This window comes from Myotis daubentonii, chromosome 6 (genome assembly GCF_963259705.1).
Source record: "Myotis daubentonii chromosome 6, mMyoDau2.1, whole genome shotgun sequence".
In the NCBI taxonomy this organism is placed as follows: domain Eukaryota; kingdom Metazoa; phylum Chordata; class Mammalia; order Chiroptera; family Vespertilionidae; genus Myotis; species Myotis daubentonii.
The window spans coordinates 86,283,278-86,399,129 of record NC_081845.1 but is presented as its reverse complement, the minus strand read 5'-3'; the positions used below and the strand labels follow the sequence as shown (position 1 = coordinate 86,399,129).

Here is a 115,852-nt window from a genome sequence, read left to right as displayed (position 1 = left end):
ACCTTCCGACCTTCCGGACGACCTTCCGGACAAAGCGGGGGCTGTGAGGGCTGAGGCAGCCGCCGTGGCTGCAAGGGCCAAGCACCTTGTACTAATTTCGGATTGGGCCTCGTTTATAATAACGTACTCGAAAGGCTGAACAGAACGTTGAGGTTGGTTACCAGGTGAGTAAAAGGCCTTGAATCGTCTTGCTTGGTTTAGTCAGTTCTTAACGTTCAGGGCAAGTACGGTATCTGAAAGGTCGGAAGGAAGGCGGTTGAGTAACTCCTTCCTCCTGTGACGCTGCTGCTCTGAGTCGGCGGAGGGCAGGGTGTCTCCCAGGGAGTCCAAGCCCTGGAGTGGTGGTGCCAGCGATGCTTTACTTATGGTCCCTCTAACCGGAGAGGCCAGAACGGGCACACCCTCTCAGTTCCCAGAATGTTTCCATCATGATTATTCTTTCTCTCATTTGACCTTCAACTAGGCTGGAACCTCCATGAAGAAGACCAGGCTTGCTTTGTTTATCATTATGATCTTAGCATTCAGCACTGAACAGGTGCATAGTGGAGGCTAAAATATTTGGTCAGTTGAATTGAGTGTGGCTTTCTGTGTCACATTGTCCCTGCCCCTCTTGAAATTTAAAGCTGGGTATTGACCCTCATCTTAATTGTCATGGCCACTATATTTTCTTTATAAGAAAAGAATTAGCCCTAACCGGTTTGGCTCAATGGACACAGCATTGGCCTGTGGACTGAAGGGTCCCAGGTTGGATTCCTGTCAAGGGCATGTACCTTGGTTGCAGGCACATCCCCAGTAGGGAGTGTGCAGGAGGCAGCTGATCGATGTTTCTCTCTCACCGATATTTCTAACCCTCTATTCCCCTCCCTTCCTCTCTGTAAGAAATCAATAAAATATATTTTTTTAAAAAAAGAAAAGAATTAAATAGTGTGACTAAGTTTTTAAGTTGGTGATGAGATTTTGAATTAAATGCACTGTAGTTGTCTAATTTCTATGGTACTAGAGTAATTGGCATGATGTTTATAAAACATTGTTTTATCATGTAACATTAGCCATAGTGTATTGAATCTTTACATCTTGCTGTTTTTGTCCATTTCTGCCTGATCAAGAAAAATAAAACTTTTTTTTTTCAATAATGACTCTTGTAATCAGAATTTCAGCATTGGAACTTACAAGGAAAATGACTATATTGCTTATTTTTATTGGGTTGAGACACTGGAGTGATCCTTTATAATTATACAATACTCATATAATACCATATACTATACCATAAGTAATATCTGTTCATAAATGAAATTTAATAAACTAATCGCTTGACTAATGTACTGTTTTATTGCTTTTCCAGAGTTAATTTTTGTTGTTGCTAATCCTCACCCGAGGATATTTTTCCATTGATTTTTAGAGAGTGGAAGGGAGGGGGAGTGACAGAGAGAGAGAGAAACATCGATGTGAGAGAGACACGTCAATTGGTTGCCTCCCACACAAGCCAGGAGCAGGGCTGGGGATTGAGCCTGCAACCTAGGTATGTGCCCTTGACTGGAATCGAACCTGGACCCTTCAGTCCTGGGCTGATGCTCTATCCACTGAGCCAAACCGGCTAGGGCCAGAGTTAATTTTAATGAAACTGTATGGTCATTACACTTTGGGTGCTCTAGGCCCTCATTGTACTGACATTATCATTAGTTTTGCTTGATAAAAACTAAATTACTTTATTCAACACTTAAATTCAGGGATGTGACTTTAACAGAGGTTTGGAGGGGTTTTTATTGTTGCTGTCTTGGTTTTAAAAATCCATGGCAGTTTAAGTTTCGGGAAAACACAGTAAGGTCTAACTTTCTGAAATGGCAGAGAGACTTGAAGGGACAGGATGAGTGGGAAGGACCTGCTGAGGGTGGACCTGATATGATTTGGAAACCTGATGTTACAAATTGGACAGCGCAGGGACAGACGCAGACTGCAGAAAGCTTCGCTTGGCTCCTACCGTGTTTTCAAAATGCTTGACGTTGTCTGCCAAGTCATCTGGTCCCCTCCTCCCTCTGGACTCTTTCCAGCAGCTTCCTCATTGAGTTTACCTGCTTGGCCCCAGTAAGCAGTTAAGTGTCTGGAGAACAGTTACAGCATTAAGTGAAACATGGAACTTGGGAGGGAAAGAGGTTGAAAATGGAGATTTTAAAGAATATATGGAATCTGAAAGGCAGGTGAGTCCACTGAGGGTGGAGGCTGGGGATACAGACAAGGACTGTGCACATAAGGTTGAGAGTTGAGATTCTGAAGAGACCAAATACAAGAAGCTAAAGACAAAACTTGGAGCATCACTCACACTTACGGTAAGTCGCCAGAACCCCAATGAAGGGAAAGAAGCTGCCATAAGAGAAGCAGGGTAGAGCAAGGCTATGGAGGGCCAGGGGAGAGAGAGCTTCAAGGGTCAGACGGTAAACTGCACCTAGAGAGAAAGGATAGGATGGAGGGGAGGGGAGCTGTTAGATTTGGTGCTTAGGCTGCTGATACCATCAATGAGCCAGTTCAGCCGAGAAAACAAGGTAAGATTACAGACATAAAGAGGGAGCAGATGTAGATGTAGGTGGACACAGCTACTCCTTTGAGATGGTTGACAGAGCCCTAACTGGTTTGGCTCAGTGGATAGAGCATCTGCCTGTGGACTGGAGGGTCTTGTGTTCTATTCCTGCCAAGGGCACATGCCCAGGTTGTAGGCTCGATCCCTGGTAGGGGGCGTGCAGGAGGCAGCCAATTAATGATTCTAATCATTGATGTTTCTCTCTCTCCCTCTTCCTCTGAATTCAATAAAAATATGTATTTTTTAAAAAGATAGCCGAAACCGGTTTGGCTCAGTGGATAGAGCGTCAGCCTGCGGACTGAAGGGTCCCGGGTTTGATTCCTGTCAAGGGCATGTACCTTGGTTGCAGGCATATCCTCAGTGGGAGATATGCAGGAGGCAGCTGATCGATTCTTCTCTCTCATCGATGTTTCTCACTCTCTATCTCTCTCCCTTCCTCTCTGTAAAAAATCAATAAAATATATTTTTTTTAAAAAAAAAGCTGGCCAACAGAGGGAAGGAGCTGGAACACCATTCAGTGATATGCAGGGTGGAGGATCTCGGGATCTGGTATTTTGAAAAAGAAAAAGGCCAATGGGAAGGGAGTAGGATCTATAGGAAGTAGGAGGGGATGGGCACAAGTGGAAAAGGTAGCTCTGGAAATTTTTTCAAATACTGAGGAATGTTAAGGGGATGCTAGTTGGATGGCCTATGATATGTTAGGTGAGGTCAGCAGTTACAGCCATTCAATTTTGAATTCTAGGAAGGAAGAAAAAGGTCTGGGATAGTTGGCATAAGTAATGTGGTGTGGGCCATTCAGGAAGGCAGGACAGGCTTGCTAAGCAGCAAGGAAAGCTCAGCTGAGATTAGCAAGCATTAACTAGGGTTCAAACTGCCATAGTTCTGTGAGTTTATTATCTATTAGAGACCCAGTGCACAAAATTAGTGCACTGGGGGGGGGGGCTCAGCCTAGCCTGTGCCCTCTCACAGTCCGGGACCCCTTGAGGGATGTATGACTGCCAGCTTAGACCTGATCCCCCTGGGGGGACCGGGCCTAAGCCAGCAGTCAGACATCCCTCTCACAGTCTGGGGCTCTCGTAGTCCGGGACCCCTGGCTCCTTACCAACCACCTGCAGCAGAGGCAGGAGAGGCTTCCACCACTACTGCTGCTCTCTCAAGCTGTGAGCCCGGCTTCTGGCTGAGCAGCACTCCCTCTATGGGAACGCATTGACCACCAGGGGGCAGCCCCTGCATTTAGGGTCTGTCCCTTAATGGTCAATGCGCATCACAGCGACTGGTTATCCTGTCGTTCCATTGATTTGTGTATTAGGGTTTTATTATATAGGATTACAAACTGCAGATTTGCAGAAGGTTCATTTTTTAGATGTAGTTAACTTTCTTATAAAAATGATCATCCCATTTTTGCAAGCCTATTAGTATCACAAGCAGTATACTTGGTGTTAAACTATCAGTGTTCAGGGGCATAGTCTTGGGATACCAATCACAGTTACTAATGTGAAGATATGGTTGAGAATTTCATTACAAAATATTAAACTTTTATTATCAGGATTATTCCTCCTAAGCAATTAATTCTCCCCCCCCCCCTTTCTTTGTGCATGTTATAAATTGTGAAACTGACTAGGATCCTTTTTCAAGTCAGCTAATAGAGGGGGAAAAATTCTGGATTAATGTCAGACTAAGGAATAGGGCTCAGCAGGCTATGTTTTTCTTCTTTTTTTAATCCTCACTCGAGGATGTTTTTATTGATTTTAAAGATAGAGGAATGGGGAGAGAGAAACATCAATGTGAGAGAGAAACATCAATTGATTGCCTTCCCAACCAGGGATTAAACCCAAAACCGAGGTATGTGCCCTGACCAGGAATTGAACCCACAATACTTTGGTGTACAGGACGATGCTCCAACCAACTGAGCCACTCAGCCAGGACAGCAGGCTACACTTTCATTGGCCTCTTTTCTGCCTCCATTTTGTGACTATTCTGTTCCTCCTCCTCCTTAGTTGTTATCTTATTACATTTCACATATCCTAGAAACCACTTTAAATCCTTTTTTGGAACAAGATAGAACATATAAATATTAAACATACAGATACTTTCAGGTACTTCAAGCACATTAATAATTGTGGCAATTATCAAATAAAAAGCAATTAGTTACAGGCCATTAGACCCCAAAAAACCTTTTTAAAAATCTTTCAACTAGCCATTTAAGAATAATGAATGGTAGTGTATAGAGCAAAAAGCCAAGTTGAAACCATAATCATAGCAAAATAAGTGGAAAAATGACAACTGAGCTGGATCTTGTCTCCATGCCCTCTTCTCTTTAGATAGCCATTTAATGTCTGTCAATGTCATGTTACATATAACATCACATGGTTATAGATAACACCATTAAAAAACAGACTGAGTTAGATGTTTGCCTCAATTTTTTTTTATTTTTTGAGAGAGGAAGGGAGAGACATTGATTTGTTGTTCCACTTATTTACGTATTCACTGGTTGGTTCTTGTATGTGCCCTGACCCAGGATCAAACCCACAACCTTGGCATATAGGGTAACACTTGAACCAAATGAGCGACCCTGCCAGGGCTATCTCCATTTCTTTGTATGAGGAAACCTACCATACTTATGCCTGTTAAAAAAAAAAGCAATTTGCCAATTTGCCTGGCTGGCATGGCTCAGTGGTCAGGGCACATGCCCAGTTCCATGCTTGATCCCCAGTGGGGGGCGTGCAGGAGGCAGCCAACCAATGATTCTCTCTCATCACTGATGTTTCTCTCTCTCTCCCTCTTCCTTCCCTCTCTGAAATCAATAAAAAGATATTTTTCTAAAAAGCAATTTGCCCTTTTTAATTATTTTGCACGCCTCTTGTCAACGCAACACAATTCAAAATCACTGTCTTGTAGCGGGTTCAGAAGATGGGCGCTGGAGCCAACTGTTTAGATTCCAGTCCACCAGCATGCGAGACCTCGAGCAACACACTTATGTTTCCTCGCTTGAAAAGCAGTGTATGCGGACCTACCTCATACGAATTTGAGGCCTTACTAAGTGCATTTGAGTAAGGTACTTAGCACAGTGTCTGTGACATTTTAAATGCACAGAAAATTGGTAGCTACAATAGTTTTGGCTTTACAGTTGGGAAAACTCATGAGCCTCTGGAGGTCCAAGCCGAACTTCTGGACCCAAACAAGTCAATGACCAGCTGGGTTCCAGAAGCTCAAGCTAATGTGTAGCTGAAGACCACAGAGGGGCACCCTGCTGGGAACACTCAGCCCAAAAGGTTCTCCTTAATGGTACCTGGCACGGGTTCGGTACCATCATTCCACATTCACTGCCTCTTACCAGCGCCTGCGGCATTCATTTATTAAATATTTATTGAAGGCCTGCTTTATCATGCAGTAAGTTATAAATACCACCAATAAAAACAAAACAGAGAACCACACTCTTTCCCCGCTATGGCTTCAAACTGCCACAGGCAAATACGAGCAATAGTTATCCAAGTAGCAAAAATAAAAGTGTTATACCTGTCGCGAATTTAATGGAAATCACAAATCGCCTATCACAACTTTAAGTCTTAATTACTGAAACCACACACTCCGTGACAATGATAAGTAAACCTTGGGGTCCGTCCCACACGGGGAGAATTTGGTGTCAGTGAAGAAAAGAGTAGCAAGTACTTAGTCCTCCTGGATCGTTCGCTCTTCCTCGGGAAGAACACTCCAGTTGGGGGAGGCCACATCCCGCGCCAACCAGTTGAAGTCGTCCACGTCGCTCCAGTTATTTTTGCTCCGATCTAAGCCAGAGCTCTCGAAGTCTCGGTCGATCCCCGGGTAGCTCCAGGTGTAAGGGGCGAACCGGATGCCGTGGCAGTCCTCCACGATGGCCCTGCAGGTCACCTGCAGGAAGATGCGGGTGTCCCTCGTGGTGTGTACCCGGAGCTGCTGGCAGGCCACGGCCAGCACGCACTCACTGCAATCATCCAGAAACACCGACGTGGACACCGGCCCGCAGAGCAACGTGCAGCGCCGGGCCTTGCTCAGCCGCAGGGTGTTGGGATTGCCGTACAGTCTGATCGTGCAATCGCTCAGTTCGGTCAAAAGGACGTCTCGCTGGTGCAACTCCTCCGCTCTCTTCTCCAAGACTTGGGACTTGAGGTTGGAGAAGCCGCAGAGCCAGCTAGCGCCCTCCTCGATCAGGGAGGGCGGGGAGGCCAGGGTGCCTTCCGCCTCCGCGGCGCCGGGAGCCGCATCTACTGCTTTGGGGGCCAAGTCAGCATCCTTCCTCCGGGTCTTGAAAGCGAATCGCTTCTTGGGCTGCAGCTGCTGGCGCCGGTCGGCCAGGGCCGCCTGCAGCTGCGCTAGCGCCTCCTGGGCCTGCCGCACTTCGTAGGCGGCCAGGAACAAAACCGAGTCGTTGAGGAGTTTCTGGAGCCCCTGGAGCCGAGCGGCCGCCTCCTCCAGCCGCTCGACCGACTCCCCGCCCTGCAGGAGCTCTTCCACCGCTGCTCGCTCCCGGGCGAAGGCGGCCGTGAAGAAGTCGCTCTTCTCCTCCACCACCTCCTGGTTCTGCCGCTTTTGCTTCCGCCTTTCCGCCTCCAGTTGCCTCTCTTGGTCTCGCCTCTGAAGCCGCTCAGGCAGCAGGCTCCGCTCCCGCTGGGACACCACGTCCCCGTTCCCTACGACGGCAGCGGAGCAATTAGCTGTCTCCATCTTGACTGCCAGCTTCCTTTCTCCTGCCTTCCTTCCTCTGGGCGCGCCCTCCGTGAGGCGTCCCACCAACGCGTCCTTTGATTGGCCAGATACGATGACGTCAGAAGACCGGCCTTATTCTCTTAGCCCATTGGTTCCTCTACATCGGAGGGGCAGGGCCGACTGACAAAGGGGGTGGAGAAACAAAGGTCCTTGTGGATGGGTGGGGTGGGAGGCAGGAGGGGGAAGCCTTTTTTTTCTTCTTAAAGGGGCAGGACTTATATCCGGGATTGTGGGGTGAGTTGCAGCAGCGGCAGCTGCACATGTGGGTTTGTTTATAAGAACAAGGTTAGAAACTCGCAGGCATCCCCCTCCCCCCCGGCTCCTCCCTACCTCCCTCTTACAGGCCAGAGATCTGCTACTGGTGGGGGGAATGTGTGCGTGCGGTGGGTGGGGGGACAGGTAGTGGTAAGAAAGATGGAGCGGGGGGGGGTGGAATATTGCACCGCCCGGCCCGCGTCGGAGGAAGCGGCAGCTGGAACAGCTGGCTAGGGAGCCACTTGCATGCCTGTTTTTTTTTCCTTTTCCACCACCCCTTCCCCCAACCCATTCCTGCCGCCCCAAAACCCTTATCCTCCCCCCTCCCCCCCACCCCCCGCCCCAGCCTCTGCAGTTCGGCGTGGCCTGGGGCTCCAGGGTCCCCGTAGGCAGTTACGGGGGCGGGAGAAGGCGAAGGCCACCCGGATGGGAGAGACTGGGTTCCTCATTGCAACGGGGTTCAGGGGGCCCTGGGGGAGCCTAAAAACGAATTACTATTTTTTTGGCCAATTGCGGCAGTCGGCGGGGTGGGGGCGGGAGAGTGAGATTCCACACTCCCTTCCTCTTCCTCCCACGCCCTCCCCCCCCCCTTCGCTGTCACTCCCTGCGCAGCTGGGCGCCGCTGGGCGTGACGGGCGAGACCCCAGCCCCCGGCTCCGCGGCTCTCCCTGGGGCTGTCAGTCTTGGGAAAGCGGTGGGGAACGTCACATTATTTCTAGAGGTGGTGGGCGGGGTTTGTCGCCGGAAGCGGATGAGCCTAGCCTACCGCCGCGACCAGCCCGGGGTGTGAGTGGGCAGCCGAGGCGGCGCCGTCAGCAGCCAAACCCGGGGCAGCGGGCGGCCGAGACCCTGGACGTGCCGGCTGCGGGCTGCGGGCGCGCGCGACCTCGGCTGCTCCGTGCGGCGGCCGGCGGAGCGCCGGGCTCTGACCCGGCCCGCCCTCCCCGTCTGGGGTTTCACCCTCAGGTCCCTCCCGGCACGCACACACTTCCCGGCTTCCCGGTTTTCATTGGGGTATTTAACTGCCCAGGAAACTGTCACTGGACATCTCACCGATGTGCCTGCATTGTCATGCAGAGAAAGATGGGGGGAGAGGGGAGAATTAAGACATCTCCAATTTTTAACGCCCCACTTTCCTTCCCATTTAAAACAAAACAAAAAAAACCCAAAGACAAAACACATACATTTCTGTATTTCTCTACTGCATGTCAGTGCAGGTTACCCGTTGGCCAATTCCGCGCAGGGGCGTAGGGGTGGAGGGGGATGGGAGTGGGGGGTAGGGGGGTGGTGTCTGTGTGTCCGTGCACCGATGGAGATACGAATGCTGGAAAATTCCTGTGCTTACGCTCGTATACACTGCTCTTTGTTTTCATTCGCTTTGTTCCTGGACAAGATAGACGAGGCTTTCGGTGTTTCGTGCGGTGTGTTTTTGAGGCTGGTGAATGAAATCTAGCTGTTTAGCTTGTCTGAGTCACACGGAGGAATGCAATAGCTGCTTTATTTTAGTTATGATTTAACCAAGGAAGGTTTAGGGAAGATCTCTTTTGCTGAGGACTGGGGGGAGGGAAGCCCTGATCGGTCTCCAGTTTCTCAGCAACTGCATCTGTCTGCATGAATTAAGAAAGTTTGTAGCCAAGCAAGGCTTATTGGACTTGGGAGTACAGCGCGGCCGGGTCAGGCAGCTTTTCCGTGTCAGCCACAGAGTCTGTGAGCGGTGGTTCGTGCTGTCTGTGTCAGCAGGCAGTTGAATGCCATTAAACTCTTGCAGGAATTTCATTTCTACCCGACTTCCGATTTTGGCACAGCGTCCAGTAGACCTTAGACGTTTTCTGAATATTTTTAAGTTGGCTAGTTCAAACGAAGCAGTCAAGGGCAAAAACAGGCAGGTTACCGGGTGACCCGGAGTGTCAGAGACGGACGGAAAGCCGAGTGGGCACGGGCAGGGTGCGTGCTGTGGCCTGGAAGCACTGGCGTGGCCGTGTTTCCAGCCCCCAGCAAACTGCTGGTGCAGACATGGATGGACAGCTACGTGCCTGAGCTCGAAAGCAGCAGGAAGGCGGCAAACCTCTGGCGCTGCCAGGCGGAACTGGAGGGCAGGCAGTTCAGTGTGCAGCCTTGTAACAGACCAGCTCCTGTGGTGACGGAGGTAAAGAGGGGGAGCCCTACAACAGAACCCTGACAAAGGCAAGCAGCCAGGAGCTCGGAGCCCTTTGTTCAAAGATACCTTAAGAGGCTTGTGACTCAAAGTACTGCTCTCTTTCGACATGTTAAAAAGTGTAAAACTTCTAAGTGATTACAGACTTTAAAAGCTACTTTAAAAGGGAGGTACTTTGGGGTTCTGTTCGTTACATTAGCTTTCAACCATTAACAACTGACAATTTCCTTCCTTCTAAAACCCTGGCCTCTTCCCCACCCCACTTCACTCTGATTATTTTATAGCAAATCCCATACATTATATTACTTTATGTTTTAAAATCTATCAGTGTTCCAATATGTATCTCAAAGAGATTAGGACTACCCTTTTAAAACCTAACCACAATATTATCAGCTATCACCACACTCCAGAAAAAGTGGTGATATATCCTTATTATCATCAGAGTTCCGGTCTATATTCACATTTCTCTGATTATCCTATAATTTCATTTTCAAGTTATTTTATTTGAATAAAGATCCAAACAATCCCATTCAATTGTCTAGTTAATATTTCCCTTAAATCACTTTTTTAAAAAATCCTCCCCCCCCCCCCGCCTCTCTCTCTCTCTCTCTCTCTGTCTCTCTCTCCCCAAATTGTTTTGTTGGAAAAAACCTGGTCACTTGTTCAATAGAGTTTCTGATAGTCTGTATTTTGCTGGCTGCATCTCCATACTGTGTTTGTTAGATATGAAATATTTGTCATATGTATTTGATCTTGTAATGTCAAAAGTGAGTGTTTATGTACTGATATACCACAGGAAGTCAGCAACCAAGTAGTGAAAGCATTTAAGCGCAATAAAACGGCCTTCGGCTATGGCAACACAGCAAAGAATAAGGTCTTTTGCTATTCTGTGGAGTTCGTCAGGGACCGGTGCTGTGGAAGATGCCAGCCACACGTAGGCACAATGAAACAGATCCAGACCTCAGTTCTAGTAGCTTGATGCCAGAAAGAGGTGTCACCCATAGTCATATAAAGCATTCACTAAAGAGCTCTATATGTCACTACCAAATGGTAGGCAAATATTCCTACCTTGGTCGCTGGCTTTTCTGACACGAGGACTGTGAAAGGTGACAGCTGTGGGGGGTGTGCTCTTTGTGAAAATCTCCAAATTGGCAGCCCTTCCTCCCGCCTTTCCCTGGCTCTCCTCCTCCCCACCACCTTCACTTTTGGGAACTTTTTTCATCGGCAGACACCTAAAGCCTAGCACAGACTGGCACTGAATATTTATCTAACATCAGTTTATTTAGCACCTACTGTGTCCCGTGCTGGGCCAGGGAGGCCCTCAGCTGCCATGGTGAATAGAGACAGACTTAATCACTGTCTTTGAGGACGCCTAATCTAGGCAAATAATGGCACAAACGTGACTTTTTTTTTTAACGTATTTTTTTTCTTAATATATTTTATTGATTTTTTACAGAGAGGAGGAGAGAGGAATAGAGAGTTAGAAACATCGATGAGAGAGAAGCATCGATCAGCTGATCTCCTGCACATCTCCTACTGGGGATGTGCCTGCAACCAAGGTACATGCCCTTGACCAGAATCGAACCTGGGACCCCTCAGACCGCAGGCCGATGCTCTATCCACTGAGCCAAACCGGTTAGGGCAGACATGTGACATTTTAACAGTGACAACTAACAACGGTTACAAAGGAAAGAGGAACAGAGAGTGCCACTGGTGGGTGGTTTGACCTTGTAGGGAGGTCAGTGCCGGCTTCCCCAGGGGCTGGAAGGATGAGAAGGAATTAACAAGAAGTGAGTGAGCACTGAAAGGTGCCTTCTAGATGTATGGGCTCCTGGGGTCACTGGGACTTTAGGGAGAGCTGTGTCAGGGGAGTGCAGTGGGCAGGAGACAGACTGCAGGGGTGACAGGAGGGGTGGCAGTGGGCTAAGGGAGCCGATGGCAAGCAGATAAATAACTCTTTGGAGAAATTTGACTGAGAAGGGGAAGGGAGAGGAACTTGGGGGTAGGAGGAGGCCACTGAGGTGTTTTTGATTTTTACAGAAAGAGAAGGCATAAAGTCCAGAATATAAGGGTCCTGAAAGGGGGGGGGGCCTAAAACAAGCATTAGCTGAGGCAGGAGGAGGGACCGCCTCTCTCTTGCAGTGTTGTTGCTTTAACTTTTTATTATGAAAGTTTTCCAACATGCACAAACATTTTTACCTCAACCCATAGTAACAGGTGCCTCATAATTGAAACAGAAGCTTTAAGAAACAGTAAATTACTCTGTGCAAGAGACTATTTTCTGTTTTACTTATTGCTTTAAAAATCCTGGTCAAGTCCTACGTTGGACCAATGGATCCCGGTTTGATTCCGGTCAAGGGCACGTACTTCAGTTGCAGGCTCCTCCCAGGCCTGGGCCCTGGTCAGGGCTCGTGCAGGAGGCAACCAACCGATGTGTTTCTCTCACATCGATGTTTCTCTCTGTCTTTCCCTCTGTCTTCTACTCTCCCTAAAAATCAATGGAAAAATATCCTCATGTGAGGATTAAAAAAAGAAAAAGTGCTGATCAAGACCCCCTACATTAAGCTGCCGTTTAAAAACGCTGTATCCGCAGGCCAGGGTGCAGCTGCAGGTGCATTTGTGTGTTTGATACTTGACGGATGAGTTTATGATTTCCTCGTTCCTTATGAAGTGGGCAGTGAGGTCCCCTACCGGTTGTGGGAGGAAGGCACTGGGGGTGTCAGAAGTGTGGGAAGGTTTGAAAGCCGGCGGGGAGAGCGGGAGTATGGTGCGCTGAAAATGGGCTCAGTGGTGTGGCTGTTCAGCAAATGCTTGGAGAACGGGCGAGGGATTGAGAGCCAGCCAGGGGGCAGTCTGGGCTGGGGACAGCACGGGAGGGGATGGAGCTGGGGCAGGCCGAGGAGGAAGCCGTATTGAGCGCCTGGCCCTCAGGGGCAGGAAGTCCTCCTAAGAGTCTGGAGTCTTGACTCCTGCAGCCCCTCAGGCATTCCCTGCAAAACTCCTCAGAAACTTACCTCCCTCTCCCCAAGACCCGCACTGCCTGTCGCCAGATGGCCCCGCCTGCTCTTCACAGAGGAGAAACGCCACTCCACGTGAACCTCACCTTGCCTCCCACCCACTTACAACTTGTCTGTGAAGTTCTGCCTTTCTCTCTTTCTCTTCTCACCCAAAGAAGAGCTTTCCACCGAGTTCCATGTCCCTTCCCTCCCATTTCCAGCCGCCACTCATCCTCTCTTTTTGGGGGATCTTTAATCTGTCTTCTTTGGCATCTCCTCTCAGTAAGAAAGGCCCCTCAACCCAAGTGAATGCTCTAAGTTTCTTACTTCAATTAACAACAGGCTTTTAATTTTATTCTATTTTTTTGATATTGGAGGGAAGGTAATTCGTTTTGTTTCCTCCCAGCTTTATTGAGATATAATTGACATATGACATTGTGTGAGTTTAAGATGTACAATATGATGAGCCTGACACTGTGGCTCAGTTGGTCGGAGTGTCGTCCTGTACACCAGAAGGTGGTGGGTTTGATTCCCCATCAGGGCATATACCCAGGTTGCAGGTTCGATCTCTGGTCGGGGTGTGTACAAGAGGCAGCCAATCAATGTTTCTCTCTCACACATCAATATTTCTCTCTCTCTCTTTTTCTCTTCCTCTCTCTAAAATCAATAAAAACTAAATTTAAAAAATGTACAAAATGATCTTATATATGTATATATTGTGAAATTATTACCATGATAAAGTTAACATATTCATCACCTCACATAGGTACCTTTTTTTGTTTATGTGGTGAGACCTTTAACATATACCTTCTTAGCAACTTTCAAGTGTCACTACTAGAGGCCCGGTGCACGAGATTCATGCACTTGGGAGTGGGGAGTCCCTCAGCCTGGCCTGCACCCTCTCGCAGTCTGGGAGCCCTTGGGGGATGTTCAACTGACAGCTTAGGCTTGCTCCCCTCGGAGGCGGGCCACTGGGCTCGCCAGCTGTGAGCCTGACTTGTGGCTGAATGGTGCTCCCCTTGTGGAAGCACACTGACCAATAGGGGGCATCTCCTGCATTGAGCGTCTGCCCCCTGGTGGTCAGTGCGTGTCATAGCGAACGGTTGTTCTGCCGCTCGGTTGATTTGCATATTAGCCTTTTGTTATATAGGATAGTCATCATGCTGTATATTACATCCCAAAACTTACTCATCTTATGATGGAAGTTTATACTCATTGACTACCTTTACCATTTCCCACATCCCCCAACCCCCAGCAACCACTAACCTGCTCTCTGTTTCTATGAGTTCCATTTTAACAACAGACTTTTAAAAATATTTTTAAGTTAATTTCAGAGAGGAAGGGAGAGGGAGAGAGAGATAGAAACATCAATAATGAGAGAGAGAAAAAAAATAATGAGAGAGAATCTCTGATTGGCTGCCTCCAGGACACCACCTACTGGGGATCAAGCCCACAACTCCGGCATATGCCTCGACTGGAATCGAACCCAGGACCCTTCAGTCCACACGCTGATGCTCTACCCACTGAGCCAAACCAGCTAGGGCCACAACAGACTTTTAAAAACGAATCTACATTTGCTGTGTCCAGTTTCTCAGGTGTATTCCCTCCTTAGCCCCTTATCATCTGACTTCCACCTCTGCCACTTTACTTGAAACAGATTGCTCTGTCATCGCCATTCCCTCCTAGCGTTCAAATCTGTTGCTCTTTGTAGCTGTAAGCTCTTCTCCCTTCTCAGCGCACAGCTCCCTGTTCTGTCTTCTTCTCTGTCCATTCTTGATCATTACCTCTTGTCTCTGTTACAGACTTCTCTCCATCCACCCCTTAAATATCCACGAGGCCAGAATTCTATCCTGGTACCTCTTTTCTTGGTCCTGTCACCTCCTTTGAAAAGCTTACCTTCTCCCAGGGCACCAAGTCTTGTCCGATGCTGACTGACTCCTGAATCTCTGTCTCCTCCCTCCACCTGTCTCCTGAGCCCCAACTTGAACTTCCAACACCTTCCTAGACATTTCCATGCAGTGATCTTGATATTTGCACATGACTACGTACTATCCATGTAGTGACCTACTGTCCACAATGCCTCCTAGCTGAGATGGCCTAAAACGAAGCCCTCACTGCCCTAGTGATGTCCTTTTTCTTCTGTACACAAGTTTACTGCCGTGTAGCAAACCAACCCAGCTCTAGCCGGTTTGGCTCAGCGGATAGAGCGTCAGCCTGCGGACCAAAGAGTCCTGGGTTCGATTCCGGTCAAGGGCACGTACCTAGGTTGCAAACTCCTTCCTGGCCTGGGCCCTGGTCAGGGCGCGTGCAGGAGGCAACCAGTCGATGTGTTTCTCTCACATTGATGTTTCTCTGTCTGTCTTTCCCGCTCTCTTCCACTCTCCCTGAAAATCAATGGAAAAATATCCTCGGGTGAGGATTAACAACAACAACAAAAAATGAAAATAAAAGTAGAAAACCAACCCAAACTTACCGGCTTAAAACAGCAACAGTTTATGATTTCTCACAATTCTGTGGGCTCAGCTGAGGCTGTGGCCTCACTCACCTGTCTGGGGCCTTGGTGCTGGCTGTCAGCGGGTGCCCCTCACTCCCCCTGTGTGGCCTCTCGTGCCCTTGGTCTCAACATTCAGGAGCCAAGCTCAAGCTTCTCCGCGGGAGGCAATGTCACCGCTCGGTGCATGCATTTGGTCAAAGCAAATCCCAAAGCCCGCCCAGATTCAAGAAGCAGACCCCACCTCTTCAGCAGGCGCTTACAGGGGTGGAAAGAGCCCTGGCAGCCATCTGCAGCTAATGCACCACGCTGTGAAAGCAGAGTTTTGCTAACTCTCATACCATCTGCTACGTGCCAGGCAATGGCTGAGCATTTACAAGTTTTGCCTCATTCCATCTTCACAACGTCTCTGCGATGCAGGCACCACTATCTCTATTGGACAGGTGAACTGAAGAGGTGAGGGTGACTCCCTTAGGACTGAGAGCTAGTCAGCGGTGGAGCTAAGATTTGAATCGCGGCAGTCTTGTTGCTGAGTCCAAGCTTTTCTTTTATTTATTTATTTATTTATTTATTTATTTATTTATTTATTTATTTATTTAATCTTTATTGATGTCACTGAGCCAAACTGGCTAGGGCTTATTTTTATTGATTTCAGAGAGGAAAGGCGAGAGAGAGAGAGAGAGAGAGGTCAGTGATGAGAGAGAATCATTGGTCGGCTGCCTCCTGCATGCCTGCAACCCGGGCATGTGCCCTGACCAGGAATTGAACTGTGACCTCATGGTTCATAGGTCAATGCTCAACCACTGAACCATGCCGGTCGGGTGCTGAGCCCAAGCTTTTAACTCCACCTGCCCATGATACCACATCTGATCCTGCTCCCAATACCACACCCATCGTCTCCCAAGCAGGAAACCAGTCATCCCAGCACCTCATTCTCCCTCACTGGTCCACGTGGTCTGCAGGAAGTGTCCTCTCTCTGTCTCTCAGGTCTAGTCCCTCTCTTCAGGCCTCGGCCCCTCATCTTCTCTACACACTCATGACCCTTGTGTTTCTCTGAGTCCCCCAGGCCTGCACGCTTCAGCAACTTGTTGCCTTAAAATTCGAGCTGATCGTGTCACTTAACACTTGTGCTGGCTCCCTGTTGTCTAACACTGTTCAGACTCGTCAGTGTGGATGCCAGGCCCTTGGCAACCTGTGTGCCTCTCCAGCCGCCTCTCCCGCCCTCCCTGTTACTCTAGCCGTTCCATGCTCTGCCCTCTCACCGCACACCGGGCTCACTCACTCCTATTTGTTCAGGATGCGCTTATTTAATCAGCACCGACCATATGCCCGGCCTTTGCCGGGTGGTGGAGGGACACTGATGGACACACAGGGCTCCCTCAGAGCTCACAGCTAAGTGAGGGACACAGTTACAGGGGGTGATAGATGCTATATTGGGAGGGATCTTAGGTGCTGAGATCATGAAAGATTACCCAACCCAGGCCAGGGGCATCTGGGCTGGCTGGTGGCCAGGTGTCTTAGGAACTCTAAGATGGATAAAGAGCGACTGCGATCTAACCCGATGACGGTAGAAAGCAGAGTCTCGTTCATTCATTTATTTTTGTTGTTGTTAATCCTCACCTGAGGATATTTTTCCATTGATTTTTAGAGAGAGTGAAAGGGACATTGAGACAGAGAGAGAAACATTAATGTGAGAGAGACATATCGGTTGGTTGCCTCCCTCATGCACCCCGACCTGGGCCAGGGATCGACCTGCAACTGAGGTACGTGCCCTTGACCAGAATCGAACCTGGGACCCTTTAGTCTGAGGGCTGATGCTCTAGCCACTGAGGCAAACCAGCTAGGCATTCATTCATTTCTTTCTACAAATATTTATGAAACACCAACTATGTTCCAGGCACTGTTCTAGGTGCTGGAACTATAGCAGTGAACAAGACAGACAAAAAGTCTCTGGCTTCATGGCCAGCAAGCGACAGACAGAGCATATGCAGCAAACCTGGACATGAGAAAAATACATGCGAAACTCAAGCAATGTCCTCAACCTGGCTGCACATTCATATGGGGCGGGGGGCCGGGGCGGGGAGGGGGGACGACGGTGCTTTCCCAGGCCTTCCTGGGTAATTCAGTCAGGATCTCTCCGAGTGGGGCCTTAGCATTGGTATTTGTTGAAGTGGTTCCCAAGTGGTTCTAATGGGCAACCAGGGGCTGAGCCACCGTGTTAGAGGAACTGAAGCACATTGAGGCTGGGAGTGGCGCTCAGAGATGAGGTTAGAGAGGTGGGCAGAGGCCAGACCGCCAAGAGATTCATCAATCCCTTTCGGAGGTTTTGGCCTAATCTTGAAGGCACTGGGAACTACTGAAGGACTGAACAGGATAATGACAGATTCAATTATCCTTCCCCCTTTCCCCCTTGACAAAGGATCAGCCTGGATGTGCTGTGTGGAATGGACTCAAATGCTGCAAAAGTAAACGGATGTCAGTTTGGAGCTGTTGCAGGAGCCAAGGAGAAGTGGCGGTGTTGGGCTCCGGGGATGGGAGTGAGGATAAAGGAGGAAATGACTGAGAGGTTTAGAAGGAGGCTAGACAGCACTCGGTGATTCATGGGAAGGAAGGGATGCAGGAGGTCCTGGTTTGAGGAGCTGATCTTGATGCCTGAGACAGTGAGCCAGGAGGAGCAGAGAGGCTGTGGGACCGTTCGGGACCTACTGCTTGCTCCTTTTTCTCTTGCCTGTGCTTTATCTCGTCCTCATCGCTTGCCTCCCACAAAACCTGTTTTACGCATCTCCTCTTCTGGGAAGCCTACCTGGATTCTTCCCTCCATTAGCTCTGGGTGAGTGTTTATCAGCTTGTGACGACAGTATCCATTTCCAGATCATCTCTCTGCAGCTCTAGCTGGATGCTTGGCACAGGGCCTGGCCCACAGGGGGTGCATAATAAATGCTCATTAAATAGCTGTGTTAGTGGATGAAGACTTGGGCCAGAAGTAAGACCTCTCCTAGGACTGTGATTAGAAGTGAATCGGGAGCTTGCTCTCATTTCTAGTGTAGGAGAGAGGGGGGGGGGGGTAACCGGAGAGAGGAGTCCAGGGGAAAGGGGAGTAACCGCGGAGCGACCAGGAAAGAGCCAAGTTAAAGAGGTGCCTACGCTGTTGACTCTGCAAAAGAGTGAGAGATAGCCAGCTATCTAAATTGTCTTTTGAATGTAGTTTAAAATTCTTTTCATGTCAAAGGCACATAAATCTCTTACAGCTGTTCTGCACCTGTTCTTTCTCTGTGTCTCTTCCTGCCGGTGAGGTGTGTTGGTGGTAATAAGTGGACAGATCTGAGTTTAAATGCTGATGACTAGCGTGTGGCATTGCACATGATACCTAACCTTTCTGAGCTCAGTTTCCACCAACAGTAAAATGGGGATAAAGAAATATGTATTTCTCCTGGGACAGTTGTGATGGTAAATAATGTGTGGACAGTGCCAGGTCCTGGGCCAGACCTGTAGTAGACCCTCAACAACCGCCAGGTCTCTTCCTGCCTTCCAGTCGCTGGGCCTGCATCCCTTTGCACTTCCCAGCCCTCGGAGTGAGTGGTGGAGCCAGGATTCGCAGTGTCATTCTGACCTTCCCAGAAAGGGCCCTTCAATGATTCTTCTGGAAACTGGGCTCTGGCCTTTCTGCAGTTCTGGCGGGTAATTGGGCAGAACTGAAAGGTAAATTGTACTGAAAAAAACAAACAAACAGAAACCCCACAAAGAACCCTGGGAAGACTGAGCTGGGCAAGCCCTGAGGGACCCTTTAATACCAGCACAAAAATGGGCTTCTACTAAAAGGAAAAACTAAGGATGTGGAGGGATTTTTTTAAAAGGACATGATTCATTCAGTTTAGAGAACTGTATTGTGAGATCATATCCCTCTTCTCTCTTTTCTTTTTCTCTTTTTAAAGTATCTATATATAAAGGCCTAAGTGACCATTACGACCGGCTGGAAGGACCGGTCACGATGACATGCACTGACCACCAGGGAGCAGGTGCTCAGCACAGGAGTTGCCCCCTGGTGGTCAGTGCGCCCCCACAGCGGGAGCGCCGCTCAGCCAGAAGCCGGGCTCACAGCTTGCGAGTGCAGCTGCAGCGGGAGCCTCTCCCACCTTCCTGGCAGCGGTACCAAGTGGCTGGGGCAGGTGCAGCGGGGCCAGGATGAGCAGCAGTGGAGCTGCGCCCAGCCCCTGTTGGGGCTCCTCCCCGGCCGCCTCCTGCATCCTTGGGGGCATGTCGGACTGCTGGGTTTCAGCCCCATCCCCGCAGGCCAGGCCAGCAGTCCCACATTCCCCCGAGGGGTCCCAGACTGCGAGAGGGTGCAGGCCAGGCTGAGGGACCCCACCCATGCATGAATCCGTGCACCGGGCCTCTAGTTTCTTTATAGAAGCCTTTCTATCTGTGGGACCTTCCATTTTGGGAACCACTGACCTAACCTTGCCTCACTTTACAGATAAGGGCGTGTAAAGCAGTCACTGTCATGTAATATTAATGGAATGTGCAGCATTGTCACAAAGAGTAAGCTCTTATTTGACTGTAGGCTCCATGAGGGCTCTGGTGTGTCTACTATTTTTTATACCCCACGAGAGGCCCGATGCATGAAATTCGTGCAAGAGTAGGCCTTCTTTCCCCCCCCCCCCCCCCCCCGCTGCCAGCACCAGCTTCCCTCTGGCACATGGGACCTGGGCTTCCCTCTGGCACCCGGGACCTGGGCTTCCCTGGCAGACCCAGCTTCATCCGGAAGGTCGTCCGGAAGGACGTCTGGTCTAATTAGCATATTACGCTTTTACTGTTATAGATAATCCCAGCATATGACATCATGCCCAGCGTAGAAGGCTCACAGTAATTACCTGTTGGGGGAATAAATGAAATTCTCAGCCCGGGCATTCCAGAATCCTAGTTTGTAATGATATTTAGTCCGTGAATTCCTTGAGGGGACCCTCTCTTCTCTATTGCCCTGTAGTGATTGAGTGAGTCTGCAGGTCATACAGAGATCAGGCAGGTCGAGGAAAAGATAATCCAAGAACCTAATGATAGCAGGAGCCACCAGGCACCTCCCTTATATTATCTCATTTAATCTCGGCGGTAACCTTGCCAGGAGGGCGATTGAAGCGGCAGCAGTGTTAAGATTCTTTAAAAGACCCAGCCAAATTAAAATTCCCAAGCAGGTGTGAGTTTTTAATACAGATGGGGGGAGCGGGCCGGTCTTTCCGCCTCAGGGTCCTTCTCCAGGCGAAGGGGAATAATGATGCCCAGGTTTTGAGATCACTCTTAAAGGCTTTTGTAGAAATGCATCCTGGCAGTTGAAAGTTAAATAAGAAGGAATAAATTCTTCCTCTCCCACTCTTCTGCCTAGTTTTAAGGTTTCTTCCTTGGGTAGGATTTCATTATGTGCGACGCGATGCCACTTTTCTGTGAAATACTACAAAGCACAGGTTTTCAAACCACAGGTTCCAACCCAGTAAGGTCATGAAATCCATTTGGTGGATGGCAGTCTGCATTTTAAAAATGATCAAAGAAAAAAATGCTAAAATAAATAGAATAGAAGGTGTCAGAGTACATTGTGGGGCCTAAATAGGTTTCTATTAGATGTACGTATTTTATATGTACACGAACATGACTTGTGAGATAAAATGTATTTCTTCTTGTAGGTGATGGTCAAAAAAGTTTGGGAAAATGGTTTGGGAGTGAGGCCTTGCATATTATGGCTCTCAGACGTGTTCAGTGACGTGGATAAAGGGATGTCTTTTGTGTCATCCATGATAGCAAAAAGGAAATATGGATGCTGAGCCCATCCTTGCAAAATGTCAAGTGGGAACCTACTTGTGTTGCAGATACTTTCTCCTCCTTTTGTAAGAATAGTGAAAGGCTGCTTATGAAATGTGAAAGATGCCGGCTTGGATGAGGGACAATGGCACGTCTGGTTTAGGAATGTGGGTGAGTTTGGGGGCTGCAGTATGAGGCACCGGCGTCCCTAACAGCCGTGAGCTCTCCTCTCCGGGGGAGTCGGTGGTCCATGACGTAGTCATTTGAAATTTGCTGAGGCACAGATGTGAGTGCCTCCTAGGAGGCGAGGCCCATGGGTGGGGACAGAGAGTCACTTAGCTCATGAGTGAGCCACACCTCCTTCTGCATCACCGCGTTGCATGCAGTTTTTCTCTTCTTGGTCTTAAGAGCATAACTCCTTATAGTAATGAAAAGCTTGTTTCTGTCGGAAGAACGACCACGAAGTGAAGGGCGAAGCTTGAGTACAACCTGGGATGTGAGGGTACGCTGAAAGGACAGGCCCCGAACAAAGGTGTGATGGTTCCCCAGGAAGCCAGAGCTGCTGCAGGGGTCCTGCGTTCTTCAAGTCGGCCATCCCCGGAGCTCTCTGTGGGTGGCTGTCAGGGGCCTGTGTAGCCTGCTTGGCTGCCTTTTTAGGACCTGGGGTGAGCATTGATTTGAGGCAGCATTCATTTATTATACTGGGTGGGCAAAATCAGGTTTACAGTTGTTGGTATGGAAAATAATACAATATCCTATATAATAAAAGGCTAATATGAAAATTGTCCCCTTGACCAGGAGTTCAACCAGGGGGCGGGGCCAGCCGGCAAACCACTCACGACCCCTCCCCCGGCTGGCCCCGCCCCCAATCAACTCCTCACACACACACCCCCATTGAGGCAGGCCAGCTGGACCCCACCCATGCACGAATTCGTGCACCAGGCTCCCGGCTTAATAAATAATAATGTAAGAATAGCCCTAGCCAGTTTGGTTCAGTGGATAGAGCGTCGGCCTGCAGACCGAAGGGTCCCGAGTTTGATTACAATCAAAGGCGGGTACCTTGATTGCAGGCTCCTCCCCTGCCCAGGCCCTGGTGGGGGCTCATGCAGGAGGCAACCAACTGATGTGTTTCACATCGATATTTCTCTGTGTCTTTCCCTCTCTCTTCCACTCTCTCTAAAAACAATGGGAAAATACCTTTGGGTGAGGCACTCATAACTGTAAACTTACTTTTGCCCCACCCTGCATGGCCTCCGGAAAATGGAAATCTTCATGTTTGTTTAAAAAGAGGAGAAAACCTTTGTGTGTGGGTTTCTGTTTGTGTTTTTGCTTATTCTGATATTTCTTTTTTAAAATATGCTTTTATTGATTTTAGAGAGAGAGGAAGGGAGAGGGATAGAAACTTCTACAGGCTGCCTCCTGCACATCCCCTAATGGGGATCGAGCCCACAATGGGGCATGTGCCCTGACTAGGAATCAGGGAATCAGCCGGTGACCTCTTGGTGCCTGGGTCGATGCTCAACCACTGGTCGGGCTCCCATACTTCTTGATCAGAGCTTTAGAAATTACTATATAGTCTGATATTATCTGGGTAGTTACGCTCTCAAGGACGCTGTGCTGTGTTTCTCGGGTTCGCCCAGAGCTGAGGCCTTTCCACGCGTCTGGGAGAGAGAGGAAGACTGGGGACAGAAGAGGGATTGCCAGTGGACAAACCGGGACCAGATTCTGCTTCCACCTTCACGGGTAGATGCTGACTCTTTGAACGACTTACAATAAAGTCGCTGGATAACTGGGAAGGAGAGGGGCTCAGCCCACCCCCGTTCTCCCAGAGTTGTTTACCTGAAGTAGCGTTCTGTAAAGTGCCTGTGAGTCATGACTTCAGCTGTAGAAAGTGGGGGAAAGGGAAGAAATACCAGGAGAAATATCAGTGTCAGAGAGGAACATCAGTTGGTTGCCTTCCATACGCGCCGAAACCTAGATATATGCCCTGACTAGGAATTGAACCCCAAACCTTTTGGTGTATGGACAATGCTCTAACCCCATGGTCGGCAAACCGTGGCTTGCGAGCCACATGCGGCTCTTTGGCCCCTTCAGTGTGGCCACGAAGTTTCAATTGCACTGCACGTGTGCGCCCGCCCCTGGTATTTTGTGGAAGAGCCACACTCAAGGGGCCGCAGTTTACTGACCACTGCTCTAACCAACTGAGCCACCTACCTGGCCAGGGCCTTCCTTTCATTTAAAAAGCAAGTTAGGCTGAGTCTCGTTGCTGTACCATGTGTGTCATCAGGAGTATAAGTCTGCTGTCTCGGCTCTGCCCATGTGGAGGCCGGGGGACACCTCACCTGAACCAGGCCGTCCACAGGAAACTTGTCTGTGCCAGCCATCCGACTGTAATAGACTCAGTGGCCATGTGTTGAGTGCCTTCTACCTCCACAGCAGCCAGGCGCCTTGGTACAGTCAACCTCAAGAAATGCTAGTTTAATGTTGATTTTTAATCCTCACCTGAGGATATTTCCATTGATTTTTAGAGAGAGTGGAAGAGAGTGGGAAAGACAGAGAAACATCGATGTGAGAGAAACACATCCATTGGTTGCCTCCGGCACACGCCCCGACCAGGGCCTGGGCCAGGGAGGAGCCTGCAATGCTGTATGTGCCCTGGGTGCCCTTGACCAGGATCTAACCCGGGACCCTTCGGTCCGAAGGCCAACCCCTGTCCACTGAGCCAAGCCGGCTAGGGCTAGTTTAATGTATTGATGAGGATGCTGTAGTCAGCCGTGGGGTGAGGGGAGGTGTCGAAATGAACAAAGCACAGTCCTGTTTTCTTGAGGCTCATGGTCCCGGGATAGACATGGAGACTGTAGGTCAAGCCGCCTGCAGAGTGTGTGAGCTTTAAAGGAGGGAGAAGTTCTGTGGAAGCACAGAGGACAGAGCGAAGAGGGGCAAACAGGAAGGAAAGGTGAGGGCAGGTCCCAGAGGAAAGGAACGCCAGGCGGTGAGGAACAGGAGCAGAGCTGGGAGGCACCAGTCCTATTTGAGGAGCTTGGATAACGCCTCCTGGCAAGAGCACAGGGGAGTCAGGAGGGGCGGAGGGGAGGGTGGAGGTGGGCTGCAGCCTGCAGTCATTCTCAAAGCCCGGACCCAGCAGAGGGTTCTGAGCAGGAGCCACACGCCCTCGGGGTTGGTGTTTTGGGGGGAGCAGTTAGAGAGAGCGGATTGGAGCTGGGCCGCGCTGTCGGAGGCCGTGGCAGGGGTTCCCTGGACAGATGACAGGGCTCGACCGAGCGCCGTGGAAATGAAGTGGAGGTCACTCAAGAATCATAAGTACTGGAAAGCCAGTGTGTGAAGTTTTAATGGCCATCAACTGCCCAGCCACGGGGTGATGAGGTCGGCTGGCCAGAACACAGTTTTTGTGTGTGTGTGTGTGTGTGTGTGTGTGTGTGTGTTTGTTTTGTTTTTTTTCAATCAACTGGTATAAATACAGAGGTCAGTTTTTAAATGGAAGTGCGTGGCTAATCAAAGGATTACTCGAGGGAAGTGAGTTAAGGCAGGAGTGGGATGGCGGAAGACCTTTTCCCAGCCGGTAGCAGCTCTTGCACAGCAGTAACAGTAAAGCTCAGCCTCCGGCAGTTGCTGTTCTTCTCTGGAGAGATGCTTGGCCTGCCCGTAGGAGGAACCGCTGCCCTGGCCAGCGCAGGAGGAGCTTGCTGGTGGCACCTGGGTGTATTCGAGGATCTTTTGGTTGCAAGAAAGGGAACTCCTCAGAGAGGAGCAAGTCAAATGGGGAATGAGTTCTAAGGAAGGGGAACCTTCCAACCCAAACACGGGAAAGGCAGCCAGGCCTCATGGGGTGCTCAGCAGCCAGGAGGACACACGGTGCCCCAGCGGGTACTGTTTGGGCAGGACAGGCACACCCGGGCTGAGGGTCTTTCCCAGCATGGGGGATGGGGTGCGCACCAAGATGCTCATTTGAGGGTCCCACTGTAGGCACCTGCTACAGGCACACCCCATCACCCAATGGCAGGAGAGGGGGGATGGGAGTCGTTGTGGAAAAGTACCAGGTGCCAAGCTGCCCCCTGACAGGGAGGCTAGGGTGGGTGGGTGGGCTGGGGGTGGGGGTGACTGTCTGGGGCAAGTCCTGGACCTGGACCTCCTGCCATCACTCCCAACCCCTACTGGTTTAATGGTCCCAGCCCGGGTAGAGGCTGCAAGCGAGACCCCACTCCAGAAAGGCAAGACTTGTTTTCTGGCCAGTGCCTGCCTCTAGCTCATAGGGTACTTCCAAAGGTGACCTCCTGGATGCCCTTTGCCTCTCTGGGCCTCAGTTTACCCCTCTCCAAAATGATGGGTGAAATTAAGGCCTCTCCAGCCTCCTCTGTCTGAATGTTTGGAGTGGAAGGCAACTCCACCCTCTGGCCCATGGGTCCATGTGCTTGGGCCCATGGAGACAGGACACCCTAGAATGTCCCGAATTCGTAATCAGAAGCCCCAAACTCCCCAAACACCCTGTCAGTAGCCCCCCATAGTCCAGGGCATGTGCAAATGGGCAGGTCCCGAAACATTCACAGGAGGAAGGCTGCAGAATAACGATGAATGTTTAATTAAATGCTTCTATACATAATACGTCAACTTTATGAAATGTTAGATTTGGTCTTTGTGAAAACGTCATTAATCTGGAAATAATTTCTCAGATTTTCCTCACTTTGTGTGGGAGGACTGCGCGGGGAGGGTTAGCCAGTGGTGAAGCAGATGAGTTTCTGGGGCCAGAGAACTTGAAAAGCAAACTTACTTTTTCAGGAAAAAACATAGTCTTTTTTTTTTTTTTAATTATTAGTTAAGGTATTACAAATGTGAAAAAACATAGTCTTGATCTAAGACACAGGTGCCTTTTACTGTTTAATTTGTTTCCTAAGAGGCCTACGCATGTGCCTTCTTACAGCAGCATAAACTGCTCAGGGCCTTGTCCCTGCTGGTCCCCGAGTAGGATTCAGGTCCCTCACAGGGGCGGGGTTACAGAACCCTAAAACGTTTCTGGGCTTTGAAAGTTCCTAGCCCCAGGGTTCCATCCCCCACATCTCTGCATCCTGCCCTGCTTCCTCCACCTCTGATCAATGCCATTCCATCGTCCAGCCTCACTCCATAGCCCCCATGTTAGCCATCTCCAAAGGAAGAGCACCAGGGGCCTTGCCCTCTCCTCTTCCCGCCCCTCCCTCACCCAGCGAGAGCCTCTTCTCCCTGACACACTGGCTCTCCGTTCCCATCAGCTGCAGGGTCCCATGGCAAGTGCTCCAGAAGGACGGCCTGACCCCTAGTCTTCCCACACTTCCAGTCTGCTCCTCACAGCCGACCCAGCTTCCCAAGTACCGATGCCAGAATAGAGAATCTGATTGGTACAGGTTGGGTTGGGGCCTTTCCTTAATCAAGTCAGGCGGAAGATGTGATATAGCAGATTCTTTGGGGGAAAAAATGGTAGTAAACAATGGATCACTCTAAAATGTTAGCATTATTGTTCGACCCTTCCAGACTTAGTGAATAACTCGGGGTGTTGGTTGTCTATTGCTGTATAACCAAGTCCCCCAAAACTCCGCAGCTGGAAACAGCAAGCACTGATTAGCTCACAGTTCTGTGTGCCAGGCGCAGGCATTGAGAGCTGGGTGGCATGGGTTTCTGCTATGGAGCCCCCCACACTAGAAGCCTTATAGACACCCCCCCCATTATGTCCCTGAGCCTCACCTCCGTCCACGCATCACTCACCCCCCCACCACCCTCATCCTCTTGAAATCCACATCTGTTCTCAGCAACCTCTTCTTTAACCTCCCTCAGTAAGAACTACATTTCATATCACAAACCAGGACATGCATGCATACACACATTTATAACAGAAACAAATTCCACAAAAGAGCTCACACCCTCACTGCCTGCCGTGGAGCTGGTATTTTCTATCCTAGGCTATTTCGGCTTTTATGAAAGCTGGTCACAGGCCCATGAATCTCACAGCCTATTGCCTTGTGCCCTGCAGCGTGCAAAGCAGCCTAAAGGGTCACCCAGACTCCCTGCCATGAGCTACCAGCCCCTCACCATCCACCCGCCTGCAGCTCCCCCTCACGTATATTGACTGACCTCTCCTTCTCCTGTGACCCCCTCTCCCCCTCCAGCCCCCCTTCAAGTTCCTCTGCCTGGAGCTCTCTCCCCTCTTGCCCCACATTATTTGGAAAACTCTTACTCAGCCTTTAAAACCCAGCTGTACAGTGTTTCCTCTTCCCTCTCTCCTTGGCCAGAAATGCCTGCTTCCTCCTGCCCCCCCCCCCGCCCCCCGCAGCGACACTTGGTGACTGCCCGCCCCCCTCCCCCCTCCCCCCCCAGCCCTCCTCCCACAATATATTTTCATTGAGTCCCTCTTAGTCCGCTTCCGAGGACTTGGAGCACATTAGCATCACACAAATGACGAAGCTGCAGATGAGCGGTGTGCACAGTTGGGGGGGGCGGGGGGCGGGTGTCGCGGGCAGGTTTCCTGTCAAGGGAGCCACGTGCTGCAGAAAGAGGCTCCCTCCCCTGCGGGCCGCTGTCTCGCCCGCGCATCCATCACAGGTACCTTTCGCCCCGGAACCTGCAGCCTCGGTGCATGGCCGCGGCTCATCCTAGCTGCTCGGGCTTCTCTTGGGTTTTTCTACTTTTTCATTTGTTTGTGTTGATGGGGACAACCCGGTGAGAAACGGGGCGCAGGCGGCGCAGCGGCCTGTGTATCTGCGCCCGCCCTGCGGGAGGGGGTTTCCTTTCTGAAGTGGTAGGAAGGAGGGTTTTGAGGTTTTTGAATATTTGCTTCTAAGTATCTAAGTAAGAGATTTGTTTGCCCACATGTGCACTCCCTTGCCAAGCGAACAAGCCGACAAAATATTTTCTGGTTGGTTTTGCCTGTCTGTGGTTTTTATTTTTTTAGGGCAAAAAAAGAATCGGTTAAATTGTACTGAAATGCAATGGCTGTTTTTTAAAAATCGCCGTTAAGGGTTGGAGCCAGTGTGATTCCCAGGCCCAGCCTCTTGGGAGTCGCTGATAGATTATGCTGTGAACCATAACCGGAAAAGAAAAAAAACCCACACGAGCCAAAGCACTCAAATGATTCCTTCACCAATATTCTCATTTCTGCATTTGTCGGTGGCTGTGTGACGGCCACAGGATTTGCTGACTTGGTTGTGGTGTGTGTGTGTTTGGGGGAGAGGTGGGAGGGAAGCGAAGACAGGCTGTAAGCAGATAATTACTGTAGAGTGTGATAAATACTGTAACAGGTTATGTGTCACGTGCACAGAGAGGGAGTCATTGACTCAGGCTGAGCAGTGTTTTTAAATGAGGGTCGCCCCCAGGATTGGATCATGAAATCCATTTACAAGGTGGCTAACAGCGTTTTTAAAGTGAAATAGGATAGAATGAAATATATCAAGTTGCATTCTCTACAGTACGTTTAGGGAGTGTTTTCCTAAGCCATTGTTTCAGTGATGTGTTTATTGCATAGCAATGTGAAATCTGTGTCTTGGGAGTGAGCCTCAGGAAAGATGTTTGAAAGCCACGACTGTAGGGCATGACAGAAGGCTTCCCAGAGGAGGTGGCGTTTGTGCCGGGCCTTGGAGAATAGTGGACTTGCCCCAGAGGAAGAAGGGCATTCTGGGCAGAGGGCAAAGGGCATGCCCATATCGGGAGGAGCAGCCGAGAGCCCCTGGGGAGGCAGGTGGAGCGAATTAATGCACTTTAAAAGTACCTATGTCTGTGCCACAACTCTCCCCAGAAATTCCATTTCCCTGGTGCTGGCTTTGGCCTTGGAAATCTATTTCTATTATTATTATTACTAGAAACCCAGTGCACCAATTCGCGCATGGGTGGGGTCTCTCGGCCTGGCCAGCGATTGGGGCCGGCTGGCCAGGGGAGAGAGACCACGGGAGGTTGGCTGTGGGAGCATACTCACCACTAGGAGGTGCATTGAGCGTCTGCCCCCTAGTGGTCAGTGTGCGTCATAGCTACCTGCTGGTCATCTGGTCATAACGGTCGCTTAGGCTTTTATATATATAGATTATTATTATTATTATTATTATTATTATTATTATTATTATTTTAATCCTCACCTGAGAACATGCTTTTTATTATTATTTAAAGTATTTTTTATTGATTTCAGAGAGGGATGGAGAGGGAGAGATCGAACATCAATGATGAGAGAGAATCATTGGTTGGCTACCTCCTGCACACCCCCTACTGGGGATTGAGCCGGCAACGCGGGCATGTGCCCTTGACTGGAATTGAACCCAGGACCCTTCAGTCTGACGCTCTATCCCCTGAGCCAAACCAGCTAGGGCAATATTATTATTATTGATTTAGAAAAAGAGGGAGAGGGAGAGAGAAACATTGACGTGAGAGTGAAACGTGAATCAGTTGCCTCCCAAACGTGCCCCAACTGGGGATCGCACCCTAAACCTGGTTATGTGTAGGGATGATGCTCCAACAAACTGAACCACACCGGCCAGGGCAGGAATCTGTATTTTTAATAAGCTTCCTCAGGCTGTGAGGTGCTGACAGGTGTGACACACCAGCTTCAGGTCTTAAAAAGGTGATTTAGATAGGAAATTGGTTGACTGGAAATAAAATTGGGAGACCAGCAAGCGATGAGGACCTGGATTTAGGTGAAGGTGGTTGGTGGGAAAGGGGGACTGGATTTAAGGGAGTTTCTTGAGTGGGTTGCATGGTTTGAGGCAGATGAGAGGATGAGAAGGAAGCATGGACAATCCTAATATATCTAGGGGACTGGTCTGTGGACACAGAAACTAGAGGGAAGGGGAGATGATTACTTGACTTTTGGTTTGTGCCCATGGTGGGCAGGAATAATTCGTCAAGTTTTTGCCATGCCCCATGTGAACTATACCTCAAGAATGTACATGCCTGCCATAATTGATTTGGCTCAGTGGATAGAGCATCAGCCCATGGACCAAAGGGTCTCAGGTTCAATTCCTGGTCAAGGGCATGTAGCTGTGTGGCAGGCTCAATCCCTGGCCCCTGTCGGGGTGCATGCGGGAGGCAACCAATCGACGTGTCTCTCACATGGATATTTCTCTCTGTGTATCTCTCCCCTTTCCTTCCACTCTCTCTAAAATCAATGGGAAAATGTCCTCAGTTAAGGATAGACAACAACAACAAAAAGAATGTGCATGTTCTTTGCTCAGATTGCCCATCTCTAAACAACCCCCTGATGGTCTCAGACCCGACGCATGCCAATCTAACTCACAAGGCACTGATCAATACCCCAACTGCCGGCTGGTCGGTGTGATTTACAGTGAGGGAGAGGCATCAACCTTTTTGGGTACAAGGGTACTTGTACCTTTGCTGAGGGTGCCACCTTTACAGTACCAGAGTACCTGGGAAATGGAACTAAAAGTAATTAAAAGGTTTAGGAGAGAGAATTGTATGGTCTGGTCAGTATTTCATGTGGACTCTTAAAATGCCGGATTCACTTTCCTGTGCTCAGATAAATAAGAATGTGTTTCTTTAGTTATCAGAATGCTAGTGGAGGTTATACTGTCTGGGTGCCTTTTTTTCCTTCATGTTGAAGCTGTATCTTGATGCCTATTGGGTACCTACTTGTTTCTTTGCTCCAACTTGTATTCACATCATCTTTCAGGGGTGGTTCCTTTTCAGATGCCTTACCTCCCGGCAGTGTCGTTTTTGGAAAGGACACTGACATTTATGGAGCAAGTCCCTTTGCACGGAGACCCTGTCTTAGAGGCTGACTTTCTCACCAAATTCTGAGGGTGCTGTATAGAAGCAGCCAGCAGCCTATGAGTCCTCTTCTGCTGCCTCTGCAAGCCCCACTCCCGGGGGCCCGGTGGGGTGGAAGGAAGGCTCTGTCCTGGAGAGTTAGGAGTCGGGGCAGAGCACCGCAGGGCCTGGGAGCTGGTAAGCACCGCCTCCAGCCCTGCCTTCCAGCAGCTGAGCTGGGCCTCGTAACCTGATGGCCGTCCTCCCCCTCACTCTAGGGAAACTGGCTGGATGTGTGACACAGCAAGGCCAGTGGGAGTGCTGAATGCCTCTTTTTTTAAACAACAGTTCTGCTTATACTCCTTATCCTTGTTCTAGAAGCTTGTAGGAGTTCAGACTTTTATTTTTAAATCTGTCAAGGAAAATGACCAGCTTGAAATGTGTCATGACTAGAATAGCCTCAGTCTCTACAAAGATGATTTATTCATGTATCAAATAAAATGCTAGCGTGGGCGGAGTATTGAAACATTTGTGACCACTGCGAGTGAACTGTTTACCACTGCTTTGAAAACATTTCCACGTTGCTTCTTAATTCCAGTGTTAACCACAACAATAATGCCAACTGTTAGTGAGTAATTTACTACATGCCAGGCACCAAAGCCAGGGTTTTGTATATCTAATGTCATTTAACTGATCCCCTGCCACCTGAGATACAGGTATTGTTACTTTCACGTTACAGATGAGGAAACTGAGGTAAATGAAGTGAAAAAAGGAGGCCAAGATCACAAAGCTAGAAAGTGGCAATGATGAAGCTCTAACTGATGAGGGCTGGGGACCACTCCAAGCCATAAGGCTGTGCTGCCTGTGATCAACTGGATAATGGTTTTATGCGGTTCAAGGAGACTTACTGTACTCCCTTAATACAGGGTGGGCAAAAGTCAGTTTACAATTGTTTGTATGGAAAATAGCACAATAATTAATAAATAATGCGAGAATAAACTCTGTATTTTGCATACTCATAATTGTACATCTTCTTTTGCCCACCCCTCTCTATAGGTCTCTAGGTAGAGACACATTCATTTCTTGTATTCTTATACACCCTGTGGACAGGGCTGTTTCTCTTCTATCATACGAGTACTGGCTGTGAGCTCACTACCTACAAAGAACTCTGGAGGGGACATGAGAGAGACCTATAAGGTTGAATCACATGAGATTGCCACTGGGAATCTACATGGGAAGATTTCACATGATTCAGCCTGACACACAACTAAACGGAGACGCCGTGATAAACATTTCACAAGCACTAGCTCCTAAATCCTTAAAATAACTTGCAGACATGGGCACTATAATTATCCCCTTTTTATAGATGAGGAAGTTGAAGTGCTGAGGGGCGAAGTGACGCCCGTAGGCACATACCTGGTGAGTGACAAAGGTGGAATTTGAACCCAGGGCAGTCCGAGCACAGAGCCAGGGCACTAAAGCCCAGCATGTAAGTTCCTCTTGAGGCTCAGGTGAAGGTAGGCACCTTATTTCTGCCCATGGAGAATTCTTACATTTTTATTTCACAAACACAGCTAGGAGCCGTGCTAGCTCACCTGGTGTATTTTGGTATCTCTGTGGTCGGGGCACACCTGGTCCTGTGTGTGGCCACCTCAGCTCTGGCATTTGCATGCACCCCCCTCTGAGAATAGCCAGCCAACGAGGGAAACATTTGGAGGGAGAACATAAAAAACAGAAGCATTTTCACTTTTAATTGTTACGTGGACATTGGACCTGCTTATGTGGAGGCCCAGACGCCTGCTAGAACATTTTACCTATAATTACATCCTCTTTTTTTTTTTCTGTGTCCAGTTGCCCTTCTTTCTGGGCCGCCTACACAGGTAGGAACCATAGGAGTGACCATTTAATTGTACATAATTAAATTGTAGTCAGTACAATTAAAGTTATTTGCATATAGGTAAGCCATTTTAAGAACGTTCCTCTTGCCCTAGCCAGTATGGCTCAGTGGTTGGAGCACTGGCCCGTGGACTGACAGGTCCTGGGCTCGATTCCAGTCAAGGGCATGTACCTTGGTTGCAGGCTCCATCCCTGATCCCCTGGCCTTGTCCCGGGGCGTGTGCCGGAGGCAACCAGTCAATGTGTCTCTCTCACATGTTTCTCTCTGTCTCTCTCCCTCCCTTTCACTTTCTCTAAAAATCAACTGAAAAATAAACTTGGGTGAGGATTAACAACAACAAAAAAGAACGTTCCTCTTAAAAAGTTTCCTAATCTTACATTTAGACACCCAAATCCTGTCTATATAAACCATAACTTATATTTTACATACACAGGCATATTCCTTGTTTAAAATGTTTTTTAATCACATGGGGGAAATGAAAAGATTGTTTATTCTTTTTAACATTAAATGATTTCAATTTTGGTGGTGCCTGGTGAACCTGAAATTCTCCCCACTGCTGTCCCAGTATTTTGCAAACCCCCCCCCCCAAATTTAAAATTACAACTGGCATTCTCAAAGTCGGTCTTCACCAAGTGGAGGGCTGTCCCCCTGCCTAGGCCACAGCACTGAGCCCTGTTTATAGTCAAACAGCAAGGACTGCTTGTTTCCAAGTCCTTTTCAGGGACTGAAGAGAAGGGTGAGTTTTAGAATCAACCTGACCTGGGTTTCCCACACCAGCCCTAACTAGACTGATGACTCCAGGCAAATTACTAAAATCATCAGGAGCCTCATCTGCAAAATCAGGATAACTAAGCCTTATTCTACTAGTATAGTTTTCATGGAGATTCAGTCAATAATGTATATAAGTATATAGGAGGCAGTAGGCTTTCAGAAAATGTCATTCTTCAAAAAGCCCGCACTATCCGTACTCTATGGGTCTATGAATTCAGTTTTGTTTGGTGATCTTTCAAAGTCAGATTTGTGTTTCTTTGGGGTTTTGGCTGACTTAGGAGAATAGCTTTCTGAAATCCATTAATATTTCATTGGAGCTATGGAGCAACAGCTGTAAAACTTGCTTGGTGGGTCCTAATTGCAGTGAATAATGGACTCTTTTGAAATGTAATCCTTCAAAATGGGTATTACAATTAAATTCCAACCAATCCAAAGGCACTTTAAAATATGTTTAAAATTTTCCCAAGCCAATTAGAAAACTGGTTGGTCCAACTGTCAAGTGTAGAGAAATATGATAATTTATGCAAAGACTACTGTTCCAGGAAGGCCTTGGCTGGCTGTGAAACACTGAGAAAACACCTCAGTGATACTATGTGATACAAAATCACTGAATGTATTTTTAAGGAAAGTTTAAATATAGCACATACATTGTAAAGGATAGAGTGGCAGTTACTAGAACAAGATATGGTTTGTTTTTCTGTTAATATTTTCTGTCTTGAATATGACAACATTGTATGCTAACCTTGACATTTATTTTGTACAAAATAGTATCGTTACAGTACCCTTATGTAAGCAAGCAAGGTGCGCTACCATTACCTTTTTGATGCTAAGCGAATACAGAAACCAAACAATAATTTCATGCAAATAATTTAAATCTAGGGATAATTTTATTTAGAACTCACTAAATATTTGGGGAACATGGCTTTGAACATTCTGTTTATCGCAGGACCTCATGGCTGTAGGTATTCCAAAGTAATTTAAAATAATTTTGAAACATTTCTGGGGCTTATGTATGTATTTTTTAAAATCTCAATCACATGCTTATGCAACTCATCCTTTATCCTTGCTGTTTATTTAAACTAAAAGACAACAACAAAACCCCCACTGTATTTTCGTGGGAATTTGCAGGAAAAATAAATGCAGTTAATCTAGGCCACAAAGGCATGCTCCCCCAATCCACACTATCCCAGTTAACATTTACTTAAACCCTCTCAGTGTGCTAGGTGGTTTATGGAGACTCTCAACAATGAGACTCGCCATTTAAAATGGGTGTTAATTACACTCAAAAGGTTGGGTAGCTTTTTAAAGGTTGGGGGGTTCCGTAAGGAAAGTTGCACAAATGTGGTGATAAAGGGTATCTACATATAAAGAGAAGGGAATGGGATGTTTTGAGGGCGACTTAGTCCTACACCTTCATCTTGGCCACTAAAGTTTGTGTTTTTTTTTGTTTTGTTTTTTTCCTGGTTAATGTTGACATACAGGCCTCACAGAGGAGGTCTGACAACATTTCGGAATGGAAAGAGGATGTTGCAAAGGAAAGCTTCGTACATTTAAAAGTTAGGATAAATGGGTTATTTGCCAAATAACTGTTAAGAGTGACGTTTTAGTTGTGTGTTGTTTTTTTTAAAAAAAAGCATATGCAAAAAAAGTATTTATTGGGCTTGTTCTAATTGGAGTTCTAAACAAATATTTTTTTTGTGTGTTTACCCCCCTCCCACCCCACCCCCAGCTAAAACGAGTGAACGTGTGTGTGTGTGTGTGTGTGTGTGTGTGTGTGTGTGTGTGCTGGGCGCCTGCAGAGACTAGCACGTTATCGTGTAGATTTTAAATTTTTTTTTTTAAAGAGCCAAATAAACCTGTTTCTTAAGTAAACCAGTACCTTTCTGAAGTTAGCAATAAAAAAAAAATCCCAAAAGAAACAGGAATTAACATCTTTGGAGCTCGATTAAAAAAAATTTTTTTTTCTTAATTAAAAAAGAACCCTAATCTTCCTTAATTTTTTTTTTTTTTTTTTTTTTTTTTTTTTTTTGCTATAGGCGAGAACCGAAGTTTGGAGGCAGACGAGCAGGCGAGCGCGGTGCCCGGGCGCAGAGCATGAAGGCCGGGCGGGCGCGGGGAGCGGGCGCCCGCCGCCCGGCGCGGGGGTGAGCGAGAGAGAGAGAGCGGAGCGCGTGTGGCCGGCGCCGCTCGGCCGGGAGCTCCCGCGCCCGCGCCCCGCGCCCCGCGCCCGCCGCCGCCGCCGCCGCCCCTGGTGCGATGGCGCAGAAACCCCGTTGACAAGGCACTGCTTTTTCATGACGGTGAGTTTCCCTTTGAGTGTATTATAATTTTGTGATAAAAATTTCAAGGAGAGAGAGAGAAGAGCGAGAGAGAGAGAAAAAAAAAACCACACCACCTCCTTCCTCTGCCTCTTCCCTCCGGGGAGGGGACCGGCGCGGGAGGGGGCCCGGAGGTCTCCCTCCCGCCGGCGGAAAAGAAAGAGGAGCAAATTAAACACCGAGTTGCCAAAACCAGGATATTAGGTTTCAGCCCAGAGAGCTATTGGCTACGGCTGTGTTTTTTCTGGGGGGGGTGGGGGGTGGGTTTGTGGGTGGGTGATGGGGGTGGTGGGTGGATGGTGAATGGACACGGAGGACGGGGCGCCGAGTGGGGCCGCCGCGCCCCCGCCGCCCGGCCCGGCCCGGCCCGGGAGGACCAAGTTCAGTGTCGCGGGCGGGGGCGCGGGGCCGGGCCGGGCCGGGGGCGCCGGCGGAGGGGGCCCCGCGCCTTTTTTTTTTCCTTCCTCCCGCGGATGCAAATTTCTGGAGCGGGGAGAGGAGAGCCGGGCAGGGGCGCGGGCGGGCGGGCGCGGGGGGAGGGCGCCTAATGACTCACTGATGGAGCCGGTTTGACATTAGTGGTGCGAGTGCCGTCCGCCCCCCGGGCCGCCGGGCGCGGGCAGGAAGGCGGGCGGGCGGCGCGGGGCCGGGCCGGGCGGCGGGGAGGAAAATCAGCCCCAATCTCCTCCCCTCGGCTCCCCCCTCAGCGCCCGTCTCCCTCGGAAGCTCCGGGGTGTGGATCGCATTTTCTTTCTTCTCGGCAAAATGGACCCCGCGCCGCGGCCGGGGGAGGGCGAGGGCGGCGGCGGGGAGGGTCGCGTGGCGCCCCGGCTTCCTCTCGCCGCCGGGCGGGCGGGCGGGCGGCCGCGGGGAAGGGCCGGCGGCGCTGGGAGAGCTCGGGCTGCCCGGCTCCCCGGGCCCGTTTCCCGGCCTTTCCCCGCCGCCCCGAGCGCCGCCAGCCCCGCGCCGGCCACCAGCCCGCGGCCGGGCCGGGCGCCTCCTGCGGGGACCGCGGCGGCCGGAGCGGGGAGCCCGGCGGCCCCCGGGGGCCGAGAGGGCGCGGGCCGGCCCCCGAGGCGCCCCGAGCGCGGGGTCTGGCGCGGGGCGGCGGCGGCGGTTGGAGGTGCTAAGATGGCGCTGGGCCTGGCCGGTCGCCAGGGCTGGTGGCGCAGTTGCTCCGCGGGCGCCATCTTCCCCGGCGGCGCGGGCGGCGGCCTCGGTGGGCACCTGGCCGGCCCGGGGCCGCGGGCTCGGGGCAGCCGCGCTCCGGGGGCCGGGCCTGCGTGGCTGTCCCTCCCCGGGCCCCCGGCCCCGAGGCCGCCCGCCTCGCACCGCCGCGGGTGACGCCCGGCGGCCGCTGGGTCCCTCCCGGGCCCGCTCCCCGCGGCCGGCACCGCTAGGCCCGGTCTCCCCCCGGCCGGGCTCCGGCGCTGAGCCGCCGCCTCCTCCTTCGGGGCCGGTGACGGCTGCGAGCGGGGCGGCCCGGTTACCGCGCAGCCCGGGGCCGTGTCGGCCGGCCCAGTGCGGGTTCCGGCGACTCCGGTCGGTGTGTGTTTGGCTGCTGTTAGAACCGCCTGGAGGGACGGTTATCCGCCATCGCACTGGGCCGGAGCGGGTCCGCGATGGGAAACTTCTGCTGGCTTTGCTGTTGGCTCTTCCCACCCGCCCGGAATGAAGCGCCGGAGACCTCCCTCCGCTCCCTTCCTCTCAAATCCATAGGAATATTAAATATGCCCTGACTCGGTTCTCAACCGGTGGGTCGCGACCCTTTGGGGGTCGACCGGGTCGCCTAAGGCCATCGGAAAACACATCTATAATTGCATATTGTTTTTGTGATTAATCACCATGCCTTAATTATGTTCAATTTGTAACAATGAAAATACATCCGGCATATCAGATCTTTACATGACGATCCATAGCAGTAGCAACATTGCAGTTATGAAGTAGCCACGAAAATAATGTTATGGTTGGGGGTCACCACCACATGAGGGACTGTGTTAAAGGGCCGCGGCGTGAGGAAGGTTGAGAACCGAACCGCTGCCTTGGACGGAGCCCCGGCTGAGGGGGGAGGATGGGACTGGGTACCTTGCTGCGGGAAGGGTGAGTGGGAGGAGGAGGAAGGTGTTGAGCTTTGCTCTCTGGAGGAGCCCACAGGGATGGAAAGCAGATAGGTCATTTCCAGTGGATGAAAGTAACAGTGGCAACCAGTGTGTCCTTCACCATACGGTCTAGCCTTCCGAGCTGTGCTCGCTGCTGTGTTTAATTCCTGTTTATCCTGTCAGCCCAGCAATAATGGTTTTATTCCCTGTTTACCAGGTAGAATTGACATTGGATTCAAAAAGCCAGTGTTGTTGGCTCTGCACCTATGGTGTCCACATCGGAGCAATAGAATCCACTGGGGGTCGGGGGCTGGGCGGGCGGAGGGCGGGGGGCAGAGAATAGAATCCACTGGGGAGATGTTTTGAAAGAGATTTGCAACATCACCCCTTCATTTGTTAGGGCCATTGGTTTCTTTCCCAAAGGTCCAATGGGTTAAATAACCTGAGTTTTAAGCTGATTCTTCGTTTTCCAACTTCTTGATACCCCCAACTCCCTCCGATTTTGAAATTCTGGACACCCCCCCCCCCCCCCCACACACACACCTCCTGCATCTGAATAGGCCGCGGTCAGTGTTAGGACAAAGCTCTCCAGGTGACTCCGGTGCCACGGACACGCATGCAGAGCCGCACTGCACTGTGTTGCTGGCTCTTGTAATTGGACCATGAGACTTGGTCCATATCATTCTGAGTTTCAGCAGTTTATTGCATCACTCTCATTTTTATTTTTCTCCTGTAGCTGCCATTTATCAAAGTGTCAAAACTGTTTTCTTACAGAAAGGTGGCTTAGGTGTATCCTGTGACTTTACAATCTCAGTACATTTTTAAAAGCCTGTCTCATTCTAGTGCAGTGATGGCGAACCTTTTGAGCTCGGCATGTCAGCATTTTGAAAAACCCTAACTTAACTCTGGTGCCGTGTCACATATAGAAATTTTTTGATATTTGCAACCATAGTAAAACAAAGACTTATATTTTTGATATTTATTTTATATATTTAAATGCCATTTAACAAAGAAAACTCAACCAAAAAAAAAAATGAGTTCGCGTGTCACCTCTGACACGCGTGTCATAGGTTCGCCATCACTGCTCTAGTGAGAAGTTAACAGACTTCTAGGTCTAGATGGGGCAGCTAGCTTAGTCAAGACAATTATGCAACAAAAATAGAGTTGAACGTGGGATTGATGAATTAGGAATAGGTTAGAAAAGATCCTAAAGTAAAAGCCTAGAGATGAATCCTTGGAAGAAAGGGGGTGTGTTTTCTGAATTTTGAGTTTTATCTTGTGGGTTTTGGTTGGGGAAGCAGGATGGAGAGATTATTCTAAACATGAGCCTGGCAAGCAGAGTGCGCTTGAAGCCACAGCCGCTCAGGAAGAGGCAGAGCCAGCGGTGACCACTAGCCAGCCTGACCAGAATGGGAGCAGTCAGTGATGAAATCATGAACTTCTCAGGATTGAGGACCACATGCTTATTTTGTGCTTTCCTTTCTTTATTCTCAGATCACTGTTGTGTTTAGTAATTGCTAGGGGAGATGGTCGAGAACTTTGACTTCTTAATGTAAAAATCATATGTCCACATTTTAAAGTGTCTGTAAGGAGCCGCTATTGAATACCTGTATCTTTGCCTCTGTGGCTTTCCTCCCCTTGCTTTTCATGGTTAATGCCAAAGTAATTATGTTCTTTGACTAAAATCCAAGGAAGCTTGAAAGGAAGGGAAATCTAAAATAAACCTGCTGAGGGACACAGTAGCTTCTTTATTTTAAAGTAGCCTTTAGTGGAATTCAAGACAGACAAGATCTCTGCCCTCAGGGAATTTACAGTACTGTGGGGGGAAACAGGAAATAAGTAAACAAATAATCAGGATAATCACAGATTAAGAAAAATTATTAGAAGTTAATAAGCTGGTGAATCTAAAGGAGTGCATTATGGGAATGACTGGCCAGTAGGAGTCAAGGAGCGTCCCTTTGAAGAGGTGACACTGAGTTGGGACTTGAAGCATGAGCTTGTGCTGGCCGCCTGGAAGCTGGAGAGACATTCCTGCCTGGGAACCAGTGCCAAGACCCGGAAGGCGCAGCAGTCATGGGTGTTAGGAGCAGGAGGAGTAAGATGGCGTTGGAGAGATCCCTCAGGGCCTCTTGTGTTAGGCAGAACAGGGCTTGGGGTTTTATTTTAATGAGAATGAGAAGCTTTCGAAGGGCTTTAATTGGGGCAGTGATGTGTTTTCCTTTTTAAAGATCACTGGCTGCTGTGAAGCGAGAGAGGAAGCAGGGAGGCTATTGGAATCGCTCTTGGTTGATGGTATCTTAGCAAGTGCAGTGGCGGTGGAGATGGAGCAGAGTAGATCTTGGGTTCAGATATTTTGGGGGTGGAGTCAGAAGTATTTACTGAATGGGTTGTGATTCTGGCCTAAACCTTGGGGGCTGATGGTGCCATTTGCTGGTTGAAGACTGGAAGAGGAACAGGCTGGGTGGGGGTGAGGGTCGGGGAGACAAGAATTCTGTGCTGAACTTGTAATGTTTTTTAAATATTTGTGAGACATCCAAGTGAAAAGTCAAGTAGGCAGTACATACTCAAGTGGAGCTGAGAGGAGTTCCGGTAACTTTTGGGACTCGGTAGCATGCACATGGTTCAGGACGTCATGGAACTGGTTGAGAGGATTTGTGATCATAGAGGCCTTAAGATCAAGCTATAACACTTCAGTGGCTAAAGGAGACTGAGAAGGTCCGGCCATTAAAGTGGGAGAGTGAGTTACCCTTTCAAGAAAGGGGCTGGTCCCTCTGCCAAATGCTGCTGAGAAGTTAACCAGTGAGGACAGAGAAATGCCCGTGTGGGTTTGGCCACGTGGACGTGGACATGGCTGTTTTGACAAGTAGCTTCACTGGCGTATGGGGTTGGGGTTGGAAGCTGGATTGGATCACATCGGGAGAAAGGGAAGTGAATGAGGACTGCCTGTTGAAGTTTTGTTGTAAAGTGAAGACAGAAACAGCACAGCAGTGATTGGGGAGAAGTGAGGTCAAAGAAGATCTTTAAAAACATTGATGGGACATAGAAGAGCATATTCAAATGGGCTAATGAGAATAGCCAGTAGGGAGAGACTAAGGCAGAAGAGAGATAAGACTACCAAAAGAGCAGACTTCTTTTTTCTTTTTTTAAAAATATATTTTTATTGAGAGGAAGGGAGAGGGGGGGAGAGAGAGAAACATAAATGATGAGAGAGAACCATTGATTTGGCTGCCTCCTGCACACCCCATACTGGGGATCAAGCCCACAACCTGAGCATGGGCCCCGAGGGAATCGAACCATGACCTCCTGGTTCATAGGTGACACCCAACTACTGAGCAGAATTCTTGGGAAGGTGAGAAGGAATTCAAAACACAAGAGGAGGGTCTGCCTTTGGTGGGAGCAGGAAGACTTGCAGTAGCAAGAGAGAAGGCAGAGAATGTGGACACAAATGCAGGACTTATGAATTGCAAGTCGAATATATGGTTTCTGTTTTCTTAGTGAAGTCTGGGGCAAGGCTAGCAACTTACAGGAAGAAGGGGTGGGATGGTTTGAGGTGAGAAGGACACCTCACCTGGGACAGCAGGACAGTGAACTCACTGGAAACTGAGGTAGGATTGCTGGGCATTTTTGAATGCCCGGCTGTGGTTTGGGTCTGAATTTAAGGTGAAACCAATCAACATGTTAATACATGGTTTTCTGCCAGCACCATTCAGCTGTTAGGAAGGAAACAGCTGGCAGGTGATCAGTTCAACCAAGAGTGGCGTTTTGCCTCCCAGGTGTGACAGGAAGAGAGGAGATGGGACATGGAGGTTGGTTGCAGTGGTGAACCCTGGAATGCTAGCCAGGAAGCAAAGTAAGAGGAGCTAAGGGGGTGGAGCCATGTATCCTCACCATGAAAATCATTCTTGGTTGAAAATCAGTTAATGGGCACAGAATTTCAGTTTGGGATGATGAGAAAGTTCTGGAGCTGGATAGTGGCAACAGTCGCCCAGCAATGTGAATTTAATGCCACTGACCTGTACACTTAAATATGGTAAATCTTGTTTGCATATTTTACCACAGTAAAAAAAATAACATGTGAACATTGTGGCAGGTACATGTTATTTCCACACTGCCTTGGGCTATTTGCAAAGTACTATATTTTCTAGGGAAGAAAGTAGCCTTAGAAATCAAATCTCAACTTACTGAGACTAAAGAGGCACTATTCCCTCATATCATGGTCCCAAACTTGAGTGTGGGTTGGGGCCCAGGAATCTTACATTATTTGTTTCTCTGTTCACTGATTTTAGGCCTTTAGCATAGCATTTTAAACAAGCTGGGCACTCAGTACACATTTGCTGACTAAATACTGGAGAACGCAGGTAGAGTAGAATGATGGGAACCAAAGGGAAACAGGTTCTAGACTAGAGACAGGTGGAGGCCAACAATGTCTTATCCCATTAGAGGGCTGTGTGAGCAAAAGAATAAGCAAGACCATTTGATGTGATTGTTTTCAGCATTTGACATTCTGATCTCTGCAGGTGATGAGAAAAATCAAAATATTTGGGGAGTGGAGAGAGAAGTATTTTTTTTCCCTTTTTTAAAGTTGAATTTATTGGGGTGATAATGGTTAATAAAATCATATAGGTTTCAGGGGTACAATGGAAATGAGCATTGGGAAATCACTTTTTAAAGATTCAAACAAGTGGGAGTGTGTGGCACTCTTAACCTCCCTTTTCCATTCTTTCCTCTGCAACTGCTGTCATTTGTGAGGTTCCTCTGTCCTCCAGTTAGTTGTCTACAGGCTACGTAATAGTAACGTGCAATTAGAGGCCAGGAGATGGGTAGATGAAAGGACTCAGAACAGATGTCTACAGTCTTCACTGAGAAGATAGCAAGGGCATATGTCAGGGCAAAGGCAAAAGTTTTGAGTTTAAGGAAGGAGGAGTAAATTTGCAGAATGTATCAGATGCGGGGGAAATGGATAAAAGAAACGGCCCTTAGCTGTGATGAGGCAGTGTGAACCGGTAGCACCACATCCATCTATCTGCATGAAACTTCTCACGTTATTAAGGGGGAGGTACCGTCGGCGAGGGGCTGGCAGAAAGTGGTTCAACAAGTGTGGCGAGTGGGAGGGCTCACAGAAAAAGAATGAGTGTGGATTTAAAGGCAAGCCCTACATTGGAAACCTTGTAGGTAGTATCTTGCTGAACGGGGATGGAGCCCAGGATGTGGCTCTGCCGGGGCGGCTGGCCCGTTTGGAGTGCAGTTCCAGAGGTGGGAGGTTGTTAACATATGTCAGTGATGGCGAACCTATGACACGCGTGTCAGAGGAGACACGCGAACTCATTTTTTGGGGTTGATTTTTCTTTGTTAAATGGCATTTAAATATATAAAATAAATATCAAAAATATACGTCTTTGTTTTACTATGGCTGCAAAGATCAAAAAATTTCTCTATGTGACACGGCACCAGAGGGAAGTTAGGGTTTTTCAAAATGCTGACACGCCGAGCTCAGAAGGTTCGCCATCGCTGACATATGTAGTAAGGGAAGGTGAATGAAAGAGCCTTGGGGAGAAGCCGCTGGGGCTGGGATCTGTTTTCCTTGCCTCCTCCTCCTCCGTACTTCGGTTCCGGAAAAGGCCCTGAGACCTCCCTGCGCAGGTCCCCTATCCTAACCAGCTTTAATGTGTATCGCTGTGATGTTTAAGTTATCAATTTCTTTTAAATAAAGTTGTAAAGTTGAACATTTTCTGTTTTTGTGGGTTCTTTGACTATCTTGAAAACACAAACACTTATATTACCTGAATAAAAACCCTAAGTGTGTGGGAATGAGGTAGGAAAGGTATTGCCTTTCTAGAAAAGGCTTATTTCAGCTCAGCAAAATCCAGGATGCTTCACTGTCATCGGCAATTAAACTTTGTGTCCTAACCTGTGGTTGAAACCATTTCACAAGGAAAGCAAAATAGGGGAAAGAGAAATAATATTTGTTAAACCTTAATATTATTTCAAGCATTAATGGGTTTAATACTATTAAATTCTCATAACAACTTTGTAGATTGGTCTTGTCTTCGTTTTCTAGATAATAAAACAGGTTTAGAAAGGATAACTTGCTCAAGATTACATTATTGTGGGGCAGAGGTGGAATTTGAATATATACCTCAGACCCATGCATCATACACTTTGCCACTGGTGTTAATCCCATGTATAAATTTAATCTACAAATAACTGCCTACCAGGTAAACAAACATTTTGAGGTCTTAAAATTGGATAACCTTTGTTTCAATAGGAGGAACAGGGAAAAGTAGTGATTTAATGGCTAAATAAAAATTGTGACCAAAAAAACCCTAATCTCTTAGGTGGATAGTCAAATTTTATGTCAAAGCAGTTATTCTGCCCCTTCTGCAGATAATTCAGTTTTTATTTGCATAATATGGCGAGTCAAACTTGGGGACCATTGTAGCTCCATCTTTGGTAGCAATCATGGATTATGAGTCGTATCTTTCACTTAAAAAATCTTAATTGGAAGAGACTCTAAAATAAGACCTTTAAGATTGATACTGCATAGCTCATGTTATCCTTTTGTTTTAAATACTGTCGATATAAGCACAGTAATCATGGTACAGATTTGGGAGGAAAGTACTTGAAATATACTGTAATTTGCTTTAAAGAAACGTTATTTTTAAGAGGCCATATTGTAGGTTGAATATAAGGCATATTTACTCAGTTGTGGCCAGTAAGACAACATGTCAAAATGAATAATTTTTTTTTTACTCTACAAGAAAGCTTAGCCTTGATGGGCAACAGTAGTAAAAGGTCTAGACACATTCTCACTGAGGATCCTTGAGTTCACTTGGGCTGACTTAGATCTTGAGTATCATGGCGCTTACTGAACAGCCTGAGCTAGTTCTTCACGCCAGGCTGCAAGAACGAACTTGAATTTTCCTCCTTGCCCAGTGAGAACCAACCTTTTCACCACTTACTAGTGGTAAGCCTAATTTAGGGAGATGAAGAATTTCAAAATCTTGTGGGAAGTGTATTGGAGAAAATTTCAAAATTTGTTATGGGGACTTAAATATTTTGAATGTGAGTAAGGAGTGCTGGGTCAGCTATTGTATGTATTGAAATCAACCATCTTTAAAAGTTGCAGTACAGTTTATTTTTTTAATCTTATGCCAATATTTATCATACAGAAGCAGAGGTAAATATTTTGATACAGAGAAGAAATTCACAATATGGCCACTAGATGAAAACAAGGACATTCAGACCTTTAAGTTTAGACACAGACACGGTGGAAAATAGATGCTGCTCCAGCAGGAACCAACATTCTTCAGCTCCCATGCTTGCAGTGTATTTTAGATAGGACTTCTTTTATGGTAATTTTTTTTAAAAAGACAAATCAATTTATCTGATTTCTTGGTTAATTTTTTATTATAGAATTAGTATTCAGCATTCCTTAGAAAATATTTTATAGTGTTTGAGCCATCCCATCAGTGGATTTTTAGCAATAATGTTTTTTGCTTTTTATTGAATTTATTGGGGTGACACTGGTTAACAAAATTATACAGATTTCAGGTGCACAATTCCACAACACATCATCTGTATTGTGTGTTCACCCCAAGTCAAGTCTCCTATCACCATTGATCCCCCCATAAGCTTCTCCTCTTCTCCCAACCCCACCCCCCACAATCCTCACACTGTTGTCTTGTCCATGAGTTTTTTCGCTTTTTCTCAATCCCCCTATCCCAGTGGTCGGCAAACGGCGGCTCGCGAGCCACATGTGGCTCTTTGGCCCCTTGAGTGTGGCCACGAAGTTTCAGTCGCACTGTATGTGCACGCCCGCACATGGTATTTTGTGGAAGAGCCACACTCAAGGGGCCGCAGTTGGCCGATCACTGCCCTATCCCTTAGCAATAATTTTTAAAGCCTTAAGTATTTCCCCTGAATTAAAAAGAAAAGCTTTATTTGTTGACAGTTTTAGTACAATGTACATGAAAGTTTATAAATATAAAATAACTTAGAGTAGTTTATAATTTACTCTTTTCAGAAATCATTTCTTTTTTAAATATGTTTTTATTGATTTCAGAGAGAGGGAGGGAGAGTGAGAGAGAGAAACATCAATGTGAGAGAGAGACATTGATTGGTTGCCTCTTGCACATGCCCCAACCAGGGCAGGGGATTGAGCCTGCAACTGAGGTACCTGCCCTTAACCAGATTCGGACCTGAGACCCTTTAGTTTGTGGGCCCAACTCTCTGTCCACTGAGTCAAACCAACCGCCTATGGCCAGAAATCATTTTTTTAAATATATTTTATTGATTTTTTTACAGAGAGGAAGGGAGAGGGATACCGCCTAGGGCCAGAAATCATTTTTTTAAATATATTTTATTGATTTTTTTACAGAGAGGAAGGGAGAGGGATACCGCCTAGGGCCAGAAATCATTTTTTTAAATATATTTTATTGATTTTTTTACAGAGAGGAAGGGAGAGGGATAGAGAACTAGAAACATTGATGAGAGAGAAACATCGATCAGCTGCCTCCTGCACACCCCCAACTGGTTATGTGCCCGCAACCAAGGCACATGCCCTTGACCGGAATCAAACCTGGGACCCTTGAGTCCGCAGGCCGACGCTCTATCCACTGAGCCAAACCGATTAGGGCCAGAAATCATTTCTTAATAAATAATAGAAATAGAGAAAGCTGAATGCCATTTTGAGAGATTAAATTTAAAATATTATATTAGAGTTTGGCAAACAAAGGTATTAATATGAATTTAGACAACTAATGGGAATTTCAAGGGGGAATGCCCAGTCTTGGAAGGAAATACTTAGGCATGTAAAATGGACATTGTGCTGCACAAACTACTACTGCACACCAGAGAAAATGAGTTTACCTTTTTTATGATATTTTATGAGTACTAATATATCACTGCACATTCTTTTTTTTCTTTTTTTGTAATTGTTTTATTGCTTAAAGTATTACAAAGAGTATTACATATGTCTCCTTTTTCCCCCCCGCCCTTGACAATCCCCTGGCCTCCCCTACCCCCCAGTGTCTTGTATCCATTGGTTATGCTTATATGCATGTATACAAGTCCTTCGGTTGATCTCTTACCCCCACTCCTGCCCCCCAACCCTCCCCAGCCTTCCCGCTGTAGTTTGACAGTTTGTTCAAGGCACTGTGGTACAAGTGAGAGCAAAGGAGAGACAGTCTTTGTATGAATGATAGATGGATGCTTGAGGCCATCCATCCGTCATTCATACAGCAAGTACTGTTGAGCACTGAATGTGTGCCAGGTGCCACTCTAGGCTCTAGGATGCCTCAGTAAATGAGAGACCAAGGCCCTATTTTCACGGGAAGACAGACAGTAACCCTAGGTAACTTTGTAGTAAGTTACAGGGGAAAATAAAGCAGGATAAGGAAGATGTGGGGTGCTGGGGGTGGGAAGGTGGTCATGGTAGGTCATGATCATCTGAGCAGAGACGAAGAAAGTAGGGGTGAGCTTGAGGCTATCCAAAGGAACAACATTCCAGGCAGAGCAGCCAGTGCAAAGGGCCTGAGACATGAGCATGCCTGGTGAGGTCAGGGCATGGCAAGTCAGCCAGGGCTAGAACTAGAGAGGTCAGAAAGGCGGGGGTAGGACACATTTGTGTAGGGCTTCACGTAGAAAAGGGTTTTTTAAAAGATTTTTTTATTGATGTTTAGAAAGAGAGGAAAGGAGAGGGAGAAAGAAACATCAATGCAAGTGCAAAACATCGATCGCTGCCTCCTGCACTCTGCCTACCACTACCTACCAGGGATTGAGCCCGAAACCCAGGCATGTGCTCTGACCTCGAATCGAACCAGCAACCTTTCAGTACATGGGATGACACTCAACCAATGGAGCCACACCCGCCAGGGCTAGAAAAGGATTTGGGTTTTTACCATGAGGGAAATGGGGATACACTGGAGGGTTTCGACTTGTGTTTTAAAGAAATTACTCTGGAAGCTGGGTTGAGAATAGATTGTAGGGAGTAAAAGAATAAAAGCAGAGAAACCAGATGGGAGATGATAGCTTGGAGTGGGAAGATGGTGGTGGTTGTATGTGGTTGAAATGTGGATCTATTTTGAAAGTATAGTCAATGGCATTTAAAAAAAAATGTAATCCTCACCTGAGGATATTCTTTATTGATTTTATAGAGGAAGGGGGACGGAGGGAGAGAGGGAGAAACATCAGTCAGTTGCCTCCTCTTCATACCCTGACCAGGAACCGAACCTGAAACCCTTTTGGTGTACGGGCTGATGCTCTAACGAACCAAGCCTCCATGGCATTTCTTGATGGATGGGGTTTGGGGCATAAGAGAATGAGCAGTCAAGGGATACATCTAGGAAATGGAATTTGAATCGAAGCCCAAAGGAATGGGTTGAAAAGGAGATAGCAATAAGCAGAGGAATTAGGTCAGAAAGAACTAAATTAGGTGAGGAGTGTATGAGGGGGGTAAGACAGTGAGGAAGTGTCTTTGGATGGAGTGAGAAGTATAAGGAGGGAGGAAAAGTAAAGGAAGGCTGGGAAGGGACACTGGGATCAGTTTGTGAAACGCTCTAAATGCAAGGCCAAAGTATTTGAAATTGTCCCTCACTTACTAACAGATCATAAAGGTTTTCAAGCAAGGCAGTGATTTGACTTAAAAAGAAAGAAGCATTGGAGTTAATAGCTTTGAAACCAGACTGACCTGAGTTCCCATCCTCGTTCTTCTTGCTGTGCTGCCTCTGAGGCAGTGTGCCTCAGTTTCTTCGTCTGGATTGAGATTTACCTTGCAAAGGGAGTTGGTAAGAATTAAGTGAGGTCATGCATATAAAATATAAACGTAGCGCTTTACCTATTTGGGTCTTGACTATCACTTAAAAATTATCACTGTTATAAAAAAGTAATATTAAAGCAGTGTTTAATTATACTTAGTCTGCTAACAGTGAATGAATGAATGGCCCCCTTAGAAAATAAAATAAACTGCCCTAGCCAGTTTGGCTCTGTGGATAGAGTGTCGGCCTGCAGACTGAAGGGTCTCAGGTTCGATTCCGGTCAAGGGCACATGCCCAGGTTTTGAGTTTGATCCCCAGTAGGGGGTGTGCAGGAGACAGCTGATCAATGATTCCTGTCTCTCTCCCTCTCCCTTCCTGTCTGAAATCAATAAAAATATATTTTAAAAATAAAATAAACTATTTAGTCTAAAGTGAACTAAATTCTTACCTGGCCAGTCTGTCTCAGTGGTTGAACGTCTGACCATGCACCAAGAGGTCACCAGTTCCAATTCCTGGTCAGGGCACATGCCCAGGTTGAGGGCTCGATCCTGCTGGGGACATGCAGGAGGCAGCCAGTTGATGGTTCTCATTGATGTTTCTCTCTCCCCCTCTCCCTTCCTCTCTCCCTAAAAAATCAACAAAAGCATATTAAAAAAAATAAAGTGAACTCTTCTTGTCAGCCAGTATTTCCTTCCAGGACTGGGCATGCCCCTTGAAATTCTTGTTAGTTGTCCAGTAGTAGTTTTATCATAACAGCAAGGAATGTAACACAGAGTTTCCCCCCAACAACGTATTTAGAGATCAAGTCTAACAGATTCCCCTCTTATATTCCCAGTTTAGAACAGAAAAGGCTCTGAGATATTTAGCAGTAGAAACCTGATGTCACTTTAAAACCCAGTTTCCAAAAATTAACCCAGTGTTTTTTCCTGGTAAACACTGTTCAGTAGAACACAGGTTTAGAAATTGCTTGGAAAGTGAAGAAAAATAGAGCATGGGCTTTGGTTTCATTTAAATATAAAACATACCTTAACAAATAAAAATATACTAAAGAAAAAGACTCAGAATGTTCCAAGGTATTAGTCTCTTCTAGCTGCTGTAACAAAATGCCATAGACCCAGTGGCTTAAACAGCAGAAATTTATTTTCTCACAGTTCTAGAGTCTGGGCAGTCCCAGATCTGGTGCCTGCCAATTCAGTTGCTGGGAAGGTCCTCTTCCTGCTTTGCAGACAGCAGCCTTCTCACCCATCCCTACATGAGCTCTGGTGTCTCTTCCTCTTCTTCTTTATTTTAAAATTAGAGGCCCAGATTCGTGCACCAGTGGGTTGCCTCGGCCTGGCCTGCACCGTCTTGCAATCCAGGACCCCTCGGGGGATGTTGGACTGCCGGTTTCAGCCCGATCCCACAGGCCAGGCCGAGGGACCCCACTGGTGCACGAATCCGTGCACCGGGCCTCTAGTGTGCATATAAGATCTTTGGTTAATCTCTTCCCGTCCTCCCCCTCTCCCCCCTTCCTTCTGAGATTCATCAGTCTGTTCCATGTTTCCATACCTGTGCATTGAACGTCTGCCCCTTGATGGTCAGTGCATGTCATAGCTACCGGTCAAATGGTTGCTTAGGTTTTTATATATCCTATATAATAAAAGGGTAATATGCAGATCTACCAAATGGCTGAATGACTGGTCACTGTGACGCACACAGACCACCAGGAGGTAGACGCTCAATGCAGGGGGAGCGCTGCTCAGCCAGAAGCCAGGCTGATGGCTGGAGAGCGCAGTGGCAGTAGTGGGAGCCTCTCCCACCTCTGTGGCAGTGCTAAGGATGTCCGAATGAATGAATGAATGAATGAATAAGTGAGTGGGGAGTGGGGAGCAGGCCTAAGCCGGCAGGAGGACATGCCCAAGGGGTCCCGGACTGCGAGAGGGCGTAGGCAGGGCTGAGGGGACACCCCTGCCCCAAGTGCACGGATTTTCATGCACCAGGCCTCTAGTATAGGTATATTTTTATTGATTTCAGAGCGAGGAAGGGAGAGACAGAAATATCAATGATGAGGGAATTATTGATTGGATGCCTCCTGCACGCCCCCACCTTGGATCAAGCCCATAACCTGGGCATGTACCCCAACCAGGAATTGAACTGTGACCTCCTGGTTCATGGGTTGATGCTCAACCACTGAGCCACACCAGCTGGGCTCTCTTTCTCTTATAAGAGCACCAGCCCTATTGGATGAGGGCCCTACCCTGTGACTACATTTAACTTTAATAACCTCCTAAAAACCTGTCTCCAAAGACAGCCACATTGGTAGTCAGGGTTTCAACATGAGTGTTGGAGGAGCACAATTTAGTCCATAGCAGCCACCTCTAGGCAATGGAATCATAAGTCATCTTCATTTTCTGCACATTTCTGTACTTGCCAAACTTTACGCAATTGAGGGTGTTGAGTGAAAAACACTTCTGGATTCTACTTATGTGAGGTACCAAGAGTAGTCAAATTCATAGTGACAGAAAAAGTAGAATGGTGATTTTTAGGGGTTGGGGAGAGGGAAGGGAAGAGTTAGTGTTTAATAGATATAAAGGTTCAGGTTTGCAAGATGAAAAGACTTATGGAGATGGACGGTGGTGATGGTCGCACAATAATGTGAATTACTTAATGCCACTGAAATGTGCACTTAAAAATGATTAAGATGGTGAATTTTATCACACACACATAAAAATTCCCAGCACCCCTTAAAAAAAATTCTAAAAAATACACAGCTTTTGGAGTTAGACCAGGTTTTAAGACCAGCTCTGTGTTGCTCTCGTGGTTCTCAAACTCGAGTGTGCATCAGAATCACCCAGAGGGCTTGTTTAACACTGAGCTCCTGATCCAGCAAGTCTGGGATGGGCCTGGGACTTGCATTTTCAACAAGCTCCCAGGTGGTTGGGGATCCCTGGTTTCCCTGTTTATTGAAATGGGTCTGTGAGCTGCTGTGAGGCTCTGTGAGTGCCTGATCCGGAAGCTCTTAGCTTTAGCTTCCTGTCCATTAGCAAAGAGTTGCCTTGCTTTTATTTTCAAATACTTTACTTTTGGATTTTCCCCCCTTGTAATTATGGTCATTTTATACAAACACGAAGAAATAACTTATTTTTAGAAACATTTATTAAAATCTTTAAATATGTAAGAGGCATGTAACATTAACTTACTTTCTTAGAAAATTATGATTATTTTAGTCTAATGGCTAGACTAGGGTTATCTTTGGAACTAATTTTAAATTTTTTTTCCTTTTCTAAACTAAATCTGTGTGTGTGTGTGTGGGGGGGGGGTGATGAGGGGCTATATTCTGGTGAAAATAAGAGTTATGGCAACTCCCTTCCCTCCAACCCTCTCCCATTAAAAATCCCACAAACAAAATCTCTGGGAAATCTTATATAAATAATTAGGGTAAATATTATTCACAGCTCGTTAACTGTTCTTAAATCTTCTTTAAGATTTCTACCTTGTGGCTATCCATAAGGCCTATAGCAAGGAGAAAACCTCTAGGTTGTGTTTTTCCTGAATTAAGTTCTATAAGTCTATCAAGTTGTACATATTATTTTCTTAGCATTAAAAAATCTCCTGCAGGCCTGACCTGTGGGGCTCAGTTGGTTGGAGTGTCATCCCATACACAAAAGGTGGCAGGTTCAATTCCCGGTCAAGACACATACCCAGGTTTTGGGTCCAATCCTGGGGCCTGGCTCGTGCAGGAGGCAGCCGATGTTTCTCTTCTCTCTCTGTCTCTCTCTCTTCTTCCCTCCCTCCCTCCCTCCCTCCCTCCCTCCCTCTAACATCAATTTAAAAACATCTTCCGCAGGCCCAGCTGGCATGGCTCAGTGGTTGAGTACACAGTTCAGTTCCTAGTCAGCGCACATGCCTGGGTTGCGGGCTCGATCCTCAGTGTGGAGGCAGCCAATGAATGATTCTCTTTCATCATTGATTTCTATTTCTCTCCCCCTGTCCTTCCTCTCTTAAATCAATAAAAACTATATTTAAAAAAATCTCCCACAAAAATTCAGGGGGGAAAAAGTTCTCTAAGTCTGTAGACCTGAACTGTCCAATATGGTGGCCACCAGCCACGTGCGATTATTAGCACTTGAAATGTAGATTTAAAGTGCTTCGCCCTGGCCGGTGTGCTAAGTGGTTAGAGTCTTGGCCCCAGTACTCAGGGTCACAGGTTCAATTCCCAGTCTAGGGCACATACCTGGATTGCAGGTTTGATCCCCGGCCCAGTCGGGGTGCGTGGGGGAGGCAACCAATCCATGTGTGTCTCCCCACATCTCTCTCTCTCTCTCTCTCTCTCTCTCTCTCTCTCTCTCTCTCTCTCTCTCTCTCTCTCTCTCTCTCCCCTTCCCTCCCTCCCTCCCACTGTCTCTAAAAATCAATGGAAAAAATATCCTCGGGTGAGGATTAACAAACAATTAATTAAATTAAATAATATGCTTCGCTTTTCTCAGCAAACATGTCTTGTGATAAGTTGATCAAACTTTTAGAATTTTAATTGATGGAGGATTGAGGATTTTTGCTCTGGGAGGACGTGTTGTAAGATTCTCAATTGCCATCTTTCAGCATGGGAAACATTTATAGAAGTCAGACCTTCCAAAACTCATGTTTTCACCCACAGAGATGAGAAGCAGCAGGGCTTGGGAATTAGAGACTTGAGATCAAACCTCTGTCTCAACTACTCACAAACTCCGCAGTGTTGGGCAAGTGTCTTACATTCTTTATAAAAACAGCGGTAAGAATACACCCCTGGAAGGAAGGAGTGTGTTAGGAGGATCAGAACCATGTGAAGGGCCTGGCAGAGGGAAGGCATTTTGGAAATGTTAGCTGCTGTTACAGTTTTCAGCGCCTCCTGTGCCTTGGTATATCAGTTAATTATAAAAGGGAGTTACTATGACTGTAAATATCCCTACTAGCATATGTTTATTTATATGCACATGAATAATGCTTTCTTGCAGATTGGAAATTATTTCAGATGTAGGTGTCTTGCCTTTTCAATAAGGTAATCAGCTCCTTGAGAGCTGGGACACTTATGTACTTGTGTGGGTCTTCTGTGTTTCTTTAATCCTTTACACGCCCCTCCAGCACAGGCTTATTTCAATAGATAATCAGGGAATCGAGTCTTTGTTATCATTATAATAAATTATAACAATACTTCAATATGCTTTCTTTTTTAAAAACATATTTTATTGATTTTTTACAGAGAGGAAGGGAGAGGGATAGAGAGTTAGAAACACTGATGAGAGAGAAACATCGATCAGCTGCCTCCTGCACACCCCCTACTGGGGATGTGCCCGCAACCAAGGTACATGCCCTTGACCTGAATTGAACCTGGGACCCTTCAGTCCGCAGGCCGACGCTCTATCCACTGAGCCAAACCAGTTAGGGCTCAAAGTGCTTTGTTAAAGAAAAATTATGATATTGTTAAGAGCAGCATCAACAGAAGTTATAAGCTATCACTAGAAGTTTAAGAAAAAGTTAAATAATGACAAACCTCCATAGAAGTTAATTTTACTGAGGCAAAAATCTAAGAACTTAAGTCTTCAGAGAGGGAAATAGGTGTTCTTAAGGAAAGATTATTAAGACACCATGAAGCAAGAAAATATTGTAAACACCACCAACAAACAAACAAACAAAAAGAAAATATTATTCTAATTTGTCCAAAAGGATGATACTGAATAATGGTGATAATGGAACTACGGATCTGTCCTAATTTATTTTATTTTTAAATATATTTTTATTGATTCAGAGGGAGGGAGAGAGAAAGAGAAATATCAGTGATGAGAGAGAATCATTGATTGGCTGCCTCTTGCACGCCCCCTACTAGGGATGGAGCCCACAACTCGGGCATGTGCCATGTGCAGGAATTGAAACGTGACCTAGTCCATGGTCAACAACTGAACCACACTGGCTGAGCTGGGCCTGTCCTATTTAAAATGACCCAGAAGTGATATAAGATAGGGCCAACCAATCAACTAAATGAAAAGTCTTTATCTCTTTCCCAAGGAAAAGGGCTGTGTTGTAGACATGAATCTCTCAGAAGATGGGACAGTTTTCTAAATCAGTTATACAGTTTACACTAACACCATTCAGTTCTGGCACATGGGACTAACACCTTCAAAGTGACGTGGTTTTAAGTAAAAAAAAAAAAAAAAAAAAAAAAAAAATTTAATTATACTGAGTTGGCCTTGAAAAGGAAATCTAGTATTTTTAGGCCACTGGAGGCTGTTTTCAGTTACTTGATTCTTGTGAGGGTTCAGTAACCTATAGCAGGCTAGCACAGGAGTATAGAAAAAGGTGTTCATTTAGAGGTCTATTCAATTCCTAGCATTAATGTAAAAAGTGGAAAAGTACATGATTTGTGACTGTTTTCCACAGGGGATATTTGGGAGAAGGAAGATGTGCATTTTGACTAAGTTTTCCTGAAAAGACTGTTGCATGTTTAGCAGATGAAATTTGCCTTTGTAGCTCAGCAAGAGTGGCTCAGTTGGTTGAGGTCATCCTGTGACTGAAAGGTTGCCTGTTCGATTTCCGGTCAGGACACATACCTGGGTTTCAGGTTCCATCCCTGGTCGGGTGTGTGCGGAAGACAACCACTCGATATTTCTCTCTCTCCCTCTCCCTTTCCCTTTTTCTTCCTCTCGCTAAGCATGTCCTTGGTGAGGACTGAAATGTGCCTACTCTGGTCCAAGGTTGTATTTCTGTTGCTCTCTACTCAGCTTACAGAAAATTAGCATACTTGACCTTCCTCACGCAGGGAATTCTTTGAACCCTGGTGATACTGGAGAGTGTCCTCTCTGCACTGTTAAAACGGCAGATGTAGCCACCTACCTGTGCGTGTGGCAGCACCTTCAATTCCTTTGCATTGCAAAAAAGTGCATCAAAACAGTACATGGAAATGACCATCGTGTGCTTAGCTAGTATAAAAATATCTTGTGGATTATATTCAGATGTTTAGAATTCTGTTGTTTGTTACTGGATTGAGTTTATTCATTTCATGTGTTGAACAGCTGCCCTGGATCCCAACAGTGGAAGGGCTCCATGACAGACCCCTGAAGGATCTGCAGATAGAATTGGGAGAAGAGTACCCATGAACTTGTGTACGAAAAAAATTGCATGTTACTTACACTAGACCAATAAAAATTTATCATTTCCTAACTTTATGAATAAAGGCCACAAACCACAGTAGTAGTAACAGTGCCTGGGATTCGTTACCAGTGGAAATATTTTTTCTCACATTACATTTGCCAGGTATCTGGAAAGATTACTATCTTCCAAATGATAGCAACTACTAGACTCACCACTAAATCTTGTATATAATGCATTGATGAAGAATCACATGGATGCTTTATTATTTTTTATTGCGGTAAAACACACATAACATAAAATTTACCATTTTAACCATTTTAAGTACAGTTTGTGGCATGAAGTACATTCACATTGTTGTGCAACAATCATCACCATTCTTTTCCAGAACTTTTTCATCTTCTCTCACTGAAACTCAGCATCTTAATGGTCTTTGATAGAAATAACTATAAATGTAAATTTCAGCCCACATGGTATTTCTTAGGGTTTGTAAAAGACTTCACACTAGATAGAAGTCTGTGTCTCTTAATTGGAGTTTAGAAAGGTGATATTAATTCATCTTTAAAGTTTTTTTGTAGAAACTGTGAAACCTTGATTGGAGTAATTTGCTACATATATATTTGTCCATATTCTTTCTTTAATCATTTTTAAGCTTAAAACAAGTTCCTCTCATTTTCTCCTTCTTAAATAATTGATTTTGTCCAGATATCTTCCTTTGCATCTGCTATTATAAAAGGGAGTCCTCGGCTTTCTTCCTCGGTAACATTAACTTTGTAAAATGGAATTTTCTTTGTTAATATTGTTAGTTGTTTTTATGTGGCTTGTTTTTCTTGGATCATGCCATAAAACCGACATATTTTGAACGTTACTCATTGACAGAGAGCAAAGAGAGTCAAGAGTTTACATAATAACTTTAACCAGATTGCTGTTACTGATGCTTAGTAAAAGAAAAAAAATTGTTTAGAATTACTGCCATTTCAAAGTATTTTTAAAATTGGTTTTAGAGAAGAAGGGAGGGAGGGAGGGAAGGAGGGAGGGAGAATTGCTTTTCATACACACCTGAACCAAACCTGCAACCTAGGTTGTGCCCTGACTGGTGCACGGAGCGATGCTCCAACCAACTGAGCCACACGGGCCAGGGCTCAAAGTATTTTTAAAAGCAGTTCCATATATAAGGATAATAGCATACAAACGACACTATCGGAGAGCAGTGGTGTCCTATCATATTTGAGGAAATATTAAAAAATTTCACGCAGTTTTTATTTTATTAGCTTAATTATTACCATACTATATTTTAGTGAATTTTGGGAATGAGGATGCAAACGGCAGTTCTGTTTACTACTTATGACTGATATTGTGCAACAATATCCATCATTTTTAAAAGTAGAGAAAAGTTACATTGGTAGGATTTTTGCTTTTACTTCATTTAAAATGTTTTCTAAAAGTAACCTCCTTTCTATTAGGAAAAACACAAGCGACAGATAAATCTCCATTTCATTTAATAAAAGATATATTTTTCTGAATGAAACTAGAAATCAAAATAGTGTTAGAGCAGCTTCTATTTAATATTCAGATAGTGTGCTTTTATGGAGAGGATGCAAGTAAGACTTACTTTGGGCTCTTCTAGTTTTTCATTCTTATTCCTAAAATTTTTGCTTCTGTGTTTGGTTGATACACAGCCAGGTTTGCCTTTGGGTGGTTAGCTTTCATGTTGGCATTACTTGCTTTTGCCGAGTCTGCTTGTCATGGAAGCTGATTCTCTAACTGACTGATCATTTTTAGTGGAAGAAAAGTAATAAATGTGTCAATCATGATTAAAACAGAAAATCACCTTTTATTTTGAAATATAATACTGTTGCGGTCAAAGGTAAACTGAGTGGGGGGGGTGAAAGGATTAAGGAAAGACAGATAATGAATGAAAGCTGGGTATCGGTGGGACGCTGCTCCCTGATGAGGAGACAGCGCCAGCGCCCACAAGCCGTGTCTTTATTTTATAGCAGATGCCACGAGGCAAAGTAGGGGCGTGATCACGTTGTTTACAGCATTCTCATGAGCTCCAACCCTACTCAACTACATGCACCTGAACTCTACCACAAGGCACATGGGGTTACGTGTTCGGACCATAGGTTCAAGCTTACAACCACAGCCGTTGGCTATAATTGTGCTGGGGGGGCCCTGCCCTCCAGCTGGGACTTGCATGTGGCAATGAGAGGACCCTGTCCTTTCATTAGTCTGAGGCTTGAACCTGGCCATAACACTGTAGCCGCACCCCATATAATAAAAGAATTCTTTCATCAAAATTCAGTAGTGTAGCCCTGGCCTAGTAGCTCAGTTGGTAAAAGTGTCATCCTGATATGGCAAGGTTGTGGGTTTGATCCCTGGTCAGGGCATATATAAGAAACAACCAATGAATGCATAAGTAAGTGAACAACAAATTGATGTCTCTCTCTCTCTCTTTCTCTCTCTCTCTCTCTGTTCTCTCAAAACAATAAAATAAGTAGATAGATAAATAAATAAAATGAAATTTAGTAGTGTAACTGCAGAGAACTGACATCTTTTTAATATAATTATCCTATGTACCGAAAGAGTATGAATTATCACAAAGATAGTTTCAATTTTATTTTACTTAATATTTAATAGCAATCATAATAGCACTTTATATCATTTCTCAATCATATCTTATGTATTGTTTACCATAGTCATTAAAATGTTCAGTCTTTTAAAACACAATAAAAACATTTTAAAGACATTTTGGCAGCGCATCTGTTTTTTTCTATCTTATAGAGTTGATTTTTCTTTTCTGTAAGGTCTAGTGTTGGTCCCCTCAAAACGCCATACATGGCTATGCCAGAGACTCTTTAACTTAGAGTCTTGCTTCTGAGCCTTTTAATGAACATGACTATTATTAATGTAATAAATGACTATGCTAAATATTTGGGGACTCCAAGGAATTATATTTATATTCAGTTTGTAAAACCCCTGTTTTAAGGAAGTTCATTAACTATTAAATGGATTGTCATGGAAGGATACACAATCTTTGTCCTATGGATCGTAAAGAATGACATTTCCTTAGGCCTCAGAGAGTTGAGCCGTCTGATCTGGAGCAGAGACGGGGAATCAGTTGACTTTTCATAGCTTTTCTGCACAGCAGGAATGCGTGGCTAGATACGTAAGGCCCAACATAAGCCAGCGGATCCTGGACGATGAACTATCCTGCATCCCAAGTCCTGTGCTTTATGGTTGAGAAAAAGTGCTCAAGTGTAGCCTAGCTGCATGTTCTTAGAAACTAAATGGTAAGGAATTAACATCACCACTGGAAAAAGTTACTCCTATAGACCAAAATCTTACAAAAGTAATTCAATGGAGTAAAACTCAGTTACTGGGCATGTTTGTATCAGGCATTGCACTAAATGCTAATAACACAAAGCTGGAAAGAAACTGATTCTGCTTTCATGGAATTTGTAAGCTAACTGGGGAGTCAGAAAAACAAAATTTTGTCATACATGTGTCATGCTAGTAACATGTCAAACATGCTCTATGAATACAAGTAAGTGAACAACTAATTCTGCTTGAGGATTTAAAAAATTAAAAAAGAGACCAGTTGGTGTTGCTCAGTGGTTGAGCATTAACCTATGAACCAGGAGGTCACAGTTCAATTCCCGGTCAGGGCACATGCCTGGGCTTTGGGCTTGATCCCCCGTAGGGGGTATGCAGGAGGCAGCCAATCAATGATTCTCTCTCCCTCTCCCTTCCTCTCTGAAATCAATAAAAAATATATTTAAAATATTTTTTAATAAAAAAGAAAGAAAGGCAATATCACTTTACTCAAAGCCTTAAAAGGTAAGTTAGGTCCTGTCAGTTGAGCACTTGGAGGGGGTAGAAAGTCTTCTCTCTCCTAAGTAGAAGGGTAAGTGCAAAGCCAAAGGGTTGAATAAGTGGTCTGATAAGGTTTGGGGACATCTAATGGTCAAGATAGCAAAGAGCCAAGGGTTCCTTATGAGGAGGGTGGGGTAGCTAGAGGTACAAAAGGAGGCTGAGCCTATTGTAATGGGCCAGTATTTTCAGTTCGCTGATGCCAAAAAACCAGACAGTCTATAGTAAAAGTTGCTGCAATGGAAGAATTAATTGCTCTCTCATCAGTACTCATGGCACTCTATACTGCTCTTACTTAAATTTGAGCTCTGCTTTAGTTGGGAACAGAAGATATAAAGTAATGCTATCAGTGACAGAGCAGTGTCTGACTACTGTGAAAAGACACATGTTGTTGCTTTTAGAATTCTGGGTAAGAGAACCCTAAAGACTACAAGGTTGTCAGGGAAGGATTCACAGAGGTGGATTCAAGCTAAGTTTTGAGTAATAGATGGAATTTCAGTAGATTCAGAAGGGGAAGAAGAGCGTTTTAGTTAAGAAAATTGTCACCTGGACAAGGACAGAGGCTGGGAAAGTGTGCATTGGTTTGGGGGCCGGGATAGTGGTGGTTTGGCCAGAAGAGAGTGCAGGGGAATAGTGGGGAATAACTGTAGCCCATTGTACATTCGAGTTTTAAATAGGATTCTTTATTTTCCACTTTAAAGTGTTCTCCCACAGGAATAACCTGGTCTCCACAATGAGCATGCTTCCTTGGGAAACTGAAGTAGGTTTCAAGGAAAAGGGAACGAGCGCACTTTCCCGGGTGTGCCTGGTCCTGTCCCAGGTCTTGCCATCTTGTGGCCAACATATTGGAAAGGGCGATAGTTTCGTTTCTTATTTTTATTTTTTTAAATATGTTTTTTATTGATTTGAGAGAGAGAGAGGAAGGGAGGTGGAGGGGCAGAGAGAGAAACATCATTTGGCTGCCTCCTGCACACCCCCTCCTGGGGATTGAGCCCAAAACCAGGCATGTGCCCTGACCTGGAATCATAGTTTTCGTTTTTTTAAATATTCATCGACCACAATGAGATGTTTCCTCATACCTGAGGTAGCAAGTGAAGATGAGGACAAAATGGAACTCTAGTGCACTGTTGGAGGGGATGTAAATTGGTACAACCACTAAGGAAAATAGCCTGGAGATTCCTCAAGAAATTAAGAATAAAGCTACCATATGATCCAGCAATCCCACTTCCAGATATCTACCAGAAGGAAATGAAATCATTATCTCATAGAGATATCTGCACCCCCGTGTTCACTGCAGCATTATTCACAATAGCCAAAATACGGAAACAACTGAGTGTCTGTCAGGGGATGATGGATAAAGAAATGTGATAGCTGGCTGGTGTGGCTCAATCATTGAGCATCAACCTATGAACCAGCATTTTTCTTCAGTTAGATGACTGAGAAACTGAACCCTCCCCCTGAGTTTGGAGAGTTGACAGCCTCATTGTATTTCTGAGCTTACCAGAGGCCATGTTTGCAGGTCGCACCTCACTGCAGTTGGGACAGGTTCCCAGTTGCCTGAAAGTTGCCTGGTTGTGTACTATCGCCTGGGACAAAAGGGTGACCAACCTCAGGGGTCAGAGAAAAAACCCCAGAGGAGCCCCAGATTTTTGGTGAATCAGAATCTCTGGAGGGTGTGGGGGAGACAGGATTCCATGTTTCTAATAACCAACTCCATGCCCCGCCATTCTGGCTCAGTGGTTGAGCATCCACCCATGAACTAGGAAGTCACAGGTCAGGGCACATGCCCTGATTTCAGACTAGATCCCCGGTAGAGGGTGTGCAGGAAGCAACCAATCAATGATTCTCTCTTATCATTGATGTTTCTAACACTTCCTCTCCCTTCCTCTCTCTAAAATCAATAGAAAACATTTTTTAAAAGTAAAATTCTTCAGTTATTAAAAAATATATAATCAACTCCAGTCTATATTATTTTGAAGCAAATCCCAGATATTATGTTAGTTCATTTATACCTATTTCAGTATGGATCGCTAAAAGATAGAGTCCTGCCAGAACCGGTTTGGCTCAGTGGATGGAGCGTCGGCCTGCGGACTAAAAGGTCCCAGGTTCGATTCCGGTCAAGGGCATGTACCTGGGTTGCGGGCACATCCCCAGTAGATGTGCAGGAGGCAGCTGATCGATGTTTCTCTCTCATCGATGTTTCTAGCTCTCTATCTCTCTCCCTTTCTCTCTGTAAAAAATCAATAAAATATATATTTAAAAAAAAATAAAAAATAAAAAATAAAATAAAAGGTAGAGTCCTTTTAAAAAATAAATCCCAATTTCATTATCACATCTAAAATTTTTTTAACAAAATTTTTAGACATAAAAAATTTAACATATTTACAAGTCATCAGAAATTGTACAATTTCAATAGTGACGCTTGGCCGGCGTGGCTCAGTGATTGAGCATCGACCTGTGAACAAGGACGTAACGGTTCCATTCCAGGTCACGGCACATGCCCAGGTTGCAGGCTTGATCCCCAGTGTGGGGCATGCAGGAGGCAGCCGATCAATGATTCCCTCTCATCATTGATGTTTCTATCTCTCTCTCCCTCTCCCTTCTTCTCTGAAATATCTATATCTATCTAGCTATCTATCTTTCTATATATTTTTTAAATTTCAATAGTCATGGAGTTTAGGAAATTATAACCTTCTTTGTCAGGATTAATCTAGAATTATGTGCATTTTTAATTATGCAAGGGCTTTAGGAGCACAGTCTTTGCATACAGTACAGTTGATATATATATATTTTATCTTCATCCAAGGGTATTTTTTCCATTGATTTCTAAAGAGAGTGGAAAGGAGTGAGGAGTCGGGGAGAGAGAGAGAAGCATCAATATGAGAAAGACACATCGATTGGTTGCCTCCTACATGCGCCCCTACCAGGGCTGGGGAACCTTTGACCAGGAATTCAACCTGAGACCCTTTGGTCTGCATGCCAATGCTGTAATTACTGTGCCAAATCTGCCAGGGAAGCTGCCCTATATTTAAATTCTGGATAGTTATTCAGTATTTCTTATACCTGTTTATGTGCTTTTGCTGAGGATTTGAAGATGAATGTGATAAGATTCCTGCTTTGAGGGTAGCACTGTAATATTGTCTTATACTCTTAATTTCTAGATGATGGTCTATTTATATTTGAAGTCAGTCTTTTAGTCCACTATCACGGAGTTGTAATTAATACCCATAGCTCTTTCCCACTACTGGCTGGCGGTGTGAGTGAATGGGCAGAGTTCAGTGCATCTGCCAACGCCCACAGGCCTTTGCTAATTTCAGAGTTTGGTATCTCATTGAACCACCACAGGTCTGAATCTAGATTCAGCAAAGACTTTTGGAACTCAACACCGTCTGTTTTGATGCCCTCCTGGTTTAAACCTGGGGCCCACCCCTCCACCTAGCCTGGCACACAACATTGGCAGTTGGATTAGAGGAGGATGAAGCAGAGTGGCCTGGAAGTGTTTCCCCAGGGCCGTCTTTGCCTCAGGCAGAGACATGCACACACAGGTCTGTCCATAGATTCTTATGGGGTCTCGAGATTTTGAGAGGCCTTCAGCAATCAGGTTTAGCAGATTTTAATGAGCCCTGAAAATTTTCAGGATGATTTTAGAATCTGTTAATGTTTTTCAAACTTGAGAACTCAAACCACCCAAGTCTATTTCCTCAGATCCCAGTTTGAGAAACATTCAAACTGTATGGTTAATGGTTCTATAGTCAACAAACTAAAGATCATTAATGCTGTTCTGGAATTTATCTTTTTTAAAATTTATTTTTATTGTTGAAAGTATTACAGATGTCCCCCCCTTTATTCCCCATTGACTCCCTCCACCCCACAACACCCCCACCCCGGCCTTCACTGCACTATTGTCTGTGTCCATGGGTTGTGCATATCTATATATATAAAAGGCTAAGTGACCAACCGTACATACGTCCGACTGTCCGACCAACCAACCAACCAGCCGGTACATATGATGCGCACTGGCAATTTAAAAATAAACGTTGACTCATGCATGTGCGACACATATAAAGCTCTCGCTGGCGCCAATCGCACACGTGTGTTTTGATCAGTCATTGTTGATCATGAATTTGGTTGACACTTCTATTATAGAGAAAGGGCGAATAGCAATATTAAAATATTTCTTCTAATTAATTTCTTTTCAATGTGCACAAATCCGTGCACCAGGCCACTAGTATGCATATAAGCTCTTTCATTAATCTCTTCCCACCCACCCCATCCCCTGGAATTTATCTTAAAGAAGTTTGATATATTCATCAGACAATATTTATCACCACAGTAGCCCCCTCTTATCCAAGGGGGATCTGTTCCAAGATCCCGAGTGGATGCCTAAAACCATGGATCATTCTGAACCCTAAATATACTTTTTTTTCCTATACACACATACACATTATGGCTTTTCTTTGGCATATCTGAATTTGCAGCATCACTACTCTTGTGCTTTGGGGCCATTGTTAAGGGAAGTAAGGGTTACTTGAATATAAGCACTGTAACACCACAAGTCAGTCTGATAACCAGGAAGCTACTAAGTGACAGATGGGTAGGTAGTGAATACAGTGTGGATACTCTGGACAAAGGGATGATTCATGTCATGGGCCAGAGGGAGCAGGACAGCACTAGACTTCATCATGATACTCAGAACTGCACACAGTTTAAAACTTACGAATTGTTTATTTCTGGAATTTTCCATTTAATATTTTTGGGCTGAGGTTGACCATGGGTAACTGAAACCTTGGGAAGCAAAACTATGGGTAAGTGGGACTATGTATTCTCTAGCTTGCTAAAATCAGGAATGTCTTGACTTCTGTGGATCCTTGTATTTCCATTTTCAGATTGACCACCATTGATAGTCATTCCTTCCTAACACACAACAAACCATTTGAGTTCTGGGAGTTGGGTAAATTAAATGGTTTTCAAACTTTTTCCTCCTAGTTGAATGAGTTGAGTCACTCAGTTAAAGAGGAGTAGTGGGAATGTCAGAGTGCCTCTACCAACAACTTTTAGGCCTTCAAGACATCTCTAGTACACCTTGGAGAATCTTAGGTCCCCAGCCAACAACGCTTAAATAATCACTGATGTGGCCCAGCCCATGTGGCTCAGTGGTTGAGCATTGACCCATGAACCAGGAAGTCACAGTTGGTCCGGGATCAGGGCACATGCCTGGGTTTCAAGCTCCATCCCCAGTCAATGATTCTCTCTCATCATTGATGTTTCTATTTCTCTCTCCCTCTCCCTTCAATCAATAAAAACATATTTTTTTAAAAATCACTGTTGTGGCCGAAACTGGTTTGGCTCAGTGGATAGAGCATCGGCCTGCGGACTGAAAGGTCCCAGGTTCGATTCCGGTCAAGGGCATGTACCTTGGTTGCAGTCACATCCCCAGTGGGGGGCGTGCAGGAGGCAGCTGATCGATGTTTTTTTCTCATCAATGTTTCTAACTCTCTATCTCTCTCCCTTCCTCTCTGTAAAAAATTAATAAAATATATATATTTTTAAAAATCACTGATGTGGCAACTGACTTTATTTAGGAATAGGAGAATGAGCCCTGAGAGATTGGAGCTTGTCAATAATCACAAAGTTAGTCAATGTCAGTATCCAAAACAAGTCCTTTGACTTTCAAATTGAGTGCTCTCCCCCCAGGCGTCCCTACCCTCTGGAAAGCCTTGCCAGACTTCTCCCCACCCCTGAGGTTGGTCACTTTTCCAATGTTTATCCAGCTGGATTGCTTAATGCGTTAGGTTTATTTCTACTCCATCTCATTCTAAGTAGGATATAAAGCAGCGTAAAGGCCTTCAAATTCTGCATTTCATAAGTTGAACTGATACTGCCGCCATTAATGCTCATCTTTTCTGACCATGAGGAATTTTTTAATTCCTAAATTTTTCTCCTAATAATGTTTCATAGTGTTTTCCACCTTCACTTTCTTGCTGCTAGAAGGCTCTAGTTGGTGACAAAATGGATGAAGTTCTTGGTTGAATAATAACTAAAAAATGCAGAGCCCGTCATGTTGAGTTTGACAGCTTTTATTGCAAATGGGTATAACTGTGAAAATATAGTTATGTTTCTTCTACTAAAATGTCATTATTTCACAAAAATGCCCAGTTGCTTCACCTGAAGAATCTTGGGAACCCCTGCCAGAAACTAGCGCTTCTCACGATTGCATTGTAACGAATTCTTACATGTCTCTCTTCCAAAAGAAAGTGAGTTCCTTAAGATCAGGAACCATGCCAGAAGGCTTCACACAGTTTAAAATTACAAAATTTACCAGCCCATAACAATTAGAATATGGTAAAAAGGATTTTAAAAAAAGAATATAGTAAAAGGAGTAAATGAGAGATTTTATATCCTAATTGACATAATAGTTACTTGCCCTGGGTAAGGGGCTATTTTACAGCATAATTTTTTGATCACAATAACCCATTGGAAAATTATTTGCTTAAACCAGTAATTCACTTTTCAGTCTTGCTTTTACAATTCTACAAAAATATTAAGGGTATTACATTTATTATTACGCTCGTCCTCGCCCCGCTGTGCCTGCTGCTGCCGCAGCTTGGTAGCACTGCTGGGGAGGCAGGAGAGGCTCCCACTGCTGCCACAACTACACTCACCGGTTGTGAGCCTGGCTTCTGGCTGAGTGGCGCTCCCGCTGTGGGAGCGCACTGACCACCAGGGGGCAGCTCCGCATTGAGCATCTGCCCCCTGGTGGTCAGTGTGTGTCATAGCAACCGGTCAAACAGTCGTTCAGTCGATTGGCCATAATGATCACTTAGGCTGTCATATATAGATAGAAATTAAAGAAGCGGCTTTTGCACAGTTGCAGACTCAATCCCTGGGGAGCATTGCAGGAGGCAACCAATCAATGTGTCTCCCTCCCTCCCCTCCCCTCTCCCCTCTACTCTTTCTAAAAAATCAATGGGAAAAATATCCTCAGGTAAGGATAAAAAATTTTTTAAAAAAGAAGCAGCTTTCCCCATTCCATAAGCTATTCTTCAGGGTAGAAAACAAGAGGCATAGGATAAAACTGTCTTTCCTTTCTCCTTTCCTTCCTCTTTCAGAATACTTGATCCTTTAATCCATGCTAATAAACCCATATAAACTCTTCTTACCTCCTAGAGCAGTGGTTTTCAACCTTGGCTGCACATTAGAATCACCTGGGAATCTTTTTAAAATCCTGATTTCTGGGCCTCATCCTCTGGAAATTCTGTTTCTTTGTTATGGGGTGGGTTATGGGGTGGGGCCACAACATTAGTAACAAAGAAACAGAATTTTCGGAGGATGAGGCCCAGAAATCAGGATTTTAAAAAGATTCCCAGGTGATTCTAATGTGCAGCCAAGGTTGAGAATCACTGTACTAGAGTAATTTATTTTTAACCTTAAAAATGGAGTAAGATGGTCCAGCCAGGCGTGGCCCAGTGGTTGAGCATCGACCTATGAACCAGGAGGTCCCGGTTCGATTCCCAGTCAGGACACATGCCCAGGTTGCAGGTTCGGTCCCCAGTGGAGGATGTGCAGTAGACAGCCCATCAATGATTCTCTCTCACCATTGATGTTTCTAACTCTCTCTCCCTTCCTTTCTGAAATCAATAAAAAAATATATTTTTTGTAAGATGGAGTAAGAGACACTGAATTTTATAAAATATATAAAACAATGGTGTTTAGACATTGGGTATTAGGCAGCACTGGACAGTGACTCCTGAGAAATGGAAAACAAATGAGGTAATCCCTATAATTGCCCCAGCTTACTGTCTGGAGAGAGTTTCCAGCCACAGCATAGGGAAGGGGAATCCAGATGGAGTCTAGGAATCCTCCTGAGTTGAGCTGATGTAGCTGAGAGGTGAAAGAGGCTAAAACTCCCAGCACATTGTACTCATTTGATGTTAGCCCTTAACATAGTACCTGGCACACAGTAGGTGCTAAATAAATAATGAATATTCTTTTCATCGACTGAAGATAAGAGAGAGCTGTACAGAGAGAAAAACCTGGAGATTTCAGTGTCTCCCGCGAGTCTTCATCTGATAGCTGATGAATGCATGTCTGCGGGAAACTACCCAAGTCCTGGGAAAGAACCAGAGGATTGGAGAAAACAAAAACTTGGCGCTCACACAGGGCAGGGAAGAGTAAAATTAATGAAATTAGCACTTCATTTCTTTTTTTTTTAAATATATTTTATTGATTTTTCACAGAGAGGAAAGGAGAGGGATAGAGAGTTGATGAGAGAGAAACATCGATCAGCTGCCTCCTGCACACCTCCCACTGGGGATGTGCCCACAACCAAGGTACATGCCCTTGTCCGGAATCGAACCTGGGACCTTTCAGTCCACAGGCCGACGCTCTATTCACTGAGCCAAACCAGTTAGGGCTAGCACTTCATTTCATGTGAAGTACTCAAAAGGGTATGGCCTCAGTATAGGGCAAAATTAGCCTAAAGATAGACAAAGTTTAAAAGCAAGCCTCAAGAGTTCAAAAATATTTCTAGGATACAAAAATATCTAGTACTCAATAATGTAATATTAACAGTGTCTGTCATCTAATCAAAAATTACCAGGAAACAGGAAAATACTACCCATAATGAAGAGGGGGAAAATCAGTCAATAGAAACAGACCCAGAAATGATACAAATGATAGAATTAGTAGAGAAGAACATTAAAATGTTATTAATATTTTGCATACGTTTAAGAAGGTAAAGGAAAGGTTTAATATATTAAGTAAAGATATGGGAGATATTTAAAAGACTCAACTTCTGCCCTGGCCAGTATGCTCAGTGATTAGAGCATCAGCCTGTGCACCAAAGGGTTGCAGGTTCGACTCCCAGTCAAGGGCTTGTGCCTGGGATGCAGGTTCAATCCCCAGCCCCAGTTGTGCGGGAAACAACCAATCAATGTGTCTCTCTCATGTTGTTCTCTCTCTCTTTCCCTCTCTTCCCCTCCCTCCCTCCCTTTCACTCTTTCTGGAAATCAATGGAAAGGGAACCCTTGGGTGAGGATTTAAAAAAAAAAGAAGACCCAACTTCTAGAGATGAAAACTACAATGTTTGAAAATAAAAATACGTTGGATGGGATTAATAGCAAATCAGACACAGCAGAAGAAAAGATTAGTGCACTTGAAGACACAGTGATGGAAACTTCTAAATGAAAGCCTATGAGATAAAAGGACTGTGGGGGAACAAAGAAACATCACTGAGCCATGGAACAAATTCAAGCACCTCATTATATACATGTAATTGGGGTCCCCAAAGGAGGACACAAAATATATGAAGTAATGGCTGGATTTGTTCTAAATTGGAGGGAAACTATAAGCCTACAGATCCTGGAAGCTTAATGAATCCCAAGCACAAAAAGCATGAAGAAAACTATGCCAAGGCATATCACAATAAAATCGCTAAAAACTAGTGATAAAGAGAAAACTCTTTACAGCATCGAGGAGGGGAGAGACCTATTATGTACAAAGGGACAAATATACGAATAACGGCATACTTCTCTCTGTAAATAATGCAAGCAAGAAACAGTGTGGCAATAGTTTTATGAACTGAAAGAAAAGAAAAAAATTCAATCTAGAACTATATGCCCAAGGAAAGTACATTTCAAAAATGAAGGCAGCCCTGCCCTGGCTTGTTTAGCTCAGTGAATAGAGCGTGTTGGCCCATGAACTGAAGGGTCCTGGGTTTGATTCCTATCAAGGTCATGAGTCTTGGTTACAGGCTGGATTCCTGGCCCTGGTTGGTATGCACAGAAGGTAACCAAATGATCGATTATTTCTCTTTCTGTCTCTCCCCCTCCCTTCCATTCTCTCTGAAAATTAATGGGAAAATACCCTCGGTGAGGATTAACAACAACAACAAAATGAAGGCAGGCATGACTGGGTGCTTCAGTTGATTGGAGTGGTGTCCCATACACCAAAAAGTTGCGGGTTCGATTATGGTTAGGGCACATACCTAGGTTGCAGGTTCCATCCCAGGCGGGTGCAGATGGGAGGCAACCGGTCAATGTTTCTCTCCCTCTCTCTCCCTTCCTTTCTCCTAAAAAAAATCCATAAAAACATATCCTTGGCCCTAACCGGTTTGGCTCAATGGATAGAGCGTCAGCCTGCGGACTGAAGGGTCCCAGGTTCGATTCCGGTCAAGGGCATGTACCTTGGTTGCAGGCACATCCCCAGTAGGGAGTGTGCAGGAGGCAGCTGATTGATGTTTCTCTCTCATCGATGTTTCTAACTCGCTATCCCTCTCCTCTCCTCTCTGTAAAAAATCAATAAAATATATTTAAAAAACAAACAAACATATCCTTGGGTAAAGATTTGAAAAATGAAAGCAAAATAAACACTTTAGATATATAAAAGCAGAAAAAAATCATCGCCAGTACATCTGCAGCACAGAAATATTAAAGGAAATCCTTCACGAGAAGGAAAATGAAACCAAATGAAAATCTGGATATACTCAAAGGAATGAGCAGCACTGGGAATGGCAACTCTGTAGATAAAAATAAAAGTTCTTACTGCTCATTATGCCTTCAGTAACTCAGGCAGAGAGCACAGAGCTCTGGACAAGGCCGCCATTCCACAGTTCATGTCTGCTTCAATAAAGCTTCTCCATGGTCCCTCTGTAACCTCAGCATCCTTGTTTTTTTCCAATTATAGTTGACATACAGTATTACATTAGTTTCAGGCATACAATAATACAATATAGTGAGTTGTCATTTATATAACTTACGAAGTGATCACCCCTATAAGTTTAGTGCCCTTCTGACATAACCTTAATATCTTGTAAAGGTAAATTTGTAAATGTTTGGAAAATTTTGGCATGTACTAATGCTATACTAAATTAATACAAATAAAGCAAATGTCAGTAGGTTTTTTTTCTATGTTGATAAGATAGCCTATTGATTCTTGGTGGTATTTTTTTAAAATTTTGTTGTTGTTAATCCTCACCCGAGGATATTTTTTCTATTGACTTTTTTAGAATGGAAGGGCGGGGGAGGTAACAGAGGGAGAGAGAAACATCAATTGGAGACACATAGACTGGTTGTCTCCTGCATATGCCCCGACCAGTGTGGGGATCGAGGTACGTGCCCTTGACTGGAATGGACCTTCAGTCCGCAGGCCAACGCTCTAACCACTGAGCGAGTTGGCTAAGTCTAAAGTTTTAACTTATTAATCATTTTCACTAGGTTGTGTTTTTGGAAGAAGACACTGAACAGAGAAGCATATATAAAAGAGAACAAAAGCATTTGTTATGACAGTCTTACACCAAGGTTGAGCACTGGATAGTCTTACACACATCCACAGGTGCAAGAGTATTTGCAGGACTAACACCCAGAAATAGCTTTGCCGAGTGAAATGATGTGTGCACTTAAAATTTTGAAAGATATTGCTAACTTGCTTCTCTGTAGTAATGGGTTTACACTCTCACTACCAAGGTATACACATTCCTGTTTCCCTACTCCCTGACCAGCATAGTTCTCAATCTAATTTCATCTTTGCTACCTGACAGGAAACGGCATCTCATTGTAATGTTAATTTACATATGTTCCCCCCCCCACCCCCCTTATCCACAGGGGATACATCCCAAATCGCCCCCTCCCATGCCTGAAACCATGGATGGTTACTGAACCCTGTAGATACTGTGTTTCTTCCTATACATAGATCCACGTGACGGCTTCTCTTTGGCATGTCCAGCATCACTACTCTTGTGCTTTGAGACCATTATTAAGTGGAAGAGGGTGACATGAACACAAGCACTGCAACTGTGACAGCCGATCTGATAACGGAGACAGCTACTGAGTGACTAACAGGCAGGGAGCATATGCGTGGGGACGCTGGACAAAGGGATGATTCACATCCCTACTGGGACCGAGCGGGACGGCGAGAGATTTCATCACGATACAGAGAACAGCGTGCAATTTCAAACTTATGAATCGCTTATTTCTGGGACTTTCCATTTAATATTTTTGGACTGAGGTTGACCTTGGATAACTGAAACCGTGGAAAGTGAAACCATGGATAAGAGGGGGACCGCTATATACTTCCCTTATTCTAAGTGAAGTTGATTATTTTTATATATTTAAGGGCTACCTGTCTTATTTTAATGAATTAATTATTCATACCCCTTGATTTTCTGCAGGGTAGCTGATTTTTTTTCCTTTTTCTTTTTTTCTTATTTATAGCCACTCTAAGTAGGGTGATATGAGTTGGAGATATACTTCCACTTTTGGGTGATTTAGTCTGGCTTTATTTATGTATTTATCTGCTTTTATTTATGATTTTTCTTATGTCATGCAAAATTTTAAAATTTTATGTCATCAAATTTTCCAAGTCCTTTCTTTTTTTTTTTTAATATATTTTATTGATTTTTTACAGAGAGGAAGGGACAGGGATAGAGAGTTAGAAACATCGATGAGAGAGAAACATCGACCAGCTGCCTCCTGCACACTCCCCACTGGGGATGTGCCCGCAACCAAGGTACATGCCCTTGACCGGAATCAAACCCGGGACCCCTCAGTCCGCAGGCCGACGCCCTATCCACTGAGCCAAACCGGTTAGGGCGCCAAGTCCTTTCTTTTATGACTTCTTTGCCTTGTGACATACTTAGACTTCCCCCACTCCAAGGTTATAAAAACCAATTTCTCCCATGTGTTAGTCTAGTACTTAAAGCTTCTCTTCACCCACTCCCACCCCATTTAGTTCTCAGATTCACCTGGAATTTACTTTTGTGTAAGATGTGAGCTATGGACCCACCTTCTTTTCTCTATGTGGCTAACATTTTCCCCTGATTTGAAATGTCACTTTTACACTGTTTTGCTTTGTGTTTTGTGTTTGGTGGGAAAGGCCAAGTGGATACACTGTGTTCTCTCTCTCTCTCTCTCTCTCTCTCTCTATCTCTCTCTTTTTTAAAATATGTTTTTACTAGAGGCCTGGTGCACGAAATTTGTGTATGGGCAGGGTCCCTAGGCGATCAGGGTCGATCAGGTTCCCCGCCTCCCCGCCTCCTCCTTCCCTTGCTCCCTCAGCACCACACTGCTGCGGCTGGTCGCCCGCCATGTTCTGCACCGCCCCCTTTTGGTCAGCACACATCATAGCGAGCGATCGAACTCCCGTTCTCCCTGTCAAACACCCAAGGGGACACTGCATATTATATATATATATATATATATATATATATATATATATATATATATATATATTGATTTCAAGAGGAAGGGAGAGGGTGAGAGAGATAGAAACATCAATGATGAGAGAAAAATCATTGACTGCCTCCTGCACAACCCCATACTGGGGATCAAGTCCACAACCCGGGCATGTGCCCTGACCAGGAATCGAACAGTGACCTCCTGGTTCGTAGCTCGATGCTCAATCACTGAGCCACACCTGCCAGGCTACACTGTGTTCTCTTGATTAAAGGTATTATTCAAAGTGTTTGTTGACTCCATTCAGAACAATTTTAAATATTAGCTTTAATTTTTTAAGACTGGTAGTCAGCTATCTGGGGCAGTGATCTCTGAACTCTTGGGGTGCCTGCTGTCAGGGAGCTACAGCCCCCTTCTGTCCATGACAGATTCTGCTGTGTGCCCTGCTGTTACTGAGGGGAATGTGTCTCGCACATGATTTTGGGCCAAGAAGTGGTTTGAAACCACTGATCTAGGGATTTCCCTTTAGATCACTGGGGCTTTCAAACATAGAGAACACTTGCTACCCCTGTAGAAGGGACTTCCATTTCATGCCGCCTTATAGCATCCACCTGTTGCCAGAGGCCCAGCTAGTGTTCCAGGGTTGTTACTTTAATGAGAAAAGAGCCTGAACGGGAGTCCAGAAGGCAAGGGAGAACCTTTCCAAGGAAACTGAGCTCTTCACTTTTGGGTACATTTCTGGTCCTCAGGTTGTCTTCCCACTTTAGCATCATAGTCAAACTGTACAACTTTCCTTTCCTGGGGGAAGAACTCCTGGATTAAGCTGTACTGTGGCTGTATTTTGTCACTGTGTAGAGCTGGCGCTAGAGTAAGGTTCACCTCTTTTAATTTGAGACTGTTTAAAGTCAGAAATGAGTGTGGCCCTTTAAAAGGTAGAATTCTCAGGGTGCCCCCAGTATAAAGGCTCATAGAGTTCTACCCAGGGGGGCCAAAGGGTAGGTCTCTCTGGGAGGACCGCTGCCACTGACGAGGGCGGATTCCCTGGAAGGGCTCTGTCAGCCAAGTGTTTGAGCGCCCGGGAGGTTTGGTCAGGGAAGATGCACAGTGGCTTTTCATTGCATCCACTCTTGTAAAGTTGTTTTTATTTGGGCTACTCACGGAGTAGCTTGTCACTTTGAACTTTGGGGTAGCAAGTGTCCTCTGTGTTTGAAAGCCCCAGTGGCGCTGGCTTCCTTTCTCAGTTCGTTCGTTAGCCCTTGGGCACCTTGTCTTCTGGAGGAACTAGGAACAGGTGTAACATAGTGAGAGAAGCTGGGATAGTTGTAAAGGTGTTGTGGGGTCTTTCTTTAGACTATCTTACACTAGAGGCCCGGTGCATGAAATTCGTGCACAGGTAGGGTCTTTAGGCCTGGCCGGTGATAAGGGCCTATCAGCTTCCCCACCGCCCTGCCTCCCCGCCACCTTCCTTCGCCATCCACCTGCCCACACTGCGCGGTTCCCCCCACCTCCCTGCCTCCTCCTTCCCTCGCTCCCTCAGTGCCCTGCCACCGCTGCTGGTCGCTGCCCCCTGGTGGTCAGCGCACATCATAGCGAGCGATCAAACTCCTGGTCTCCTGGTTGAACTCCCAAGGGGACACTTTACATATTAGCCATATATATATATAATTAATTAGTTTGTTCCAGAGACTGTTAAACACTTAAAAATAAATTTACAGCCCAGCCAGTGTGGCTCAATGGTTGAGCATCGACCCATGAACCAAGAGGTCACTGGTTCAATTCCAGGTCAAGTTCAATGCCTGGGTTGTGGGCTCGATCCCCAGTAGAGGGCATGCAGGAGGCAGCTGATTGATGATGTTTCCCTCTGATCGAGGTCTCTATCCCTCTATCCCTCTCTCTAAAAATCAATAAAAATATTTTTTAAAATAAATAAATTTACAGAGTACAGTGAATCTCTCAATAAATGGTCATATTGCCCTGGCTGGTTTGGCTCAGTCATTAGAGTTATCAACCCCACAGACCCAAGGGTTGCGGGTTCGATTCCCAGCCCCTGTTTGGGCATGTGTGGGAGGCAACCAGTCCATGTTTCTCTCTCTCCTCTCCGCATCCTCCCTTCCCCCTCTCTAAAAAATCAATGGAAAAGGTATCCTTGGGTGAGGATTAAAATAAACGGTCATGTTGAAGTAAAGAAGTAATAGCCACTTTATAGATTTAATTAATCCATGTGATTGTGATGTCTGGCCAATGCAATTCTACCATAATAAAAATCAGATTTAGGGGAAGCCCTTCACACAGGTTTCTACATACCTATTTAATAACAGTTTTCCTGTTTTCCTTCCTGGGCCATTTTCACTCCTCAAAAGTCACATTATGTTAGTACAGTCATTCTAGCATGCCCTTGAGTACCTCCACATCTTAGTCCTAAGAGCACTTTTCCCTTACTAGCTGCCCCTTTGACAGTTTAAGCCATGGAGGTTACCTTTGATAAACTCTTTCTTCCTCCTGTCGCACACATCCTCTCCTCTCCCCTGAAGTTTCACTCAAATGGATTGTAATCTCCCGGATCACTCAGCAACTGAACAAGTTCATCCACCCAGGGGCCAGTCCCACGCCCGGGGTACTTACCCCTTCCAGACCCTTCCTGAGGAAAGCAAGCTCCCTCCGTGAGCAGGAGTCGATTTTATATTTGTTTAGCCCGTGGCTGATAGGATGGGCAGTTTGGGGGAAGCGGAGAGGAGATGGCAGTTTTAAGGGAGAAAAAACATTAAGTAGAAACGATCCCTCTGCCTCTTCGGGCGTGTCCCATTTCTGGGCGTCTCTTCAGGATTTCATTCCTCCGTCCAACTGCCGTTCACACACTGCCCTTTCCAACCGCTCCAGAACTCTTGGCCTGGGCATTCCGTGATGTAAGTTATTCCACGCATGGCTCGAAATGGGTGTGAAGCAGTGTTGCCAGGTGTCGGATCACTAGTGTAAGTTTCCCGCATCTCAGGATCTCGGGGGAGGGAGGAGAAAGGGAGAGAACTGCTCTTGGAATTTGGGTTGTGATTGTTTGAGCCAGAACACAGTCACTGTGCTGGCTGAGCAGATGCTGCGGACGGCTGGGAGGGAGGGAGTTCTGGGCCCGGAGCTGGGGGAATTGGGGTTGAGATTTTATAGTGTTGGGATATAGATTGTTTGGAATCGAACAGTTGGCAGTGTTGCTGCCGAGGGAGGAACCTGGGACCTTCAGGGCAAAGCCTGAGGCAGTGCTGCCTGGACTGTGGTCTCTTCTGTCTCAGAAAGGAGGGAGAGCGGCTTTTCTGTTTTCCTAAAGATAGCTCAAATGTGGCAAGAAATCCAGATTGCTCACCATGTTTGGAAACATCGAGTCACAAAATTCAAAGACTTCTGTATCCATGAGATCTTTTTCTAAAACAAAAATATTCTTTCTCCCCTTGTCATGATACATTTTGAGGAAGTTGCTGTGGATGGCTTACAGTCCCTTTGGGGAATCTGCATGAGGGGTTGCTGCCAACTATCTTTGATTTGTCCAGATTCCTTTTTGACTTGTAAGTTAAGGATTAGTGTTCAATAAAAACTATTTAAATTGAATACTTTATCTCTTGAATGATCACACACACAAAAACAAAATCCCATTAATAATCAGCAATTAGAAGAAAAACTCACATGCAGTACAGTTCTTTATCTAGGAAAGAACATTGTTTATTTTTAGGTTGCATGGGTGCTACTGGCTTTAATCCACTTCACTGAAACAGTGTTTTTTTATTCCTTTTCTTATAGTTGTCATGGATGATGATGACGACTCGTGTCTCCTTGATCTTATTGGGTAAGATGCTCGTTCCAAAATCAGGGTGAATCAATTGTGTGAGGTTTCCTCTACTAAAACAACCTAATAAGCATATTAAATCCAGATGGGTTTTTAAAGTAAAAATTAATCATCATAGTATGGATTAACAAGTAAAGAGACTCGGGTTGATAGGGATCAAATTTAGGTAATGCTTTATTTATCTTTATTAAATTTATTTTCTAACAAGTCCCAGGAATGGTAATAGGAAATAGAACAACATCAATTAAAAAAAAAAAGTAAAACAAAAAACTACTAATGAACTTGAATTAAAATAGGGAGACAATTTTACTCAGGCTATTGTGTCATTTTTGTTTTACCCTGGGAAAAAGAATCCTAAGTCTAGGTAACACATTTATGGTTGCTTTCCCCTTTTTCATTGTTTTCTAGAGACCCACAAGCACTGAACTATTTTCTGCATGGACCTAGTAATAAATCTGTAAGTAATACTTAGCACGCCGCAGATGTAACTTTTGTTTCTTCTCTGCAGTTAAAGTAATCTCTGTTGAATTTGTGCCTTTGCAGAGCAATGATGACTTGACTAATGCAGGATATTCTGCAGCCAATTCAAATTCAATTTTCGCCAACTCTAGTGTGAGTATGAGAGACTGAATGCGGTGATCAGTGTTTCTGTCTCATTGATGCCTGTGAATTGAGGCTTTACTTGCCTTTGTATCATGATGAGAATGATTACCTTGTCTTTTGTAACTGACATAGAAAGGAAATCTATTGAATTATGCTGACGTTTTCTACTTTTAACTTAGCCAAGACAAGCTGTATGAGATTTACTATGCCATTTTCCTAAGCTTTCAACTTTCTTTTTAAACTGACTCAGAAATCTTATAATCTAAGAAAGTAGTATTACAAAGTTTTGAACCTTGTTACGTATAGCTTTAAATAAATTATTCTTAATTGTAGCTACATGCTAAATATTCTCATCTCAAACAAGAAAAATAATAACTGAAACTTATCTAGTATGTTTGAGGCACTGACGGTTCAACATAATTAACTTCATTAATCCTCACGATAACTCTATGAAGTAGGTTCTGTTATTATCCTTATTCTACAGATGAGGAAACTGGGCACAGAGAGCTTAGTACCCCCCCCCACCCCCCCACCCCCCCACCCCCCCCCCCGCCAAATGACACAGCCAGGGGTTGCAGAGCTAGGATTCTCACGCAGGCCACCGGGTTCTGGAGCCTGTATTCTCAAGTTCCAGGAGCATCCACACAAGAAGCCTGACCTGGAGGAAAGGGGTCCTGCCTGGAGGCGATACCCAAATTACTACGTTGAAGCCTGTGATTCTCCAAGCCCTGAGATGGCGCCCAGCTGACCGAGACCACATTAGCCCCATTTCAGCTGCTGGTTGACGGGGTCCAGGACACCAGTCCCGGCTTTTCTTCGTAGTTCTTTGCATCTTCCATCCCCAGCCCTAGCAGCTCAGGCTGAGAATCCCTACAGCTTTGCACATTGGACCACTCATTCTTGATTGATCTACTTTTAATTTTTTCTTCACGTTAAAAAATTTTTAAATTGTATTTAATATATATATTATAAAATTTGCCATCTTCATTTTAAATGTACAGTTCAGTAGCATTAAGTACATTTACATTGAATTCACCTTATTTTATTTTATAAATATATTTTATTGATTTTTTACAGAGAGGAAGGGACAGGGATAGAGAATTAGAAACATCGATGAGAGAGAAACATCCATCAGCTGCCTCCTGCACACCTCCTACTGGGGATGTGCCCACAAGCAAGGTACATGCCCTTGACCGGAATCAAACCCGGGACCCTTCAGTCCACAGGCCAGCGCTCTATCCACTGAGCCAAACCAGTTAAGGCAATTCACCTTATTTTAAATAGCTGTTGATTCCATATCTTTGTTTTAAACAAGAGAACAAATTCACTTTTATTTATTTACTTTTCAATACATTTAAGTCCCTGAGGGTTACAGCATTACATAGATTCTGTGTCCAATGACCTTAGCAGGAAGGTTACTTTGGGACTTGACCCGAGTCATGCCACTGTTCCCATGAGCACGAGTTCCTGGCCCAGGCTACTCTGGTTTTGTTCGGTTTGCCACCAGGAGTCACTGTGCTGTTCTCTGCCTTATACACATAACCGCATCTCGTGTCTAGATAGAATTCAGTTTCATCTCCAGCATGAACACCTTCAATTTTAAGAACTGTGTGTGCCCTGGCCTGGTAGCTCAGTTGATTGGACCATTATTTCATACACCAAAAAGGTTGTGGGTTCGATTCCTAGGTTTCAGGTTCAATCCCTGGGCGGGGAGGGTACCATAGGCTACCAACTGATGTTTCTCTCTCTCTCTTTCTCTCTCTCAAAATCAATAAACAACATATCCTCGCCCGGCCAGTGTGGCTCAGTGGTTGAGTGTTGACCCATGAACCAAGAGGCCACTGGTTTGATTCCCAGTAGAGGACATGCAGGAGGCAGTCAATTGATGTTTCTCTCTCATAGATGTTTCTATCTCTTTATCCCTCTCTAAAAACCAATAAAAACATATTTTTAAAAATTAACCAGTTAACTGCCACGATATCTTGAATTTAATTTAAAAAGGTCCACCGCTTGCATCTATAGATGTTTATGGAGTACAAATGGTAAAAAAAAAAAAAAAAAAAAAAAAAAAAGCCCTAACCGGTTTGGCTCAGTGGATAGAGCGTAGGCCTGCGGACTAAAAGGTCCCAGGTTCGATTCCGGTCAAGGGCATGTACCTTGGTTGCGTGCACATCCCCAGTAGGGAGTGTGCAGGAGGCAGCTGGTCGATGTTTCTCTCTCATCGATGTTTCTAACTCTCTATCCCTCTCCCTTCCTCTCTGTAAAAAATCAATAAAATATATTAAAAAAAAAAAGCAAAAGGTGGGTGGATCAACAAATCATTGTGTTTTTTTTCTCTCTCGCTCATCCTCTCTCTCGAAATAATTCCAGAGACCCCGCTTATAGCCAGCAAAAATGCCCGTGGCCGTGGCCGGTGTTTCTCAGTGGTTAGTTAGAGCGTCAGCCCATGCACCAAAGTGTTGTGGGTTTGATTCCCAGTCAAGGGCACGTACCTGGGTTTCCAGTTTGATCCCAGCCCGGTTGGAGTGTGTGTGGGAGACAAGCAGTTAATGTATCTCTCACATCGATGTTTCTCTCTCTCCCCGCTCCCTTCCTCCCTTCTACTTTCTCTAAATAAATAAATAAATAAATAAATAAATGGAGCAAAATATCCTTGGGTGAGGATTAACAGAACAAAACAAAACAAATTGTTAATGGCCTTGGACCACAGCCTTTCACACCCATTTGTCATTGTTGAAGTCCTGTTCCCAGTACGCCTTCACAGGCTCCAAGATGAGGGATAGAGTCCATATCTTTCATAAGTTTGACATGTCCCAGGAAAAACTGCTGGAATAGTGAGAATGTATCTTATTTATGAGTGACCGTGTTCGGTTCCCTTCATATGCCTATACTAGTTGTCTCTAGTTGGAATATGTTTTCCTTAAGGACAAAAACAAACACATAAGAGGGTGCTTGATAAATAAATGTTGAGAGACTTGCTTTTGAATAGGATGCTGAAGCACTTTTTTTTTTTAATATATTTCATTGATTTTTTACAGAGAGGAAGGGAGAGAGATAGAGAGTTAGAAACATCGATGAAAGAGAAACATCGATCAGCTGCCTCCTGCACAACTCCTGCTGGGGATGTGCCCGCAACCCAGGTACATGCCCTTGACCGGAATCGAACCCGGGACCTTTCAGTCCGCAGGCCAACGCTCTATCCACTGAGCCAAACCGGTTTCGGCCTGAAGCACTTTTTAAAGCATTATAATAAGCTGATCACTTCTAAGAAATCAAATGACCATTTACTCATTTTATGTAGGAAGCTAGTTTTTCCTGGACTGGTCTTGCCTGGGTGGGGAGGTTAGAACTGGAGTTCTGAGAAGCCTTGAAAGATAGGGCTGAATCTGATACCTTCTGGATCTCTCATAAAACAACACCTTGAACTCCCAAAACTCACTTAGACTCCCATTGTACAAAGGACTAGACATGGCCATCTCCTCAATACATACCTACCCTAGGCTGAGTTGCGCTTAAGCCTCGGACTGGAAGCAATTATGAAAATTAAAGTCTGTGCCAGTATCTCAAAAAAATGAAGCTAGCCCTGGCCAGGTGGCTCAGTTGATTAGAGTGTCATCCCAGTACACCAAGGTTGTGGGTTCAATCCCTGGTCAGGGCACGTACAAGAATCAAGAAATGAATGCATGGGTGGGTGGAACAACAAATCATCGTGTGTTTCTCTCTCTCTCATTCTCTAAATAATTTTTTTAAATGAAGCTAAACTCCAGATAGTTGTCAGTATCTTTCTGTTATTTATCTGTTTTCTATAAACTGATTTACCCGAGCAATGAATGTGTATAATTGCAAAGTAATGTTCAACATCATGCGTAAGGAAATACAGTATGATAATAAGGTGAGCAGTTTGGAGAGTTGTGTTCAAACTGCCATGCTTTATTTGTATTCAGAAGTGAGATTAATTTTTTTATAAGAATCTCTTTCAAAGGTTGGATATGCCATGTGTAACATACTGCTTTTGTTTTTTTTAATAGAATGCTGATCCTAAGTCATCCCTCAAAGCTGTGAGCAACCAGCTTGGAGAAGGGCCCAGTGATGGACTGCCACTTTCCAATAGCCTTCAGTTTCTTGAAGATGAACTTGAGTCTTCTCCTCTTCCTGATCTCAGTGAGGACCAACCTTTCGACATCCTTCAGAAATCCTTGCAGGAGGCCAATATCACTGAGCAGACGCTGGCAGAAGAGGCATATTTGGATGCCAGTATAGGTTCAAGCCAGCAGTTTGCACAAGCTCAGCTTCATCCTTCTTCATCAGCATCCTATACTCAGGCTTCTAACGTTCCTAATTACTCAGGTCAGACGCTGCAGCCTATAGGGGTGACTCACGTGCCTGTCGGAGCATCGTTTGCAAGCAATACAGTGGGTGTGCAACATGGATTTATGCAACACGTGGGGATCAGCGTGCCCAGCCAGCATTTGTCTAATAGCGGTCAGCTGAGTGGCTCTGGTCAGATACAGTTAATTGGGTCATTTGGTAATCAACCTTCCATGATGACTATTAACAACCTAGATGGATCTCAAATCATATTAAAGGGCAGCGGGCAGCAAGCCCCATCCAATGTGAGCGGAGGACTTCTGGTACATAGACAGACTCCCAATGGCAACTCCTTGTTTGGGAACTCGAGTTCCAGTCCAGTAGCACAGCCTGTTACTGTTCCGTTTAACAGCACAAATTTTCAAACATCTTTGCCTGTGCATAACATCATCATACAAAGGGGCCTCGCCCCAAATTCCAACAAAGTCCCAATAAACATCCAGCCAAAGCCCATCCAGATGGGCCAGCAAAATACGTACAATGTGAACAGTTTGGGAATACAGCAGCATCACGTGCAGCAAGGGATCTCTTTTGCCTCTGCGAGCTCACCCCAGGGTTCAGTCGTTGGTCCGCACATGTCTGTGAACATCGTGAACCAACAGAACACAAGAAAACCAGTCACCTCACAGCCGGTGAGCAGCGCTGCGGGTAGTATCGTCATTCACTCTCCCATGGGCCAGTCTCACACCCCCCAAAGTCAGTTCCTCGTACCTACAAGCCTTTCCGTCAGCTCCAACTCGGTACATCACGTCCAGACCATAAATGGGCAACTTGTTCAGACCCAGTCTTCTCAGCTCATTTCTGGCCAAGCGGCCTCAGAGCATGTAATGTTGAACAGAAACTCTTCCAACATGCTCAGGACCAACCAGCCGTATTCCGGGCAGATGCTGAACAGCCAGAACACCGTCCAGCTGGTGTCTGGGCAGACGTTTGCCGCCTCTGGAAGTCCAGTGATAGTCAATCATGCCTCCCCTCAGATTGTTGGTGGGCAGATGCCCTTGCAACAGGCATCACCAACGGTCTTACACCTGTCGCCTGGGCAGAGCAGCGTCTCCCAGGGGAGACCCGGCTTCACCACCATGCCCTCAGTGACAAGCATGTCAGGACCTAGTCGGTTCCCTGTTAGCTCGTCCAGCACTGTCCATCCTAGTCTTGGGTCTGCGGTTCAGTCGGGTGCATCAGGATCAAACTTTACAGGGGATCAGCTGACCCAGCCAAACAGGACTCCAGTACCGGTCAGTGTGTCTCATCGTCTTCCAGCCGCTTCTTCCAAACCTACCAGCACCTTCAGTAACGCACCGGGAGCAGGAACCCAGCAACCGTTCTTCTGTCAGGTAGGCTCCCTTATCGATGAGTGCTTGGGTGATTGCGAAAGGGAAAAGTGGGATTTGTAATTTAATAGACTGTAATGTTCCTCCTAATTTCCCGATGTATGATTCATTGCCTTTTTTCTCCTCAATGAAAATTTTTTTATCCAGCATAGCGTTGTGGTTTCGAGTGAAGACTCGAGAGTCAGGTTCATGGATTTGAATCTAAGCTTTAAGACATGGATCAAGTCTGACCTTAGCTTACTTCTCTAGACTTAATTTTCCTCATCAGTGAAATGGACATAATGCTACTACCACCCCCATGGAGTTATTTGGAGGATTAAATGGTAGAACCCACATGAAGCACTTAGTCGCTGGCAAATAGCAATTATTCAATAAGAAGCAAATTAATATTCAGCAGGTCCTTGACTAACATCGTTTCATTCAACATTGTGTTGTTACAACGATGAGATGCTGTAGGAACTTAACTATTGTTTACATCAATTAGCCTGTGGAAAAACTGGTTTCATTATACGCTGTTTCACTTAAAGTCACAGAACCTATTAACAACTTTAAGTGAGGACTTACTATATGTACTTGGTTGAACGTATTATGGGCATTTAAAATGAATTCTTATTTTAGATTATTTACTAACACATCATATAGCAAGCCATTAGGTCATAGGGCTATGTACTTGGTGGAGAAGTTGTAGTTGGCTCTTGGGTGCCAACCAGAAAGGCTCAGGGACCCGGTGTGACTCAGCGGTGAATAACTGGCTTGCACTGGGGGGTTGCATATAGCGGGAGGGATGCAGGGCACTGTCATTTGACCAATACCGGAGTCTGCTCTTACCATGCCTTTGTGTACGTAAATTATAGTGGCCCATCAGCTAAACCACATGAGGGTTATGTTTCTTTCTTTTTTGAGGGTTATGTTTCTAAAGAGTCTCATGTCATCAGCTTTGATCCCTCACCCCCATCTGCCCAACCTAGCATTTGGTTCCCACGCATTCTGAGCGCATTCCTTAGTTCCCGTTACACACCTGCTTTCACCCCACAGTCTAATCTCTCAGTCCTCCGTTCCCACTGCCTTGCTCCTCCACAGTTAGAGGTATGCAAAAACTTCTCTACCATACACATCAATATTTTTTAAGCTGTATACCTTTGATTTAGTAATTCTACTCAGAATCCTAAGGAAGCAAAGATTATTTATGATCAAGGATGTTCAGTGTATTACCTTTGGTACCAAAGGGATGTGTGTGTGTGTGTGTGTGTGTGTGCGTTGTGTGTATGTGTTTTAAAATAATGTCAGACTTATAGAAAAGTTGCAAGAATAGTATAAAGAATTTTTACAAACCCTTTACCATAATTTTTTAGAGTTAATTGCAGGCATGATGTCCTTAACCCCTAAATACTTTGGACTTCAGTATTTATTTTATAAAAACAGAGATATTTCCCTACATAACCTTACTATAGTTATCAAAATCAAGAAATCAGCTTTGAGGAAGAAAAATATTATCTAATCTACAGACCTTATTCAGATTTAGTTAATTTTCACAGTAATATCCCTTTTAGCAAAAAAGAAAAAATGATTTTGTGTTGTTTCTATGGTCTAGGATCCAATCCAGGATTGCTGTCTAGTTTTCTTGTCATATCTTTATCTGTAATAGTTTCTCTATCTTTCTTTGGCTTTCCTGCCCTTTATATTTTTGAAGAGTACCAACTAATTATTTTATGGAATGTCCCTGAATTTGGATTTCTCTGATATTTCTTTGGGATTAGATGTGGCGCCTACAGTTTTGGTAGGATTGCCACAGGAAGGATGTGTCCTCACAGCGTGGACTTGTCCCATTACTGGTGATGTTACCTTTGAACATTTGCTTACGATGGTGTCTGATGCATCTTAATAAGTCTCTTCTGGGAAATACCATCAAACTGGATATCCAGTTGCTCATCCGATTATCATACACTCGTTTAAGCTCCCATTGATAATTATTGATAATTCCTAATTGAATCCGTTTTTACTGAATCAGCTATTATTGTGATGGTCACCAAATACAGATTTTCTGATTCCATCATTTATTCTGCATTAATTATTGGCATTGTAATCTAAGAAAAAGCTTTCCCTTCTCCCCCTTTTACTCATATGTTTGTTTATATCAGTATGAACTCATGGAGTCTTATTTTATTCAATGGGTTATAAATTGTTAGTCATTTATTTTGATGCTCAGTTTATTTTATTTATTATTTAAAAAATATTTTTATTGATTTTTAGAGAGAGAGAAAGAAGAGGGAGGGAGAGAGAGAGAAATATGGATGTGAGAGCGAAATATTGATTGATCGATCGACTGCCTCCTCTATTGGGAATTGGACCCACAACCTGGGCATGTGTCCTGACCAGGAATGGACCCGGCAACCCTTCGGTGCACCAGATGACGCCCAACCAACTGAGCCACACTGGCCAGGGCTTGATGCTCAATTTAATTTGATAGCCAGTGGGCATCCCTCCAATTGGCTGCTGGTCCTTCTGACATGTTTGCATCATGCTTTGAGCACGTTCTTTAATTTCTGGCAGAACAAAATGTTCCTTGTTCCTTTTTTACTGTGCATGCCTCTGCCCTGGAATCAACCATTTCTTAAAGGAGCCAATTTCCTTTTTCTTTTATTAATATATTTTTATTGATTTCAGAGAGGAGGTGAGAGGGAAAGAGAGATAGAAGCCTCAGTGATGAGAGATAATCATTGATTGGCTGTCTCTCACACGCTCCCCCACACACACACACTGGGGATCAAGCCCACAACCTGGGCATGTGCCCTGACTGGGAATCGAACCCCGACCTCCTGATTCACAGATCAACACTCAACCACTGAGCCACACCGGCTGGGCTAGTTTCTAGTTTATTTATCCTATGCTATTTTTGTACAGCTAAGCAGATACACTATTGTTTCCTCTCCTTTCTTACTCCAAATAGAGCATACTGTAGATACTTGGCAAAAAAATATTTTCTAAAAACCCAAATGTCTAATAATAGAATGATTGGATATGATGAAGTACTATGTAGCCATTTTAAAAGTTTTCAAAAAATAAAGATTTGGGGAAAGGCTTACAAAATAATTTTAAGTGCACATTTAAGTATAAAATAAAGTACATGTTAAAATGTAAAATTTTTTAATAAAAATTTTTTTTTCACTTTTAGAAAAATGATAGGGAGAGACAATGTGGCAAATTAGAAAACAGAAGACCCTTTTGCTTACAAAACACCAGAAATTTGATGAGAAGGAAATGTACTAGAACATTAGCAATTCTCTGGGTGGTGGAATTGTAGATTATTCTCATTTTTCTAGTTTTAAAAACTCACCCTTCATAGGGCAGGTGATACCTGGACACCATTTATCAAACCATTTTTGTGCATTAAAAAAAAATAAGTAGCCGAACCGGTGTGGCTCAGTGGATAGAGCGTCGGCCTGCGGACTGAAGGGTCCCAGGTTCGATTCCGGTCAAGGGCATGTACCTTGGTTGCGGGCACATCCCCCGTGGGGGGCGAGCCAGAGGCAGCTGATCGATTTCTCTCATTGATGTTTCCGACTCTCTGTCCCTCTCCCTTCTTCTCTGTGAAAGATCAATAAAATATATATTTTTTAAAAATAAGTAAAGCGTGCAATTGGTAAAAATTAAAAATCGTTCCAAAATAGTTTAAAGTGAAAAGTCCGTCTTCCTTCCCCAAGTTTCCCTCCCAGGGGCCAACTGTTTCTAGGCTCTCTGTATTTTCCCAGAGAACACAGGTACATACAAGCACCACTTGAGGATAATTTTATATCAGTGTGTATTGATCTGCTTTAGGTTTGTTACTGTAATTACTTACATAGCATAGTCATTTCTTTTCCTTCCTTTAAAAAAAAATGCTTCAGTGGAAAAAGAACTATCTCTGCCTCCCCAAAGTTGCAATTATCCAAAGGTAACAAGAAGCCGACATTGGCAGCGCCAAAGTAATCTGTGATTTTTATGCCAAGAAAGTGTTGGGCACTAGGTCAGTTGCATGATGCCAGGTGTGTTCGTGCTGTGGGCTTTGGGGGCGGCTGAAGCAGCAGGTGTGTTGGATAAGGTCGCGGCCGTGGGTGCAGCATGGATTGGGAAGGACTGGTGAGGTGTCCCCTGGCATTCTAACTCCAGGATAGCCACAGACACTAACAGCAACTCTTTTACTTTATCATTTTAGTATTACTTTCTTTATAGAACATTTAATGAAAAAATACCATCATCAGGGGCCTTAGTGTTTGTCTATTTGGGAAAATTTAATTCAGCAAGCTTTGATACTATAAAGCAGTGGTTCTCAACCTTCTGGCCCTTTAAATACAGTTCCTCATGTTGTGACCCAACCATAAAATTATTTTCGTTGCTACTTCATAACTGTAATGTTGCTGTTGTTATGAATCGTCATGTAAATATCTGATATGCAGGATGGTCTTAGGCGACCCCTGTGAAAGGGTCGTTCAACCACCAAAGGGGTCGCGACCCACAGGTTGAGAACCGCTGCTATAAAGGGTTCATATTACAGAGGAGTAAGTTTTTAAATACAAACTTTATTTCGGTATAGATAATATGGAATCCTTTGTTGGACTCAAAATTCAGCTTAACACTAACCCACAAACTTCGGACCAACTTGGATTCAAAATTCAAAAGGCACGGAAAGGTGTGTACTCCAGTGAAAAATGTGCCTCCTCCTGTCCTCCAGCCACCCAGTCGCTTGCAGGCAACCAATGTAGCCAGCTTCTTGTAGAGTGAACTTAAGTCTCCACCCCACCTTTTGCATCATGAAACCTCCAGACCCACAGAAAAGCTGGAAGAATACAGCGAACCCACCCGCTCACCTGCATCCACCAGGTGTTTAGGTTGTGCGCCATTTGCTTGATCTGTGGGTGTCTGTGTCACTGTACACCCGGACACACGCACGCATACTTTTTTCTCCGAATCATTTGAAAGTAATTGCACATTTGAAAGTAAATCAGCCTCTCACCCATGAGCCCTTAGCCCTAAATACTTCAGCAGGTATCCCCTAAGAACAAGGACCTTCAACGCACCCATGAGATCACTATTACACCCAAGAACTGTAACATTACTCTAAAAAAAGTACCAGATGTCTCCCATGTGAGCCAATAATGTCCTTTATAATAATGCTTCCCTCTAGAAACCAGTCAGAGAGCACTGATTTCATTATTGTCATGTCTCTTTAGCCTACAGCAGCCCAGGTCAGCGATGGAGTCGATTGGCCCTCGGTATAGCGTTATCTGATTGTCTCCTTGGGACTAGATTCAGGCTAAATGGTTTGGCATGACCCAAAATGTGGTTTGTCCCATTATCAGTGATTCTGAGTGTGATCACGCGGTCAGTTGGTCCCCACCAGGTTTCTCCGCAAGGTACTCAATGTGCCTGGTTTCCTTTGAGAGGGAAGAACCACCTGACTATCCTGTTCCCCAGCCTCTCACCCAGTGATTTGAGACTCCTTTGACGATCCTCACCCAAACATTACATTAGTGGTTGCAAAATGGTTTTCTAATCATGCTATCCTAGCTACGGTTACTGGATGGGGCATTTTCCACAAAACAGAGCTTTTTCTTTCCCTCCAGTTTTGTTTGTTTGTTTTTTATTTCTTTTAGTAACACAAGGGATTTTTCCCCATCATTTGAAAACGTTCTATTATGGGGAATTTTAAACATGAATAAAAGTAGACAAAATAGTGTGATGAACCCCACGCTCAGTCAGCTCAGTGCTTACCGACTACTCTTGTGTTGTCCTTACCCCACTCACGTTCCCCTGCCCAGTGTTATATTGGATCTGATGCAGACCTGTAAGTTTATCTGTAATACTTACTGTATATCTCTAAAAGATCATATGTTCTTTTGTACTTAATGTGTTGTGCTCTGTTGCTTTCACTATTCTTTTTGATGTTGAAGTTGTGCCAAATGTGATCAGTGAGGGCCTGCATAAGCCAGCTGCTATGCTTTTGACATGTTCCCATCTCCTGTGAGCACTTTGTGACACAAGATGTAGGCCTGCCTTGTGATTACCTTGCCTCAGCATTTCTCCAGGGATCCCTGAGAACTTAAATCTCTTAATGCAGAGAGTAATTTCCAGGATTTAAACTTTCTTGTAAATGGATTAATATGCGAAAGTCAGTGATTAAAGGAGGAGATTTACAAAGTAAACAAATTATTTTAAGTCCAAATCTCCTTAGATCACAAAATGATTTAGTGGGTTTTAAATTCCTTGTGAGTAGTACCTGCCATGCTGTGGGTACTGATGGCTGGGAGTGATCACAACTAAGTCTGCAGCCCCGCCTGCCCCTCCCTAACCCCCTTCCTCCCCCAGCTCAGCCTGCCTCGCCTACTGTGGAACCAGACTTCAAAATCTAGGTGTTCTGTTTTCCCTCCCCTTCTACACCTTTAATAAGTTTCCAAATCCTACAATTTTTCTTTGAATGTCTCATATCCGTCCTTCCCAATAATAATGAAAACCATGATCATATTATTCTGTGTGTGAACCTAGGCTTTATCTCCTTGTTTTTGGGTTGTAACAATTGCTTTTACCTTTTTAAATTTACCTTCATTGTAGAAAATGTTACAGATGTCCCCTTCTCCCCCTCATTGACCCTCTCCACCCCGCCCTTCTGCCCACACCAGGCCTTTCCTGCACTATTGTCTGTGTCCATGGGTCATGCATATATGCATATAAATTCTTTGGTTAATCTCATGTTATTAACAACAGGTAGTGTCAGGGGCTACACATATTTCTAATCCTTACCTTGGGGTTACACTATTGTTTCCATTTCACAGTCAAGGAGATGGAGGTTCAGAGCGTGCTTGTAAAGGCAGACTTTACCTGCTCGCTGTCTATACTAGCTATTTCCAACCTTTTTCATCTCATGCACACATAAACTAACTACTGCAATTCTGCAGCACACCAAAAAATATATTTTTTGCTTTTCTGACAAAAAAATAGGTATAATTTTGATTCATTCACACTATTGTTGTGTTAGCTGTTGTCATTTTTTTATTTGACAATCTAAGGGAAAAGAGCTCAGTGCCCCTGACTATGTAGATGTTTAGTGTGGCAGTGGCACACCAGTTGAAAACTGATGTTCTAGATCAGTGGTCGGCAAACTCATTAGTCAACAGAGCCAACTATCAACAGTACGATGATTGAAATTTCTTTTGAGGGCCAAATTTTTTAAACTTAAACTATATAGGTAGGTACATTGTTATTAACTTAACTAGAGGCCCGGTGCACAAAAATGTGTGCACTCAGGGGGGAGGGGGGTCCCTCAGCACAGCCTGTGCCCTCTCGCAGTGTGGGACCCCTCGGGAGATAACGACCTGCTGGCTTAGGCCTGCTCCCGGGTGGCAGAGGGCAGGCCCAATCCCTAGGTGCAGCCCCTGATCGGGCTCAGAGCAGGGCCGATTGGGGAGTTGGGGTGCCACCCCCTGTCATGCACAGAGCAGGGCGGATTGGGAGGTTGTGATGCCACCCTCAGTCATGCTCAGGGTAGGGCCGATTGGGGGGTTGGGGCACCGCCCCCTGTCACACACAGACCAGGGCAGATCAGGAGGTTTGGGTGCCGCCCTCTATCACCCACAGAGCAGGGCCGATCAGGGGGTTGGGGCACCGCCACTGTCACACTCAGGGCAGGGCCGATGGGGAGGTTATGGCTCTACCCCATCACATACAGAGCAGGGCCCGTGGGGTGGAGGGGTGGGGGCGCCACACCCTGTCACACACAGAGCAGGGCCAATCAGGGGGTTGGGGCACTACCCCCTGTCACGCACAGAGCAGGGCCGATCAGGGGGTTGAGGAACTCCCCCCTGTCACTCACAGAGCAGGGCCGATAGGGGAGTTGGGGCACCGCCCCCTGTCACACACAGAGCAGGGCGGATCAGGAGGTTGGGGCACTGCCACTGTCACACTCAGGGCAGGGCCAATGGGGAGGTTATGGCTCTACCCCATCACACACAGAGCAGGGCCTGTGGAGGGGGGCGGGGTTGGGGCGCCGCACCCTGTCACACACAGAGCAGGGCCGATCAGGGGGTTGGGGCGCTGCCCCCTATCAGGCACAGAGCAGGGCTGATCAGGGGGTTGGGGCACCTTCCCCTGTCACGAACACAGCAGCGCGGATAGGGAGGTTGTGGCCCCGCCCCCTGTCACACACAGAGCCGCAGGGCGATCAGGGGTTTTGGGCGCTGCCCCCTGTCATGCTGATCCCGGTGCCGGGAGGCCTCTCTGCTCCGCTGATCCCGGTGCTGGGAGGCATATTACCCTTTTACTATATAGAATAGAGGCCTGGTGCATGGGTGGGGGCTGGCTGGTTTGCCCTGAAGGGTGTCCTGGATCAGGGTGGGGGTCCCCACTGGGGTGCCTGGCCAGCCTGGATGAGGGGATGATGGCTGTTTGCAGCTGGTCACACACCCTTCAGGGTGGGGGTCCCCACTGGGGTGCCTGGCAAGTCTGGGTGAGGGGCTGAGGGCTGTTTTCAGGCTGGCGGGTGACTGAAGCTCCCAACTGCTCCTTTTTTTCTTTTTTTTCTTTTTTATTTTGGGCCAGCTTTAGCTCTGGCTCCAGCTCTAAGGCCTCTGCTGCTGAAAGCAGGTATCTGGTTTGTTTGGGTTCTATAATCGAAACTCTGTATCAACTCCAGCTCTGAGATCCCGGCCTCACTGAAAGCAGGTTTCTGGGGTTTTGTTTAGCTTCTATATTTGTTACAATGTTTCAAACTGCAAGCTCAGAGGCCGGCAAGGCAGGTGGGGAACGTTGGAGTCCTCCGTCACTGAAGCAAGCAAGCCTCATGTTAGCTTCCAGCTGCCTGGCTGCCGGCCGCCATCTTGGCTGGCAGTTAATTTGCATATCTTGCTGATTAGCCAATGGGAAGGGTAGCGGTCGTACGCCAATTACCATGTTTCTCTTTTATTAGATAGGATTAGGGTACTCCTAAGCTAGCCTTTGCTAAAAATGTCCTCAATCTGATTAAGGTACGTTCGCTGAGGTCGACCCCTTCCAACTCTCCCTGCCTGCGCCCAATCAACCAACACCCCCCACTTCTTCAAAATGGACTCGCCCAGGCCAAAAACCGACTTCTGCACATGGGCCATGAAGTTTCAGTTGCACTGTACATGTGCGCCCACACGTGGTATTTTGTGGAAGAGCCACACTCAAGGGGCCAAAGAGCCGCATGTGGCTCATGAACCACGGTTTGCCGACCACTGTTCTATACTGTACTGCTTTCCATTTATCTCCTTTTCTACATTTATACCCTGAGCTAGACTTTAAGAGGAACTGCAATAGCCCTGGCCGGTGTAGCTCAGTGGATTGGGCATTGTTCTGTGCACCGAAAGGTTGCTGGTTTGATTCCCAGTCAGGGTAGCAGGCCTGATCCCCGGTAGGGGATGTATGGGAGGCAGCCAATCGATGTTCAACTTTCACATTAATGTTTCTCTCTCTCTCTCCCTCTCGCTTCCTCTCTCTCTCTCTAAAAACAAAACAAAACACACAAAAAAACAATAAAAACTTTAAAAATTAAAAAAAAAGAGAGTAGGGCCTGCAATATATTGGAAGAAACAAGAGTTGGATTAGGAGTCAGCACTCACTTGAAGGTCCTGCTTTGCCACTGACTGGTTTGTGGTCTAAGTTACTTAATTCTCTGAGCCCTAGATTTCTGTCCTTGAAAATGAGGAACCCTAGCTGTGCAACAGAATCACCCCAGGGAGCTTTTTAAAAATATGGTTTCCTGGGCTTCACTGCCATAAATTCTGATTTAAACGGTCTGGAGAAAGGGCTCTAGGCATCGGCATTTTTCAAAAGCTCCCCAAGTGATTCTCAAGTGCCACCGGGAGAGAGGAGAGAGCCCCTGGGCTCCACAGTTCCCAAGGCCCATTCATAACCCAGGTAGACAGCTGTGACAATTGTCCGGGTGATTAATCTGCCTGCGCTCTCTGGAAGGCCGGATTTCCACCACATTAATCTTCCTAAAACGTTTGTGTGGTGACCTGAACCAAATCATCTGGGAGCTTCCTGTTGCCACAGGAGAAAGCACAAACCTCTGCCCGCCTGGCCGGTAAGGTTCTGCAGTCGGAAACCCTCCAGGCTAGGCCGGCTGACCCCATTATGCCCTGAATAACCCAGACTCATTGTGAGCCTCTGGCCCTTGCTGATGGGCATTCCTGGAATGTCCTTTCCCAACAGGTCCAAGTGCTTCCCCTCCTTCCGGCCCCACCCAAAGCCCCTGGGAGAATACAGCCTTTCCCGTCTTCCCTTGGTTTCTTCTCCATACTTTTTGTTTGTCCTGCCCACTAGGTGCCTAATTGCTTGCTGTGCTAAATGTGTCCTTCATTGACTCAGCCATCCAACAGTCAGTCAGTGCCGGCCATGCCAGCCCTGGGCCAGTCCCAGGGACACTGATCTCGTGCAGGGCGGGAAGCAGACAGATACGCCCGCAGCCAGCCAGGATGGCAGCCTCTGGTAGAAGTGGTCGGAGTGCCAGGCCCTGGAAAGGAGCCTCTAAAAGTGAGATGCTTGGGAAAGGCTCCCTCGAGACTGGTTTTTGACCGAGACCTTCTAAGCAAGAAGGAAGACTTCTAAGCCAGAGAGGGCCTGAGTGAAGGCTGTCCAGCCAGAGAGGGCCTGAGTGAAGGCGGTGGGAACTGCAAGTGCAAAGCCTGGCGAGGAGCCCATGGTCCTGCAGAGGCGGGAAGGAGAACGTGTTCCCGTGAGGTGCCCAGTCATCCAGGACCCCGTCTGCCACCTAGAGGAGCCAGTGTCATAGTCAGCATGAAGACCTGGCCCCGACCAGTGGCAGGAGAGGTGGTGAGGAGGGAATGGATTTGAGCTGGGCTAGACAGCGCTTCCACTTGATTGGCTGTAGTGAGGAGCAAGGATGGCACACAGGGTCCTGACGGGGACAAGGTTCACGGGGATAGAGCGCAGGTGTGGTTTGAAGGGAAGCTAGGAGTTTAGGATGTTTGTCAAGTCCGAGGTACCTGTAAGACAACAAAGTTTTATGGTTAAAGGCTTTATATACCAAAGCATCCAACCAAGACAGGGGCTGACATGGGATCCATCAGCATGTAAGTTGTCATCAGAGCAGTGGAGGTGAATGAAACGGGTCAGGGAGAGCGAGGAAGCAGAGAAGAAAAAGCGCTGGGAAAGACCCAAAGCACCTCAGCATGTAGGGGATGGACACAGAAAGAGGCGTCCACAGGTGAGGCTCCGATGGTTCCAGGAGGAGGAGTAAAACGAACAGGATTCAGCATTTTGGAAGCTGAGGAAGGAGAGCGTTGCAGGTAGGAAAGAGGTCCACGGAGTCTCTGAGAAGTCAGTGGAGGTCAGGATCGAGACGTTGCTGACGGGTTTAGCAACGAGGAGGCAGTAGCTGACCTTGGGGAGGCTTGTTTCATGGAGTGCTAGGTGCAGAAGCTCATTGCAATAGACCGAGGAGAGAGCGGGAGGTGTGGTGATGAGAACAGACAACTTTCAGAAAATGAAGGTAACAGACAGCAGTAGCTACAAGGATGTGTGGGGTCACAGGAATTATTTTTTTAAGAAACGGGAAAGGCTTGAGTTTTCTTCAAAGCAGACGGAGGAGAAGGACGTGAATTTGAGAGCACTGGTGGGATTCTTTGTAGAAAAAGGGGATGCCTCTTCCATTGTAACTAGAGAAGGGAAGGATGAAAGCCAGTGCAGGAAAGGTTGTATCTTTGAAAGTTAGATGAGTTCTCACCTGGCTTACAGGTTTGAAAATAATGGAGTAGCGTTCAGTGGAGAATGAGCCAAGGAGCTAGCTAGGGGAAAGAAAGGATTGCTGGACAGGAAAGGGGGCCCAGCTGAGGTGGGACCATAATTACAGGGCACTGATCCAATGCGTTCTGTGGGCCTGGGTGTTTTCTGGAGGGTAAACTTCTTTTTTTTAAATCTTTATTGTTGTAAGTATTACATATGTTCCCCTTTCCCCCCCCCCCCCGTTGTCCCCCATACCCCCCTGCCCCAGGCCCTCACCATCCCACTGTCTGCGTCCCTGGGTTATGCATATATGCATACAAGGTCTTTGGTTGATTACCTCCCACCTACCCACCCCCCCCTCTTCCCTCCGAGATTCCACACTCTGTTCCATGCTTCCATGTCTCTGGATCCACTCCGTTCATCAGTTTACTTTACTTAGATTCCACATGAGTGCCATCATGTAATATTTATCTTTCTCTGACTGATTTATTTCACTTAGCATGATACTCTCCAGGTCCCTCCATGCTGTCTCAAAGGGTAAGAGATTCTTCTTTTTTACTGTTGCATAGTATTCCATGATACAAATGTACCACAGCTTTTTTATCCACTCACCTACTGATGGGCACTTGGGCTATTTCCAGATCTTAGTATTGTAAATTGTGCTGCTATGAACATAGGGGTGCATACGTTATTTTTGATTAGTGTTTCTGGATTCTTAAGATATATTTCTAGAAGTGGGATCACTGGGTCAAATGGCAGTTTCATATTTAATTTTTTGAGGAAACTCCATACTGTTTTCCATAGTGGCTGCACCATTGGCATTCCCACCAGCAGAGTAAGAGGGTTCCCTTTTCTCCACATCCTCGCGAGCACTTGTCATTTGTTGAGTGGTTGATGGTAGCCATTCTGGCAGGTGTGAGGTGATACTTCATTGTCGTTTTAATTTGCATATCTCAGATGATCAGTGACTTTGAGCATTTTTTCATATGCCTCTTGGCCATCTGTATGTCCACTTTGGATAAGTGTTTATTTATTTTTTTAATATATTTTATTGATTTTTTACAGAGAGGAAGGGAGAGAGATAGAGAGTCAGAAACATCGATGAGAGAGAAACATCGATCAGCTGCCTCCTGCACACTCCCTACTGGGGATGTGCCCGCAACCAAGGTACATGACCTTGACCGGAATCAAACCTGGGACCCCTCAGTCTGCAGGCCGACGCTCTATCCACTGAGCCAAACCAGTTAGGGGAGATAAGTGTTTATTTAGGTCCTTTGCCCATTTTTTGATTGGATTGTTTGTTTTCCTCCTGTTAACTTATATGAGTCACTTATATATTTTGGATATTAACCCTTTATCAGATATATCATTGCCAAATATGTTCTCATACCGTGGACTCCCTTTTCGTTTTGTTGATGGTTTCTTTTACTGTGCATAAGTTATTCATTTATTTATTTTATTATTAATTGATTTGAGAGAGGAAGGGAGAGGGAGAGATAGAAACATCAATGATGAGAGAGAATCATTGATCGGCTGCCTCCTGCACGCCCCACACTGAGGATCAAGCCTGCAACCGGACAGGTGCCCTTGACCAGAATCGAACCTGGAACCCTTCAGTCCTCAGGCCAACACTCTATCCACTGAGCCAAACCAGCTAGGGCAGAAGCTTTTTATTTTTATACTAGAGGCCCAATGTACGAAAATTCATGCAAGAGTAGGCCTTTCTTCCTCCAGCTGCTGGCACCGGCTTCCCTCCGGCACCCGGGACCCAGGCTTCCCTCCTCCGGCCACCGGCAGGCACCCAGAACCCAGGCTGCTTCCCTCCAGCCCTGGCTTCCTCAGAAAGGATGAATGGTCTAATTAGCATATTACCCTTTTATTATTATAGATAGTCCCATTTGTTTATTTTTTCTTAGTTTCCTTTGCCCTAGGAGTTGTATCCTAAACATATTGCTCCAAGAGATGTCTGGGATTTTGCTGCCTATAGTTTCTTCTAGGATTTTTATGGTTTCCCGACTTACATTTAAGGCTTTTATCCATTTTGAGTTTATTTTTGTGTATTGTGTAAGTTGGTGGTCTAGTTTCATTTTTTTGCATTTATTTGTCCAATTATCCCCAAACTATTTATTGAGGAGACTGTTTTACTCCATTGTATGTTCTTGCCTCCTTTGTTAAATATTGAGTGTAATGGCTTGGGTTGATTTCTGGAGTCTCTGTTCTGTTCCATTGAGCTATATGTCTGTTCCTGTGCCAGTACCAGGCTGTTTTGATTATAGTGGCTTTGTAGTATAACTTGATATTCGGCATTGTGATTCCTCCAACTTTGTTCTTCTTTCTCTAGATTGCTGCAGCTATTCGGGGTCTTTTTTGGTTCCAAATAAATTTTTTTTAAAATATATTTTATTGATTTTTTACAGAGAGGAAGGGAGAGAGATAGAGAGTTAGAAACATCGATGAGAGAGAAACATCCATCAGCCGCCTCCACATCTCCTACTGGGGATGTGCCCGCAACCCAGGTGCATGCCCTTGACCGGAATCGAACCCGGGACCCTTCAGTCCGCAGGCCGACACTCTATCCACTGAGCCAAACCGGTTTGGGCCCAAATAAATTTTTGTAGTATTAGTTCTAGATCTGTGAAGTATGCTGTTGGTATTTTAATAGGGATTGCATTGAATCTGTAGATTGCCTTGGGTAGTATGGACATTTTAATGATGTTGATTCTACCAATCCATGAACACGGAATATTCTTTCACTTGTTTATATCCTCTATGGATGGTAAACTTTGAGAGGACAAAAACTGAGTTTGGTATTCTTCAGCCACCTCTCTGTGGTTACCACAGCACTGTATGTACTGGTCATGGTACTTTGGGTTGCAACTATCAGAAACTCACCCCCAAAAAACAATAAAATAGACTGTCAAACTACAGCAGGAAGGCTGGGGAGGTAAGAGATCAACCAAAGGACTTGTATACATGCATATAAGCATAACCTATGGATGCAAGACCCTGGGGTGGGGGGTGAGGGCTTGTGCCGGGGGTTAGGGGAGGCCGGGGGAAGGTCAATGGGGAAAAAAATGAGACATATGTACTACTATTTGTAATACTTTAAACAAGAAAATAAAAATAAAATAGAATAATAAAATAATATAAAATAATAAAATAAGATAATAAATAAAATAATATAAAATAAAAAAAGAAACTCACCCTAACACATTTCGCAAAACAAGGGGAATGTCCAGAAAATACTAGTAGAGTGCAGCTCCTTCTAAGGGTCGGAAACCAGTCCATGCTGCTCCCTCGGCCTCCTCGAGATAGTGTGGCCACTTATCTGTCCGTCCCTGCTCTCTCCCACTCTTCAGCTGGACCGACATGGCCACCAGGCCAGCTTTACGTTATTACCCAGCATGTAACAGAGACTACAAGTGCAGTGGTCTCAGAACTCAGCAATGCATTCACATCACCTGGAGAGCCTTTTAAACGTCTAAAAGCCTAAGCCCCACATTGGACTTCTGAATCGGTCTTTGTGATCAGAACCCAGAAACTTTGTCTTTCAGAAGCGCCCCAGGTGATCTTGATACAATCAGTCTATAAACTTGCATAAAAGAACCACTGCGCTTGGGTATTTACCTCTCCTCCCCCCTCCCCCCACCCATTCTAAATTCCCAGGAGAGAGTCTGATTGGCCCCTCGTGGGCAGAGGATAGGGCTGTGGGTGACGTGAGTAGGTGGCATGCAGGGTCTCTGCTGCTCTGTACCAGATGCCAACATAAAAAAGACGCCCCTGCCAAAGCCGGTTTGGCTCAGTGGATAGAGCGTCGGCCTGCGGACTGAAGGGTCCCAGGTTCGGTTCCGGTCAAGGGCATGTACCTGGGTTGTGGGCACATCCCCAATGGGAGATGTGCAGGAGGCAGCTGATCGATGTTTCTCTCTCATCGATGTTTCTGACTCTCTCTGTCTCTCTCCCTTCCTCTCTGTAGAATATCAATAAAATATATTTTTTTTTAAAAAAAAGACGCCCCTCTGCTCCCCTGGCAGGCTTGGCACTTTTAGATGGAAGAAAAGGTGCTCCTTCCCTGGGTTTTAGCTCTTCGCCCCTCTGGCAGGTAACTCATCTGTGTGTCCTCTAACCCGCTGGCTCTGGCACAGCTCCGTGGCAGTGGGGCATTTCCCAGGGGAGAGTGTGGTTGGGCAGATCCCAAATGGTTTCTCTCATTCAGCAAATGCCTGTTGTTGGGTAAATAACATCTTGCTAATTTGTTATTTATTTGTTTTTAATTTTTACAAGAGTTTGAGTCAAACTGAGGACATATGCCAGGAGCAAGATCTCAGATGCTCCCCAAAAATGACAGTTTTGCAGCTTTTTTATGCATCTGAGATTAAGGGGGAATATAAGAAAGATTACATGAGGATGGGAGAAAGCAAGGCGGGCCTGGATTACAGGATCGTTAACAAGATTGTGTGCTCTCTTGAGGGTGGTTATGGCTTATATCAAATGTGTGTAAACCTAGATGCATAAAAACAATGGACAGGGCTTACTTAAAGCAAAGACAAACCCTTTACTAAAACGCTTTAAGTCTGGGGTGGCTGCCCACTTAGGAATTTATGATCAGATCACCTTGCAAGGATACTTTCCAGGACCCTTTTTGTCCACAGTTCCCCATTTCGGTCCCAAGTCAGTCTAAAGAATGCATTGATGACCAGACTTTTAGTTGGATCATCTAATCTGTAATTGGCTTCTTTCAAAGTGTGCCACAGAGATTGAAATTAACATATTAAGTATTCTGATTCATGGTGTCATGATAATTCATGGGGTCCAAAGAGTTAAAATTGTACATTGATATTAGCAGAGTTCTTGGAGCCAAGTACTCAAGCAAATATCCTTAAGGAGCTTCTCTATTTGTGATGAAAATACATCCCAAGAGCAGGTCTTCCCTCAGAGTTCAGTAAAAACCACAGAATGATAAATGTTATTTCTGGAAGATTGTCATGTGTGGGCATAGGAATAGGGCAGTGATGGAGAACCTTTTGAGCTCGGCGTGTCAGCATTTTGAAAAACCCTAACTTAACTCTGGTGCCGTGTCACATGTAGAAATTTTTTGATATTTGCAACCATAGTAAAACAAAGACTTATATTTTTGATATTTATTTTATATATTTAAATGCCATTTAACAAAGAAAAATCAACCAAAAAAATGAGTTCGCGTGTCACCTCTGACACGCGTGTCATAGGTTCGCCATCACTGGAATAGGAGAAAGTAGATGGCTCCTGGGGAGAGGAGAGCTGGACTGGGAGGAGGGACAGGCCCTGTGACTTCTGCTGCAGTGGAATTCATTCACTCTTTTTTTTTCCAATTATAAGAGAAAGTTTATTTAGAAAGTCACAGACGTAGAAAAAGTGAGCCAGCAGGGTGGGCTCAGGAAATAAGTTATAGAGGCAGAAGAGGACCTCTGGAGCTGTAAGGTGTCTGGGGGAAGATGAGGGGAAGGGAAAGGCACAGGCACACCCCAGAGACAGTGTGCCTCATTCACTGTTTTTATTTTTTATTTTTATAAGATTTTTAAAATATATTTTTATTAATTTCAGAGAGGGAGAGGGGGAGAGAGATAGAAACATCAACGATGAGAATCACTGATCAGCTGCCTCCTGCGCACCCCCTACTAGGAGTTGAGCCCGCCACCCGGGCATGTGCCCTGACCTGGAATCGAACTGTGACCTCCTGGTTCATAGGTTAACGCTCAAGCATCGAGCCACACCGGCTGAGCATGGATAAGTTTTTATAAGAGTTTATTTGAGCCCATCTGATGGCATATGCCGGGAGCAAGCTCTCGAATGCTCCTTGCTCATTGTTATTTAACAACTGTTTTCTGGGTGCTCACTGCGGTGCAGGCCTGTTCTGGTGCTGGGATCCCACAGTGAACCAGACAGCGAAAGTCCTGCCCAGCAGTGAGTGGACTGGGAGCCACCAGTGCACTTCTGGAGACAGAGCGGATCTTTCCAAACCTGCAGACCTGGTGAGTCAGGGGACTCCAGTGTAGGCGCCAGACCAGCTTCCACCTGGCCCACCCCCTCACCAACCTCCGCTGCCCCCACAGCGTGACAATTACAGTCCTAGTCCCAAGGGAAGGGACGCAGCGAGGAGCACGGGCAGCAGAGGCTGAGAACTCAGGTGCCGATGCTCAGCACCCACGCGGGCCCACCAGGGGGCTGTAACACACGGGCCCAAACGCGCTGAGAGGAGACACGCCTCTGCAGACCCAGCCGTGGTGTCAGACCGGCAGATTTTCCAATGTTGACATTACATTAGATTGTTTTTCTTTTTTTCTTTTTACTCTTCTGTATTGTGAAATAGAACACATTTAGAAAAAAAATGCATAAAACATAAATGTACAGTTAAATAATTATAGAGCAAATACCCATCCATTTAGCCACTCAAGAAATAAAATATTACCACCACCCCCAGAAACACCCTCTTCCGTGTGCCTCTCCTGACTTTCATGGAGATCTCTTCCTTGCTTTTCTCTTTTTTCCCCCTTGCTTTTCTTTATAGTTTTACTCCTTAACGTCTGCATGGATTTTGATTTATTTGACTGTTTAGTAGCTCAGAGTCATTCCAGGTCATGTCCGATAAATAAGAGGGAGAGCGTTTTCTCAAAACAAAAGGTGTGCGCTCTGAAGCAGTCAGGATGGTGTTCTTCTGTGTCGTGTGAACGGTGAACAAGGCATATTGGTGGAATTCCAAACGTCGTGTACTGGCCACACTGCCGTCCATATAAATTCTGGTTTCTCTATTTTTCTGTTGATCTTGTTATCTCAGAGTCCCGTGCATAGCCCTGCCCTGTCCCAACTTCTGTGTGTTTTGTTTCTTCCGGGGGGGGGGGGGCGGGGTCCTTAGTGTCCCCCCCCCCCCCCCCCCCCGGAAACGTTTGTGAGGAGGCCTGCACTCACCGCGAGCCCCAGGCCTCTCCTCAGCACGTGTCCGCTGGGGAAGAGATCCCCTGGGGTGGGAGGGTGTGGAGTGACATTCTGGGGGAAATACATGAAAACTGGAGAATTTTCCCCCAGGGTTTTCATACTAAGAACTTATTGTCTGTCTGCCTAGAGTGGTGTAAGGTCTGCCCTGCCCTGCTAATGGCAGGATGAACCAGGGGACCGTTTCCGATGCTGTAAGGACAGAACTAACATGAGCTTAGTTGGTCAGGCATTGCCAGGTCTACATGAGCACCCACACGTGAACGGTTGGTGAGAACATTGCACTTAGGCCAGGATCACAGTTTAAGGCGCCTGTGGAGATGGTTAGGCTGAACTCTAAATCCACTATACAAAATAGAAAACTGAAGAAAAAACTCTGAAAACCTGAGGCATGATGAAGTAGCATAACATAGAGGATTAAAAGTGGAAAGTAGTTTAAAAGCTCTTTATTGTCTTACCTTAAATGCTTTATAGAGGTAATAGATGTTCTTAGTGAAAAAGAACTTGGAGTCCTCAAACATCATCCAGCCTTAGCTGATTTGGCTCAGTGGATAGAGCGTCGGCCTGTGGACTGAAGGGTCCTGGGTTCGATACTAGTCAAGGGCACATGCCCAGGTTGCGGGCTTGATCCCCAATAGGGGGCGTGCAGGAGGCAGCCCATCAATAATTCTCTCTCATCATTGATGTTTCTCTCTCTCCATCTCTCTTCCTCTCTAAAATCAATAAAAATATATTTAATAATAATAATAATAATAAAATAAGTTTTTTTAAAAAATCATCCAATTCATCTTCCTCATGTATAGAAAAGAAGCACACAACAGTTTAAATATCAGATTAATGTTTCTAATAATATTTGCTTAGGCCAGTGTTTGGTTGAGTTTACATTTCCCAGTTACATGCCACCTGATGTTGACATGAAGCAGGTAAAATGTACTTTAGACCCTCTGCACAGAAGAAAGTGGGTGTAGACAGTCCATCTGGGGTTGGCACATGGGCCCTGACCAGGTGCTCGAAGCCAATGCAGACACCACATCAGGACTGACCGTCGGGGTCATAATCCTTGCAGGTGGCATATAAAATTGCCGGGGATGGAAAGAGTTCTGGCTCAGCTTGTGTCTGAGCTCCACAAGCATGGTCCCCTGAGCAGAGGGCGGTCTGCTGTCCGTCCGGCTCCCGGCTAACAGGTCTGAAAGGCCAGTGTGCCTCCAGGTTTGAGGTACTCTTCATTCTCCAGTGTGAAAGGAGAGCGTGTTAGGACTTCTGTTTTGGTTTGTAATCTAAGCTGAAGGTAATGCCAGGTAGGCATTAACAGACGCGGTTGGCATTAAGTAATCAAAGCTTTTACTCATGAAATTAATGTTTCCATGTTGGCAATGTTTTGACAGGCTCAGAAGAAATGTTTGAATCAGACTTGCCCCATTTCTGCTTCCAAGACCCCCGATGGCCTGAGGCAAGCACAGATTCCCGGCCTCCTGAGCACCGCACTGCCAGGTCAGGAGCCTTCGTCGCAAGCTCCCCTTAGCTCGTCCCTGTCTCCCGACACCCAGGACACTTCTCGCACCCCTCCTCCTGCATGCAGTCTTTCTGACGCACTCGCACCTCTACTCTGATCATTCCTTTATTCTCTATCCTTTTCACGTTGCACCTGTAGCATCATTTTATACACCACTAAGCAAGAAAAAAGCTCTTCTAATTAAATTATGTGAAATAATGTGCTGCTTAGAAACAACACAATCTAGTATTCTATGGCACAGGTGGCTTTGTAATTATCCTTGTGCTGCTTCCTATATGTAGATTTAGAATCCCATCGAGACTAAAAATATTGTGCCAGTGCCTCCCGCTTTTCCTAAAGCTTCAAACACCTGCACTGCTCAGTAAGCACTAGAAAGACAAATGCATGAGCGCGCCTAGTCAGTCCCCTCCTTGGGCCTCCCTTTCTTTCAGTTGTGAGTGTTTTGCGTTTTGGTAATGCTGACAGATTACTAGCTTGAGGCCTATTCCTCAGACCATAGGTAATTTGAAACTGGAGCATCGACAGCTTTTATTTATTTACGTGTGTATTTATTTCTACTTATTCTAACTGGGCTTTACTAACCCCGCCTCTGCCTCCAGAGGTTTTGTCGATAAACGTACTTCCTGCTCCCCTTCCTCACATCAAGCATCCATGATGAGGAAGCCCTTCCGGACTGTTCTGCAACCTGTGCGCACTGTGTCCAGGGTTGTACGATGGGCCTGCTTTACTGTTTCTGTTGAACATTGTCTTTCTTGTGTGTTCATTCAAATAGGGCAGGATTCTGGAAGCAAAGTTATATCCGCATCCTTAGGAACCGCACAACCTCAGCAGGAAAACGTAGGATCCTCTCCTGGCCAGCCAGCTGTGCAGGTAGAACACAGTTTATGAAGCTTCTTTCAACATTCAGTGTCATTGAAAGGAAATGTGTGATCACCTGCGTGCTTACTGCTGCCGGCACTGTCTCCACAGTCAGCCCGGTGCCTGGGTGACCACAAACGTGCTCACTGAAGACCTTCCCCCAGGTCCCGGCCTTGCTATGTTGATGTTGATGGGATGAATGTGTCTGTTCTGCTTCTCACATGTTCACAGTGCTATCACGTTTTCATTAATGGTATACCAGCAGCCAACACAGAGTAGGCACTCAAAATATGTAGTTTACTATTGAATGATATCACTTACTATCATATCAAAGTGGATTATTCCTCTTAGTTATACTGAGATTTTTTTTTTCTGCAGTAACAACCAGGAGTGTATGAAGTAGTCCCTATGGTCTTTTAACTCAACACTGATCTAAAAAGGAAGGGAAAAAAGTTGTTTTCAGCTTACGAAGGCCTCAGTTTCTTCTCCATCAGACTTAGCAATCCGTGATAGTTTAGTGAAACTTGTAGTCCGGGTCTGCCTGGCCCCCTCAGGGAAGGGTCTGGTTCATTCTCAGGTTCCTTAACATTATAGAAAGGCCTACGAGATTACACTCCCAACCGTGAAGGAGCTCAAAGTGTTTGCTCCCTTATTTATCTCTGAGAAGATGAGCTCAGTGATGTCTCCTGAGTTTCCAGATGTTCACGGAGTCGGTACCCACAGATGTACTTCCTCAGAAATACAAGGATGCACTCGCAGAGGGCGGTGGGGATTCGGGCTTGAAGGTCCAGGCTGAGTCCTCCCAAGGAGCTATGGCACAGCTGTCATGATCTGACACAGTGCCACGCCGCCACATGCGTCTATGGGCTTTCAGAGCAGATTCTACATCCTTAGAATACGCTCTCGATGGCGAGTTGAAAGGACTCAAAACATGGTGACCTTTATGTGTAACTGCATCCTGCTTGTGTTTTCAAGAAAAGGGAATAAAAGGTGTGTTTTGTCCGTAGGTGGATGGTCATTCGGGAGGACAGAAGAGGCCTGCCGCAAAACAGCTAACTAAAGGGGCTTTGTGAGTGACCTTGGCTACCACTCATTTTGAACATTCCTCTAGGTTCCTAACCTTCAGTACATATACCACAGAAGTCAGGTTATAACGATACATATGTATTTGTAAACATATACTTTGAAAATCCATTCCTACAATTTGTTTCCATTAGGACCTATAAATATCTCAAATGTAGTTTGAGGTTACTGTCTGCTCTCTTGTTCTTTTTTTAAAATATATTTTTATTGATTTCAGAGAGGAAGGGGGAAAGAGAGAGAGAGAGAGAGAGAGAGAGAGAGAGAGAGAGAGAAACATCAATGATGAGAGATAATCATTGATCAGCTGCTTCCTGCACGCCCCCTACTGGGGGTTGAGCCTGTAACCCGGGCATGTGCCCTTAATTGGAATCGAACCCAGGACCCTTCAGTTCACAGGCCAACCCCTCTATCCACTGGCAAAACTGGCTAGGGATGCTCTTTCGCTCTTAAGGAGAAGCAGCCTTTGCCGTCTCAGTATACCACGTGCCCTGTGGCTGGCCAGGCGTCTCTGAGGGGAGCATGGTTTGATAAGCTCCTATGTTCAGAACAGAAATGTTCGCGTAAGCGTGGTTGGCCGTTGCTCAGGCGTTGCCGGTCTGGGTGAGCCCCACGCGTGCGTGGTTGGTAGGAACACTGAGCTTCCGAGGCCAGGGCCAGAGTGTGCCTTCCCTGTGGGTGGTTACACCGAACTCTGAACCACGCTGGTGTACAAAGTGTGAAACTGCAGGAAAACCAGACGTGCTATACTTTGAACAGAAACATTCCTGTATGTCTTACTCTCTTTGCATGCAAAGGATCCCGTTCCTTCTCTCTCAGGGCGGGGTCCGTTTCTTCCCGTGACTCTGCATCGACGTGCAGCCTCTCTCTTGCAGCATCCTCCAGCAGCTGCAGAGGGACCAAGCCCACGCCGTGACGCCCGATAAAAGTCAGTTCCGGTCTCTCGGTGACGCGGTGCAGAGGCTGCTCTCCTACCACGTGTGCCAGGGCTCCATGCCCACCGAGGAGGACTTGAGGAAAGGTAAGCCGCCGTGACCCCTCAGCGCCCTCTGGGGATGCCCCCAGATGGTAGCCGGCTATTGTTTTTATCACAGTTTATTTACTGTTTCCCAGTCTGCGTTTAGGGTCGTGGCTTATTCTTCTCAGTGTTCTGGGAAGGGAAACCCACATGCCAGAGGCTTTTATGGACACATTTTGGGGGCGGTAAAGGCACAGCATTGTTCGGGCTGCTGGCAGCAGAGGGGACGGCTCTGCCCAGTGCCTCGGGCGGAGTCCTCCTGTGTAGGCGAGTGCACACCCTTAGCTCCCACTACCAGTTCTATGAGTTGCATCGACCCTTCAGCCCCAGACATTCTTACAGGTTCCAAAGTGAGTCCATGGCATTGCTGTTTGTCAAGAAACTAGCAAAAAGGGGCTAAGGATAAGGTCCTTGTCCCAACCTGGAACTCAGCCCGGTCTCCCTCCTGACCCGCTGCCTCCCCAGCGGTGCAGCTCACCTAGTTCTGCCGCCCTCCCACCACCATGCCCAGGCTGCCTGCAGAGTTCCCCCACTGCTCGCATCCTCTTCAGCTGCCAGGCTCGCGCCCACAGGAAAGGCGAACCGGCCGGGACCCCACAGGCCACTGTGGCACCAGGGGTCTCTGAGCTGAGCGTCTGGTCTCGGTCAGTCCACGTGAGCTTCCTGGGGAGGCCCCGGTCCAACATTGGGCAGGGGCGTGAAGACTCTAAGAGTGAAGTAGCAATGTGAGACCTTGGGGACCAACCGACAAGGACGGAGCCACAGCACCATGGCCTGCAAGGGACCATGAGCTAGTTTGTCTCTAGATAACACTGTCTGCCCAGCCCGGACAGTAGGACTTCATTGTCCCAGCTGTTAACTTTTTTATATGATTGGCAGGGAGGGAGGCTTGATATTTGTTGCTGGTCTGTGTGATATTATTTTCTTTTATAGGTGATGTTAAAAATACTATGTTTTTGGATTCCTTTTTTTTAAATCCTCACCTGAGGGTATTTTTCCAGAGAGAGGGAAGGACAGAGAGAAATATCGATGTGAGAGAAGCACATCGATTGGTTGCCTCCTGCACATGCCCTGACCTGGGCCCAGGCTGGGGAGGAGCCTGCAACCAAGGTACGTGCCCTTGACCGGAATCAAACCCAGGACCCTCCGGTCTGCAGGCCGACTCTCTTTCTACTGAGCCAAACCGGTGAGGGCTGTTTTTGGATTCTTAGTTAAAGTTTATAGAAGCTAGTATTGAACTCAGTTTCCACAATCACAGACCGGTGGACAGTGAGGGAAGGCAGTGCAGAAGCACGACGCCCAGTCACGGAAAAGCTGACCTGAGAAGAGGAAACGGCCACAGACAGGACCTGTTTGAACAGGGGAAGAATAACGCATTTCAGTCCTGAGAACTGAAGACCTATGGGTGATTGGCACTCTCTTACTATTTCTCTCTCTCTTCCTACAGTCGACAATGAATTTGAAACAGTTGCCACTCAGCTCCTAAAAAGGACCCAAGCTATGCTTAACAAGTACAGATGCCTGCTCCTGGAGGATGCCATGGTAAACGCTGCTGCAAGCACATTTGGTTCTTAAACCCTGCAGGTCACAGCTACTGGTTCAGAGAGAGAAACTTCGGGAATTACGTTTCCCCAGCACAGTTTAAAAGGCACAGATATTTAAGTTTGCAGAAAACCTTACACTTGACCGTTATACCACCAGCAGCAGGTGGTATCTATTGCGCCGACGGGCTGCTCACCGTCAGTGCTCCTGTGACTGTCCCAAATGAGGGACCTAGGCTCTGGTTAAGTGATTCACCCAGGATCACAGCTAGTGAGTCTGTGGGGCAATGAGCAGAGCCCGATGCAGCCCAGCCCCCGACGCCTGGCCCACTCTCTGATGCTGTCTGTGTGCTGCCCCTCCCCAGCCCAGAGCGGGGAGGCCTGGGGCACCGCCAGTGAAGGTTCACAGCAGCAGCTGAACAGACGAGGTGATGACAGGTGTTACAATTAGTTTTGTCTTGTTTTTATTTGTTAGCCTGTCATAAAATTCACGCTTAATTTTCAAATGTACAACCTGATGGTTTTTAGCATATTCACAAAATTGTGCAACCATCACCACTGTCTAATTCCAGAACATTTTCAACACCTCAAATAGGAACTAGCATTGCTTTTAAAGCACCAGTTAGAGAAAGGAGTAAGGTATCTCAGGGAACGATGGAAAGACCAAACCTAGTCTGAGATTTTAGCAGTTCTAAAAACATGTGGGCGTTAACCTATAAATTGGTCTCTTTCAGTGGTTTTCAGTTTGAGATCAACTTTGGAAATGTTCTGTGGAGGATTAATTGAACTACATTATACATGTACACAATATTGTGTAAATATGTAGATATGTTTGTGCTTATATATGTACTAGAGACCCGGTGCACGAACTTTGTGCACTGGAGGCGGGGAGAGGTCCCTTAGCCCAGCCTGCGCCCTCTCGCAGTCTGGGACCCCTCGCTCCTTACCACCCGCCTGCTCACTGCTCCTTAGCACTGCTGCGGAAATGGGAGAGGCTCCCGCCACCGCTGCTGCACTCGCCAGCTGTGAGCCTGGCTTCTGGCTGAGCAGCACTCCCCCTTTGGGAGCTCACTGACCACCGTGGTCAGCGTGCATCATAGCAACCAGTCGTTCTGGTTGTTCCACCCTAATGGTCGCTTAGGCTTTTATTATGTGTGTGTGTGTGTGTGTGTGTGTGTGTGTGTGAGTGTATCACATTTCTAATATATTTTTACTTAAAAGTATGCCTCCAAAATCTGAAATTGTTGTTCTTTTTGTTGTTGCTGTTGTTAATCCTCACCAGAGGATATTTTTCCATTGATTTTTAGAGAGAGTGGATGAGAGAGGGAAAGACAGAGAAAGATTGATTGAGAGAAACACATTGATTGGTTGCCTCCTGCACGCACCCTGACCAGGGCCCAGGTCAGGGTGGAGCCTGCAACTGAGGTACATGCCCTTGACTGGAATTGAACCAGGACCCTTTGGTCCACAGGCCAACGCTCTATCCACTGAGCCAAACCGGCTAGGGCTGAAATAATTGTTCTTATATTGATAACCACTTCTAAAACAAAATTGTGAGATGTCAAAAAGACTATCATTATTGAGGAAAGGACCACTTATTTGGTCAAATTGTATCTGCCATGAGTTTTCATGTTAAATAAGACCCAGAAATGTAACTTCAGATTTGATTCTGTATGGCACAAACTAATTTTAAGGAAAGCCCTAAAAAAAATCACAAATTTAAGCATAGCAGAGTGCAAAGTTAAAAGGTCATTCTAAGGAAAAGATTTCCAACATGTTAGCAGAAGGGGAATAAGAAAGGTACAAAACAGCATGTATTGTTGCTACCATTTGTGTGCAAGATATATAAAAAAAAGAGAACATAATGTGTGTATGTGCATGATCTGTCTCTGGAAGAGTGTATTAAACTGCTAGGCACGGTGTGCCTCCAGGGAGAGACACTGGGGGTGGGAAGGGCACAGGGGGAGGCGAAGAAGAAGCGTTTACTTTTCACATCCCCTTTAGTACCAATGTGTAGATTACCTTTCCCCCCAAAATACTATTTTATTTATTTATACATTTTTAATTTTATTTTCAAACCTGTATGATTTTATTAATTGGTGTCTCCCCAATAAATTCAACGAGAGAGAGAGAGAGAGAAAAACAGAGATAAAAAGATAAGATGATATGTCCATCATTGCCCCGGGAGTACTCACCTCATTTAGGTAAAAATACAATTAAAAAAAATGCATCCTGCCCTGACCGGTTTGGCTCAGTGGATAGAGCGTAGGCCTGCGGACGCAAGGGTCCCAGGTTTGATTCCGGTCAAGAGCATATACCTTGGTTGCAGGCACATCCCCAGTAGGGGGTGTGCAGGAGGCAGCTGATCGATGTTTCTCTCTCATTGATGTTTCTAATTTTCTATCCCTCTCCCTTCCTCTCTGTAAAAAAATCAATAAAAAATTAAAAAAATAATAAAATAAAATAAAATAAATGCATCCTAGCCTGGCCAGTGTGGCTCAGTGGTTGAGCATCGACCTATGAACCAGAAAGTCAAGGTTCGATTCACAGTCAGGGCTCTTGCCCAGGTTGTGGCTCGATTCCCAGTGTGGGGCATGCAGGAGGCAGTCGATCAATGATTATATCTCATCATTGAAGTTTCTATCTCTCCCTCTCCCTTCCTCTCTGAAATCAATTAAAAAATAAGAACAAAAAAACAAATTTTTTAAAAATAAAAATGCATCCTATGTGGCAAGGAAAAATTTGACTGAATGGGACACTGGAACTTAGACATTAAACTCTCATTTCTGACTGCTTCGGTCCCAAAGATGCAGGGAGATGCTTGCGCTTGTTAAAGGGCACCTGGGATGACTGGCCTCTCTCCTTTTCAGCGGATTAATCCCTCGGCTGAGATGGTGATGATCGACAGAATGTTCAACCAGGAGGAGAGGGCGTCTCTGTCCCGGGACAAGCGGCTGGCACTTGTGGACCCTGGTAAGTCACGTGGGTGGAAAGCGGCCGTCGGGTATCAGGGTTCTCTCCTTCGAGTTTTCCGTTGATTATTCAGGAAGTTTTTCTGTATTTTAGATGTAATTCTAGTTCATTCCTGGGAGCATGTCCATGTAGCATCCACTTACTCTGCCGCCATTTTTAATCCTCAAGATATGGATTCTATGTTTTATGAGGTTACGAGGCATGGGGCGATGTTTCTGTTACACAAGTCTCTGCACCACAAAAGCCTGTCATCGGCTGCTGCCTGACTGACACCCAATACCTTCCATGCGCACCGTTCTCCAGGGAGCAGGCAAACTTGGTGCTTTGCACAAAGGTCCTATTTTACCTTCAAATTACTATCTGTTTCTTTCCATCCTCATCACATTGGTTTTTCCATTAGTAAGATGGCAGATTTCTTGTTTGTTTTGTTAATCCTCACCTGAGGATATTTTTCCATTGATTTTTTTAGAGAGAGTGGAATGGAGGGAGAGAGACAGAGAGAAACATTGATGTGAGAGAGAGACATCGATTGGTTGCCTCCCGAATACCCCAACCAGGGCAGGGAATCGAACCCATGACCCTTCAGTCTGCAGGCCCATGCTCTATCCACTGAGCTAAACCAGCCAGGGCAGTAAGATGACAATTTCATCACAGCATTTGAAAATACTAGTACAATCATATAATGCCGGTGCTGGACCAATGATGGCTTGTGGTAACCAGTTTTAACTAAAAGGTACGCACCAATAGAAGGATAATATAAAAGGCTGCATGGGAAAAAAAGAAAGAAAGATTACTGAAAACAAGATAATTCTTTTCCTGGACAGGACGCATGTCGACCTGGCAGAGTGCAGCTAGTTATTCCAGGTCCCCACGTGTGTCTTAGCCTGACGTGCCATCACCCAAAGGCACACAGTCCCTCACACCCACCCCTGCCCGAGCCGCCTCCTGGAGCTCGCTGCTGCGGGGAAGAAACCGGCTGGCACTGCATCTCATTTGTTTCAGAGCAGTCCCTGTGACAGACTGACGGGAGAGCGGGGCGAAGCGGAGCGCTGCCCGCTGCCCGCTGCCCGCTGCCCGTCGGGTTCCCTCTGCCGTCCAGCAGCTGCCTTGCAAGGAGGCCTGGCTCCTGCGGGAGGCAGGCAGCCCGGGGCCCCGGGTGTTGAGCTTGGGCATCTCCTGGGACACAGGCCAACTCCGTGGGGCGGGCGGGCCGACCCCCGCCTGGGTCTGGGGTGCGGCCCTCGCCCCTCCGTTCATTCTTGTTCTTTCCGCTCCGTTTCCAGAGGGCTTTCAAGCTGACTTCTGTTGCTCCTTCAAACCCGACGCCGCTGCCTGCGAGCCGCCGTGTGGCCGGACCACCAGCTCGCTCCCTCCGACCAAGGCCGCGAGCCGGGACCGAGCCAAAGCCGGCGGGGCGGAGCCCGCGAACCCCGACCCGCTCCACCCAGTGCCTAATCACATCGTGGTCTCCGCGGAAGGAAACATTTCTAAGAAGGCGGAGTGCCTGGGCCGGGCGCTGCCGGGGGACCGCGCGGGGCAGCCGCGGGCGGCGGAGGGCAAGGCCGGCCGCAGGGACCCCGCCCCGGGCAGCGAGGGCGCCCCCGGCCCCGAGGGGCCCCGGAGAACCGCGGCCAGACCCGATCCCGGTCCCGAGAGCAAGCTCTCGAGCATCCTCGGCGACTCTCGCTTGGAGATGACGTGTAGCAATTCCTTCCAGGACAAAACTCGCCGGAATTCGCCCCAGAGCGACGTTTTACACACAGACATCATGAAGGGGTCGGGCGAGCCGCAGCCGGACCTCCAGCTCACCAGGAGCCTGGAGACCACGTTCAAGAACCTCCTGGAGCTCAAGAAGGCGGGGCGGCAGGCCCCCAGCGACCCGGCCCGGGGCGCCGCGGAGCTGGACTTCCCCGGCTTCTCCCCCGCCGCCTCGCAGGACGGCTGCCTGGACAAGTTCGCCCCGGACCACAGCGAAGGCGCCGTGGAAACGGACTCCATTTTAGAAGCCGCTGTAAATAGCATCCTAGAGTGTTAATCGCAGCTCCCGCCCGCCCGCCCGCCCGCTCCGGTCTCTCCTGCAACAGCGAACGGACGGCCCTGGCTCCAGCCCCGGCCGTCACCGTCCCTCCTGCTCTCGCCCTGTTCTTCCTCAAGAGCAATACTCGCCGTGGGTCCGGGGATCCGCCGGGGATCCAGTCCTTGTTAGAAAGCAGTCTGATAGGCCTACACCTTGCAAGTGTTCTGAACGCGCTTTTAGTCAGTTTTTTGTTTACTTGTTTTATTTTCTTAAAAATACTGTGTAACTCAATGCGATCATAGGACCCTTGGCCCTGGGTAAAAAGAAAAATCCTGACAATCATAAGTCATTTGAAAAGAACAGACTTATTAAAGAAAATCAAACAGGACTGATAGAAGCTACTTTTTAAAGCATCCCCCACTGTATCTCCAAATGTTGGCTTTTTGGTTTTGTTGCTGTTGCTGGAGGGGAGACCACATGGCTCTCCCCTCGCCGCCTCAGCAGTGGTTGCTGGCCGCTGCGGGGGACCCCTCGGCCCTGGGGTGGCCCAGGGGCGGCAGCCGGTGGGAGGGTGCGGGCATGTGCAGGGCGTCCCTGTTCGTGTTCCGTGCTTTCCCGAGGCTCCTGAGCTCAGCCGCGGGCCTTCCCAGCACGTCCGAGGGGGGCGCCCAGGCCTGCCGGTTCCTAGTGCCGGGCTAGGCAACGGGGACGGGACCCTGAGGTGGCACAGCGCGGGGTGGGGCCGGGGCGCAGCCGGAGGCATAAACCTGTATATATGTAAAAGCACATATATGTTAACTGTGAGAAAAACAGGCGTTTTGCATTTTATGATTGGATAGAGCCAACATAGGATGTACCTTTTTGTTTGTTGCTGGGTTTTGTTTCCTTTAACCTCTCTTTGCACCCTCTCCCACAACAAACAGCCAAGCGTCAAAAGCACTTTCATTTGAAAACTATGTTGTAATTTTTCTGTTTAAACCTTAAGGGGACTTTGGCCTTGTTTATGCTGCTTGTTGTCTGAGAACAGTAGTCACCCCTGGCAGCAGTCATTACCAAAACACAGACAAACCAAAGGTAGCCAGCCAGCCCACCACGGAACGAGGAGATCTGGGACGCGGGAGTCCCACGCCAGAGCCAAAGGACGTGCCCTGTCATGGCTTGTGTTCGGCCTATGTTCATATTAGTGGACGTGACCTTGCTTTATTTATTTATATTTCTTTTCAGGGAGCTTTCCCCATTTCCTTTCTTTTGTGCCTGCCCAGGTCACCCCATTTCTGTGGTTACTGTCACTCTGGTGTCATGGTAACATCAGTTAGGTCCCGTCCCTGGGAAAGCTACATCATGGTATTTGCTGTGCACTGTCACACGGGCGTGAATGTGCCCGAGTGCTCGGGTCCCCAGGTCGTCGTGCTGACAGTGTGTACACACGCTCCCCTTCGTGTATGCACTCTCTCGGTTATTCTGGTTGTCTCTATGGCTTCAGAGGTGTGCCCACTGGTGTCCACCCTGGCACATTGCCAGGGCCTGCTTCTGGCTGTCCGCAGAATGCGGGTGACTCCCACTGTCATCATGTTGGACATGTCTTTTCCAGATTGGCCTGTGATGGAAAGGAAGGCTTCTGGTTGCTAGAAAACACAGCAACAGAAGATAACTCCCTGCCCTTTGTCCCACCAAACAGAGAAACCCTGCGCGACAGCCAGTCTTCATAAAAGCAGAGCACCTCCTCCCCACGCCCGCCCCGCCAATAGAAACCGGAGAATGTGGGCCATCTGAGGGCGACCATGTTTTCCTCGCTTGTGCCAATGTCCACGCTGCACATCCCCTTTTCCTTTATTGTAACGTATTAGGAAGACAGGTTGCTGTTGCCAGTTGGAACTTTCTGTTTGGGCAGCCCTGGGGTGGCACCCGGCCCTGAGCCCCGAGGTTTCACAGGCTCTTCTTCCTTTACGGCTCATGCTCCCCTAATTCCTAGCAAGACTTAAAGATGGTTCCTCCCGATCAAATTCTCCTCATTGTGGAACTTTATCCCTGGAAGCCTTTGTGAAGGCTGCTAATGAGTTACATTAATTACTGCGAATCAGTGGAATTCTTAAAGAGACAAGATAAGCTCTGTGTACATTTGTTGCACCTCTTCCCCATCCTGCCCTGCTACCCAAACCCTCGCTTTTCTATATACCACCTTCAAGGGTTTTTAAGCCCTAACACCTGTCTAGCAAATGGAGAGCCTAATTTACCAAAATGAAACTTGTAAATCTCTGTGTCCTTGTATGTAAGTTTACTTTTTATGGAGGAAAGATTCTAGATAATGACAAATGAAGATTACGAGATGTGTTTTTCTCCTGTGATTAGGTTATGCGCACATAGGTCATAACCCGCATGCCGAGCCCTCTGGTGAAGGGTAAGAGAGCTCAGCCTCAGATGGCCAACCTTCAGTCGTTCAGGTTCATCGTCTAAGTTTTAGAACTACTTGTACTCAGTAACAAAAATCATTTCTTTCTCTCTTTTTTTTTTCTGTTGTTGTGGAAAAGTGTGAATTTGTTATTAAGCATTTGATTTTCTGTGTCCTTAAGTACTGCCTAAAGATAAAGCAAATTTTAAACCGGCAATTACGAAAAAAAGAACTATTTTAGCTCTGAAGAATTTAGTAGACTTTGTTAGATTAGGGAGGCCTTAACAGACTGACTTGACTTAAAGAGGACGCGTCACTCACTGTCAGTGTGGTGTGGGCTTTATTTGCTTAAATACCTTCATTTGTATAGTATGTCTCACTTGAAATTGCTTTGTATACATTTTGTAAAAATATTTATAAAATGTTTTGTAAAAAAGTATAACAAATTGCAGTTTATTTTGTTATGTTGGATAAATACTGTTAAAAGAAACCAGTCAGTAACTATATTGTTAATCCATGGTTAGGAAATGTTTAGTTGGAGATTACAAAATGAAACAACCATTGCAATACAGCCAAAGATTTGGGAAAATGTGCAACTGTGATTGTCTTGATTTGCAAGTAGGAATGGCTGCTTTTCCCAGAAGGGTAAGTAAGTGTTCAGTGGGAGTTCTGTTGAAATAAACTTACCATTGCCGAAAAGTAGCCTAGGCAGTGAGAAGGTAGGGTTTTAATTGATCAGCCTTTCCAAACGGTTACAAATTAAACCAAGTTGGTCGTGGGGAAAGTTTAGTCATGTACTTATCTGGCCTCCATCCCCGCTCCTGTCACATGGATCCTTCCTTAACTAGCGAAGGAAAAACAGGGTCATTTGAAAAGTTAGATAAGTGAGCCTCAATCTGTAGGAAGTTTCCTTCCATATATTC

At 46.1% G+C, this 115,852-nt stretch overlaps 2 protein-coding genes across 7 annotated transcripts; one reads left to right on the top strand and one right to left on the bottom strand.

The window, feature by feature from the left end:
• Window positions 1-4,270: 4,270 nt before the first annotated feature.
• TBCC (tubulin folding cofactor C) lies at window positions 4,271-7,436 on the bottom strand. Its single transcript, XM_059701655.1, has one exon. It carries the CDS (start codon window positions 7,271-7,273, stop codon window positions 6,242-6,244), a length of 1,032 nt encoding a protein of 343 aa, XP_059557638.1. The 5' UTR covers window positions 7,274-7,436; the 3' UTR covers window positions 4,271-6,241.
• A 97-nt stretch (window positions 7,437-7,533) lies between these two features.
• Window positions 7,534-115,518, top strand: BICRAL (BICRA like chromatin remodeling complex associated protein). Of its 6 annotated transcripts, XM_059701648.1 has the most exons (13): window positions 7,534-7,549; window positions 35,433-35,696; window positions 76,488-76,533; window positions 76,942-76,990; window positions 77,077-77,145; window positions 81,165-82,838; window positions 102,926-103,031; window positions 103,826-103,923; window positions 104,919-104,980; window positions 105,867-106,012; window positions 107,457-107,551; window positions 110,421-110,523; window positions 111,807-115,518. In XM_059701648.1, the coding sequence occupies exons 3-13, from the start codon at window positions 76,493-76,495 to the stop codon at window positions 112,556-112,558; spliced, it is 3,195 nt and encodes a 1,064-aa protein (XP_059557631.1). In that variant the 5' UTR covers window positions 7,534-7,549; window positions 35,433-35,696; window positions 76,488-76,492; the 3' UTR covers window positions 112,559-115,518. The 6 variants fall into 6 exon arrangements, with proteins under 6 accessions (XP_059557631.1, XP_059557633.1, XP_059557635.1 ...); XM_059701650.1 differs by lacking the exon at window positions 77,077-77,145; XM_059701649.1 differs by lacking the exons at window positions 7,534-7,549; window positions 35,433-35,696 and adding an exon at window positions 75,528-75,676.
• Window positions 115,519-115,852: the final 334 nt, after the last annotated feature.

Coding starts and splice junctions, on each gene's coding strand:
- TBCC (XM_059701655.1), bottom strand. CDS start 7,273: ATGGAGACAGCTAATTGCTCCGCTGCCGTCGTAGGGAACGGGGACGTG.
- BICRAL (XM_059701648.1), top strand. CDS start 76,493: ATGGATGATGATGACGACTCGTGTCTCCTTGATCTTATTGG. Junction 82,839..102,925: donor AGCAACCGTTCTTCTGTCAG/GTAGGCTCCCTT, acceptor ATGTTTTGACAG/GCTCAGAAGAAATGTTTGAA. Junction 107,552..110,420: donor TGCTCCTGGAGGATGCCATG/GTAAACGCTGCT, acceptor TCTCCTTTTCAG/CGGATTAATCCCTCGGCTGA.